The sequence below is a fragment of the Notothenia coriiceps genome, unplaced genomic scaffold (genome assembly GCF_000735185.1).
Source record: "Notothenia coriiceps isolate Sejong01 unplaced genomic scaffold, NC01 NC01_scaffold00000791, whole genome shotgun sequence".
Lineage (NCBI taxonomy): Eukaryota > Metazoa > Chordata > Actinopteri > Perciformes > Nototheniidae > Notothenia > Notothenia coriiceps.
This window is the reverse complement of record NW_011333492.1, coordinates 1-106,165: the sequence shown is the minus strand read 5'-3', so window position 1 is coordinate 106,165 and position 106,165 is coordinate 1. Positions and strand designations below refer to the sequence as shown.

Genomic DNA, 106,165 nt, shown 5'->3' with positions numbered 1-106,165 from the left:
CTACTACTCTCTTCTTCTACTACTACTCTACTCACGACACACACACACACACACACACACACACACACACACACACACACACACACACACACACACACACACACACACACACACACACACACACACACACACACACACACACACACACACACACACACACACACACACACACACACACACACACACACACAGAGTTTTGGCTGCTGCTTCTGTGGCTCCTCTCCAGCCTCCAGACCAGGTTTTAGCTGATCGCCGAAGCGGGGTCTTTGGGAATCAACACCACCAAGCAGTGATGGGTGGCGAGATGTTTTTTTCTTTGCCTGACAAAATTAGAGAAAACAGGGGAAGAAAAGACTTCCCCCACAGCTATCCATCTGGGACTGCAAACTAAACAAGACAAAGAAGAGCCAGTGACCTCACTCGCACTGCACACCTGAACTTTTTAGCTTGCGTGCATATTTTCTATCTCTCTCTTTCTCTCTCAATGGAAATAACAAGCGCATTGGATAATAATAATCAAGGATAGTAATAATCATCAAACTCTTCTCCTTTGTTATCATGGACTGAAAGTGTGCTGTAGAAATTGCCCCAGGGGGAATGTGAGTGTGTGACTGCAGAGAAGTGACGCCCTGCCTGCATCCAGATGTTTCATGTTTCCCCGCGCGCTCTTTGGAAAATATCTGCTCGCGGAGGAAACAGGGGAATCCTAAACACACAGCCATGTCATCAGAATAAGGTTAAGAAAACGATGAATAACATGCCTTTTGCATAAATTGTTTGGATCTTAGACCAGGCTTTCCATTGTTTCCGTCTGGAGAATGGAGAGCAGCAAACTGAGGAGGCTCGTGCTGCTGGAGATACATTTACTGTGTGTCTTTGCGCTGTCTGTGCAGGGGAACTCCAGTCCAAAACACGAGAATGGTGAGTTTACTGCAGTGTTCGTAGTTTGGTCAACATTTGTATAGGTTTTATTATATTGTTTATTTTTGCTCTAGAGTAGACTTTTGATTTGATATGGAGATTAGACATGTGAACAAGAAATATTTTACTTTGTTGAAAGTAATTAGAGTTAGATAAAGTTGAAGGTTTTTTTCAGCAACATATTCTCAAGTAAGTATTTTATAGTAAGCAATGATTGCGCAGAACAGTTACACATTATTACATATTATGGTATTGAACTATTATTATTATTATCACTTATACATGATGTGTAAGCAACTTTATTTGTTGTGTTGTAGTCAAGATCATATCAACTCATGATTTTGGGTATAGTTTACCCTAGTTTTCTATTAGCTTTTTGCATGCATAATCCTTATTTGCAAAATTACTATAGCTATAGTAATATTTAGATGCAAGTAATCAGCATTAGTCAAATGTAACTTACCTGAACAAAGCTTCTTCCCACAACTGGGGTACTCAAAATGTATCATATCAACCAAAGCAAAAAAGCTTAGAGAGTTGTATGTCCTATTGCAATAATTGAGAGGCAGATGGATGTGACTGACTGTAGGCTACCATGCTGGTTTGTTGCTGTTTTGTTTGAGGTCAGTTTGGCAGCCATGTGTAAACAGCAGATGAAAGGTTTCATTCTGATTTAGTCTCAAAAACACTCCCATTCAACACAGCCCAAAAACCATGACATTCCTTATTATACAGAGCACGACCTCCTGTTGATGTGTATGATGAATATGAGTATATGTTTGTCACAAGTTTGTGTTTTCTCTTTCCTAGTGATTGACCTACTGGCAGCCCTAAACATGTCCCACCACATGAGCGGTGTGACCAGGCTGCAGAGTCCCGGCAGCGTGATTTACAAATTACGTCCCAGAGCTCCGTACCTGACTCTTCCAGCTGAATATTCCAACTTGTTGTACTCCAACCTTCGGGGTAGCATGGGGGTGCATCTGGTGGGGCATCAGGCGCCAGGCTCAACTGCCACTCTTCTTTCTCTCTCCTCTGGATCCTCGCCTGTTTTTCAAGTCATCTCCTCCACCCTCAATCACACACTACATTTGGACTACCGGGCTGGAGGAGGAGCTCGGGGCCTTGTCAGCGTTCAGTTCCCCGGGAGAAATCCCTTCTCCAGGGAGGAGTGGGTGGAGTTGGCTGTGAGCCTGGACACCGATAGACTGGTATTTTTTGTTGACTGCCAAGAAGCTGTGCTTCTACCAATAAAAAGTGAAGAGAGAATCAACCTGGAACTGCCTCAAGATGTTGTTGTCACTCTGGCCAGCACACCAGGAAAGAGAGACAGCAAGTTTAGTGTGAGTTTTGCAAACATGTACATACTCACACACTGACATGTTTGAAGCCACTTGCAGGTCAGCATAATCACAAAAAAGGTTGAAATATGAAAGAAACAGCAACATTACAGTATTTTGAGCTATGTAACTTTATGTCCAAAATGTAAGCAATAATTCTGCAAACGTACATGTTCATATTATATGTTCTGTCTCAATTCAATGAACAATGAAGTATGTGAGGATTTCTATGTTTCTTTATGAATGCAGGGATATATGAAGGCGGCAGAGATTTCAATGAAATCGTATCCAAGGCGACCATGGCTCTGTGACAATGTTACAGGTAAGAAAAGATCAACCAAAACTGTAAATCCTTTTCTTTGTTTGGATGGTCAAATATTAGGAAACAACCCTTTCATTGTCAACATTTTACTAGAGATCTTGGATTAATTTCCTTCTTTAAAAAGTATTTATGTTTATGCACACTGTTTGTCTGTACATGGGCATCTATATATTCGAGTAAGTAACAGCGTGCTGAAAAGCAGACACTGCAGAATTTATGCCAGAGGCTGCAGTGTCATCCCTCTCTCATTTCCTATTGCTGCATTCTTTCTCTTTATTACTGGCACAAATCATTCATTATGTTATGAGAAGTCTTGTACTGGGAGACATGTTACATATTTTGTCAGTTTCTGAGTTCTCCTGCCATAAACAGTTATATAAATAATAAATAACTGATAAAAGTTATGTTGCAAAACCTAAAACTCATTACTGGGACTACCATTGTGTATAGGCATTACGTGATTATATTGTGGCCCTCAGGCAAATAGTCCCATAAAAGTTTGTTTATTGTTTCTCAGTGTGGGTCCTCATCTTGACAGCGTCTTACCAGGATGTGTTTTTTAAGCTCCGAACTTGTTCTTTTATTCATTCAGGATTCTATTCTCCTACTAAACTGATGCTTTTTCCTTCCAGATGACCTTCCTCCCTCTCAGTCCGCAGACGCCAGTAGCTCAGATTCTCCGACCGACAGCGGTCCAATATTCCAGCAGGCCGCATCCCCCAATAAACCTAAAAGAAGCCGCAGGCCAATAGACCAAACCAGACATTATCAGCAGGACGTCCAGAGTGACCAGCTGCAGAGAGGTGTGGTGTTCGGGCCCCCGGGATCTCCTCAAGGGGTGAAGTCGGTTTCTCAGGCACAGAAAGATGACAGGCTGAAGAGGCTGGAGAAAAGCATGGAGGAACTGGCTCGTATGCTGGACATGGTCAAAACTGAAGTATGTATTGCACTTAGACTTTCCCTGATACAACATGAATGTCAAGTGATGTACATGCCTCTTCTCCTTATCGTATTGACATATTTTAGATTGTTGCTTTTATTGCATTTAAATGGTCTATTGTTTTTTACTTGTACTTGTTTTATGGCGTGTGAGCTGTGCTGTGTGATCTTTGTATGTTTTGTTTATTTATTTGACTGTAGAGCACTTTGGTCTGGAGGTTTTAAAGTGCTTTATAAATAAAGCTGTATTTTATTGTATGTCAAATTACTTGACATGGTATTTTTGTTTTTCTACAGAATGCAAACCTAGAGTCACGCGTACAGTACCTGGAGGGATGTGAGTGTGTGAGGCAGCGATGTGTGTGGGAGGGGCGAGAGGTAGATGATGGCCAGCATTGGCAGATTGACATTAACACTGTGTGTACGTGCACATCTGGAAAGGTCACATGCCGAGCCAACATCAAAGGTAAAAATGACTCAGCGTTTTCCAGTTCTCTTTATCTCTCTCTTCTGCTCAATTTGTTTATCTTTTTATCACAGATACTCTTTCAACAACCTTACACCAGCACACATTCCTCTGGTGCAAACTAGTTAGTTTGAAGAAGGCCATCCCTCTCCCAGACCCTTGTCTGTCTCACTCCTGTCAAAAGGGAGACGTATGTTTTTTCTTGACCTCTGACCCCACTGGGTTTCACTGCTACTATCCCAGAACCAGTGTGTCTGAGACTGCAGAGTCACGTAGTAGTTTTAGAGTTCCTTGTTGTTGTATGGTTATACCGTTGTGATCAGCTCCCTGATGGGTGCTATTAAGGTAAATGTGTGCAACTGCCTGCTTTAATGGAGTGATAATAACATGAAGGAGTTTAGATAATGTCGGTCTGTCTCTCTTGGCCTGTCTTATGGTGCACATATTCACCATCAATGTACAACACATGTGTCCAAAAAGCCCTCTGACCCCTCTCTCACCCTCCTCAAGTACACTCTCTGTCACTGTCTTTGCCTTCTCATTCATCTTCCCCTTAATTGTTTCTGCATGTAGGCCAGAAGACTCCAATGGCACTCAGTTGATGCACACTTTCCGACTCCCACTCCCACACACACATGCACACACACACTTTGATCTTATGCATGCTTGGCTCACTAGAGGAATTGCCTGATGGCTGCTGGCACAGTAGGAAGCCTCACAAGCCTCTCTCACACTCTGTGATTATTGCCCTCTCTCACACACAAACACATTGTCTCTTTCCTTTGGAGGGTTGTCATTAAAATAATTATCTTCTAAAATGTCCATGCTAAGCAATAATATTTAATGAGCTCCCTAAAAGCCTTTTATGAAAGAAAATAGCTATGTTGCTCCTCAGTGTTTGGTATTTGCTATATTGTATACAACTTAATTTTTCATAAAAATAACTTCAACAGCCACAGAATGGGAAAGTTATGATCCATTTCTCCAACCGTAAATCTGTTCCAGAGTTAATAGACTTGCTGGTTGTAGTCTTTTTAACGGCTGAAAGGCTGCAGGCAATTGTGGTTATAGTTACGGCCCATAAAATATAGTGTGTGCGAGAGCGAGCACATGTACATTACATCGGAACCACGCTGTACTGTCATCACTGGAAAGAGAGCAGAGCCAGATGTTTCCAAGTGACCGACAACAGAGTAAAGTCAAAGACAATTTGTATTGACAAACAAAGAGGGACCACCTGTGACTTCCACATTCTTGTTTTATTATTAAACTATCAGGTTGCACTCTATATAACTTCTGTGTCCTCTTCAGACTGTGAGCCGGATGGTACAGTTCATAATGTTTCCTACAGTAAAGATGGCTGTCAGACTTGTACGTGTAAGGTGAGTGTATCCATTTTCACACATGTTGGGAACCTAAACGACTACTCTGTTCTTCACCTGCTAATCATGTTGTCTCTCCTCTGTGTCACCTCATTGCCAACAGGGAGGTGATAAGGAATGCTTTCCTGAACACTGCCCTTCACTGGATTGCACACACAAAGAGACGGTACCAGGACACTGCTGCCAGCGGTGCAGAGGTAAGGACACAGCAATAATAAACATCTGTACACAACAATGTTTATAAATAAAAAGCAATCTATCACAAAATATTAAATGTGCCCTCGTTCATGAAATTCAATTTTCCAAACACTTAACTGGGTTGTTTGAAAATGACATTTGTCCAACTGTCTCACAAAGGTTGATATGGGCTGATCATAAAACATATATTATGACAGCACTTTTTGTTAATTTCGCATTTGTTGCAACACAAAACCATTACTACTCGGACTCCTCTTTTATAATGCAATGTGTTGACAGTTTAATAGTGACAATAAAGATCTCGTCCAGACAGCGGCGGGTGCAAATGTGCTTCCAGAGGGGGGGAGGGTTATATTACTCGATTTGTCAAAGCTGACAGATTTATTTGCAATTTGTTTTAGATGCACGAAAAGATTGGTCTTTCAGAAATACACATTTGTATTTATTACCTTTGCAGGCTGCATCCATTCTGGTGTCCAGTATGATCATGGAGCCACGTGGAGGCCGGTAGCCGATCCCTGTGATGTCTGCCTCTGTCTGGTGGGTCCCATTCTGACTGACTGTAACCTCCCATCTTTTCTGACATCTTCATCTGTGTTGACATCGTCCTCTCTTTTCACCAGGAGGGTCACGTTCGCTGTGAGACTGAGCGGTGTAACACCCCATGTAAAAACCCAGCTGCTCCCCCGCCCAATACCTGCTGTCCAGATTGTCAAGGTGTGTTCCTTCGCTTCACTATAGCAGTGTTGTGCGTCTTCAGTAAACTGCAGAGACACAATGTGTGATTGTGTGTGTGTGTGTGTGTGTGTGTGTGTGTGTGTGTGTGTGTGTGTGTGTGTGTGTGTGTGTGTGTGTGTGTGTGTGTGTGTGTGTGTGTGTTTTGTAGGCTGCGGTGTGAACAGTCATGACTTTCCTAACGGAGCTGTGATCCCTACTGCAGACCGTTGCCAAGAGTGCACATGTGTGGTATGTCGTTTATCCCATTATCCATAATTAACTTCAATATTTTTGGTTGATTAATCAGGTTTATCCTCATATTACCTTTCTCCTCCAGGATGGAAATTTGGCTTGTTCCCCACGTCCCTGTCCTGCTTTGTCTTGTCAAAACCCTGTACAACGCTCTGGAGACTGTTGCCCACGGTAACCAACCTGCCTAATCTTTTTAAAGCCTGCATCAAACCACCTTATTCGCTGCCTCTTTTGAAAATAGCTAAAACATTAACCCAGGTTTTAAATATGTATGTTGGGTGTATGTGACCTGTAGGTGTGAGCAGTGTGAGTATGAGTCCTTGGTCTATGTGGATGGACAGAAGTTCCCCTCCAGGAGAGACCCCTGCCTCCAATGCCGCTGCTCTGTGGGTTGAGTTGGAGATTTCCATTTGTTTTTCATTTCATGTATGTTCATGTGACTGTACTGATGATGTGTTTGCAAGGTTTCGTGACCCAGAGGTTTAAAGACAACCTATCAAAGCCTATTGCACCTTCAGAAATGAATGTGATAACCTTAACAAATGGTATAAAGTGTGAGAATTAGGCTATCTTTTTAAGCCGGTAAATGACACAGATGCTGATATATCTGAAATTAACTATTGTGGACTCATATATTGAGGCAGATTTATCATTGAGCTGTGTAATCAGGCCACTGACTGTTAATATGTTCTATCTGAATGACACATTTAATATCTTCTCTTATTTACCTGTTAGGCAGGTGAAGTCTCTTGTGAGCGCATGGATTCATCATGTCCCACGCTACACTGCAGCCATCCAGCTAAGCACAAAGGAGAGTGTTGTCCCACATGTGATGGTCAGAAATTCTTCATGTTTGTCAAATTTGTTTTGCCTATTGAATGCTGTGTTCCAATTTGAATATTGCCGTTCAAACTCAAGCAAACATAACTAGAGTTTGTTTCCATAGAATGTGAGTATGACAGGAGGGAGTATGCTGATGGAAAAGTGTTCATCCCTGCTGGAAGTGGACCCTGCCTGCAGTGCAGGTGTAAGGCAAGTCTGAGTGGTGTATGCAGGAAGACGGTTGTAAAACTTTGAGGATTTTTGTCCAAAACGTTTCAGTTTAATTTGTGTATTATCGTTTTTCACAAAAATAGATGTTTCTACTTCATGTCTCAAAACATTACAATTTTTTTCACTATCTTTTGGATGTTGGAGCTTAATATAATTCTATATTATTAACGTGATAGCTGTTATGGTTCTCAATGCTCATATAAACTGAATTGATAATGCAGTCATAATGTTTTTATGTTTCTGTTATAGGGTGGGAATGTCATTTGCCGAGAAGAAAAGTGCCCTCCTGTCCAGTGCTCCAACCCCATTATAGACCCACATCTCTGCTGTCCAATATGCAAAGGTAATAATGCACGCATATGAATACATATGAAATAATTTAAATAGTTGCCAATTGTTTGTATGTCAACTGCCTAATTGTGCAGCTCTATAATACATAACAACTTCTCTTTTCTCCCTGTAGCGTGTGTGTTGGAGGGAGTGGAATATGAGGAAGGCTCTAAATGGCAACCTGAGGGTCCATGTTCCAGCTGCAGCTGTGTGAATGGAGAGAGGAGGTGTACGCACACACAATGCCCCTCCACCGAGTGCCTGCATCCCAGCAAGATCCCAGGTAAGAGCGAGTGTGTCTGAGCTTTGCTTTTACGCAGGTGACCGTGTGACATCGGGACACTGTCTCTTTTATCTCCCTAGGCTCCTGCTGTCCAGTATGTGAAAGCTGCACCTACAATCATCGTATCTATAGCAACGGACAGAGGTTTACCACCCCTGACCACCCCTGCCACATCTGCACATGTCAGGTGAGCAAGTCTCCATTCACATTTTACCCTCTATTGTACCTTTCATTGTTTACAGTGATGTGTTCAAATCTCCATTTGCATGTCTTTGAGAATGTATGGTTCCCAAAGTCAGAACTGAATTGTGAAATCAATCTTTTAGATCTTATGCAGCTACCGCGTGGAATAAATAACAAACCAATCTTAAGATTCAACATTTTTTTAACGAGTTTAAAGCTTAAGTGTCTTTTTCTCTTCCTCAGCATGGCAGTGTAGAGTGTGAGAGAAGACCTTGTCCCCCACTCAACTGTTCCAACTCATACACACCACATGGAGAGTGTTGCCCTAAATGTCCAGGTGCTCAAACTCAGACACAGATATCATGAATCAAGTAGCACACAGTGTGTGAATTATATTATACCGTCAGTCCTCTAGATATAATGCCTGTGTGTTTAAATCTTTCCCAGATTGCTCCTTTGAAAACCGCATATTTGTAGATGGAGAGGCTTTTCCTAACCCTGTGAGTGTGTGTGAGGAGTGTAAATGTGTGAGCGGCCAGATTGACTGCCACCAGGCACAATGCCCTCATCCTCACTGTAACGCGCCTCTGTCTGGAACATGCTGTCAGAATAACTGCAATGGTGAGGAAACATGAATTTTCTATCAGGAATACAAATACAGTTAACGAATGAAAACGTAATCTACATTCATCTACATTAGGCTGCAGCTACGCTGGAAAAGAGTATCCCAATGGACAGGAGTTTCCCCATCCTACTGACTCATGCAGGACGTGCAGCTGCATAGTAAGAAAACCATGATGACTTACCATTCCTATGGTCTTCTTGAAAACATTTTTTAATTGAATATGTGTTGTGTTTGTTGAAGAATGGGAATGTCCAGTGTCTGATGAAGAGGTGTCCTCTGCTGTCGTGCTCAAACCCAAATGTGCTCCCAGGAGACTGCTGCCCCCAGTGTCCTGGTAAGGAAGTTCGAGAAGTGCATTTAGTGCCCGATCGCCTCTATTTGCATCAAAAAGGGCACTTTCTTTAGCTACGATCACACTGGAGGAAATAGTGTCCCAATTCTTCTGTGTGCATTTTGACTAAGATCTGTTTTTTCACAACAGCACAAATTATATTTTTGATTCTGATTTTGTCACTTTTATAAGTGGTCCTAGAAACAGGTCTGATCCACCTTTTTGCTTCATTTTATTGATCAGACATTTTTTTTTCTTTATATAAAGAGATTGCTTCATCTGATCCTTGTTTGGAAAAAAGAGAATAGCTTAACGGAGATCATCACAAAAATCCTTAATGCATCATTTTAAACGTATTTCCCATTAAGGATTTAGACTTTAAAGGTTGAACTTTCACACAAACTCTATTCCTCCTTATTTAATTGGCCAGTAAATCCTTCTGCAAAATGTACATTTCTTAGATTTTCTGCTGTTGGTTTTATTTCTTGGTGAACACAACATAAATAAACATGACTGATGTAAAGCCAAGTCCTACAGTTGATTCTTTCCACTGATATTCCTTCAGCTCCTCCATTGGACTGTTTGTATGAACAACAATCATACAGACACACTGAGCGTTTCTACCACCCGACTGACAGCTGTCAATCATGTGCCTGCACCAATGGGGCGGTTCACTGTCAGCGCAAGACCTGCGTCTTTGCTCCATGTTCTCACCCCATCACACAGCAGTGCTGCCGGACCTGTGAAGGTACAGATGCTTAAGTCCTTCCAAGATTAAGATACTGTAACATAACGTTTTTAAGTCTGGATCAAGAACATAATATCCATTGCAACAAAAAACCTCAGACATAACTGTTCAGTCACAAAATAAACTGTACTGATGATCATTTTATCATGTTTCAATATGTTCCACTTTGCTTGCAGGCTGCCTATTTGAGAGTCGAGAGCGAGCTAATGGGGAGTCGTGGGATGATGCATCAGACCCATGTAAAATATGTGTCTGCCGTGAGGGCTCTGTCCGCTGTGAGAGGAAGCGATGTCCCCCGTCCAACTGTAACCACTCCGTCCAGAGACAGTGCTGCATGTCCTGTGAGGGTGAGTGAATATCCCAGTTACTGAAAATCATCCGCAGACATTTCCCATGGTTTTCTCAAAGATATCTAAACTCCAGTTTTCTACTTGCAGGCTGCATGTTTCGTGGAAAAGAGTACCATGATGGCACTGAGTTTGCTGATGACAAAGACCCCTGTGGTGTGTGTTACTGTTACGGAGGCGACGTCGTCTGCACTAAGACCCCCTGTTATGGAGAGTGCAGCCACCCTTACAAACCACCCGGACAATGCTGTGGAGAATGTGAACGTATGTTGAGTCAGCATCAAACTCCTTGTTTAAAGGAAAGCTTTTCCCATTTTGTAAATCAACCACTCCACCAATGTTTTCTTGAATCCTTAAATACAACTTTATTTTCTTGTGTGCTGCCACAGTCAATGAGGAAACCAAAATTGAGCAATGTCTTGGTGAATTTAAGTATACGGGACAGTGTTTAACAGCAAAACTGTATCAAAACATCTGTTTGCAATTTATCAAATAACTTGTCTGTCAATATCCAGTTGTATGCTCACTAATTCACTTCTTGCTAAATCTTACTTTTAACACTTCTGCATTAACAATCATGCATTTTTCTTGTCTGTGGTAGTCCGGCCGAGTGGCGAAAATGCATTCGTTTGTCAAGTAGTAAGAAAACAACAGAATAAATGGGACTTGGATTACACTGAATCATTTTGATATAGCTTTGCTGTTGTTAAACTCAGTCCATATGTAAGGACTCTTTGTTCACAGTTGAGGCATGCAAGATAAACAACATTTAAGAATTTAAAGTAACATGGGGTGTATAAAGATATGCAAATGATGATTGTGTGGTTCAGGTACTGCTCAAATGTCTTGATTTTAATCAACACTGACAGTAATACAAAATAAATCAAATTAAACCTGTCTTTGTTTGATAGGCTGTTCCTATAATGGTGCAGTCCTTGCAACTGGTCAGTCAATCCCTGACCCAGGAAACCTCTGCTCTGAATGTACCTGCCAGGTAGCTTCAACACACACACACACACACACATACAATCACACTCATTCATGTACACATTCCTGCTGGTTTATCTCTTTGGGCAATGTGTCATGCTTATCCTCCTACAGAGCGGTTCAGTGCGATGCATGAAGAAGTCGTGTCCAGCAGCCCCCTGTCGTCACCCCGTCACTAACCCATGTGGCTGCCCTGTCTGTGATGGTAACCAGCTTACAACATATTACAGTTTGTGACATGAGGAGTAAGTCAATAATCAATGTTTGACTCTGTGTGTAGGTTGTCAGTTCCAGGGTTTGACTTATGTTGACGGGCAGATCCTTCCAGGAGGAGAGGGAGGATGCCAGGACTGCACATGCTCAGTGAGATGGGAGAAGGGCTTTGTTAATTTTGGGGGCTCGTTACAGCTGCTGTACCTCTCATCTTTCTTTTCCACAGAGAGGTGAAGTTGGGTGTACTCAGAGAAGATGCCCTGCCATCTCATGCTCACACCCAGCTCTGGATGGCTGTGCATGTGGAGTGTGTGGTGGATGTAACTTTAATGGTCGAGGCTGTTTCAATGGAGAAAGATTCCCACATCCTTCAGATCACTGCCAGCTCTGCTCCTGTCTGGTACTACTAACATACTCATTGTTAAAACCTGACAAAAATACAATTATAAGATAATCCAAACAAGCAGGGTGGTTTGGTTGTGGAGTATTCCTTTATTCCCATCGCACTGACCCTATGGAAAGCACTTTTGTGTTTTGCATATGGAGTATTAATAAACCTAGCTACCACTCCATCATGTGTTTATCTTAAGTTGTACGTCAGGAATATGACTTAACATGTAAAGGACATTTTATCAACCTCAATTTGGTGCGTGTGTTTCTTTGTATAGAACGGCGGTGTGGTGTGCTCACATGTGTCTTGTCCGAGTGTTTCCTGTGTGCGCCCAGTGACCCGGTCTGGGGAGTGCTGCCCTGCCTGCACAGGGCTTTGTCTTCATCGGGGGAAAGAGTATCAGTCTGGCTCCTCTTTCACCTCGCCCTCTGATCCCTGCTCATCATGCTCCTGTCTGGTCTGTCTAACATGCATTTTTTTCGGAATTAAACTATATGATTAATTCCATCCTTCCTGTTTTTCAGTTTTTACAACTTTTAGTTATTTCTCTTTTTCCCATCCGTTGATTAGAATGAGGTGGTGAACTGTCAGAAGAGACCTTGTCCGCTCCGGTGCTCCCACCCGGTCCCTTCAGAGACCTGCTGCCCAGTCTGTGACTCCTGTCTGTATGAGGGGGGGGTCCACTCTCACAGCCACACCTTCACGGCTCCCTCCAACCCCTGCCAGCGCTGCACTTGCGTCCGAGGCACCGTCACCTGTGTGGCCCTGGTCTGCCCGCCTACACCCTGCGTCCGACCAGTTACCAAGCCAGGACAGTGCTGTCCTGAGTGCACAGGTACTATAAGTCCTGTAATAACTTAACTTAATGTGCAGATGTGCTTAATGTGTATTTATCCAAAATTCACCCACTTCTTTTCAACCGGACACACTTATGCACACATAAAAACATAAGACAACAAACCATATCCCTCTCTAAACAACATATTCTTCTCATTTTTTCTACATCTCTGTCTCTGTCTCGTGACTCTCTCAGTTTGTATTCTTGATGGGCAGGAGTTCACTGACGGGCAAACATGGACCCTGAGGTCAAACCACTGCTCCACCTGCTCCTGCCAGGTCTGACTCCTCCAGTTCTGTTTTTTTTCGTCACGTTTGCACTTTCCTGATGTTTAATTTCTAATCAATGTGAGTCCTGCAGGCAGGTGAGGTGAAGTGTGCGTCTCTTGAGTGTCCAAAGCTGCCTTGTATGCATCTGATTACTGATCCAGGATCCTGCTGTCCTCGCTGTAGAGGTAAATATATTTCTTAAAATAATAATCACAGAGAGAAATAGTACTGTTAGTGTTAAGTGAATACATTTTTCTTTCCAGGTTGTATGTATGGAGGAGAGGAGCATACGGAGGGCAGCAGCTGGTTTGCAGACTCCACTCCCTGCATGACGTGCATGTGTGTGGACGGGGTGACCACCTGCTCTGAAGTCCGCTGTCTTTCTCCCTGCATCAACTTCATCAGCGTACCCGGGGAGTGCTGCCCTGTGTGTGCTGGTAATAAAAACTAAAGATCTAACACACAAAGGCTACATGTTTCAAATTAGAATATTATTTTGTTTTGATGCTTGGTGATATCAAATGATTGTTGATTTATTTAATAGACTGTGTATTTGAGGGCAGAGTGTACGGCCCAGGTGACAGTTTCCATCCAGCCGATGACCCCTGCCAGATCTGCACATGTGAGGTACGATGGACTGGAAACTGATTGGGAACTTTTTTTGTGTTAAACTTAGTCATTATATTTATTAATGTAAATAAATGATCAATCATTAGAAAATAGTGAAAAAATGCCAGCAAAAGTTCCCAGACCTCAATGTTTTGAAACCCAAAGATTTTCTATTCAAACAAAACATCAAATCTGTGGATATTTACATTTGAAACTTGAACCACATAATAGTTCCTCTTTTTTGTATTTGTATAGATGACTTAAATGATTAATTAAGTGTCCAACTTGTCTCAAATTCTTGTTCTGTCAATCAATGTATAGATCTTTTTGATAATAAAGGTAAAAGCAGTAGTAGTAGAGATAGCTATGGGAGATCCACAGGATATAGTGGTTGTAGTTGTTGACAGTAATATAATTATTAGTGGTAGTTTTATTCCAACCTATGTGTGTGTCCCAGGTGATGCCGGATGGAGAACAGCACCTGAAGTGTTACCGAAAGCAGTGTCCCAGTCTGGTCGACTGTGCCAAGAGCAACATCTTGTTCTCTGGACCTGACTCCTGCTGTCCTGTCTGTGCACGTCAGTACTAAACCGCCTTTTTATTAACTGTGTATAATCTGCATTATCACTGAGCTTTGGAACATGTGTGTGTTTGTTTAGAGCCTCTCAGTAACTGCACTTCAGCACTGATTGGCAACGAGGTCTCTGCGACGGATGATCCTTGTTTTACGTGCCAGTGCCAGGTACTGCTGCAAAAACACTTAACATGCTGTTATGAATACAGTTTGTCAGTAATAAGATGCATAAAGTGATTTATGACTCAATTAGCAGCAAAGGAAGAGAATGACACTGACACAGCTTGTTATTGCCTTTAATGAAAACATGTATAGCAGACACAATTTAGCTGTAGAAATATCTTATCAAGCTAGAATCATCTGGAGGAAATCAAGTACAATTTCATATTTTTGCCATTTCCTTTGCTTCAAAATGATAGGAAGTTAGTTTGACGTCTCTGCACCTTGAGATCTAAGTTGTTGGGAATCATTTAACTACAGTCAACATACCATGTGATTCTGTGCAGTGATACTGTGTCTGTGATTTAGGATTTGACATGGACCTGCTTACACCAAAACTGCCCCCCCGTCACCTGCCCTTTAAATGAACAGTTTAATTCACCGGACTCATGCTGCCCTGTGTGTAGAGGTGAGATATTGCCATCTTTACATTCCCTATTGTCTGCTTGCCTTGCCTTTAAAAATCAATGTAATTGTTATTAGCATTAAAACATTCAATATTGTGATGCTTATCCTGTGTTTCATACAGATTGTGTGATTGAGGGTCAGAACAGAAGCGTGGACAACGGCAGCAGCTGGACAGACAGCGATGACGACTGCGTCACATGTACCTGTACCGTGAGTCGCACAGAAATACTTGCAATGTTTTCACTAATGATTGTTACATTTAAACCTTTCAAAAATATTTACCTTGGTAAATATATGGCAAATCTAACACAGGGTTAAGTTTTAAATTAGAACTAAAATCCAATAAACAGAGGTGTGTCCTACTTGTCTAGTGTTGTAAAAGAATGCTGCATTGATTTGGAGGTCACATGACATGGCAGTTACTTCAGGAGTATATTGTATCTATTCAGACCATGTACTTCTAAAAACGAATCCGTTCTTCCTGTGTTTCATCCTCAGTTGGGCTATATTGAGTGCAGCATTGAAGAGTGTTTACCTGAATTTTGCCTGAATAACCAGAAGAAAGTGAAGATTCCCGGCAAATGCTGCTATGAATGCCAAGGTATCCCAGCCAGCCATTACAGTGAACTCAAAAAACTGTACTGTTCTGTTAAGTTTATATTATATGTGTTTGTTTGTGTTTGTGTGGTGTAGACTCAGGGGCGTCGTGTTTGTACCAGGGAACAGTGTATCAAGCTAGCGAACAGTGGGAGGTGGATGAGTGCACCGGCTGTACGTGTATGTCTGGAGAAGTACACTGTCACAGTGAACGCTGCCCTCCCCTCACCTGTGCAACAGTCAGTACAACAAACAAACACACAAGTCCTCATAATCTGAAATGTTGCCGTAATGCCTCACTATTCTGAGTCTGTGTGTGTGTGTGTGTTTGCCCTCAGGATGAGATGCCAGCCATTGTCCCAGGTTTGTGCTGTCCTCACTGCCTTCCTCGTCCTGCCACCTGCATTGCCTTCGGAGACCCTCATTATCGCACCTTTGATGGCCGCATGCTGCACTTCCAGGGAGCTTGCACATACATCCTGGCCCAGGACTGTGAAGGAGGAGACTTCAGGTGATGGGTCACCAGTTGTTATTTATGGGAGTAAACAGGTTCAGCCATATACTTCTCTATTTGTCGACCCGCTAAAAAATTATTTTAATGAAATGATCTGTTTGATCTGATTCTTGTTTGATCAGTATTCATGCCACTAACGATGATCGTGGGCGTAAAGGAGTGTCCTGGACCAAAGAGGTGACTGTGTTTATCGGAGACGTCACAGTGCAGCTACTCCAGGACTGGCTTGTGAAGGTTTGTGTGTACAGTTACTGCAAATGAACAACAGTTATGTTGGTGTTGTAGATCCACTCAGCCATTTTTTAATCTTCAGGTGAATGGTGAGGTCGTGCCTTTGCCCTTCCTTAGAGAACCATACATCTATGTAGAACGACAAAGCAACATCATCTTACTCAACACTAACATCGGCCTGAAGGTACAGTATTTTTATTTAATCTTTTGTCTTTTCTATAACATGATTGGAGACCATTTGTTTCCCAAGTTTGTCACACAGTTACGCCTGCTGGTCCTCCTTTAGGTTCTGTGGAGTGGCCGCTCACATCTGGAAGTGAGTGTGCCTGGATCCTATAAGGGCCACACGTGTGGCCTGTGTGGAAACTTCAACAACTACTACCAGGATGACCTCCGTATGCCTAGTGGACGAATCAGCCTATCAGAGTCCGACTTTGGCAACAGCTGGAGGGTAAAATAAAAACAAAGAGAGACCCGGAATAAAAATTAATTGTCAAGCCTTTTATCTGCTACTGAAGTTTGTCATTTTTAGGTCAAAAATAGTAGCCACTCCCTCTCTTCCTGTCGCCCCGGTGAGGATGTGGACCCCTGTAAAGAAGCAGGCTACCAGGCCAAGAAGGGGGCTAACGCTCGCTGCAAGGTGCTGAAGTCTGCAGTCTTTAAGCCGTGCCATCGTGTGGTGCCTCCTGAGCCGTGGTACGGAGCCTGTGTGTACGACCTCTGTGCCTGCGGGGCCAACACTGAGGAGTGTCTGTGTGACACACTGGAGGCCTACGCCAGTCAGTGCAGAGAGGCCGGAGTCACCCTGCAATGGAGGGGCCCATCTCTGTGTGGTGAGGAAAAGAAAGACCTAAGATCCTGATGACACGATTTCTTAATCAGAAACTGTATATGGGTAATCATTTGTGTGACAGTGAGCAGTTAATGGAGTTTTCATATATGAGTCATATTTGTATCATTGCATGTGTGAAAGAGGGTTATGCAAGTAGGAAGATAATTCTGTCCTGACTTTTTGAACAAATAATGTTTTCATGAAACACATTATATTTCAAACCAAGTTTCAGGCTCTTTAAACACTTATTGTGTAAACGATAATAAAGATAAGGGGTGATAAGTACAAATGTTACTGAACCACTATGCAAAATTAACAAATTATAACTGTAGGCACTTGCCGTTAAATAATATTCATTATAACTGATCATTTCTTTTTATAATCTCAAAACACACTCTGTGACTAATGCTCTGCTTTTGTTCATAATCTCAAAAGTCCAACTGCTCTTGTTGTACAATGCTCAATCACAATTTACAGTGCAAGTAACAAGTCCTTCACATCAATTAAGCCTCTAATAAAACTACCTGGCAGTTGCACACATCACCCTTGAAGCCTTCACAGTGTCTCATATTGTTTTTCCCTGTCACTATCTTCCACAGCTGTGGGCTGTCCAGTGGAGAGGGGCTTTGTGTTTGACGAGTGCGGACCCCCCTGTCCTGTAACCTGCTTTAACGCTGACGTGCCTCTCGGGGTGATAGAGAGCCACTGCTTCAAGCCCTGTGTGCCGGGCTGCCAGTGTCCTGCTGGTCTGGTTCTACACAACAACCACTGCATACAGCCAGAAAAGTGCCCCAAGATCATTCATGATAAAGCCCTATAATTCTTTGAACTCCTCACTATCAAATGGACACATACACACACATGCACTGCCACCTCTAACAATCTTCAATCCAAAGAAAGGACATCAGAAGCCTCTGTTACTGTATACTGAATTTTTAAATGGAAAAACAGATGAACCTCCATGACCTGTGGATTTAAAATAGGTAAACCACTGCATTTTTGTGTTTTTTAATCCACTTTGTTATCTTGTTACATGTAGCACTGAATATTTATACTACACAAGGGTTTTTATGTTTTAATTTCACATTATTAATAATATGAATCTGTTCTGTTTTATACATGATTTTGTCCAAAACCTTTCGATTATTTCAACAGTATTATTTACTACCAAAAGTTGTTTACTGTACGTGTTTATTTCAGCACGGTGCGTTGTCTGACTGTTCATGCAGTGATCCTCATACTCTCAGGTACTCTTTTTGTCACTTTTCTTTGTACGAATAAACGAAAACTTCACAATATTTGTGCTAACGAATTTCTTCTTAAACTGATTTCCTATGAGGTTTCCTCGAATTAAATATGTGATTTTTCCAATTACAAAAGAGGTAAAAGTGTTGAAATGTAACATTTCTAATGAAATAATGTCAACTGCTTTAAGTGACAGGTTTGCTTAATTTGCAAAGATGTGACGTCAAAGTTCAACTCATATGGAGAATAATGTTTCAAATAATAAATGAATAAGGGATGATTATAGACTAGGATTTAATTGGCACTTCTTTAATCTATATTCCTCTCAGTGAACAACTGCTTATAAGATCAACTAATGTAATTCCTGTTGTTATAATACCAATACTAATGACATTTCTCATTTCTAATGAGACATTGTTAAAAAATCTGCAAGAAATGACAGGCCCATAAAATGCAGTTTTACCATGAATTTACCAGTAGGATCTGTGACAATTTATATAATGTATGCCTCAGGCAACATAATATACAATTTACAGGCTGGGATCGGACAACTTTCACAACTGGTGCTATGCCACAGGACCCTTTTCAGTCAGGTGTAATGTGTCACATGTGCATGTATCATATTACTCACTCTGACAGATACACTGTCACTTTTGTTGCTTGGTAACCTGATCCAGCTGTTGTCCAGAAGACAACTGTATCTATAGCAACAGCCTGTATAATTTATCAGTCCACAGTGGTGAAAACATGGAGCAGGTAAGATGTTTTGATGTTGGGTGAGAACTGCATCTGTTTTCTTTGTGTGTGTAAACTACAACTCACCTTGTTGCATGTTTCTTGAGGATTGTATCGCCGGTCTGTACCGATCCCTGGGTATGTCTGTCGGAGCAGAGTTTACCTCTGAAGATGTGAGTCTCCTCTACCTCAAAGTGTTTCATTTTTCCTCCAACACTGATGAAGCACATGTGGCCAAGAAGAAGGTAGAAACATAGTCCTATTTTAAACAACAAAGCGGCTATGGTTTCATCAAATGTCATTTGTCATTATGGGATATCTCTCTGTGCCTGTTTCAGATTGCAGGAGGTGATATTAGTTGGTCTTGTGTTGGTGAAAATGTGTTGGATGTTCTCCTTGAAATGGAAAGGGACAGAGAAAATAAGGAAAAGGTAATCATTAATTTATTTTTTCTTTACTAAATGTCATACTAACTATGATATTATTTTTTTCATCTCTACTAAGTGTCAACTTTGTTATCTGTAGCTCTACTGGGACCTCCAGCTGGTGAATGTTGGAAATCTCAACACTCTCTATATGTTGGACAAACCAGTTATTATGGATCCTTGTGTGCAGAAATGCCTCCACCAAAACACAGATCCAAATACTTTTAAAAAAGAGCTGCATGGGAGTGTGAGAGGTGTGCAGAGGCTGAGGAAGGCAGCCAGGCAGTGCTGGGCCAGGTAAGCATCTTAACCAAAATAACTTTCAATGTTACTCAAATACTATTGTTCGGAAGCCTACTTTATGTTTATGTGATGGTTTCAGGAAAGCGTGCAGATGTATGCTATACTTTCTAAACATACTGTAAGATAGGCACAAAATATGATTTCATTTACAACAAGCTTACTTCTTATATGACTTCTGCTGAAATTGGAAGTAGTGGCCAAAGTGACAATATGGAATAATGTCAAATGCTATAACATATTGAAAAAGTAGCACAAGTAGAAAAAGTAATACGTTTATCAAACTAAACCCACCTAAAGTCTTTGACATCCAATAGTCATACTTAGTGTATTCATTTTTTTTGCTTTTCTTTTTCTGTCAAAAGCCATATAGTTGTATCTTTACTAAAGCACACACTTTTACTGTTTTACTTTACCTTTAACCACTAAAAACAATTACCAGTTTCATTCCATGTTAAAACCTAGCCATTATACACTTAAGTTCGTGATTTCTATAACTGTTGATGATATGTGTTTGTGTTTTTCTTAGATTGACATCAGAGGGTGTGCACAGTGTATTGCCCCCCCAGCAGGGCAGAAGCCTCGGGGTACGGCATCAGGCCTGGGGCTGTGTCTCCACGTCAGACGTCCTTCTCTTGGTGGAAGTGAAGTATGATGTGGTGACCCAGCTGCTTTACACAGAAATGCTGCAGGAGCACTACAGTAAGGAAACGTTTCTCTGAACATTTGCCGCAGTATAACACAGACAATCTCTTCAATTCTAAGTATAACTTCCTCTTATCATGGATCCTGCTCCAGGTGCTTCACATTCCTGTGTTTTCTTTTGCCTCATCTTATTTTTGGTGATACCACAGCTCTGAGTATCTGGGAGACCCTGCTGTCATGGCAACAACATGAGGAAAGGGAGGGGCTAGGAGATCGTGCAGATGAGGCTTTGGAGTCAGGAGACATGCTTCGTTTGTCGGAGCTGCCAGGAGCATTCAGAATATACAGGTAAAACACAATAATGATAATTTTCATCATTATGACATACATAATAATCAATCTGCAATTCACAGGTTATTAATTAAGAGGAAATAATAACAAAGTATCAAAAATGTCAACAAACATCCAAACCAATATAGCAAAATGTCTTGTAATAAAGTGACTATTCAGGGAGCAATAAAAATAACGCACCTTTAGTTATTTATAAAAAAAGATATTGTACTTAATGTTAAGCTTAGAAATCTCCTTCCAGGTTTCCTTAATGAGCATCAAACATAAACACAAGAATAAAAATCACTCTCCTGCAGGGCCTGCGTGAAAAGCCCTCCTGAGTCCAGGGAACAGTCATGGTCTGCCGTGTCGCTCCTGTGTGAGCTACACACATTTCGTCAACAAGAAAAGGACACTCTAACTGTCCTGGGCCAGAGGTAAGTACTCACACATTGGAGTAGGTCAAGAATATCAAACCATTTCAAATTAGTTCTTGATGTACTCATCTTGTACCTACAGTATAACAAGTTAACACTAATTCAAGGAATTACTTGTGAGGTTTATATGGCTGTGAATACATGCTGAGTTTATTCATTAATCTCTTCTCTTCCAGGCTGGACAGGGAGAGCCTGAGACTGTTGTGTTTATTCATCAGTTTAGCAACTCTCAGAGCCCAGAGAGAAAAGATGTCCTACAGCGCTCTGCTGGCAGCTCGGCAGTCCTGGGAGACATGGTGAGCAAATGCTTAAAGTGAACGGTGAAAGAGGAAACTATCTCCATGTCTTTATGCACTTTGCACACTCAGCTTCATGTGTATGCTATCTGTCCCACATATATCTTCTCAGGCCACATGTAGAGAGTCCCTGCAGAGCAGAACAGGCGACCCTATGGCTACATGGTGAAGAGGAAGAGCAGAAGAAAGACTTTATCTCAGTGTCACCACAGCAGGTAAGGTCAGATGTCTTGTTCTGAGACATAAGCAGCATATCAGGTCATATCATTGCTCCTAAAGTAATATTATTTTCTGAGTATATGTTTCTTGAGTATTGGCAGAAAGAAAAACACTGCAGTAGTTGTATGAGCATCAGAACGAAAGCATTGGCCCTGTTTCAGCAGGCAGTGCTGCAGTTGCTGGTGCTGATTCAGGATCAGGAGAGAGAGCACCTGGTCCAGTTGGCAAACAGGGTCTCCATGGAGGATTTGCAAGAACCAGTGCCTTCAAAGGAGGGTAAATCAATATGTGCTTCTATTTCTCCTGCATGCTTGTCAGCTTGCTTTTTCTCATTATTTGTTTCTTGTTTCTTCTGCAGAAAGTAACCCGGAAGCTGCTTTGAGAAAAGCCTGTATAAAAAGGCTGAGACAAATCTATACCGGCCTGCAGACAAGCAATGACACTCAGACCCCCTTAAAGCAAACAGACCATCAGCCCCAGCCTCATATAAGCAGTCAAACAGCAGTGCGGTACAAACACCAGCTGGAGCAGTGTTCCCTGCTCCTGTTGACCCATCTGATGGAGCTCCAGGAGGTCCAAGCGACCACATTACTGCCAGCACTGAAGGACGAGGTGAGTCAGACCACCACAGCATCCAATCAAAAGATCCCACAATCTTTAAATAAAGCACCAACTGTTGTTAATTATGTGTTTCCGTTAGAGTGCAGAGAGTATCCAAGCTCTGCGAGATGAATATAAATCTGAACTTCAAGCACCGCGCTACACCAACCTCCTCCAACTGATATCAGACGCCCCTCTTACTTCAGGCTCAATACTCACTACTGATCCAAACTTAAAAGAAAGTAGCAGCAATGCTCAAAACAGCATCAAAGGGCCAGATGAAACTTCAAGCGTGGATTCAATCAGTGACCTACAGGTGGTGCAGGCCACAGAATGTACCGACCAACAGGACGTCTGTACAGGTACTGCAGACACAGCAAGGCATGCACAGATCACCAAAAACTAAAAACTGCAACTATAAAATTATGCTTTCCCCCAGGTTGTGGAGCAGTCATGGAAGATCTGCCCTACTTGGAGACCTTGTGTGTATCAGATGCAACAAGCAATACTCACAACACAGACGGGGGAGCCCAGGGTGAAGAAGGTGCCGCTGCAACAAAGAGCCCCCAGAGTTTTGAGAAACAGGGCTCACTGATCGCCTTTGCTTGGAGCCAACCAGCAGAGGATGAGACCGACTATGAGGAAGGAAGGGCAGCAGGAGCAGCACAGAGACAGGAAGTACAGTCAAGTGACACAAGCAGCACAGCTGAACACACACAGGGTGAGGAGACTTCAGCAGAGAGTGACAGAGAAGAGAAGAAACCCACTCAGCTCCGCTCTGAATCCACAGATCATCCTCACGCACAGTCTGCAGACCAGCAGGACAGCACAGTAGAACAGGTACTCTCTAAGTGTAGAGCAGATCATAACACATTGTATGACATGCATCTGATTGTATTCCCTTCTAAAATTCTCATTAGTTGACCTTCGAGGAAAGAGCAACAACTTATCGACCAGAGAAAGGAGATTTTGAATGTGACCTGCAAACAAAAGCTTTGGGAGCAGAGACCCTGCAGGCTCTAAACATCTTTGAACCTCCTGAGGTTGAGCGGCATGCTAGTGACTACTACTCTGAACTGGGTAATAAAGAGACCCCAGATGTGGACAGAGAAATGCTCGAGGTGGAAATGTGTGCCAATGAGCTGTGGGACCTGAGAGGGCCTGAACCAGCTCATGTTGATTACCACGAATACAAATCACAAGTCACAGTAAGTCTGCTGTTTCATCTTTGGGCAGACTTGCTAAACCAGTGTTTACATAATGGACTTATTTTAGTGCCATGTCTGCTGTTTCCTGTTGTAAAGGTTGACTGTAGCCCTGCAGGAAGAGAGGCAATGAGGGAATCCACACTGATGGAGAGAGAGCGAGCAAGAGAGCCTGTGTCTGCGATGGAGAGAGAAAGGACAATGCGCAACCTGGTGGACATGCAACGAAAGGTGGAACAGAGGCAGCAGAGAGATAAAGAGAGACAACTACTGAGGGTGAGAGAAAGCTGAGGAGGGATTTTAGCACAACTTTACCCAATAAAGAGAGGTGGAAAGGGGGCACTGAAAGAGTATTCAGATGTGACACAGTTTGTCTTTTAGGTTCAGGAGCATCTGTCCATCATCCACAACAGAAAGGCAGAGGAAGACCTGCTTGGATTGAAACACACTGACAGGCTAAGGCACCTCACACAAGATCTCCCACAGGTAAAATGCTGTATATTGAGATCATCTGAATAGTTGTATCCCATTTATTTATTATCAGTATTTGTATTGCGTTTTAGGAGGACAAGAATCAGCAAAAGATGGTTGTCAAAGAGCGACTGGAGCAGCTGAGAAGAGAGCGCTCCTACGTCATGCAGTCCAAACGAGCCAGGTAAGGGACAGATGTTATTCACACCTGGGTGATTATAGTATATATAGAACAATGATATACCTGGGTGACTAAGTTTACAAAACACTGTAGCAATATGTTTACCAGCACCTCCTGTACTTCCTGTCTGTATCCTCTAGGAACACTGCAGGATTTAAGGAACTTCTGGGTCCAGTAGCTCTCCACAGCAGACAACCAAATGATGGAGCAGACTGAGGAACTACAGATTCTTTAATTAATTTCTAATTGAACAAGGAGTGTTACCCAGATTAATTATCAGATAATATTCTGATGTGTGCGAGTATAATTCAGATTAACACAACATGAGAGATGTGGTGTGATCATATGAAATAAAACAGATGTCAAATTTGAAGTGAGTTGTTTATTATACAGTTAATTATCATCTCGACAAACATAAGCATCAACAGTAATGTCATTTATCAATGACCCCCCCTTTAGTTGTGTACACATTATCCCTGTTGCATACATAATGAGTCCCACAGGTGCATGTTAAGTCTACAGAGGTTCCATCAACTCTTTTATATGTGAACATACCATTTATATCGGCACTGTTGGCCATTACTCGCTTGTGTAAGAAACAATGTGACTACACAACAGACACAGCTGTAGACTTTGAATACACCTCTGGACTCGGGCTATTGCTATTTACAGGTATATGGGGACAGGAATATTTTAACATGTCAAAGGATGTAAGTTTGGCTAATAACACTACGATGGGGAGATATGTATATTACATAGATTTGGTGCGGGCCCAGTGGTTTTCCTGCAAGAGAGGGAGATCTCTCAACCCTGGTGAGCAGAGGGAAATGTCTACATGGATAGCAAATAAACATTCGGCTTTTTTACCTCTTAAAATTGACCCTATATAGTGTCCACTCACACTGCAGTCCAACACAAAGCCGTACTACCTATCGCTCTAATATGCCAGAACATTCCACAGCAGCTCACACACACTGAGCCACTGCATTACACACACACACATAAGTATCTCCTCAAACCAAATGAACAGTTCACAACTGAGGTTCAAGTTATGTGGTCTCGGACACACTAACTTTCAAACAAAACAAAGAAAGCATGTTTGATTTCCAAACTAAGAAAACATAGCTGACAGGAGCTTTACTAAGGACTTTAATATTTTAGCAATGTGACAGCCAGGGGACTTAACAGAAACCGTTCCATTTCAAAACATGACGGGTCACCTTAGAGGATGAGCTTCTAGGCTGTGCAGAGGACAAACTTTTAGGGCTGTATTCAGGTCAGCATTTATGGTAGCAGGGCACTTTGATAGCTGTCACACACTGATATTTGAACAGGTGTGGTGTCAAGATTTCTCTGTAGTGTCCTGTCTGGACCCCGGATATACAAGTGCAAGATCTTCAGCAAGAAAGCAGCATGCGCTTGTGTGTGATAGACTAAACTACACCATATACAAGATAGTCAACAATATTTGCATTTTATACACTAGACTGGTGTTTCCCACAGTGAAAGGTAAAGCCTAGGATGAAAACAGGGTGGTCCAAGTCAAGTTCATTCAATGAACCTGTTTGCTGGAAGCTATGACGAGCACTACTGTCCATAAACACAAAAATGGTCATCACGTGTCCAACAAATCACTGACTTTATGGGCACCATGGAAATGATGAGGGTGGATATAAATGTAAATGTATTTGTGTACATCTGAGAGAAACCTGCATGTATGCGTGTCATGTCTTGGACGATGTTAGCAATGGGACTGGGGGGACGTTCATGTATATATGCGTTTATGTGTGCGCACATCTTTATTTATGAGTCTTTCTATTGGTGTGCACACTGCACCCCTGGGCCATGATGACCCCCTTCCTCATCAGAACTATCATTGTAGGCCTCTCTCCTGGCTCCACTTCCTGACCCTTGACTCTTGTCAAATTCTGTCAGGTCAACTTCCTCTGCATCTGCTGAAATGACAGGGTTCTCAGTGCGAGCAGGCAGCAAGCACTCAAGTTCCTGAAAAATTACAATCGAGTTTAATACAAAATGTATTATGACATCACAATCATTCAAGAATAATAAAGTTAAGATTGTGCAAATCACGATGTTTAATGATAGTCACTCACATTCATTTTTTCGGGGCTAATCCAGTTGTTTTCAGGGAATTGGACATCAAACTTGACGTAAAGGTCTCCCTTTTCAAATGGGTTTCTGTACTGAGGCATTCCCTCGCCCTTCACCATTCGAACAGAGCCTGCCACAAAAACACATCAACAAAAAGTGTATAAAAGGCAGGAAGGAGCAATAAGAACCTTTGACTTTTTAATGTTCAAACCATGTACTATACATTGTGACATGTGCTAACAGAATTGTCAGGCAATTAAGAACTATGCTTTATACATGTCCACCACTTTAGATGTTTGGCATCATATCAAAAGTTAGTGAGAGATTAATAAAAATGACTTATTAGTTGCAAAAATGGCTAATAGAGTGTAAATCTAGCTTTAAAAAAAAAAACAGAGCATGGATTTAATAAAAGAGATCAAATCAATTACTGTGGTATGAAGACATGTTTACCTGGCTCAATGACCTTGCCAGGTGGATATTTGACAAGCAACTGACGTCCATCGAGGTGTGCGACGGTCATCTGGAAGCCACACAGAGCCTCAACCAGGCCGATGCGCTGAACAATGTGAAGGTCGTTGGCATCGCGGCGGAATTCCTGATTTAGATTGAGTTGAAAGGTTTGTTGTAGTTTCATTTTAACATCTACATCGAATAAGTGTAAAAACATCCTGTAAAGAATGTTTACTTATCTAGGACAATAAATAAATGTATTATTTGAAACCACCAGTTTTAGTTTTTTTTACCTCATGTTCTTTCTCCTGCAGCACCAGGACTATATCTCCTGGTTCGATGTTTGGTGCTTGGTCAGCTTCCCCAGTGAATGTGATCTTCTGTCCGTGCCTCATGCCTTTGTCCACATGCACCTCCAGGAGCTTGGTCTCCTTACTCACCTTATGACCCTCACACTTTCTGCAGCGGTCCTTCTCATTTATCACCTCACCTGCGCACATACAGAGATGAGACGATTTCAGAGGGACGTTGTGCTCATTTCGGTAAAATATCTGTATATGTTTAAAGTATAACACGTGTCTGAGGGTTAACAGATATAAGTACCCTCTCCATTGCAGTCTGTGCAGACGGACTGCATCTGTTGGACCATCCCAGGGGCCAGCTGTCTTATCATGATTCTCATACCTCGTCCTCTGCATGCCACACACTTCTGCACTGCTCCTGCCTTACCCCCCTGACTAAAAAGGGAAACAGCGGCATTGTTAACAGGAATGTCTATAATTGCTGCGATTAAAACTAGTTTCCAATCATGTGATGATTAAATTGAAGCATTTCAAAGCAACTCACCCATTGCAGGCACCACACAGAACATTCTTACTGAGCTGCAGTTTGGTGGTTTTGCCATTGTAGAGGTCTTCAAGAGAAACTCTGAGTGACAAAAATGGATAAGATGAGTTCAACAACACAATATATATTAGAAACACCCATTGTAAGTACCCAAACTGTTTGTATCTAACACACTTACTTCAGAGGGTGTACCATGTCATCCCCTCTCCTCCTGCCTCCATTGCGTCCTCTGCCCTGTCCCCCCATGAACCCGAACAGTCCTCCGCCAAAAATATGGGAGAAGATATCGTCCATCCCAGCTCCTCCGCCACCTCCTTCCCGTAGCCCCTGTTCTCCATAGCGATCATAAAGCTCCTTTTTTTCTGGGGTTGTTAGAACCTCGTATGCAAAACTGATCTCTTTAAACTGGAAAACAAAACAAAAGAAGAATTCAGAAAGCTTGACAGGAGACAAACAAATCCGTAGATCACAGCAAAAGGCCCACATTTTGTTTTTGATGAGCCTCTGTGACAGAGTAAAAAGAAAACAAAAAATGCAGAATGTGTCAAATTAAGTCATCGAGAAATACAAATCAAACATGGATGTACACTCACTAGGGAAATACCGTTTCATATGCTGTACTTTGATCTGTACCTTGTCTTAATACTCAAAGAGGTAGGCTGTGTGATCATAATAAACTAAGTTGACATCATTTCTAGGTCCCAATTGTTGAATAATGGAGCTGCTGTTGTTGCTAACTATGATGGTGCTAATGTTAACATGAAATACTTTGGTGCATCTTACCTTGTCTCCAGCGTCGGGGTTCTTGTCAGGGTGGTACTCTTTGGCCAATTTGCGGTAGGCCTGTAATAAACCAAACATCAAAGTGAACCAATCTGTGTTCACTCGCTGATCTATGTACCAACTCTGTCAAATAGCTCTGCTAGCAAATCACTAAATGTAGGCCTATTAAATATCCTTCGGTAGCCAAGGGCTTGACTTGCGGGCCTGCTGTCAAAAACATCAGGACACTGGGAAGAGCATCGCTGCCTTTGACATCTTCGACACTTATACTATACTTCAAAATACTTGAGCGCAAGACAACAAAAAGACATCCGAAACCCTTCTTTTGTGTTAACCTGACAAGACACAACTATCATGGTCTTCTGGCAAATCGAGAATTCACTAACATAAAATCTGAAAGCTTCATGTTGACAAAAAATCGTTTTGAAAGTAAATCACACTGTCGGTTGTCGCAACCACCTTGAATGCTGATTTCTTTGGAAGACAAAAACACATGGATGGGCGTTTGTCTTCACGTTAGATTAACATTAGGTTAGTTCATGTGGTTTACTTATGTCAAAGAATATACGAGAAATAAACATCTGGATAAATGTCTCAAGTCATGTTAGCAAGGGCCTAACGTTTAATGAGTATAAACAACCCCTAGTTGACTGATTTTGAATGGACTTTGCGGTAAACAAAGACGTATATCGTTAACGTTAGCTTACGTCGAGTGACATTAACGTTATCTAGATACCACATCCGTGGTAACCAACAAGCATCATGTGTATCGATAAACGTTTACTCAAGCCAAGTTTAGCGTCAATAAATGTTACACCAAACACCAGAGGGTTTATTTTCTACTTATTTATTTCAGACGAGTTGTTTAGACGTTACTTAATTGAATTTCAGCGCGACTTGGTTAAGGCTATTTGCTGGAATGTATCAACTGACGTCAATAGCCGGTAGGCTATCACACTCGTGGTGACCTGTTTTTCAGGCAGGCTAACTACAGCCATTTAACACTACGAACATCGCAAACATTGCTGACCTTTCAAAACCACCAATAAATAGCTTCAATGGTCTTCAAACAATGCCGTGCCATGGAGTACAGAATCCTTACCTAGCTAGCTTAGCTTACTTGCTAGACTAGCAAACCCGCTAGCTGCGTCTAAAATCATTAGCTAGCCTTAGCGTACAGTAACCTAGCTCACGTTGATTAGCTTGTTTATAGGCCACATTTCAATAGCAAGCTCTCTTTTTATCCACACGGTTTTGATCAAACCATTTGCTTTTTGTTTCGAATTGGTAACTGACGTACCTTTTTTAGTTCATTTTCAGAGGCAGATGGTGAAACTCCGAGGATGTCGTATAGCTTAGTATCCACAACGTTCGCCATGATGCTAACCGGCTACACACACACACAGAAAGTACTTCTGCGGAGGTTCAGCAGAGCAAGTCACCGGCTGAAGCTCTCAGGGGCTGCCAGATAAGACGACATACACTCACATCCATCAGAAACAAATGCCACAAAACAGTCACCACATTATTTTTAAAACAATTACTGGGCTCATGTTTTTACGTCAAATGTATCCTCATAATGTTTTTTGAATTAAATTGTGTGTTTCCAATTGGGAATGTTTTAAAATTACTTTAACATTACTTTAAGTTTGTAGTTTGTAGTATTTCATGTCATGCTACTGTAGAATTATATTCCGCCACAATTCAGATCAAGTATTTTACCCCATTGCATTTTCATGATTTTAGCTCCTGGTTAGTTGTGGCTTTCCGAAATATTAGTTTAAAGATTTTTTTTTGTAGAAGCCTAGTTCTATATTTGCTATTTTCATAACAAAATTCCCCTTACTGTATTCATGTACCATAATACACAAAAATGTCCTTGCATGTGTTACCTACTTGGCAGTAAACCTGAGTATTGTAAGGCTACTTTACAGGTTCAATATAACAATAAAACCTTTAACCAAAACCTTCATTATTATAATTTCATATTATGAATTAAAATACACTAACCCTATAAGTACTTTTGGCTTTTTAAGTATATACCCAAATCATGGAATTTTCATCTGAAGAAGTTCAGCATTTAACTAAAGTAGGTGAATTTAAAAGCCCATTCCATAGGGGCGCCAACATAATGAATTGTGGTTTAATTATGCTTATAATATTATATCTGGTGTCAGCCAGACTTTGTATCACAACATGAAGCCCCTGTTTTCTGCTTGTTACATGAAGCTTGGACATTTATATTTACCAATTAGATTAGCAACCTGAGAGGAATATTAGACACTACCTATTTAAAAAACAAAACTTGTGTAATAATATTTCCCAGCTATCATCAGGCGTTACTTTTCATATTAAGTGTAAATACATCGGTTTATAAAATATGTATTTGTTTTTAATTGAACGACCACAAAGTACATACAGCAGTCCAAATGTGATACACTTAAATCAACAGCAATATTAAAGTGGGTTACTACTTGCATGTATTACATGCATTATTATGATCCCATATTTTATTAATAGCCTATAACTCTCACAGGGCCATTCTGCTCAAGGAAAACGTTTCCTGTTGATATTTAAATTGCATTACTCTCTATTTCTTTTTCACATTATTTTTGCCTTTTACTTGGGGTGGAGTATTTCAACATTGTGGGATTGCTTTTTTTACATAAGTAAATGAAGATAGCCTACTTCCACTGACCTATAAAGAGTTAAAGTACCTGGACTCTCAGGGATTATCTCTTCAGCAAATATATGATGTATACATTCTGTGATTACCAGATGATACAGTTCCACAGTGCAGCTGCAGATGCACATAATGGTAAACTAATGAATGGGAAGACCTGTAACCTGAAACTGGGGCAAAGTCCTGTTCAAGGGCAGCATAGGACGACGACGACAGAGTCATGGTGTCCCCAACACACCAGGTGATGAACACTATTTTGAGATATCCTTTTTCCATGGCTGTTTATAATCCTTGAATAGGTCGCAAATGTGTATTACTTGCTGATTTTGTTCATATTGAAAATAATTTGTAAATATTCAAGGTTCAGATTGGTCCCTGGGCTTTGGGACAGTCCATAAACACTTGACAGACTGTCAGGTGTCCAAGGCTAGAGACTAGTATCAAGACCGAAGAAAGTTATTGTAAAGTAAAAATGTGTTATAGAATTTTCTTTAAATTAAAGGTATTTTATTTCTTAATTATATTTGAATGTTTTCATGTTAATGTTTTGTTTGAGAGTTATTAATCTGCAGTACCACCTTTTCCTGGCAGCACTCTTACAGGGAGCAATAAATAAACCCGGAGTTGGTCTTTATGTTTACACAGTTGATGGACAGCTGAACTTTTGATTACGTTTTAGGTATCCGCCATTTTGATTTGCAAATCTGACAGATATTTGTGTTGCCTGCCTGCTGAAGTGTAATTTGGACATTGTCAACACACAGATCAGCTTCGCCGCTCGGGAGGCTAAGCTCCGTGTAACGGCAGTGTTGATGACATTGCAACCGGTAGCATCTTCAAGCTAACAACGCAGTCATGAACAGCCAGCTATGGGCCTCTGGATGACCTGACAGCCCGAGTCTCCGTTCAGCTTGTAGATGACGATGGACAATATGATGGATACAAGGTAAAAGTTGCTTGTGTTTTGGGAGCAAAACCTTAGTAACATAATATATTCCCGGTACGAGCTGCCCTGCTGTCAAGTGGTCGGAAGGACAGTACCGCTAGGTCTTAAATAAGGAGGACATCATCCCACCTAGCCACGCAGCCGTGTTAAGCACCTGACCAATGTTAGCTTTTGAGCTAATTGAGACATCCTTTCACATTGGTACCGTTATTTAAATACTTTGGTAACGTTAGCAACACGGTTAGGAAACAGCTAGCGGGCTGGTTTACGACCTGTGTGCAGGGTAAGTGAAAGGCACCAGCTGTAAAAGCAAGGATGGAGATTGGTTACAGGGGATTAGTTTCATACAGCGTTAAGATAACTGTCTGGATAAGATAGGTGACCTCAATGCAGGGTGATATAACTGCTGTTACTTTGTTGTTACTAAGATCTGTTGCTAGCTAACAGTACCCCTTCCCAGCTGATCATAGGACGCTAGAAAGGCCTGCGTTTAAGCTGACAATGGTTGTGTTGTTGTATGGAATTAAATGTCTAGCTCTGGGAAAAGGTTCAATTCCTGGAACGATAAACACCTGTTTGTTGATCCTCAACATGTTTATTAAAGGGATGTGTATACTAGGGCATCATACTCACAGATCGTTATTGTTATGCAATCAATTTGAATGGTGCCTTGTCAATGAGCATTATAAACAACCTTGATTTTACACTGTGAGCATGTTACAAATGTTCTAAAAGTGTGTGAATTTTGACTTTGCAGTAGACTACATAAGATAAGACTATAATTTAAACAAGCACAGGCTGGATAAGCATCATCATGTGCATCATGGTGATCAACTGTTTAAATCAATAGATAATGGCCTGATGATTTTATTAAGGTGTGTCTCTGGTCAGCTTTAGTTAGGGGGGTGTAATGTTCTGACCCCCCCCCCATGCCTGGCCTGTGACAGATCATTTCTGCCTGTGTGTCACTGTAATCATCATCACACCAATCTCAAGTTTGCACTCTGTGGTAACATAAATGTCAGCTAATGCATGCCTCAATAATCCTCTCCCAATGTATTGGCTGACACATTTGTTTTCTCAATTATTAAAATCTATAAAACTATAAAAAGTGTCTTCTTGCAGGGGTTTGTTTTGTTATTATCCTCAGGCCAGTCATCGTTTGATGATGTAACTGTATGTGTGAGGACATTATCAAAGCAAGCCCAATATTGTTAATACACAGATGTTCAGTGGTAATTCAATTGCAGATGCATTGCTTCCTGCTCTCTCCAGTGAGGAGTGCATCATTGCACATGTGCTGACTTAACTCTTAAGAAAGGCAGAGCAAGTCATCCTCAAAGTATTTCTGTAAAATGGTTGATCATTATTTTCTCATTTTCAGGTTGAATGAAGTGGTTGTGTTTATGTCTACATTGTGCGAATTTGCTGATGCTGATAGAAGTCCACGCCATGCAATGTGAATGAGGCAAATAGCTGTTTAGCAATCTCTGTCTGGGGATACTACTCTTTGTCCAAATGTAAGAGCATGCATACACGTAATCATATTTTATCACAAAAGTAACTGTCCAGCAACCATTTAAAAGATGTGTTTTGCGTACTGATCACCCTGTCACATCCTCTTTTGATCAACAGCTAAGTGTATGTGCCAGTGACGTCAGCCATGTTTTGGAAGTTTGACTTACACACATCTTCTCACCTGGAGGCATTACTCGACAAGGAGGATGTCACTCTCAGTGAGCTCATGGACGAGGAAGATGTGTTGCAGGAGTGCAAGGCCCAGAACAGGAGGTCAGTTTATTGTTTACTTTGGCACAATATGATATTACATTTCAGTTTCCAGTAATCCCTGCTTGTGTTAACTACTTCTTATTTTGTCATCATTATGGATTTTTAGACTTCTCCTGTTCATGTGCCAGGACCAGTGCATGCAGGATTTGGTCCGTATGATTACTACAGAGCCCCCTGCTGGTGTAGAGGAGATGAAGCGCTTCAAGTAGGTGCTAGAATGTGCTGATGTAGTACTGTATCCTGGAAAGGATGTGCTTTGCTGGGGCTGCACTAAGTCATATCTCTTACCTGCCATTGTGTAGTAAAGATGAGAACTATAGTGGCTTCAGGTTCTTGATTCAACTATCTAAGCCATCCATTGACAATGCATTTTGAATAATAAATATTTACCTGCGAGAGAACTTTGTGTACCAATACAGTTTGAGCATGGACAGACGCACAGATAATTCACAGACATACATTATATACATTTACATAACTAAGAACATCTTTTACAAGTCTAAATGAGATACATAAATACAACCTTTTTAAAATGTTGTGAAAAACTTGTTCCATTTGTATGCAGCATAGTATTCAATTCAACCCACCTTTTACATGGTCCTTTCATTTATAACAGGTATCCAAATATAGCATGTGAGCTATTGACATCTGATGTGGGTGTGATCAATGATAAGCTGGGTAATGAGGAGCCTCTGCTGGAAACTCTGTACGCCTTCCTGGAGCAGCCGTCCCCACTTAACCCCCTCCTGGCATCTTTCTTCAGCAAGACAATTGGGAACCTCATCACGAGGAAGACTGAGCAGGTAACACACACTCGCACATACACACACTCACACAGCTAAATCAAAGGGCATACTGAGAGAAGATGAGAGCTATGTTTTTGTGTTGTAATTTTGTTAACAGAATATGAGAGGTGTTAACAGTAAGATAATGGAGACTTCTCATTTTGGGAATAATTCTCAAGATAGCTGTAATATTTTTCTCTTAAAAATGGTAACCGAAAGATGAGCGCATAGATTCATGGATATAAATAGAGGTATCAGTATATTTAAGTTCTGTATAATTTTTGTGACATGGTGTTTTGCAGGTGATTAGTTTCCTGCGACGGAAAGAGGGATTTCTTTCCTTGGTCCTGAAGCACATTGATACATCAGCCATGATGGATGTCCTCCTAAGACTTATCAGCTGTGTAGAGCCACCCCCTCTGCGATTCGAGACACTTATTGTATGAGACAAATAGGACAGAATAATACTTTACCTTTACACGTTAAACACTGATATTGTTTTAATTTTGTTCACTTTTTCTCAACAGTGGCTGAATGAAGAGAAGCTAGCTCAGAGACTCATAGAGCTCATTCACCCAGAGAGAGATGAAGAGGTACATAGGCATTTCAGTATTTTTATATAATAAGTAACTCAATCCAGTGCTGAAACATGTCTATCCTTAGTATGTGCAGACCCCTAAGTAATTAACAAGACCTAATATCCATCCGTGTATTCTCGTGTTTTTGTTCTCACAGAGGCAGTCCAATGCATCTCAAACTTTGTGCGACATCATTCGTCTGAGCAGAGACCAAGCCAATCAGCTCCAAGAGATTTCACAGCCTGACCCTTTGCTGACTGTGCTGGAGTCGTACGTCAGACAGATATATATACACACACACACACATACATACACACACACACACAGATGCTCGCACTCTCTTTACGCGGAAGTAATGACATACTTAATTGTGTTTCCACAGGCAGGTGTGTGTGGAGCAGTTGCTGCAGAATATGTTCACAGCAGAGAGTACTGAGGGCTGTATCGTGAATGGAATTCAAGTTCTTCTAACATTACTGGAAATCAGGAGGCCTGTGTGAGTGTGAGACTTTTAAGCACTTTTTAAATAATTATAGATATCACTATTTCTAAGGATATTTGTTTTTTCATTTTGAAAACCCAGGCTTGGTGAAGTTAGTCACAGCGCTCTTCAGTAACCATTTCATAAATTATCTTTTTATCTATCTATTTCCTGTTTTTGATGTGTTTGGTCTGTTTTATCATGACAGGGTGGATGGTGTTATGGATGCTCAGGGGTTTGAGAGAAGCTACACTGTTAACAGTAGTATTTTGTTGGCCATCCAACCACACCTGAAACACTTCCACCAGCTACTTCTGGAGCCACCCAAGGTATGTAACCATAGATATAATTTTTTCTAGCTCTTTAATATGATCTTTTATATAGATAATGCTGAATAAGATATGCCATCCTGTTTGAACATACAATGAATACCAAGGATATTCCCATTTTTGCCACAGAGCCCTTTCTTCATTTAGATGATATTTGCTGTAGATTTGTGACCTCTTTCAAAAAACTCTGCTAAACCATTAGATTGTTATTAACCAAATCCATGCCTTAAAAATGTGCACTTGCAGCGAAGTCCCATGCTGACCACTCTGGGTGTGCTGGAGGAACCATTAGGGAACACACGTCTGCACGTAGCTAGACTGGTGGCCTCTCTGCTGTATACCAGCTCTGCAAGCCACGCGGTCGTAGCACAGGAACTCTGCCGACTCAATACATTGGACCTGCTTCTGGTGAGATGATCGAACATGCCGAGTACAATGTTGAGAAAGTGATAAATGTTAAATGTGCATTTGCAAAATCTTTGTCTTTGTCAGGACTTGTTTTTCAAGTATACATGGAACAACTTCCTGCACCTCCAAGTGGAGCTTTGTGTTGCTGCCATCCTCCGGCCCTGTGCCCATGAAATGAGACTTCAGCCTGGCCAGGAAAAGTTCCAACCTCATCAGGATGTTTCACAGGAGCAGGCTTTGACTGATACACCTTCTGAACCTCCAGCCACCCCTGAAAACTCTGCACACAATCTAATGGTGACTCATGTAGGTGTCTCTGCTTGTGTTTGAAGCAAGAGGCTTAAAGTTACTACGAGCATCTTTCTGAAATAAAACAATTAATTGACTCTATCTTTGTTTCTCACAAGTTGTTTCAGCACTGCCACCTTGTGCAGAGGATTCTGGAGGCTTGGGAAGAGAACGATAAAATACAGTAAGAATCTAAAGGGCATGATATTGATTTCACTAGCAGGTACTACAGCTATGGAGTTTCTTAAATGCTATATTTCTATGTTCAGGTCTGAAGGTGGTATGAGAAGAGGGTACATGGGACACCTGACCAGGATTGCCAACACAGTAGTCCACAATCTGGAGAAGGGCCCAGTTCACACACAGATTAGCAGCCTCATCACAGGTGTGTGTGGATATATACACTTCCACATGGAAAAGGAAGGAGGGATTTAATGAACTGGCACTCTTATTGTACTCAAATGCTGCTGTTCTTGTGTTTTTGGATGTAGAGCTGCCGGAGGACTACAGAGGGCGCTGGGAAACCTTTGTGGACCAGACCCTGTCGGAAACTAATAGGAAAAACACCATAGACCTGGTAAAGACACACACCGCAGTATTTAATAGCTGTTTGAAACAACACACACTTAAACTTAAAATTATACATTTAGGTTGTTTTTTTCCCATGTCCAGGTTGGCACTGGAAACCCACGGCCTTCTTCAGAGGATGATATGGAGAGCCCCTTCCCTAAAGAACTGACACTACAGCAGGTATACATACATAACCCCGCTGTGAAGGACCAGGGTACGCAACAATCAGGAATGCAGGTTGAGGTGCAAAAATAAGGATTTTATTTACCCAATATATGTACAATCTTGTAATAAAATCAATTCGGTTTAATCAAAAAAGGTGTAGATATAAACATACGCAATCTAGCATTTAATGCATAAACAAAACGTCACAAAAATTCTGCCCAAGAGCAACTCACATACCCCCCCCCATCTCCACACTGCAGGAACGTATAGCACTACTGGCCAGTCCATTGTTGCGTGCAGGGGCAAGAGGCTCTAAAAAGGGGTGGCTTAAATGGAGTGTCCTCTTTAAACACCCCTCAGGGTTTGAGAGGAATGGCAGTCCAATTAGCTGACACATCTATAAAGGCAGATGTTTTCAATCAATCAATCAATCAATGTTTATTTATATAGCCCAATATCACAAATGTTACATTTGTCTCAGTGGACTTCACAGGTTGTACAGAATATCAGTATGACAATACGACACCCTCTGTCCTTAGACCCTCACATCGTACAAGGAAAAACTTCCAGAGAAAACCCACAGTTTAAAGGGGGACATGGGAGAAACCTCAGGGAGAGCAACAGAGGAGGGATCCCTCTCCCAGGACGGACAGACGTGCAATAGATGCCGTGTTAAAACCGAAAAGATAATACATTTACAACATAGGTAGACCAAATGTTTGGAAATGCATGTGTGTATAATAAGAAGATGAATCCATCAGCTCAGCCTTTTGCCAGGAGCAAGCTGAGCTGTAAGACACTTTAGGATGTGTGTTCGTTTGTGAGGCTTGTAGCCCTCACACCTGCACATACACAAATATACAGATATTAAAGTTATCTGGGATGTTAATCTAAGCTACTATAAAACTGTGTGTTTAGGCTTTTTCAGACTATCAGATCCAGCAGATGACAGCTAACTTTGTGGATCAGTTTGGCTTCAATGATGAGGAGTTTACCGATCATGACGACAGCATTGGGTAAATGATTTAAAGTGCCTCAAGGTCTCACAGTGAACTCTTGATATTGTGTGTCAATTTAGTAATGTGTACTCTTTACGGCAGAGCAACGTTTGACCGGATTGCAGAAATCAATATCAATATTGACGCAGGCCAGGAGTCTGTGAGTTTATTACATTTATTTACACAAATGTACTCTCACATATATTTTAGTAGTTGTATTTCTGTAATCCTTTGGGCCCCAATATTTCTTTAGTAATTCATAAAGATGCATTAAGTAAACTACCTAATGATACGTAGCCATCATTGGAACTTTACATGTTGGATATGACCACCATCTTTTGCAGGCTAATACAGCTGTGTTTGAGTCCTGCTCCAAGGAGAGAATTCAGCCCTTTGATGATGATGAAGAGGACATTTGGGAGGAGAAAGGGATCAACTTTGCAACACAAACCAAGTCCCGTAACCGGTAGAGACACCGTGAATCCAGATGCTATCACTGCTCTGCATGGTATTCCAGCATTATGCTACAAGTTGTGAATAATGTTCGCTCAATCAAAAAAGTGTTTTTGTTTGATTTAAGGTTTGGTGGGTCACGCTCATCCCAGGGCCCAGCAGCCAGTAAAGATTGTGAGAGGACGGCAGCGTCTGGTACCGAGGCCTCTGACAGAGCAGCTGGCTCAGACTCTGAGGAGGAGGAGGAGGAGGAGGAGGAGGATGGCCCTAAAGATGACCTGGATCCCTTCTCTAGCTTGGCAACTGAGACAACAAAGAGTGAGCAATGTTGAATTCTGTTGTAATGCATCATTGTTTTGCCATACATTTTCGGGTGTCTCATTGAAAGTCTGTGTTGAACTCCCCCCTCAGACACCGGCTGGGTAGCAGACTTTGGGGAGGTAAACTCAAAGGCTCCAGCAGCGGGAGTGGGCTTCTCTGCTTGGGACACTCCAGACTCCAAACCAGCTGGCACCGAGGGAGAGGAGAAAGGATGGGCCAAGTTCACTGACTTCCAGCCTTTCTGTTGGTGAGTTCTCTTCATGAGGAACTCATTTGAGATATTGCATCCCAAAGCCCTGTTTTGATGAAAATATTGTCAAAATATGTAAGCTAATAAATAATATTTGTTTCATCTCCCTTTCAGTAAATACATAACTACACATTGAGGCATAATTAAAAAAGACAGGATAATAGTTTTTGACTTCAAATATTCAAAGACAAAAAAGACACACATTATAAGGGGGGACGAATACTTTAAAATACAATGGCTTAGTGTCTGTTGTTTTTTCAGCTGTACTGAAAGTTCATGTTTTCCCATGTTTGTGACTTATGTCCCCAGCTCTGAAACAGGCCCCAGGTGCAGCTCTCCTGTGGACTCTGAGCTCAGCGGATCAGGCAACACTAAACCAAACCAGAACCGTGAGTTGCTGCAAACACATAATTTTTTGTAAAAAATTGTCACATTTCAGAACCCATTTATTCTGTCTGGCATCAGAAACCAAGACTGGTAAACTCTGCTGAGATGAAGTAATCTGTCAGAATCTTAAAGTCATATGGCCCAAAACCTATGTGGATTTAGCAGCTCTAATGGCTACCTCTCACTTATTGTGATGTGTTGACCCCTACTGTACATACATCCATAGTAAAGCAGAGGATTTCTTCACATTCTCTCTCTGCAGCATGTGTATGGAGTGTGTGTGTGGCGAGGAAAGCTCCACTAGTGGCATCGGACAGCTCTTCCTCCAGCAACTCTGACAGCGAAGACGAAGAAGGCAAGAAAGCGTCTGCAACCAGCGAGACCGTCACCACAGAGACCATCACCACGGGCGCTGGCAAGGAGACAATTCGGCTCACGGTGGACACCAAAAATGAAAGGGCAGTCTTCAGCAGGTAGACATGCTCACACAGAAATAATGTGTAGCTGCTCCGGCCTTAATTGTGCAGTGTGTCCCCTTGTCTTTCCCTTTCTCTACCAACTTCTTTCTGCACATTATTACTTCCGCCTTCTGTTGTTCTTCTGATATTGCCCTCCTCCTGTCTGTTCCCTCCTTTCTCATCTCCTCTTGACTCCAGAGTATTCCGACCAGCAGTCAGACGGTATGTTTGAGGTCCTTTTGCTCTGGAGTGCGGAATGTGTTCCTGAAGTTGTATGAAGGATTAAAAGGCCATCATGAGCACAGATGAGCCAATTGTTTTGGTCTGCTAGTTGCATTTAACAGGATGTGATTTAACAATTCCTTGCCTTGATTCAGGACAAGCCTAATCCATCACAAGAATATACTAACCCACAACTAGAGGCTTGTAGAATATCTACAGGACCTCATTCCCTGTGCCAAGCTTATTCCATGTTCTCACAATTAATCTGTAACTTCAGCTGTGACCCTTGGCATGAAACAGTCCAGTGTCCATCTTAGATATCAAATGCTGTTACCTCAAAGGATGAGAGCAGTGTATAACCACTAACTGTAGTTTTATAACTACTAACAGTATGTCAGATAGCATGCTTTGAACAAAAGTTGCTACCAATCCAGCATATCAGCATTCTAACAAATCGATACATAAGCAAATTACTAACAAACAGCTAACCCACAAGCATGCTACAAAGAAATAGCTCCCAATTGGATTTCCAGATTAACCAAGTCAGCACAAACCTCCGCAACTGTGTGCACTAACTCCCTTTGATGTTAGTCGGTCACAGCCATCGTGTTGGGAGAAATAGAGGAGTGGATCTCGTGTTGCTGTACTGGGCATGGTTACGGCCTGTGTGGACAGCTGGAAGCGGACAACTGTTGGGAGATTTTGCAGAGAGAAAAAAAGTAGCATCTGCAGCTAGTTCTCTACGTTGAGAGATCAACTGACAATCCTGAGCGATGCCTTTAATCACTAACAGCTTTTTGTTTTGTTTTTTGCAGCAAAGCAGATAAGGTGCCACTGGAGGGACTCTCGATCAAAGACAAGGGGAAAGGCGATGAGAAAGAAAGTGGAAAAGGAGAGAAACAAGGAGACTGTCCCAAGCCAACTACCGCCGGTCCAATCAACCCGTCAGCTGCTGTCACACAGTAAGTGTGAGTATACATACAAACTATTCTATAGATGCTAAGAAAAAATGGCTTGTTTCTTACGGATTATTCTCAGTGAGAGCCTTTATTTCCTTTTCTTTAAAATGATAGTCACTTATTTTCTGCACTTAGGTTTTAAACCAAATGTTTGTAAATTCCCCAAATCCTCATTTTTTTGTCTCCCTTTTCTTGGGTATCATAAATCAACCAGGCTACATCTGCATTTCTCACATGTTATAGAATTATACCAAAAGAAATCACAAATTAGCCTTGAATCGATTTAAATTCTGTTCACCTACATTGTGTAAAAATACATTTCCTTCCTTCTTTATATCATACTCATCATAACTTTGTGTGTTTATTGACTTTACAGAGAGACGCAGCCCTCTGCTAATGGACCGGCCTAACGATGCATCAAACACACACACACACACACACACACACACACACACGCACACCACACACACACACACACACACATGCTTCATAACTGTCCATTCAACACTCAGCAATGCCACCTTTGCTTCCTGTTAGCAGCCTTCCAATGGCCCTTTTTGTGTCTGGAGAGTGGGAGACGCTCAGTGTGGAGGTCAAACAGCCCTTACAGTGTGTATGCTCATATAACACATATTCCCTCAAAAAGAACATCGATCTATCCTGTACCTTCATGATATCATTTTAGCTGAACCGCTTCAAAATGGAATGCATTTTTATGAACATCTCATCTTACATGACCTGGAAAGACAAATTCTGGAATAATTAACAACATTTGATTTCCCCTTGAAGTATGGGGAGAGAGACTCTTTCCTTTAGTAGTGTTGAGAGGCTGTCGTCTGAAATGTCACCTATATTAAATTCAGCATCACATTTCAGAATGTTTTAGCATGTCTGCTCTCTGGACACCAAATCACAGTTCAGAGATGTGTTCTATTAGAACATTTGACTGTTTACACTTTAGTAAGGAAAACTGTATACAAATAATCAGCCAAGATTACAAAAGCCAAGATGCTTACAAAGCTAGCTTTCGTTTTCTTTCTTCAGCATTATAACATAAATGCCAGGCAGATATTTCATTAGTGCAGATGTGTGAGTGATGACATTTTTTCACAACTGCTATCTAAATCATTTCTCAATCCAAAGTAACATGTGCTTTGATCAAGTGTAATATAAATGCTCTCTCTTTGTTCATTTGGAGCATCAGATTTGGGCGCCTCACATGTCACTTCCTCCCCGAACCTCTGACGGACTCGTATAGATTAGAGGTGTGTGTGCTTTTGTATTCATGTGTGTAGATGTGTGTGTTACAGTTGTGGTACAGAGTGCATTCTCAGGTCAAAGGAGAGGTATGCAGATACAAAGATAGCCCACCTCTGTAACACACACACACAGTGCCATACACACATGTATTACCAGATGTTAACATGCTTACACACGTGCAAAAAAAGAAACTCAATGACGTGCACATACCAATTCATATCACCCTCAGAGCTGTTTAAATGTAATATTGTGACATTTGAACCTGTATTAGGTTGTGGCTATTCTTGGTAATATGTTAACGTAATATAAATGTAAACAGTATATATAAACATTATATCTATTTTTGGAATAAATCCAATGTATGGGAAGGCGATTGATTTGCAGGTTGCAACGTATGTATAATATGTTGTACTGTTGAAATGAGGCAATAATGATGTCTGTGTTTCGGTTGATACCCCAGCATCAGTTCCTGTTCCTCTGATAAATGCTTCCTACATGGAGGCTTGGGAGTGTGTGTGTGTGAATGTGTGTCGGTACTCTGCTGTACAGTATGTATTATTGACTTCAAGGATATTTCCAGTTTATTAGAACTTGGGCTTCTTTTCATTCATCAGTTGAGCAATCGTGATGAGAACAAAGAACAGTGGTTATATTTAAAATAATGCCATAACCACTGCTTCACCATTTATCACATAATGTGTGTGTATAACTTTTCCTATGTAATGAGGGATCGTTATCAACCATAGCTGAACAAATGTGAATGTAAACAATGAAATATTTGTCAGATTAATCAATATGAAAATAATGGCCATACCAACATGAGCAAACATGCGTGTTTGCCTCAAAATAAAGTTGTTCAGGTAAGCTGACTTTACTGTAGGCTTGTTTAAAGTCAGTTTGATCATGTTGTTCACATTTGTTGAGTGCAATGTATATAATAACAGATAAACATCATGGCCAAATACGACACAAACAGAACCCAAGTTGTAATACACTTTTTTTCTTTGAGTGTGCCAGACAGTCATGCTTTATCTTTCTCCTCGTCTCTCTCTTTCTCAGGGCAGGAGTTGAATTTAATTGCATTATGCCTGAAACTATTTGCATAGATTGTTGTATTTATTTTAAAAAGCACTTTTTTCAAGAAGCACTTTTGGTTTGGTGGTGCACATTATTCCCCACTTAAAGGAGGTGGGAATGTTTGACTTGACGAGTGAAGTCTGTAGATACTTCAGTAGTTTTTCTTCAATGCTTTCTGCCAAAGTGTGTCTTCCCACCAGTGGAACAGCTGGGTTTAATATCTGTGAAGTAGCCTCCTTTCTTGCAATGGTGTCACAGTTCTAGATTTATCTGAAGCCATCTTTGTTTCATCCCTCTCTCATATCATGCTGTTTTACTCGTGGTGAAGATTTTAGGCGGTTAGGAGAGAATTCCACATGCCGCAGAAAGACTTTGAAGATTTATCTTAGTTATTATGCTTTTATCCATTCAGCACTGTGAGCTGTTTGAGTGGAGCTGCACTGAGAGCAAGCATTTCTTTACGTCAGGGTTAGAGGAGAGAAGCAGGGCTGTTTTTGGTCAGGGTGTGTACAGGGAGTCTATGGTACAGGGTCAGAATATGTCATCCCGTCTTTCTCCCAACCTAGCACTGCGTCTGACCCTTACCTTTGTGTGTTTCGCTGTGTGAGTGTGGTGTGTGTGCAGTGTAGCTACGGGTGTGGTGTTATGTTATGCATAATGGCATTAGGTACAACACAGTCATCTTTAAGTGCCGTTTAGTTTGCACATTCATTTATACATTGGGTATTACAGTGGAGGCCCAAAACTTAAGGAGACAATGGGTGTTAAATTGTTACTTCATTGCATTGTCTGTTATTTAGCCTGAGGTGAAATGTAAAGTCTTTCTCACATTAAAGCCGATTACATCTGTGTGGTATGGGGAGGATGGTGCGAAAGGCAGCCGTGTTGTAAATTACTTTTCTTTGTAAAGTGGACTGATGCTGGTGTTTTCTTTTTTTAGGGAGTATTGTGTCTGTGTCCTGTTGTCAATTTAGCTTGTACATTCAGATATGAACCTAATAAATATGTCAGACCAAGAAGAAGCATGAGCCTGTTTTTGTCTTCCTGCAGTAACACAAACACACACACAGTCCAAACACAAGGAGAGAGATACAGCAGGACTTTGTTTATAGAAGCGCACATATGTTTACCTTAGGGGCAGGTGAGTTGGTGGATGTTGCCTCCCGCTTCTACACATGTGAGCCACACAAATAATGCTACACCATCTCCCTCCCCGCAAACATAACCCTGCCTGTCACATAAATCTTACTGTGCTGTGAGTTGAAAACAGCTCCTGTAACAGTGGGGGGAGGAGCTGAAGACCCTTCTTTATTGCCTCACACACTTCTCAAGTTCACTTTTCAGCTTAGAGTCCTATCTATATATCATTGGCCTCTCACATAGGGTGTGTGTTATCATTCCTTGGCTGAGATACATCATGTATGTTCTCACATTCCTCTCTAGTTTACAAAAGGAGCACAGAAACTGAACACACCTGCTGCTGCTCCGGCTCCTCTTTCTACTCCTCTCCCTGCCTTCTTTTTTTTCATCTCTTTCCACCTCCACAGAGGGAAACACACCTTCAGTTTGTCATCTGCACCGGCCTGCTCTCTCTGTAGGGAGAGCATAAATGTGGAGGAGAGATTGTGCATGCAGTTGGTGGAAAAGAGGAAGAAGGCGGGGTTGTGTTTGTACTTTAATGGGTTGTGGAGAAACCTGCCTGTCCGCTCGGAGCTCGGAGAGGAGGAGCCTGTGGGGTGTGGGACTACAGACAAAGGAGACATATACTCACTGACACTGGATCACTGGAACCGAAAAGAAAGGAAAAGATCTTCACTTTCTACATAGGAGACAATCCTCAACTCCTGGACTACTCTTTTTTTGTGTTGTTGGAGATCTTAGTGTAATGTGTTAGTCAGCTGTATGGATTCCCTGAGCTGAGAGATGTTTGTGCTGGAGCAGCTGTTCCCATATGCTGCCTGTAGTGTGTAGAAGAAGTGTGTGGGTTAGTATGTTTGGGATGGAAAAGTGGGGCTTGCACGACAATCAGCTCTGCTCTTAGCTTTACGCCATGGGGGGTTGTCATAGTTACCCCTCGGCTACGAAGGCAGACAAGAAGAGTCTTCAGCCTCCTGACTTCAGCAGTGAAAAACTGTGAGTTAAAGTTCTTTACTCTTCACTCTCTTCATCAGCCTTGCACCTATACTCAGATTTCAGCTTCCTGCTTGGAAAAAAAAGCCTTGCATTTTTTTTACCATCTATCTAAAGTCACTCTTTCAGTCCAAAAGAAAATAAATCAACGTACAGAGAGGGAAGATGTTTTTATAGTAATTGATAGTGTGGAGGAAACATGACTGGAAAGCTGGCCGCACATGGTTTACTCAGGAATTTTCTCCAGATAAGTGTGTGTGTGTGTGTGTGTGTGTGTGTGTGTGTGTGTGTGTGTGTGTGTGTGTGTGTGTGTGTGTGTGTGTGTGTGTGTGTGTGTGCATATGTCTGATGTCATCAGTGAAAGTGGGTTCCTTTTAACAGCTGGCACAGATATTTAGGAGCAGTTTATATGAGTATGAGATCAACTTTTATGTGTTTTTAGTACAGTTTCTAAGCAAATCTTTGCTCCAGGATGAATCTTTTAGAGCCAGCTGGCTGCGTTGGAGAGAAAAGTCGATGGCACGGCAGAGGTAAAGGTAAACAGATGGCCAGGAACTGGAGAGCAGGGTCACAGAGGAGTGTGCTGTTTACACACAAACAGACCATTACAAGTAGCTCCGGGTAGCTTGCGTTTGTGTGCTCACAACTGGTAGCCAAGAGGCGGTGGTTGAGTTAACACCATGAAGCTTGAACAGAACAGGATGTTAACAAAACAAGTTCCTGTGTACATTAGAGAAGTGAAGTTAAGAGTTGCACTACTGTATCTCTAATGTTTACATTCTTCCCTGTCACTATTCTTCCCTCTCTACCTCCTCTGACCTTTAGTTTGGACCTGTTTAGACCATTGCACTAACTCTTCCTGCACACACACACACACACACACACACACACACACACACACACACACACACACACACACACACACACACACACACACAGACACACACACACATATACACGGAGTGAAACCCCATAGTGAGCACTGTGTTTCCCTTATCACATTAGGCAAGGTCACACTGAGTAAACTCTCAGCTGCTGTTTGGACATCTAAAAACTGCATGTGGCAGCTGCTGGATTCCAGTACACTTTGAAATATTCCCTGTAATCGAAATCCATTCCCACCTTAAAAACATCCCAGCTATCAAAAGGAAAGACCGGAGCAATGATTGTCATCACAGCAAACTACCTGCGTCACCTGTCTGTTTGCATAAAGTCAAATCATGCAAGTTTAACTTTCCAGTACACTATGGTATTCGCAAATAACATCATTCACTTCCTGCATACACGCTTTATCACAAATTCCTAATATGCCAGTCCTGTGTTACTGATTACACAGCACTACCTGTAGGTTATTATCAGTAGGCTAGTTACATGAAGTGATGCAGAAAAGCCATCAGGCCTCAGCTCATTTTCATGCACAATGTTAGTCCTTTCACTCAGTTGCTTTGTAGCCCTGACCTGTGCAACATTCAGCTCTATTAACATTAATCACTCTGGCTCTTACTGCCTTCATTACATGAACTACAGGTTTATTGGACTTTTGTCTCTGCAGTAACAGCACTGTTCATTTGTGTTTGTGTGCCACACACAGGAAAAGAAAGATGAGAAAGCCTAAAATGTGGTTATCTACTGACTGCAGCAGGAGTAGTTAATCCACTGACCTATCGATTGTTTAACACAGCAGTGTTTTCTCTCTCTCTGTCTTCCCCTTTCTGTCTCTGCCTCATTAACTCTGCACTGTCTCTTCCCAAGGGGAATTAATAACAATAATCTGGAGGAGCGACCGTATCTGCAGCAGCAGTACGTGTGCCAGCTGATCACACACACAGACATGTTGGCCCTCACCTTGCTGCCGCCTGGCGTCGACAAGGCAGAGTGGCTTGCCAGCAATAGTGAGTAGACCCTGTTAAACAGAGCTGAGTTTGGACTGTTTCTCCTCCTTTTTCTCCTGCTTCTAAGTCTTCCCCACACTTTGCAACTAAACAGAGATATATCTGTCCAAGGTGTGAATTTATTCTTATTGACTTCTTTCAGCGGTGGCTTTTTTCAAGCATATAAACCTGTTCTCTAGTGCACTGTCTGAGTTCTGCACCCCCACCACCTGCCCCACTGCCTGTGGACCAGGCAACACGTAAGTACTGAGCATAATGCTGCTCATATTTTATCACTTTGTCTTCATCGTATACTTTAAAGGAGACCTATTGTGAAAACGTCACATTTGTAATGCTTGTGCACATGCTGGTAGGTGTATGGAGCGCCTACCAACGCACAAACTGTTCCTTTCTGTCAGAAAATGTGATTCAACAAACAATTCAGATTTGGCTCTTCTTCTTTTGTCACATAGGCTCATTAGAATATTCCAGAAGCTTGAAAGCTACCATTGCAAAGGTGCATCATATCTTTCTTGAATCAGAGCAGACTCAGCTTTCAGGAGGATACATTAGTGCTTTTACAGTATGAGAAAATTAATGTTTGTTTACTCATAATAATACATTCAAAGATGTTTGAGTGGTAATCCAGAATTAAAGTATGCCCCTTAAAATGAGCCTGATGTGTCTACTTTTTTTAAATTTGCAGAGATTTTGAGATATCCAAAGTGAACCCTTATATATGAACTTTTTTCTACTAAAATGATTGCACAAAACCACAAACGCTGTTGACAGTGCAGTTTGAGGACTAATAGCGAGTTTGTGTCTAGAAAGATGAAAGCTGTTGGAGCACTATTACATTTTACAGCATAACCCTCCATTCCTATCAAAGTCTGTAGGGTCTCGGGTAGTATTAGTTGTGCTGCATGTATAAACAAAACGTTGTATAAAGCCTTTGGTTACTCCAGAGAGAGCTTTGTGATATGGTGGAATCAGATTGACATTTCCTCAAGGGATGTTTACAAGTTGAAACTGAAGAAAGTTATGTGGGTTGTGGAGTTAGAAAGAAGTGAGTCCATGGAGGTGAAATCCTTTTTGACCATGAAAACATTTCCAGATTTTCTTGAAAAAACTGAAAACACAGCATGTTATATCCCACTGACTGTGTGTGTTGATGTTTGGCAGGGTGTATGTGTGGACCGATGACCACGGCAGGAAGCTGAAGTGCTCCGCCCCGCTTTACTTTGACTATGCCATGTCATACGTTCAGGAGCTACTGACTGATGAAGATGTGTTCCCCACAAAAGCAGGTAAAAGGGATATTTATGTCCTATAGTATGCATTGGTCTGCATCATATTCAAAATTCCTGAAAGCCATTATCTCTTCCCTCCTTTCCAGGTTCAGTGTTTCCAACAGGCTTCATCTTTCTGGTCCAGAAGGTGTTTTTGCTGTTCTTCAGGACTCTGGCTCACATTTACTGGTCTCACTACAGAGAGACCCTGGCACTGGGCCTTCACCCACAACTCAACACACTCTTCACACACCTCACACTCTTTTGCCGGCAGCACGCCCTGCTGGAGCCGGAGGACACGGAGCCGCTGCAGGATCTCATCACAGCTCTGGGACAGCAGTGCTGAACCTAAAGAGCAAACACACATATTGCACACTGATTTCACATTTACACAATTCCATCACACTTATTAACATCTTATTATAACATTTTATAAAGCTATATAGCGTCTTTCATCCCTCTGGGCTATATGTCACTTTCTTTGAAGTATGGCATTTTTTTAAAGGTCTTGAAGTTGTAAAATAAAAAATACTGTTAATACAGTATTTAGGAGAAAGAATGAGTCTGTTCTGCTCCAAAAAGCAGTACATCAGACCAGAAAAGGAGTGTCTTGTTCTTTTTGTATATATTTATAACCAGTTATTGAGATACTGTGTGAAACAGTCATTTTGCATGTCAGTGTATTTTAACATAATGGTGCATTATATTTTGTTATGGTCAATATCTTCAAAGTAAAAAATGTCTTCCTCATAGGCTTAACACAGAAATAAAGAAAACGTTGAATCATTCAGTTCACAATCAATATAAACAACTTGTGCCATCATTATAGTTTGAACTTGTGACCAGAGTGTTTTTACTGCATCTGAGTGGAATGACACAGCTTATTTTTGCATCTGCATTATGGATGATTCTGTACACCAAAATAAATATCTTTGAAAGAGCATTTTCTGTATATGGTGAAAAAAATTGAGAATTCAAGGGGATTGTTAAAAAGGAGGACATTTTATTGATTTAATTCTAACAATCTCAATTCTATACATTCAGTTCAGTAACTTGCATCTTATTGTGTTTTATCCTGATCCTGTTCTTTTCTGTCTCCAGGTGTTTGGTTAGAAAATAGCCCCACCTGCTGCCAGCACAGAAACCCGGCATGCATTGTTTTTCCTTTAACCTTCACTGTCGGACAATTACAGAACATACTGCAGTCTGTAACGGCTTGTTTTGTTGGCTGCAGCATATTCAATTTTAAATGAAGAATGATAAGAAACTCAGAGTGAAATTAGATTTTAAGCTGCTCTGAGGGTGTTTATAACCAGAATAACCGGTGTGGTAACTGTATTTAATAATTATAGGTCTCAAATGGCTGTGAATGCTGCACTGCATCTTTTACAGATATGAACAACTTCTGACCCATAAAGCTGAAAAGTCAGCACTCACTGTATCCCTTTGTCATCGTTTGGATTCAAATCTTGCAGTAAAGTCAAGAGAAATAAAAATGTGCCAATGTGCGAATTACTTTTGGACTGCACTGTACATCTTCACAGTATTAAGGTTCACGCCTCAATGCCTCCTTTTAATTGTGATGGGTGGTGATAAGATTAGAAAAACTCTCTCTCACCTGACAGATCCACTCTCCATTATAAAGTGAGGCCAAATGAAAGGACAGAATTGAACAAATTAAATAAATCGAAGCACATAGAGACAAGCTTGCAGGTCAACTCATAGTTTAAAATTCACTGGGTTACACATGGCCAAGGTCAATATTGTACCTGATATCATATCATAAATACATCATAAATACATTTCCAAAACAAATAACGGAAAAAAATCCTTATTCCCAGAATCATCCTGAGAATCAGCACGTTATTACGTTTGAATTTTTCTTTCTGTATAATAGTGCAAATATAAAAATATTGCTCAGTATTGTGTTTTAGATGTAGTTTTAATTGTAATTCAATTTATTTTATGAGCATGTCATCCTATAATTCACCACACAGAGGAATTAGAATACCATCACATTGTTATGGATAGATGTCTGAAAAAACTGGTTTATAAAACATTTGAATGGATTTTTCAGTGTTTATTAGAACATCTCAAACCAGAAGAGATTAAATAACTGTATTAAAATGACAATATTTGATTAGGAATAAACAGCCAGTAGCGTAACTATCGACGGTGCAGCCGGCGCAACGCACCGGGGCCCAGAGCCGGCCAGGGGCCCATCCAAAAAAATAAAAATAATTTTTTGTTTTTATATTTCTTTTTGGGGGCCCCGATGGCATTGACCGGTTCACGCAGTCTTCAAAGTAACCAAGCAACCTAAATACATTTGTAATTTGGCTGTCCAATGACCTTGCTCCACTTCATGTCATGTGATACTTTGCGTGAGGAGCGAACCGTTTAATCCATATCTATGGTTTAATCAACCTGTACTGTTCTGTAGCTAGCAGCAGCAAGTTCGGTAGCATTATAAACAATTTAATAGCTTGCATTTATAATGTACAGCAAACCAAAGCACAAGACCAGCGCTCAAAAGAGAAAGGACGAGAGAGAACAAGAAGATGTAACAGCTAAACTGACAAAACAGATTTTTGGCATACATGGTCCTCGAAATTGAGCGCTAACGCTAGCAATGTGGACGTGCAGCGGCTCCCGGAGCCGGAGGCTAACGATAGCTCACCTGCCTCACCACCATCATTGCCATCTAGCTCCATATCCTCNGTGCAGCAATCTGTATTCTAGCTATCTTGCCTCTGATCATGCACTCCAAAAGAAGCCCTGAAATAATAAACACCAGAAAAGAAGGACAACAACATAAGGCCCTTATGTTGTTGTCCTTCTTTTCTGGTGTTTATTATTTCAGGGCTTCTTTTGGAGTGCATGATCAGAGGCAAGATAGCTAGAATACAGATTGCTGCACACAAAGACAGACATGTGTCCCTCTGTCTTGTTGTAGTATTTTAGATGTGATGATAGGACACCCAGGTGTTTCCTATTGAATGCCGCAGACTCGAGAGTCCCTCATCACTCCAGATTGTTACCATACATATTGAGATTATATCTGTTGAAGGAGATCCAGGTTTAAACACACTCATATTTAAAAAACACAATTTTAACTAAGTTCTTCCCACCCTCTGCCAACATACCAATCTAAACCACATACGTGACTCATGCCAGTTAGACTGTAATAATCACAATTAGGAAGTTTTCCCACAGGACATGGTCTCTTTGCTTGCTTTAGTTTTCAACATAAACTCAAACCTTCTGGATGGCATTGAACTCAAAGGCGGAGAGCGCTGATTGAAGACAATGATAAAGCAGGAGGAACTTGCAGCAGATTTTTGTAAAAGGATTGAACCTTTAGTGTGTAATCAAGCTTCCTAAAGAAGGTACTTTAGGGTAAAATGTTTATCATTCAGTAATGACTCTAAGAAGAACTCAACAAACTAAAACAAAGTGTTACTCTCTAACCTACTTTGTAGCCAGTAAGCCTTCCACTTGTGTGGAAAAGGTAGGCTTGTGTTACATTCGGACTACAAAGGGTCAATGTGCAGGCCAGCTAAACCACTTAAAACAAGATAAAAGGTATAGTCATAGTTTTGGATTCATCCTCCTTCACTAATGTCCAAAGAGTCATTTTTAATCGATAAAGGAAAATGGTGAACTGTCTGATGGTCAAAAATGACCTATAAAGAATCATAAGTCTGAGTCTTAATTTACTGCATACTGAATTTACTTTGTTTTACATTAATTGAGCAACACTCATTGCTAATATTGCTTTTGTTGTAGTGTCTGAGTAGTTAATGCATTCATTTGTTATTTATATATTTGAATGGTCATGCAAACCTTGCCATAATGAAGTATTTTCATATTTACTCACATGACTACATACAATAAACACAACATGCATGAGAAAACGGTTTGCTTCATACAATATGCATGACATGTGAGAGATATGTGTGATACAACTATTTCCAATGAAGTGTAGTGTTCGAGTTACACTTCATGTGATAGTCTCCATTCAGTAGAATTAACTATCCTCATCAAAGAATGATGCCATTTCAGATAATGCAGTTGCAAAAAGCCAACTATCATCTATCAAACATCTCCCATCACCCTTTTAATCATATCTCTGCTGACATCCAGTGGCCATGTCTAATCACAACAGCACAAATCAACAAGTCTCTTCATCTTTTTGAATCCACCCTGCTACTGTTGATCTTAATATGTGAACAATATGAAATACTACAGGCCTAAAAATATGATCTGAGAAGTGCTTATCTGCTGCACTCACTGTCAGAAACACAGACTGCAGTGTTCAACGTTTCCCTAAGGCAAACTTTACATCTCTGCCCCCCTCCCCAGTTTTTCTCTGACAATGGACACCACTTACAAGCCTGCACTAACCAAAACATTTCTGGAGCCAGACGAAAGCCATCTTTCATCGCAGCAGCCCTGAAGATATTATGTGCAGACACACACAATTAAGTGTGAGTATCAGTGTGTCTCTGCCTACTCCGCATGCTTGGACATGTTGGAAAAAGGATGTGGGTTAATCTTTAGAGAGTGAACAGGCGGTGTTTTATAGGTAATCCCTTGTCACTTCCCATTAGTTGGTACGTGCCGCTAATTGAACAAATCCAACAGGCGCAAGCTGTGTAGCCAAAGTACGTACACTTTAAACAAGTTCTAACCTATAACAGTCACTGAGCTGTACATATCAAATTAAAGTGTGATACAAGCAACCAAGTCCTACTTTACTCAACAAAATAACATTTCCTGGTTTGCTCACAACACCTAAAGCTTGACCTACAGTTCACTGGACAATATGACTGCTTCAACATTTACATTGTACATCAAACTGCCTATGAAGGTCAAGTGTTTTTGTCCCAGACAAAGCTCTTACATTTTCTTCTGACACCGGTCTCTGACCTCACCATCAGGTTTTAGCCATCTCCTAAAATGATTGGCTCAGTCTTATTCCCTGACTAGATAAGCCCCGCCCTCAGGCTTTAGTCTCTGAGCTGACTTTGATCCAAGATAACACAACATAAGGTGCTGTTTGCTTTCTAATGTGTGTGGGGGGGATCAGTGTGTGTGGGTGGCTGGTGTTGTCTTTTGTTGAATCTGTTGTCTAGAAGCCTCAGCTTGTGTTTTTGAGTGGTTCAGTGGCTTTTCTGGGCTTTGGGAAACAGTGACGCTGCTTTCATCATATGTCAGGAGGATATGGAGAATCAAAGACAAGCTGCCGAGGATTTGAAAACAACAGGTCAGTCAACAGAGGTATTCTTTGTTCATACCCTTGACAACTGAGTTTATTTAACTCACATCTGTGTTGTTTTTTCAATAGGATGTGGCCCCAAAACCCTGGTAAGCCCCCCTCACCCACTCAACCCTATTGAAACACCTAAATACAAAAACAAGCCAGTGCACCCCGGGACTCACAAAAGCATGATAGACATTAATGACACGTTGAATTAGCTTGAAATTAAACTTTAGATTGAATTCTGTGGTGAAGAAACACGGCAAGTTTTTAAACAGATATCTGTAAAAGAACGTATACTGCCAAGGTTTCATTTTTACTCATCTCATTTATTGTTAGGTCAGGAAAAACATGAAGAGAAACAGGGTTGTAAAAGTGGCTTAGCACTCTGCTAGTCGGCTCTCTTAGCCTGGGGAAAGTCACGCACGAACCCACTTTAAAGGGATTTGAGGGAATTATGGGACAGAGCGAGAGTGTGTACGCTTGTATTTGTAAATTAAGTGAAGGTTTGAACCTAATTATATTCCTTAAGAAGTGACTCATTAATATACAAGAGGAAACCATGTTCTCTCTCCACTCAGAAAGAACTGGTCTCTGAGGCCTGAATCAGCCCAGTAATGGCCCTCAATGAACTGAAATGGAGTTTTGTTCAGGCCAAGGCTCTAGTCCACTCACTGCTGGTCCTCCTGTGTCTGCACACAGCCGCAGGTATACAGCCACGTCACATTGGTTCCTATCATAGCCAGAATGAATTGGTGTCTTACACTCTGCGTGTGTTTTCATTGGCACAGGAATGTCAGGGTGGGGTGGATGTTTGGATGGTCAAGATGTCTTCACAAAAATCCCAGAAAACAGCCATTGGGGAGATGTTGTTGCTGAGCTCATGGATGAGAGCACAGTGGAGGGGGTTCACTGGAGCCTAGAGGGAAATGATGCTGATTGGTTCTTCTTGGATGAGACAAGCATCCGGCTAAACACATCGGAAGAGAAGGTCCTTGACCGAGAGGTAACTGAGTTTGGAAATGCTCCCTTATACACTGATCTGAGCTTACTTATAATAGAGAAACCATGAATAAAATGCAAACATTACAAATTGTATGTGTATAATTCTATTTTACTAAGTCAGGGTAGACTGGGGTAAGTTATATCTAAGTTTAGAGCAGACTATCATTGACTCTTACAGCTTTGTCCTTGGAAGGAACACAATCTCTTTTACCAGCACCCTCCTTAGAGCCAGTAGACTTACATCATGTCAGCTGTTAAAGGGTCAACCAGATTAGTAATCTCACTCTCTCACAGTCTTTCAATTGATCTACTTCTGCATCCTTGCAAATACATTATTTATTCTAAAAAACATCCAGGTAAGCTCAGAGTTTCAACACTGCATCTTCATCAAGCAGGCCGAACTTGGCTTTTAGTCACAAAGAGGGTCTATTTGTAGAATTGTTTTATTGAATACAATTTGTACAAGAGCACCAACTCATCCCTCCAGACATGCCTCCAGAAATTATTTGATAAATTATTAGGATTTTTGATTTCTTCTTCTTTTTAGCCTTATAGTTCTTATACTGTATTTTTCTACACTTCCTATTAAGTTGTTCAAATTGAGGTCAAAAACAAAACAAGTAAAGACTAGGCAATCATGAGAATGGACAAAAATAAAAAAACATGTTCTGTTTGTGTTGGAATGTTTGCTAACATAAAATAAGGGTCCTTTTTGTCTCTCATCTCTCAGGCTCAGGGTCCTGTCTTAATGGCTGAGTTGTCCTGTTATGAGGACGACACACTTCAGGTACGCTTGTCCCCTTCATGTTACCCATAACTCTTCAGTGAACCCCCATTCAAGCCTCTACGTTTTGTTGTTGTTGTTATAGAGTGTGTACAGGATCGTGGTGGAGATCCTCAATGAAAATGATAATACCCCTGAGTTCACAGAAGACACTGTCACGTCTCTTACTATCAGTGAGGTATGGCATGTTCACAAACCCATGCAAACCCACTAAACATACTAAATTAAAGTGCTAAGATGTTTCTCTGTGTGTTTTCCAGTTGACTCCAGTGAATACTGTGGTGTTTACCATTAAGGCCTCTGATGCAGATAATGACAAGATAATTTACTCTATTGACCAGGCATCAGTGAGTTATACTCTTTTACCTTTCACACTCTCAATCACAAAGAAAAAAACACCACGCGAGAAAGCACCATTGTTATGTGTTTTTGTGTATATATTTTGCAGCCTGATGCAGAGTACTTCAAGATTGACCTCCCCAACAGCGGAGAGGTTATTCTGTCTAAACCTCTTGACTATGAGACCAAAACCCAGCTGATTGTTACAATCCATGCCTCGGTAAGCTATCTACACTTCAGAGTAAAAATAAAAGTGTCTACAAATGAAATCTATTCCAATGCTTCCATAATCCTTCCAATGTAAGAACTATTGACTTTTCTCAGGAAATGGACACTGCTGAGCACTTCAACACCAGCACCACATTAACCATCATCGTCCAGGATGGAGATGACCAATACCCAGAGTTCCTGCCCTGCAGGCTGCTCTTCCAGGATGAGACCAGTCGCATCTGTACCAGCCCAGTGTACACAGTCAATGTCACAGCGGGGGAAGAGGTCTGTTGCTTAACCTTTCCTCAATCACACCACACACATATCACAATGTTAAACAAGAATGTGCATTTATGATGTTCATAAAATAATCACTGCCTTCATCCTGCTAAACTTAACACAGATGCTACCATTAGATATGTAGTGGTTGTGTTTTCATTAAGAATCTTCAACCAGGCATTAAGACCCATAACTGTGTGTCATGTTGCAGGACGTGGTGTTGGACTTCTCTCCTGGTCCCATTCATGCAGTGGATGGAGACAGAGGACTCAGCTCTCCACTCAGCTATGTCATTCTCTCAGGTACCACACACACCAATGCAAGTTCATATTTAAAATCTGCGTACATGTGTACATCTGTAACTCTGGTTGTGTTCATGCTAGGAGACGATGTTGGCCGTTTCCTGATGGACAGAGATACGGGGGAAGTTAAACTGATGCGGGGGGTTAAAGACAGACTCACAACTCCAGAGCTGCATCTACAGGTCATGGTAAGACTCACATACTCAGTGTTCATGGTAAGACATCCACTCTGCAATAACACTTTCTTACTCCCAGTAACAGTCTCGCTGCTCTGTTTTTCTTCTGTCTCTTTGTCTTGTCCCAGGCATACCAGGACGATGACCCCAGGAAGTATTCTGTCGCTACAGCTTTGGTCCGAGTTTTGGCAGTGAACCAGTTTCATCCGGAGTTTGACATGGCTGAATATAAAGGCTTTGTAACTGCGACAAAGAGCCCTGCCTCTCTGGTCAACACCTACGGCAGCAAAGCACTGATGTTACACGTACAAGATAAAGACTTTAACAATGTACATATTCCACTTTACTCCACACACGGGACATATGCATGCATGATGTATTTGATTTATGATGTCACCCATCAGTTCCTTTCTCCTCACAAATTGACAGGGTTTCAATCCCAAGATCCACTTCACCATCAGTCCTACATCCAATCACACAGACATCTTCCAAATCACACACGAGGGTCTTTTGATCGCCAGGACCAATCAGCTCAAACCAAAACAGAAACACTTTGTAAAGGTGAGCCTCAGAGACCATAACGGGGGTCTTTATATTTAGGCCTCCAACAATTTTACTTTGTTGAACTTTACATTTCACATCCTTTTTTTCTCTAAATAGATAAGTGTTTGGATAAGCCGTCTAATGTGCATGAAAGCTTATTGAGATAGTGAGTCCATAATTAGGCTAACCACAAGCACTGGAATGAAAATGTGACAACCCAGAAGTGATAATTCATTTTTAACATGCATGACAACATACCTTTTAATTAGTGTGTTTTGTTTAATATAATTATTCAAGTGCAATAAGAAAGCCAATTAACAAAGATTGCACTTAAATTATTTTTCACTGTTTCAGTTTAATTGGAACCGCAAGGTTGGAAATAAATTAAAACACTGTTTTGTAAATTAATCAGCGGTAATGTAAAAAAAGTTTTATAAATTAATTGACTAAAACATTCCAATCAACAAGCATGTCTCTAAACTTACCAAATATAAGCCTGAATTGATATTCATGAACATGTCTGGTTGCAAAAACTGAATATTACATTAGTGAAGCCTTCAGTGAGGCCAGTTCATCAAATTGCCCAACCCCTTATCTTTCATTAAAATGTAATTATAAATAAAGACATACAAAAAGATGGTGATGATGTGATAAAATTCAACATACTTTGCAGGTAGCTGCTGTAGACCAGGAGTCGGGTGACGCCACCTTTGCTACTGTAGTGGTGGAGGTGTTATCTGAGGGACAATCAAGTAAGGACACAATCTGCACACTGCCATTCAGTGCTGACTGCTGATCAGTCTGAACATGTCTGTCTGTACTCTGCAGTCCCTCATAGTCCACTGATGGATGACCGTGTGATCGGCTGCACCCTGGGCAAGGCGTTTTTTCTCAGCATGGTGTTCATGACTGTAATTGGAATTATAACGACACTGGGGATGTGGCAGAAGAAGAAGAAAAAGGGAATGAGGAACCCGCTGGAGAGAGGCTGCGTGGCCCAGGGAAAGCACCGCAATGTGGTGAGAACATTCAGCTATATAATCATATTTACCAATTTTTGTTGATCAGTAAATGTAAGTTTCTTAAAGATTCTCTCCTGCATATTCTCCCACAGAGCTTACGGTGGTTCCAACTGGTGAGTTATTTATTGAATGTTAATGTTGATTCATCAGTGGATGGAGTTTTCTCAGTTGTCATAGAGATGATAGTTTTTTAGACGTGACCTAAGTTTGGAATATAAAATATTAACCCCATTTACAGATGAAGGCCACAAGATGTGGTCAAAAGCTTCAGGCAGAACAAAGACCTTGCTTTGAGAGTTTTCTTGCCAAACTGATGTTTTCTAAGGAATACATTTATGTCATCATCTGAGGCACTTCATAAGTCTGGAAATAGAAATACTCACATAGTCATTGATTCTCCCACTCATTAAAAGTTAGGCTGCCTGGTTGTCAGTATCTACAAATGTCCCACTAAAACCAGGATCATTCGCTCACTTACTTTCTGCATTACAAAAGTGGTTTTCATTTCCACTGTGGTTTCTTTCTAGGCAAGTCACCCTAGTGGCATGTCAAACACAGAGGAAATACCATACAACAATGACGAACACGGAACCTGCAATCCTTCCTTCAGCTTCACAGACAACCCTGGCGTCTACACCCACCAAGACCTCCCGTCTTGCCGAGGGCCCGTTCCACCCATAACGACCACTGCACCCAACACCAGCTTCATCCCAGCTGAATCTGCGCTCAGCCCTGTGATCTTCAACAATGTTTTAACACCACCCCAAAGGTCATATAGTTTACCTACACTTCACCCGGCCTCTGAGGAGGTGAGCCCCACACATACGGCTCAAATTTCTGCTCCATCTGAAGAATACCCTGACTCAGCCACTGATACATCCATTGACCTCATTGAGGATGTACCTATCATCAGTCCTAGCCCTGCAACACCTGATAGCACAGGATCTCCATCCTTCGCCTGTCCTGATTCACAAACTACAAAAACAACAAGCAGCATTGACCCCACTGACTCCTTCACCAGCCCCTTGTCTCAGTCCAGTGTACCATTCAGTCTTACCCAAATTGCTTCAGCAGAAATAGACAAACCCTTTCGCAAGCCTCGTGTGAAGACACCTCCATATTCACCTTTACTGTCCTCGCCACTGGCCAAGCAGATGAGGACATCCCCGCCTACCCCAGAGCATGCACCTTTAAAAGCAAGGCTGGTACTTACAAATACTTCTCCCCTTGATACACCTCCAGAAACACCACAGCGACCATCTTTAACTCCAATCACAGAGGGAGACCAACCCTCCACATCACAGGACCTCACGGAGCGCCCAGGGAGGGGCTGCAGGTGCCGGGACTCAATCTCAGGTCATGAGTGGCTTTACAAACTTTGGGAAGAAGCAGGCCGGCAGCGGGGAGAGGGATGTGGCTGATGATGGAAATCCTGGAAATAAGGATGGAGGCAAGCACAAGAATGAGGATGATGATGATTTGGAGTCAGATGAAGAAGAACTGTTGAGAGTAATGGCTCGTTGTAATCCTGTTTTTATCACATTTAATACGTGATGTCACTATAATATTGTAAATTGAGAGTGAAGGGGGATACAACAGAGAATGAAGGAGGTAAGGAGAAGTAGATGACACAGACAGCGGACATGTCATCAGAAAGATTAAATGCACAAGTTCACACAATGTATACTGTAACAAAGACATAAGCATTCAACAACACACATTTATAACACATAATGTTGTTCCATTTAAACCACATTAGCCTAGATGACAGGAATGAGTGACTATGACTGCACAGTACAGGGTTAAAATAATGGCTTTTAAATCAAACTTATCAGTATAAATTGCAAATTGAAGTATCAAGGATACAATATGAACTTTGCAAGGTTAGTACAAAAAGGCAGAAGTAATCAGTATATATATATATATTTTCTTTTAATGTTTACAAATTATAATGATATTGTGTGTGTGTCTTTTTTATTAAAAGTAAATCTACATGAAATGAAAATGCTGCACTTCTCTCTACGGGATTAAAGTTTATTGCAGTTTCCAAGCAATTTACTGAGTAGTACTATTGAGTACTACTATATTTTCAAAACTGTCAAATAGTGAACACCTTTCATACTTATAGGCCTAATTTGTTATGCCTACTCTTTAAGATGCCTCCATTATTGACTTATTAAACATGAACTAAATGTGACCGGCCTACCGAAGCAGAGGAGTTAGTTTACGTACCCAACATGATAACAAACCCACCCTTCAAGATAGAAACAGATGCAAAGCTCTGTGACTTGAATATGATGCTTAAGTTGGCCTTGAGAGGCAAGAAACACATTCTGGTGATCAATTTTTTGTATATTTAAGTCAAAAAAAAGACCTTTGGTATTTTACGCGTGTGACTTTGGCCGAAAGAAGCTGCAGTGCGCCTCTACGCCTTGTTCAAAATAGGACTAAAAGCATCCATGTTCCTGGCCAAAAGAAGACAGGATAGTAATGTATAACTAGCTAACACACAACATATGTTCCAGTGCTAAATAATTTGAACTGAACTGGAAGGAAATAAACATATTTTTCACCTTGCACAACCTTCCCCCTACAAATTAAGTCATGAAAACTATTAAGATTAAGTTGAGAAAATTAATTACCATATTTTACTCTCTCTTACCTCGGGATTCCTTAGTTGCTGATAGAGAGGAATACTCTGGGGAAAGTCACAGCAAAGCTTTGAGCTAAATGTGTAAAATGCTAACATGTCACCAATGGCAATGCTAAAATGCTATGTTCGGCAGGTCTAATATCGTGTTTCCCGTCATAGCTTTGAATACTAACATAGCATTTTCTAAATAGCAGTTACACATCTGAGACTGATAGGAAATGACATTTAGCAAGTATTAAGCCATAAAACAAGCTATCGGACACATTTACATTTTTATAGTAGCTTGGGATAAAATAAAGAGCAGGAAGAGGCTGCATTCATTATGCAGTACTCAGAGTACTGTATTATCATAGGCAAGGCGTGACAGCATGTAGAGTTGTGTTCTTATCCAATTATCCAATCCACACACATTCAATACAAACTTAAACCCTTAAACATTTGAGTCTAAGATTCGTGATAAATAGTATAAGGGAACTGAAATAGAGATAGGAAAGCTTGTGTTAAGATTATCATTAGTATACAAAAGCATTAAATATGTTGTGATGCTTTATGAGAGTCATCAATTAAAAGAGTTAAGACTTGATTTATTAAAAGGGAGAATAGAGGGGAAATGATTCTCTTCAAACACATGGCAAGAGGAGGTCTAAAACAACAGCTCAGAGAACAGTAGGTCAACAGCCTGAAGGAGAGCAGGAAACCGAGCATTTCCTTAAAAGGAATAAAGCTAGAAACAGGGTTCCGATGCAACAGACGGTTTTCAACTTTACTATTATTGGTCTGTTTTTCTTTTACCATAAAAGTGTGACTAACACCCCATCACTCGTAATAGCCAATGCCATGTTAATCACACATGACAACTATACTTCAAGTCAAATGAATACAGCAGACTAAAGGCTCCGATTGTAGTTGTTTTTATTGAGACATTCTTCTCAATCACAAAAACTGGACCTGATTGTTAGAGTGCTCAGTTTGCAGACCAACAGCATATTTACAGTAAAGTCTCTAGTGAAAGGGTGGCCGCTGCAGTGAGCCTGTAAAAAAAACATTGTCATATACATTATAGTATACCATAAAAATTCTCAACAGTGGTTATAAATGGTGATAATACAAGCTTAACAAATACATTTAGGAGGGGGAGGTGTTTGTAGGGGGGGGGATGCTTTTTTTTTCATACCACTTACAAAACAGGACAGAGTTTTTTGCTTGGCACACAAAATAGTTAGTTCAGCTGAATTCAACAAAACATAAAAAAATTGGGAAAAAGGTCAAGAATACAAGTAATATATGTACACACAGATTCACACGCACACACACACTATTGAGGTTACGAAAAAGAAAGAAGGCAGTGTTGCGGACAAAGCATCCATCAGCCCTTAAATCATAAATTATTGATTCCTTCAACTAACACACAACGCGTCCTTTTGTAGGACCCACAGCTTGTGTTAACATGGATGCTTTGGGGACCAGTATAGCAAACACAGCGTGGTCCCACTGATAATACTGTACTGCACTAGTCCAAATAGTCTTCATCGTCACTGGAATCTAATATTTACTCCTCGTTCCAAACACCCTTTCCTGCGGCCATACCACTTTATGATCAACAAAGACTAAAAAAAACAAAGTACAAGTGAATCTGCAACTCCAGTATTCAGTTTGGGCCCGATTGTATGATTAGACAGCAGTAAAACAAATTCTACCGTCTAGAAATATGCTCTTCATATTCCAGTGCATTGCAACAAAACAAAACTTGTGTATACTGCAAAATACAATTTGATCTATAAGGGTTTTATAAAAAAAAAAAAGGCTATTTCATTTAATAGAGAAACCTATTGTCACCTAACACTGTTTGTTCATTGCCTGACCTAGAAATGGAAGAGTAGTGTGTGGAAGCAGAGCAAAGGCCGGCTAAATATCCCAAACCAACACAAACGTCAGCATGAGGTCACACTGTTTATGTGTAGTGTAAGTGTGTGTACAATGGGACACATTCAACAAATCAAATAAATTATTGTCCGTGGTTTTGGATTAGACAAGCTCATCTTGTTTGAAAAACTCAAACTGCTGTAAGAGGAGTAAGATGAACACAGTCTGTGGAAGCCGAGGATTTTAGAACTCGTCGTGTCGAGTCAGAGCCTCTCCGAAGTCGGTCGCCTGGCTGCCCACAAACAGATCGTACTTATCCACGATTTCTGCTTTGGTCAGACGTCCGTCCTGAAGGAGTGAGATTTAAAAATCACGATAAGCCTTGTCTTTGTGTCAGTAGTACACAAAGAATGTTCCCAATATATGGATGTTCTTATTGTCATTATTGTAGGTATTTGGTATGTTTAGCATGATCTGCACTTGCGTTGTGTCACTGGATGGCTTGGTAATAATAATACAATTAAAAAAAATAAATAATAATTTCAATCATACTTATATCAATATAAACTTGAATACTTACTGTTCTTCTTTGTTTCAATAATACTGAAATAGTCATTGCAATAACAGACAAATCTAACACACATGTTCTCAGTATTGTGTAGTCCTGCAGTACAATCATTCAAACAGACTAATTTCGAAGTAATGTAAGGCACACTTTTACGCATGCATACTACTTTCCCTCAATATTGAGTAGAGGAAAATTGTGAGGACAATTCCACAGTACGTACCTTGTCTGAATCCGACTCATAGACCAGATGCTTGGCCTCTGCGTCAGCATGGTCGTAGTCGCTGGGCAGGATCCAGTCTCTGGTTTCCTCCTTGTCCATCTTTCCGTCTTTGTTTTTGTCTCTGAATTCATTAAACTGTTCCCTCTCTGTCTTCACCCATTCAGGTTCTGTCGAGTCTCCCTCCTGGTTGTACATGTCCCCTACACCACAGAAAGATGGTGATGATGATGATGATGATGATGATACAATGCTTCTTTAGAACAAGTTCTTATAGTATTTGGTGTATACTCATTTCATAAGGGTTCCTTCAAAACTCACACTTTTTAACATTGTATTCTTTATCTGTCTAGGTTTGCCACTAACAACAACAACATGTGGTACAGAGTGATGATGCTTATATGAAATTGGGCTTTACAAACTCACCTATGTACTCATCTAAATCAATTAAACCATCTCCATTCTTGTCAATGTCTTCCATTGTTTCCTATAAGAAAAGAGGAAACCACATCGCATTGAAAGGGGTGTGAAGCCGTTATTGACATCATTAAATCAGAGTTTAGTTTCCAAGTAGGTTTCTGTAAGAGTCAAACACGATATGTAAAAGGGAACAATTACATTGTTTGAATTGCATCCACAAACCGTGCTTGTTTTTATGTGAAACAGTGCATGTATGTGGCGCAAGACTACTGTCAGAATATATTCTCATAATAAGGTGAAATCAATCTATTTCACGCCTGTGTGTGTTTGTCACTTACCAACACTACAATGTCCTTCATGTGGTCGTACTCCTCGGGGTGAAGGAAGGCTGTGAACTCCTCCTTGTTTGCTTTCAGGTCATGGTCTTGGTCAGCCATTTTGAATCTCCTCTCATCGCGATCCATCATCTGCCTGTAGCTGAAGCCTTCATCAGGGTCGGGATCATCTGCAAGTCACAGTTAACAACTTTTTATAGCATATGGAAGTGTGGCAAAGCAAATGTGTGTCTGTGTCCAAGCAGTACACGGGTCAGGGATATAGCAAGTGTATATAAAAAGATTTCCTGCAGCCGTACCAAGAATGTAGCCATATGTGGCGTTCCTGTACTCTTCCCAGGACACCATATCATCACTATTGAGGTCATGGCTCTTCCACTGTCGATCCACATCATCGTAGATCCATTTCTTCTGGGCATGCTTGATCCACCTCTTCATCTCCTCAGCTGTCACATAGCCATCCTTATCCTCGTCTATACGCTCAACCAACATGCTGTTAGGAAATAAAAGAAAGAAACAATCAGCTTCCCTCATACGACATTTAGTGGTGTGTCACCTCATATGAATTTAACTGCTCCTAGAGGCCAAACTAGGTATTAACCAAAGAGTCTTCATGTATTCACACAAATTCAGAAACAGATTTGCAAGATATTGCTGTCATGTATTCTTACCCGAGCCTCTCCTTGCTCTCCTCTGGTGTGAGCTGATCAAAGGACTTGGCCTCCTCTTGTCCCAGAAAGGCTTCATGGTCATAGTCAAAGTTTTCGTTATCATCGTGGTCTCGGTTGCTGAGGGGTTCGTCTGGGTGAACACGTTCCTTCTTCTCTGTGGGTTTGCTGGTGGCATACACCACACAGAGAGCAAAGCACATCACAAGTGGTCGCAGCTCCATCCTGTGTATGTGCAAACGTCTAGAAGAGGGGTAATACAAAAGCAAACAACCAAAAGCTATGATTACTGTGCTCAAACAGTGCATTCTGATACAAATGGTGCATTACATACAAGGAGGACAGCCCTATAATCTTGGTTTGTCATACACTTTTAAAACATTTTTTTTATAACAGCTTTTCACTTTAGGCTCCTGAACTCTACACATGCCAGTTTAGAAGTGGATGACTCAATGCAAGCACATTCCTAGACTATGAGGTTAATTGCTAGGCTAATCTGTTCAAGATGATGCAATCCCTTACTTGCTCAAAGTTTGGTACTTTCGTACTTTGTGGAGGTTGATTTCAAATATATTACATTAACACATCAGATAAACACATTACAAAAAAACCATTAAAAAACATATACGCGTTATTTAACTGAACTTGAATTTGGAATATATAATAATGCTATAAATACAATAGCCCTGAAATAAAACATCCTATGTCCGTACAAGTGATGCTTTTAATGTTGCGTTTAGCCTTTTTTGTTGTTGACATATACAAACAATATTCAGAAACCTGCTAGCTAAACAAGTTGTGAGACTGCAACGTTACTGTAAATATAACAGCAGATATATTTACTGTTTGGAGGGGGGTGTATGTTGGTCTAAATCACTAACTTAATGACCGCTAACTTGTCTGCTTTCGTGTACAGTATCTGTAGTCTCACTTTTGCACGTCCTGACACGTTACATCCTGCCATTGCCTTTCTAAAACGCGTCACTAGCACATACTGTATATACATATCTTTATAAACAGTCTATGGTGGTCAGTCACAACAGTTTGAGACTGTTACCGTCCAACATTGAAGGTGTTTGACAAAAATTAGACTGGCTAGCCTAGCGTCCCGTTAGTTTTTTTTTACCTGATGACCTGCATTTCCAATCGTCCACTGAAAAAATAAGCAATAATGAGACACTATATACTGTCCGTATTGAGTCTTTCTAAACACTAGCGATAGGACGGACACATTTCAGCAACTTTTTGCATTTTAAACGAAATTCCATCAAGAGTACTCACCGGTGTATTCAGGGAACTTCGTCGATGCAGTTTAAGACCCTCCTACCGGAAACACACCCATGCACTTCCTGTGCTAAAACACCAGCTGACCAATCAGGAGCCGAGAAGGAGAGTGCCATGTCGCTCGCTCACTGGTCGACTTCAAGGGAACACCGGTGATTGGATTGGCCGAGAACCGCCACGTCCTCAAAGTCAACAAAACTTGGTTCATTCATAAAAAAAACTCAGTGTGTGACAGGTATGCTCCACATCAGCAGCCCAGCTCCATCGATTGTATATAAACGAACCCTTTATATACTTCGTTAACTGTTTGTTTAACCGTCACATATTTCTAAATGTTTTAAGATGTGACGGAGCAGGGTGTACTTTTATAAGAGATTAGTCTGATGTCTGTGTTGTTTTTAGAATATGTGTCATGGTGGAACACTTGATTTTTGATCCGCATACCAAATCTACTTACAGGTAAAAATAAATAACCTGACAAACTGTTTGAACCTGGTTAAATGTAATATTACCTCTGATTATGCATATATATTTAATATATTTCACGTTTTCATTTGGAATCTACCACAAATGTTTATAACTTTATTATATGTGATTTTTTTTCTTTACTGTGCATAGGATCATGAATTGTTGGAGAAGGCCTTAGATCCAAGAATGTAATTGCCAATGACTGCTTCTCTGAAATTGTTGTGCATAAAGACCTTGAAAACGTTTTCCTCATATTATCCTAAAGAAACAAAAAGGCAAACAACATTATCTGCCGTAGAAATGTAATGTAATCCAGAACAAAAACAACGCAATGAGACCCACACTTAAAAAATAAAAAGCCTTTATTTCTGCTGTCTTTAACTTTGTAAATGAAAAGTCCTAGCAGTGCTGATAAAACATAATTTATCACAAGTCAGAAAAATATATTCTTACTCTTCCCAGGTATTTGAATGGATACATGGCATATTTTCTACTTAAACATTGCAGCTGATGCAGGTTTATCTCCCTCTGCTGGTTAAACATTCATCATGATCAGTACAAAAAATACTCAATGATATCAGAGAAGCACAATGACAGGACTTCCTGCTGCTGAGCTCAGCTCTTGGGCGACATTTCTCTGACTGCCCTTTCCAAGACCCTTCCTATGTGGAAAGAAAGGAATGTATTCACATCCCTTAAGGTGTTATTTAGCCATATTATGTTTACCCTCATATGTAAAACTTACTTATTTTTTTATTTAGTGAAGAAAAGGTATAACATGTTTCTTGAAAAGCATTGTCAGGCAACAATTGCAGTAACACTGACACTAGAGCCCCTCATATACTCACTAACTTTTTTAACTTGTGTAGGAAGGTCATAATACAGCAAAGAGTCCATATCTCAACCCACTGTTGAGTCTTCCAAATCTGTGTTTTCCATAATGTCTCCTGCCTTTCCATGTTTCTTGGCATTTTCTTCTTGATTTGACTGACATGATGTGTCCATATGTACACCACTATCACCACTTCCTATGGGAATAACACACAGAGACATATTTAAGTTCTTCAACAATGTTATGCAAGTGAATTCTTTTTAAAGACCTATTCTATCGTTGTTGGATCAAGCAAATCCTCAAAACCAGCATAGTATAAAAATGTGTGTAACAAAAGACACATAATAAATAATTAACTGTATTGTAAGAAATGAATTAATCACAACAGATTTTGCAACATGGTGTGTTTAGCAGTTTGACTGACCTGTGCTGGTTTCACCCTCTTTCTTCTCAACGAGGAATATTCGTTGCATCATCAGTTTCTTGGCGGTGTGGCACATGTACTTGAGCTCTGGACAACTCTCTGCTTTTCCTTGAGACGTGTAGGCATATTGACAAAAAGGAAAATAAATAATCAGAAAAAACACCAGAAACACAACAATAGACATTGAGAATATGTTACTTTACCTTTTGGCGGTCCCTCCTCGAACAGCACACAGGTTCCTAAAGCTTCTTTGAAAAGCGAAGGATAGCAAGTAAAACGTCTGTTTAACATCTTTTTGGGAAAAATACATAGCACCACTATAGCTTAAAGGTCACCTATTATGTAATATCCACTTTTTCCATGTCTTTTATATATAAATATGTTTCCCCTCTGCATTAAGAGATTCTGAAAGTTTCAGGAATAAAGATTCGCTCTCTTTTTGTCGTGATCCATTTATATAAAAACCTGTTCTGAAAATGAGCTGATCAGAATTTGGCCACTTTATGATGTCATAACGATTTTTTTGGCTTGTGTAACCATTAGCCAATAACCATCAAGGTAACACCCCCCCCTCCCCCTCCGTCTTATCACCTGAATCTCCTCCTAGAGCAACATTGTGTTTTTTCTAACCAAATATCTCTCTGAAGGGCGTTGGGAGTGGCTCCTTATTTTCATCTAAAGTAACAGACACAGAATCAGCACTTTTGAAACAGGGCTGAAACAGAGGGGATTATGGGATGCTACAACGCATGATCTGTTTGGTATTTGGAGCCAAACACTATCTGAGACCTATAATATATTGATGAAAAACAGTATAATAGGGGACCTTTAACATTTATATTTCCATGCCTTATATCAACAAGTAATACAAGATTTAGCAATAACTTTGAAGAAACAGTTTGGGCCATTAGGGATGACTGAAACTACAAAACTCAATCACTAACAATCATAGCAGGTTAGAACATATTTGTGGGGAGTTGCTGTGAAAGGGACAAGTTTTAAGCTGTCTGTATATTTTTGCGAGGTGTGTTGGTGTTTTCTTACCTTCATATTCCCCAGCAAACACATATTGTCCAACTTGCATCATGGGCTTGTCACTGTCAATATCCTGGGACACATGGACAAAACGTATTGAATGACTGCTGCAGTGACAGTGAGAGACATACACACTGATATTGATTTCATGAATGGTGGCCAGGCTTCTTCTCTTTCTTTATAAAAAAAGTAATAGCATCCGATATACTAACCAGTATCTTGCATGTTCCCCGACACTTGGACAGGAAGTCATTGTTGATGATACCAGAGAGCTCCACCACAACGATCTGCTCCTATACGATAAGACACATGATCATATGGAAATAAACACAGCGATAGCACTGTCTGCAAATAAAGAGGCTTTGGGTTTTTAAACATCCAAAAGAGTATGGAAGAAAAACATAGTTAACATTGCCACGAGCCTTGTCTGAAAATGAATGAATTATTTCAGAGTCCCATTGTTATTACACGCTAAGAGCCAAACCAATATTGGGAAGTGTTTCCCTAAAACTCCCACTTTTAATGTACACGTTAACCCAATAACTATGGGTAAAATACTATCGTGACTACCAATTTAAGACACCTATTCAAGCAACATGCTTTATATTTACAGTATATAGCCACATGCAGCTAATGTTTATCACTAGCTGTAAACGCTAGGTTCGTTCTTACCTCCTCTTCCCATTCATCTTCCATGTCGAAAGTCCTGAAACGTACGGGAAGGACAGCAATTAATGTAAATAAGTAATTTGGTGTATTTCTATGTACAGAAGTCTTCCATGCTTATTTAAACATTGAATATTGATTCGACAACTTCCGCGTTTGTACGGTGGCCGGGAAGCTCTCTGTGTTGTCTTCTTCAGACTCTGCTTCGCATGTTTTCAGTTACGGACAGCGAACAATGAGGGGCGCTGTTGTTCAGTTTTTGTGGCATGTTTTGTTGCAAATCCATTTATTGTGAACTGGAGAAATGGAAATAGAATGAATAACAATTCAATCTCCACCCCTCCCTGCCTGCAACCTACCAATCTACCTGATAGGATTTACAATCAATGTAAATAACATCCTACTTTTACATTTGGTTAGATGTAATTGGCCCTTCGTAGTGTATATTTGACAGTCTTCTTTCTTTCACTTTCAATATGTATATATATATATATTTTTTTGTTCTGTTATATGTTATTTTTTGAGATGTTTATATTTGATGTTTCTTCGTTTTATTTGTTACGCTTTCATTTTTACATTATGTTCAATACCTTGTTTACATGCTGCTTTGACGGCAAATGTTCCAGAAATGGGATCAATAAAGTATATGTTATCTTTCTCTTACCTACCTAGCTACCTACCTACCTGCCTATTCATTTTACTCATGGTTTAGTATGACTGGATCTAAATATTGGCTACTTGTAGACACACCCATCTACATCTACATCTAATATTAATATTACTAATGTTCTCCTGCAGGAGGCCATAGCGGAGGTGATGAGATGAGATGAAACGGGACGATGCTCTTTATGATCCCCAACGAGAAATGTATCTGTCAAAGGTAGATGCTACAAAACAATAAAACAAGCACACACATCAAACATTTCCAAAATAAAACAAGAAACAGGAGGCCAGATGAGAAACATGAATGAATCATACTCACAATAATCAAAACAAATATTAAGGAAATATTTTAACTTGTGGGGGCACGAGATTTCTTATGCCAGAAATGTATTTATTGTACACGAGCGAATTTTGATTTATTTGTTACATGGTATGTATCCAGTGCTTGAGCAAATATATTCCTGATAAATAAACATTAAAGACAAACATCTCCTAGTCTGTAACCACACATGCATTTATATCATTATATTAGCAAGACAAATGTAAAAAAATAAAACCTGAATTTAATGGGCATATAAAAGAAATTCACGAGCTCAAAAGGTTTTGTGATTCATAAACATTGTCTTATCAGATTTTCAAATACGAGGGGTGGGAATTGTACAGTATTTGATTTGTTAACAGCATTACATTTTGGCAAAAAACATCATTTTGAATGTTACAATTAAATAAAATGTGATATTGCAGTTTCTGATTAACATGGTTGGAAGGGAGAAAATGGCTGACCAATAATAATAATAATGATGCAATGTTTTCAACTCATTTATCGTTCAGTTTGTCTTTATTTGTTTTTTACATTTTTGTTTCAAAATGCTTGTCTGGTATAATGGTATATTATTCGGTTCAGGTATTATAGTCTGTAGATTTTCAATATAACACTTTTTGATTTAAAACATAATACGCATTTAATAGTCCTGATTAATTATGGTACATATCGATCCTGAAACAATATATCTCTTTTAGTTTGCTATCATCTACAAAGGGGTCAGAGATCAGGGTCAGCTGAGGGGCAGCACCCGTGGTGCTGGTTGGGATTCATTACCTCGCTCAGGACCCCTGAAGTGGGGACAGTTTTTCTCACCGAGCGCTTCACTTGAAAGACCATACTGAGCAAAAATGAAAAACAGACCAGTTTTGATTAACTGAAAACATAAAACATTTGAAAAAATGTTTAAGACCAACTATCAACTATACTAGTGGCTTTACATTTTTGCATTGTGTCTGAAAGGCAGTCAATCCTTTTTCACGTAACAGGCCGAAGGAAAGAATTATAGTAAACCTGTTTGACTCATGGCACTGGGAGTAGTGTCCTCAAATTTAGGAAATTGAGTCTTGGGAGGATGAGGGGTTCAATGCATAAATATTTTTATTCTCCTGGTTTTCTGATATTTGCATTTCCTCCTTATGAATTTGGTGGTTACTGCAAAAACATCCTCTAGGTTAAATGCAAAAAAGTGTTAGTGGAATACATGGTTCCTGCACCACCATTTATATGCATCAAAAATACTACTAGCACAGTCGTAACTACAAAACACCACAATATTTATTTCCATTAATATTTTTGCCATTACATTTTTTTGCAACGTCCATCCAGGTGCCGTAGAGCAAGGCCGCTAACAATCGTAGAGTTGCTAGGAGGCCGGCCGTATTTGTAAGTACCTGTATAAATGTAAAGCAGGTTGATGCTGAACGAACCTCACCCTCAGAGGGAGAAAACATATATTTTGAATCAGAATCAGGCAAACCAAATTAAAGGGGGTGCAAACCCCCCCATCTGCCGTCTCCCTCCCCATTTCTGGCCTATCATTTATCTCTGGACCATGGTGGGGTTGTCATGTCGACCAGTCCACAAGTTACTATGACAACGGCTCAAGGGGAAGCACTTGCTGGGGAGGTTATTGCCTCCTTGGGGATGTAAGAAGGACAGGGGGAATGTGAGCAGAGACAAAGATAGGGGACTTATAGACACCAAAAAGGATAAATGAAGGGAGAGGTCAAGTTGGAGTGTGTTAGCTGGAAGTGTGTTTGTGTGTTTGGCCTACGATAAAGGTCAGTTTGTATTAAGAATCACACAGGACGGGACCAAGTACATCAGAGTTCCCCATTGAAGCTTTGGAGTAGAAAGTTTTCTCCCTGCTGGACGAGGCCTCTCCTGTACATGATGTATCACGCTGCCTGCTCAGTGCCATACCCTGGGGCAGAAAGGGGCGGGGGCACGGGAGGGAGTGACATTAAGGACCCTCCAAGGTGTCAGATGGGTCCCCAGCTTCCCCCACATTTTGTCAAATAAATGTCATAAAGACAAGTTTGGAGTTGGGGAGCTTTTGGCTCTCCCTCTGCCTGGGGGGTATTATGGTGGTTAATTGCCCCATTAGCACTGACAGGGTAAATTGGTGGAAGGGCTAACTATATATTACAGTGAAAACAACAACCCCTGGCATACACCTGAGGGCATGGTGTGTCTTACAGTACGGCCTGTGCAATTTTGAGTGTGCAAAGACGTGTGTTTGTGCGTGTGTGTAACTTGTTAACGTACACTCACATAAGAGGTTTAATATCAGTAAAATATTAGAATTCTATTTTTATCACAACGGAAATGAATTCGCAGAGCCAGTCAGGGAGAGCGTCTCCTTTAATATCTGTGCTGGACCTTCTCGAGGCGTATAACCGGGGAGAATTATTCTTTTGTGTAAAAAGGTGAATTTATGTGATGACTGCCTCAGAGAGTACTGTGTTTTCCATGTATATGAATTGCAAACTTACTATGTGACATAGTCCTACCATGTGAAGGTAGAATTGAAATCAAATGTGTGATTGGTATTTAAGGGGCCACAAATGATTAAGCAAAAACAAATGGAAATGTTCAACAAACACAAGTGATGCAAATTAAAAATGGATGATTTGAATACTTGAATTTGCTCCATAGCCTTTTAGTGTAAATGTGTTGATGATGAAGATGAAATTGCAGTTTTCCTTTTACGTAAGGGAAGTACACATTTCATATGTAATTATAGTATTTAAATGTAACCACATGATCCCCATTTTGCTTTAGGTTAAATTATCTTTTTATTTTTATCCTAAACCATAAAAGCACACCTAGCACACCTAGCACACACACACACACACACACACACACACACACACACACACACACACACACACACACACACACACACACACACACACCTTATTGACTAACGTTAAAATGATATCACCATTCACTGTCATTGTCTGCTGCCCATAAAAAGACATACAACTGTCCCTGTTCTAACTGAAGCCATAAGAACAACTGAACAAATCCATGTAGGCGTAAACATACAAAACAGTCCCTGATTTATGTAAAACCTGCAATCTTCACTTGGTGGCATGAGCCGGACAGACAATCGCTATACACGTTTTCAAATCGTAAAATTATTATTGAATATTCTACAAACGTAGTCCAAATCATTTGGCACTACACTAATTGGCCAATGAATTGATTCTTTACATTTTGAAACCTGCACAAATGCAAGAAATAAAATCAGACGAACATGAACAACCAAATTCAAAATGTCAGTGCTCTCAAAACCAACACAACGAAATATCATTAATATTCATGCACTATTCCGATATGCCTTTGTAATGCGGTTGTTTCACGCGCCACAGTGAGCTGATAGTAGCCTTTTTGTATCTTATGTCAAAAGACAAAAATATTCCTATTGTTTTCCATATAGACTTTCACTTTAACATTTTAACCTTCACACCTTTATAACATTATATTTACACCATTCCTAAATAAGGACAATGTGAGATTGAACAATCAAGACCAAATAAAGTAAAATTATACTATTTGATCTTACAAATAAATGCAGTATTCACCTTCTAAAATATGGATGATCGACAGATTGCACATCCAGCGTGAAATTCACAATAGTATTATCATGACAATAGACCCGAGTGGCGAGGATGGGACGGCCGGAGCAGGAAAAAACCCAAAGGTCTTCCGTGATGACGAGCACACTAGTGGACACATCAATTTAGACTTAAATATTTTATTTATTTTTACAAAGTGAGAACATTAAAACAGCAGACAGCGCTCGAAACCCAGATCTGCAGCCTCAGTTAAAAAAAACATCAAAGGTGCAATGTCTCATTTCATATTCAAACAGGCGAGCATTGTTTTACTTTTATGTTTTACGCATTCTTTTTTAAATCTCTTTGTAAGATGTGAATATGTGTCTGCCACAAACCTTGCAATTGAAGGAAACAAACTTTTTTAAAGCAAGAATGCTATCACACACAAATGTGTATATTTCATTAATATAATGTGATAGGTCTGAAACATTACACTACAATTTGAGCGTCTTTTGATCAGAACAAAATGTCAATATAATACTTAAATAATAAAACAATCCTCCGGGGCCTTGTAATGTGCTCGATAGTGAATCACCGTGAATGTGTCGCATTTTGTTGCAGATTTTCTGGCATCATAATATTCTTCTTAAAGCCTATTGTCTTTTTTTGTCTTAGTTGACTTTTTAACATTATTGTACTTCCTCGTATTTAATCGTGTATTTTGGTGCATCTAGAGATTTTTTTTTGCGATATTGTTTATCTTTGATTTTTTATACCAACTGGGAATTGTCTTAACATCCATCTTAAATGTACCGTATACCTGCAATTTTACAGCGACAATATTATATTTGTAATAAAAAAATAATCGTTCTAGTTCTAAATTCTCGTACTTTTAAAATATTTTCCTCTCCTCCTTGTCCCCTTTATGCGTCCTCTGTAGCCTCTCCCCCTCCCTCCTTCCTTCCTCCCTCCCTCCCTCTCTCTCGCGGAATCCTATTGATCCAAACGGGCTAATTAGCGGTGTCTGCGCAATTACGCACATGCGCACTGGGCGTAATCTCAGCCATTTTTTGAAGGAAACTAATTAGCAGGAATAAAGAGCCAAGTGTTTTTCCCCCCACAGTGATCAGAACTCATTCTACCTCTGGAGCTCGCACAAACCCCTCCGTCCCCCATCTTCTGTTTACTACAGCCTATATGTAGCTTTAATTACACTGTTGTTTGGTAACAACTTGGACCCCGCTGCTCTCTCTCCCTCTCCCCATTTTTCCTCCTGGCTCCGTACAAACGCAGAGGATCATTCATAAGGAATGAGTGGGCTCTCTATACGATTGTTTTCTGGACTACTACACACTGAGCGTACGGAGCTTTGTACCAGAGCAGCTGAAGAAATGTAAGTCTGTCATTTGTTTACGATATTATAAGGGACGGGAGGAAGCAACCCGGCGGTGGGGAGGAAGGGGTGTTTGCTTATAGCAGCCTGTAAATCGCACAAATATAGCTTTTGTTGATCTGCTAGTGCATTGAGTCACCTGTTACTGGGGACTGAACTCGATCACTCTTGGTTTCGCTGAATCGGAGTGTGGTACGGTGCGGTCCACTGTAAACAAAGGCTCAAGTAGTCTGCAGGCTGAGTGTTGGTCAGTGACTTGACAACACAGACAGGGGCAGGGAGTAAACTTCAGGTCGCTGCATGTCCGGTATTCGCTATTTGCATGGTACCCAAAATAATGAAAATGTACCTTTTATACTTGAGTATAGCTGTGTTCGGGGTCCTCACGCAGAACAGTTGCATTCAAAACAGCATTTGTCCATGTCCACCTATATTTGTCCAGGTCTTTTAAACAAACTAAATGCATTTTCTTAAAGTATAGCCACACAACTCTTCTCTTGGTGTCTCTCACCTTCACACCCCTTTCTCTCTGTTCTTCACACACACACACACACACACACACACACACACACACACACACACACACACACACACACACACACACACACACACACACACACACACACTTTCCTTTAGCTGTTTGATCAAAATGTTATGTTGCAGAATTGCTTCTATTCAGCCCCAACAACAAATATTTATTTTTTATTAATATTTTAATTATTTAATCTAATTTCAGGTGTTTTGTGTGTACATGCATACTGTAATTGACATTACACAAATCATTTTGCAGTGCACAACAGGATTTACCTACATTATCACAGATGTACACACACACACACATTGTTAAATGATGGTTTCCCGCACTTGGGATCAATAGAGAGCCAGGAATGTTTGTATAAATAGTTACATTGCCGATAGACCCAGGTTATTGATTGCAGTGTAAATGAAAATCTTTATCAGATTAGAGGCTGTTCTCAGCTGCTGGCAGTCAGGCTCAGCCCCTCAGCACTATCCGGCGGGACAGTGGACAGCTGCAGTGGGCAAGGGTCTGTGGCCTGTGACATAAACACAGTACATTAAAGCACTATCAGAGTGCCGATATGGCCATATATCTTTAAGGTGCAGAGAGGGGAGAGGAGGTGGCTACAGGAGAGACGGAGAGAGGGTGTTTAAGCAGGGGGAGGAGGGGGTGGTTGGTAGAAGGAGAAGGTGAAAGGGTACATTAAGGTATCTTCTTGATTAAAAAAAGGTCAGTAATGAGATTGTGGGACACACAGAGTGAGAGATGTATCTGTCTCATCTGGCATCCATCTGTCAGCGACAGACAGACAAGGAGAGGCCCGATTTATTAATTTTAGGGAAGACTCCAGTGATGCATGATTGTGTTTATGATTAAAAATCTTTGTCAAACCTCATTGATTAATTTCTTTCATTTAAAATGAATAACATGAATGTTTATGGTCATCTGTGTATGATAAAAACATCATTGCCCTTTGTTAGTTTTATTAAAACCAGACTATTTCAAAAGCAAGTAAGAAATGCATTCTTAAAATAGAGAATGATTCAACATTGCTATTCATTTTTTAAACACACTCAATCCTTAACTATAAATGCACGATACATAGAATATTAGTCCATTACAAATCACTGTGTGTTGATAGGAAATGGGATTTACAGGAGGTGTAACAATGTTAAACACACATGAGAGGAGAAATATAAACAATGCACTGCAACTCCATTAAACATTACCTCATAAATTACCACAGATTTTAATCAACATTGTCAACAAAAAAGAACATAAACCCATCCAATTATTTATTGTATTTGGAAACAAATGAGATTATCCAGGTGTTTATTGAATTGTGACCACCCCCTGTGTTTTCACTGCGTGTTAGAAAATGGATTCTACTAAACAGAGATGCCTTTCCTCTCATAATATTTCCGTACCAATGCAAAGCAAATTATGCAGAGACTGATACACTGGCTTTAAAAACTGTTCTTTTATCTGCTTTTATCTAAGTGTGGCAATTTAGTAGAAGCCCTTTAGCTCAGAAGCATTCGGTTCTTTATTTAATCCTATCCCCTGAGAAATATCATAGACCTCCTGCGTAGCCCTTACCCGCATTCCTCTACCTAGTTTAGCGCTCAGGCTATTGATTTTCCCATTAAGGGCTAACGCTAACCCCTGAGTAACCAGCCTCTGTATTGCGCACTGTGAAGGCAGTATTGAACAGATGCTATCCAGGGACTGTGATCAATGGCCTCAACTGTTATGCAATATTATTTACATGACTCATGTATTTAATTTTCTCCTCTTTTTTTCCCCTTCACTTTTTTCTGTCTCTGTCTATCCTGCTCTCTCTTTCTCTGTATCTGAAACACAGGTGGGGTAGTAATGCCTGGCATCTGTAGCCTCTGGTATGGACAGCGGTGAGGGAGGGGATGGAGGGGGAGGAGAGGAGAGAGATGCTGACCTCAGTCCCCAGGCTTTATCTCTTCCTCTCCTGACCCAAGCGGTCATTCCAGAGCAGGGGTCATCTTCTCATACCTCAGCCATGGCCCCTGCCAAAGAGCCCCTGACCCTGCCTCAGCAGGAGGAGGAGGGCGCAGAGGGGTCCCAGGCTAGAGAAGAGACCCAGGGAGGAGAGCAGAAAGAAGGAGGCCGACTTTCACAGCAGAATGAAGCGTGTCAAAAGCAGGGGATGGAGGAAGATTCCGGGGAAGGAAATTTGTCAGGGCAAAGAAAGGAAGAAGGGGAGGTGCGTGTAGGTGTAGAAGAGGCGTTAGTTACAGGGGGCCTCCCAGCAGTCCTTAGCAGCAGAGGGGAAGAGGAGGAGGAAGAGGAGGAGGCCATCTCAAACCAAAGCCAAACCAAATCCAAATGTTCTTTATTACCTCAACAGAGCCAGCACAGCTCTTCTTCCAGCACGGCAAAGGCCAGTGGCAACCACGACAGCAAAATAGCCGCTTCTCCAAAGCCCTCCCCCACTCCTTCCACCTCTCCAGAGCCCTCCCCTTTTCTTTCCACCTCTCCAAAGCACTTCACTTCTCCGTCCTCCTCTTCTGCCCTGCTGAGCGAGACAGAGGTAAAAGACATTAAGGGAGATCAGGGCTGGATTTCTGGGTTTCCTCAGAGCTTTAATTCCCAGCAGTCTACTATGGCTTTCCCACTGGCATGCACAGAGCCTGCCAGTCCACCTGCCGAGGATGAGGATGGGTCGGCAGGGGTTCCTCACTCTTCCATTTCCGATAGAGATGGTGCCAAAGCTCCAGAACCAAATGACATCCAGCTAGACACAGACGTGGATGAAGAGAGAGACAAAGACGAAGAACAGAAAGAAGCTGTCCTTAAAAACCTCAACCAAGACCTCTCTCCTAATTCACTGACCAGTCACATGACCATAATGCACTCACGTAACTCCTGCAAGACACTGAAATGCCCCAAGTGTAACTGGCACTATAAGTCTCAGCACACACTGCAAGTCCACATGAAAGAGAAACATCCAGAGACGGGAGGCCAGTGTGTGTGTGGCGCCTCCGGGGGAAAGTGTGTGTGTGGCGGTGCAACACGAGGTGTGTGTGGATATTGCACTTCCGGGAAACCCCATCCTCGCTTGGCCCGTGGCGAAACCTACGCCTGTGGCTACAAGCCCTACCGCTGTGAGGTGTGTGACTATGCTACTTCATCGAAAGGCAACCTCAGCATACACATGCAGTCGGATAAACACCTTAATAACGTCCAAAGCGGTGGACTCTCCAACGGTCACATGCAAACTCCTCTCATTACCAACAACAGCAGCACCTCCGACAGTCACACAGTGGATGAGCCAGCATACAAACCCCCACTCTCTACCCCCACACCTACTCCCCAGCCCACTAAGCTCACACCACCTGCACACACTCACTCTCACGGTAAGCGTTGGCGGTGTGATGTGTGCGACTATGAGACCAGCATTGCCCGCAACCTGCGCATACACACCACCAGCGAGAAACACACACATAATATGCTACGGCTCCAGAGAGGTTACTATCTGTCTCACTGCAGGAGTCTAGCCCCGCAGCTGAAACACCTACAAAACCCAGGTGAGTAATGCATTGCCTGCTGTTATCCAATTAAAAAATATTAAATAAATGAAAATTCTCACAGAAGATCTCTCTGTTTCCTAGGTGCCGAGCTCTCCTTAAACATGCGACTGACCAGTCAACAAGTCGCAGATCAGCCAGTCGCCCTCGGGTCTACACTGACCCCTTCTCCCTCCCCCTCCCCCTCTCCCCCTCCAGCCTCATCTATGTCCCCCACTGAACCCCTCTCCCAGGGTGTGTTTCAATGCCTTGTCTGCTCCTGCTTTTCGTCCGACAGCTTAGAGTCTGTGGAGCAGCACCTGAACGCCCCTCGCTCCCTGCCCCAGTCTGAGTGGTGCTCCCTCGTTGCTGGAGGCTGCCACTGCAGGCTGTGCGGCTACACCACCCCGCTGAGGGCTAACTTCTCCTTGCACTGTCAGACTGACAGACACCGCACCCGGTACCAGCTGGCTGCTCACCTACAGGAGGGAGGGGACAGGGGTCAGGAGGGGGCTGCCCTTATTGCTAAGGGCAACCCAGTCCAGCTGAGGTGCAACCTGTGTGACTACATGACCAGCAGTTTTGACAAGCTACGAGGACATTCCCTCAATTCACACCATGAGGCCAGTGTCCGGGTTTACCGAGTTAGTACACGCACATTAAAACTCAAGCATTTGAAACAAACTTCATTAATTTATAAAAATGTCAATAATAATCTTTTTTTTCTCCCGTCTACTTCATTACGTTTAGTTCCTGATGCAGTATGATGGAGAGGTTGATGGAGGTTCGTGGCTGTTCCATTGTCTTTTATGCAACCACTCCTCCTCTTCTAAGCTCCAAGTACTGAAACACAGTCAAACCCCAATCCATCAGCAGAGGGAAGGGCTACTACAGCTGCAGCCATTAGGCGGGGAGGAGCTGGCAGCCATTTTTACCATCAGGAAAAAACCTGATGGTGTCACAGGTGAGAATATGAAACGTTTGGCTGTATTAGATTTCATGTTGCACGTGCTGTTGCTGACATCAGTGAGCAGACAGGGGATTAAGATGAAAAGAGGGAGAACATGTAATGGCTGTTGCTGAGATATTGATCAAGTAAATTGATTTGTCGATACACATCCTTGTTATATCCCCAATAACCCCTGACAACAGCTAACTAGCACCTGCTAATCAATGGACCAATACAAATCCCCTGGATAAGAATGGGGGAGGTGGGGGCTGGTCACCAGTCTGTGGTCTGTTAAAGAGACACTGAATTTACATTGTCTGGAGCAACTGAACTGCTGGCACAAACTCTAAAATTAGTAGTTCAACACTTAAGCTTTGAATTAAATATATTCTGTGATTTGTCTATGTGCAAATTAAGACTTATCGAGGTGAACTGATGTGTTGTAAGTCCATATTACCTCTACTCCACCTCAGAGGAGAATCTAATGGAGAATCAATACTTGATCAATAGCGTATGGAGGAAAGTAAGACGGATGAAGTGTGGTCCAAACACATCGGCCTTTTTGAAGGATTCTATCTAAAGGATAATACAAACAATGGGCATGATCATTTGTGAATATATTGTTTGAGGCACAATGTTTTTGTAGCATAATTATTTGTCATTTACCCTCCCAGGAGAGCTCAGTGACGATTTGGACATTTCCAGTGAGATCACCACTGGTCCTTTGGACACAACCAAAGACAGTTATACCTTGGAGGCGAAGCAGATTTCTGAGGAGACAGGTGAGGCCGCTTATACATGTATTACAATTCATCACAACATACAACATATCAAATGACAGCATGATTTCAAATGATAGCATGATGCTTGTATGTTACATACATTGTTTATATCAATCTGTTTACGTGGTCATGTTACATTTTAATTGAAGTAGAAACCAGGGAGGAGGAAAGAGAGAAGCGGGAGTCACTGCTCTCAGTCAAGCGTCCAGCCTCTGGATGCGAGGAAATGGAAAACTCAATATTAACCAAACGCCCAAGAATACACCAGCAAAATCCGAACCAGCAGGTGAGCAGCTGACACACATTTTAATCATTGAAGCATGTCTACGTGTCCACAAATGTAACAATCAAGAAAAACATGCTGTTTTTGTGTAATTCCAAGAACCCATGGACTCTTTCGGTTGTCCAGTTCAACGATATTTAAACCAGTTTTCTCACTTCTCTTTCTTCTCGTCTCTCAACTCTTTTAGACTGTCCAGTGCCCTTTGTGCCAGGTGAAAATCCCCCACCCTCACATCCGACAGCATCTCTCACATGTGCACAGTGTGGCGCAGGACTGTGTAGACAAGCTCATCAGCGCAGTAAGTGTATGCAAGTGTGTATTTGTTGTATTTGCGTTTGTCAGGAAGCAAAAGAAAACGAGAAGGCAAAGCGTTGGGGGATGGGGGAGAGTGAAATGTAGGGAGACAATTCCATTAAGAAGGCACCAGAGAGAAAGGCAGCGCTTTTTTTAATGCATGTTTAAGTAGCTCCCCGCTATCATCTTTGATGCAGCCGTGCATTTTGTGTCTATGTGTATGTGCGACTTTTAAAGTGGAAGAGAGAGGGTCTGACTGAGTGACTGAGGGGAAAGCCAGTCTTTCTATAATGCATGTTTAAGTAGCCCTCTATTACCAGAAGTGCAGTCAAGCTAAAAAGGGGCCCCCATGCTTTTTACTGTGTCTCTCCAACTAACAAAGACTGGTCATCTATCCACATCACCATCCTCCATCTCCCTGGCCCGTATGCTAAGTGGCCTTTGTCTCTTGCGCTCTTCGCCTCCACTTGACTGACTGCTTTTCACCCTTTCTCCCCTCTGCTGTCCCTCCCTCCCCCCTCCAGCTACTCCTATCATTCCTATTCAGCAATCTCTGTCCCTGCCCCTCCCTTTCTTTCTCTCCCGAGCTCTCTCTCAATTTCTTATGCGTTACCCCTCCCTTGCTCACTCTCTCTCTGAAGCAGTTTTTTTTGTTCATTGCCCCATACTTTCTCCCTCCCCTCTCCGTGCTCTCTCTCTTTTTCATATTCTACCCCCCCACCATCGTCCTCCCTCCTTCCCCTCCCTCCCTCACTCTCTCTGATAGTAATTGAGGTTCATTAATTCAGACTGAGGTGATGATGGCCATTATGTACCTTGCTTTCCAATTACGCTCTCTAGATTAAGCCTGACCTTCAGTTCTCTCTGCAGTGTGTGTGTGTGTGTGTGTGTGTGTGTGTGTGTGTGTGTGTGTGTGTGTGTGTGTGTGTGTGTGTGTGTGTGTGTGTGTGTGTGTGTGTGTGTGTGTGTGTGTGTGTGTGTGTGTGGTTGTTCTTCTCTTTCTATCATATGAAGCTGTTAAGCAGAGAAAACTCTTGTCATGTAAATCTCATCTTTTGCTGTCCATCCTTTCCTAAGGGTAGCTAGCTGTTCGCATAGATATAGTATTTTCTCTCAGTGCTCGAAGCTGTGGAGATGGAGGTTTTCTATATGAAGAATGATTTTTAAATAAATTCATTATTCAGCTCAGTAAAGTTTTATTAAACCCTTGGGGCATGTTGGAGGGTTTCATAGGAGCTGAAGGGCAGACCCACATATCTCAGCCATATACACTTATTACCAAATTGATGGGCCTTTCTGTCTCTACTGCTGTGCAGGCAGGTGCAAGATGTAACAATACACTTACAGATTCACACTTTAATGTTTTATGATATTAGGACAGGGTGTGGAGGCACTCATGTTTATACATCTTGATATTTGCTTGCTATTATGCTCTACAATTAAATGTTTTATTCATAATGTTGGATTAAGAAAATATGCTAATACCCAATTTTTCTTTCAGTCTGAAAGTTAAAATAACACTTAGTGTTACTAGAAATCCCCCCCCCCACCCCAAAAAAAATAAATAATCAAAATTGACAGGCTTTTTTCCCCTTGCAGGTCACAAAGTCTACGGAACAACCACAGGCTCAGGTGCAGATGGAACCAGAGACAGATGATAGTCAGAAAATTAAAAACACCAAGAATAACCATGCAAATTGTTCCCAAACTGCTGATTCCTTTATCTCAGATGATTTACAGAAAAACAAAGGTTGGTATAAATTGCATTATAAATCTGACCATAAGTTAGATATTACTTAAGGAGTTGTGAATTCCAAATTATTTCATGTTAATTTGTGGAAAACTTTTTTTTGTTGGCATTTATAATTTTTTTATATTACCATTTACCATTTTATATGCATTTTTCAGGCATTTCAGTGGAAAACACTGAGGGAGATGTAGCCGCACCCAAAGATGTCACAGCTCTACTCACCCCACCCTTAGAAGATAACACCACTCACCCTTCCAATAGCAGACTGGCTTCTCAATCCCCAACTCAGACCCCCCCCTCCTCCCCGCCCATGTCCCCGCCTGGCGACACCCCTCCTCTTTCTGATCGCCATGGTTACCGGTTCCGTTGCAGCAGGTGCAGCCTGGCGTTCCCCACTCAGGAGAAGCTCCAGCTGCACTGGCAGTACCATGCCATGAGGGCGGCGACAGAGTGCCCCCTCTGTTCTAGACAATGCCGAAGTCAGGAGGCCCTGCAGAGACACATGCAGAACACACACTCACAGCTTGGGTCACAAGGGCCGAATACACTCTTACCAACTCACACTGCTCAATACATGGAGCACAATAAGAGTTCAGTCCTACAACATTTAAGTTTATCCCCTCAAGTGGGTGAAGAAGCAGGAGAGGCTGAGGATGAAGAGATAGAGGAAGAGGCACTAGGCATGGAAGTAAAGGAGGAACAAAAAGAAGAAGTACAATTTAAAGAGAAGGCAATAATTGGTGAAGTTGATGGAGATGAGGAGGATGTAACTGAGCCAGAGAAAGGGCCACATGAGGAGATAATTTCAGAACCTAATTCCAGCTCTCTTTTCAAAAGGAGCTCTAACCCCACAATGGACCGCTATCTGGATCCAACCAGGCCCTATAAATGCACAATATGCTCTGAATCTTTTACCCAGAAAACCATTCTTTTGGTCCACTATAACTCTGTGTCCCATCTCCACCGAGCCAGAAGAGCCCTGCAGGACTCTGGCACAGGTGTTGCTGCCCCTGAGGCGCCCCGTGGCCCAGATCCTAGGCCCTACCGCTGCAGGCTGTGTGGAGTTGGCTATAGCCAGAGCTCTACACTGGACATACATCTTCGCTCGGTCCTTCATCAAACTAGGGCTCGTGCTGCCAAGAACTCAGCTCCACAGACCCCAGCATCTACTGTAGCTTCTTCAGTGTCAGTGTCTACTACTGTAACCCAAGCTGCTACCACCAGAGAAGAAACATCCAAGCCTTTTACCAAACGGGCAGATGTTGTGGGCTCTTCAACCTCCTTACTATTAGGCCCTGGCTTAGCAGCCGATGCCAATCAAACCCGTTCAAAAACACCTGACAGCCGGCAGGCTAAAAAGAGAGTGGCTGAACTTATAGCATCAAGGAACCAGCTAATGCTAATACAACAGCAACAGTTAGCCCAGGCTCAGGCACAGGCTCAAGTTCAGTTACAACAACACACAGCTCTGCTCCAGTCTCAACTGATGCAGCAACTTCCATTTGGGACAGAGAATCTTCTTAAACAACACTTTTCTCTGGCACCAGACAGCTTGCTCTCTCTGCAGCAGCAACTTCTTTTGCCCTTTTACTTATCTGGAGACATGCATCTTAATGCAGAGTTAAATGCGAAAAGCCTAGAACTTAGTCAGCTAGTATGTGCCACCTCCATCCCAAAAGAACAGATAAAGGCAGAAATAAAAAGGGAGTTCCAACATCAAATAGAAGAGAAACCAACCCAGACACAAAGTTCAAACTCAGTTGTAAGCCAACTTATGGATCATGTGCAGTGTGAAGCCAACGTTACAACTGGCTTCAGTGGATCAGCCAACAACCATTCAGGAAGAGAACAGAGCAATTTTAGTTTTGAGGGAGAAAAAGAAGAAAGGCCTGCTCCTACTGTCAAAAATGAAAGTCAGAAGAATGAAACAGATTCTTCTTCATTTAATGATCATGGATTGCAGTGTCCTCCTCCCAGAGTCCCCTACGCTGCTGTGAATGGGGAGCCTCTTCGAGCCCTGCTGCAGAGTTATGGACATGAGTTGGCCCTGCAATATATACAAAGCAGACACAGACACCATCCGCAGATATCAAATCATATGATCCCAGAACAGGACTGCTTTGATATCAACAAGATGGAGGCATATTCAGAAGAACAAAGAGTTAAGTTAGGTGGACTACAGAATGAAAAGATTGAAAGCTCTAACAAGAGTCACAAAGAAGCAGAGGGCAATACAGAGACAGAAAGTTTGCCACAAGAGAAAAAGGTGAAATATGAAGAAGCCCCTAAAAAAGAGAAAGCCTGTTGTGGAAAAGGGGAAAAGTGTACAGACTGTGGCAAGTTTTTTTCAGATGCCTTGATTTTAAAAAGCCACAGGGAGTACATTCATAGGATGCTGATTCCAACACCTGCACTGGAGAGGTTTTCTAGAGAATACAGGCTTCAGTATGACCAGATGTACCCTCTTACGCAGCCTACATTTGGGGAGAATTCAACTACTTTAGCTGCAGCCCCAGTAACATCCTCAGAACCAGAACCCGATCCCGCAGCAGAACCAGTTATGCCCCGAGTTAAAAGCATGTCACCCTCCCCTGTACCTTCATTTTCAGATCCAATAACCAAAACATTTCCTCAAGCTACAGACCTAACACCTAAAGGCCCAACGCCTTCCCCTCCTCTATTTCCTTCTCAACCTCAACAATTTCCAAAACAAGATGCATCCATAACATCTGCGACAGCTACTTCTGAAACCACATCCACAGCAAATTCAATGCCTCTTACCTTACCTACAATGCAAATGCTTCCTCTTTCCTTGCCTCAGCTTCCAATGCTTTCCCTACCCCACATTCCTTTTCCCATGGATCTCCTGCCTTCAGTTATGATGCAGTCTGCAGGTTTCCAGTCCCAGCAGTGGTTAGACTCCAGTGTGAACCCTGAGTTTGCAAAACTCTTCCAATCTCAGCTCAACCAAGCACTGCTAGGCCAGCAGCAACAGCTCAGCCCTTCTGTGCAAGGTCAGCTAACACAACTCAACTCTGCACTGCTGGGTCAACCATCTCAACCAAGCCCCCTCCAAACAAGACAGCAACCCCAAGTCAGCCCATCAACACTCGAACAACAGGGTAAGCGAACACGAACCCGTATCTCTGAGGATCAACTGATTGTTCTGAAGAAACACTTTGATATTAACACCCTCCCTAGTGATGAAGAGATCAACAAAATGTCTGCTCTCTCAGGATTGGCACATAAAGTCATAAAACATTGGTTTCGCAACACCTTATTTAAAGAGCGCCAGCGAGACAAGGATTCCCCGTACAATTTTAACAACCCACCAATCACAGCACTGGAGGAGACGAGAGAGGTAGCACAAGACAAGGCTCTGTCACTTTCCCCATGTTCACTGTCCCCAGCCCTTCCAACCAATACCTCCCAAGAGCCCCAGACAACAGACCAAGAGAGAGTAGAGTTTCATAGGGGCCGACGCTCTTCAAGAACCCGCTTTACGGAGCAACAGCTGGAGACCCTGCAGGGGGTGTTTGAGGCAACCCCCTACCCCAGAGAGGAAGAATATGACAGGTTATCTACTTTGTTGTCCCTCCCTAACAGAATCATTGTTGTATGGTTCCAAAATGCAAGGCAGAGAGCCCGCAAACATCAAGACAGGGGGACAGAAGATCGTTTAGAGGGGAACAACCAGCTTGACAACCTTCACAGACAGAGAAATGGCAGCTCCAAGAATGATGATGATGAAAACAGCTGTGAAGGACAAAGTGAATCTCACAATGACAATTCCATGGATCTGACCTATGAGTATTATACCAACCCTGACTCACCTGCCCTTGATTCATCCTCTCACTGCACAGAAAGTGACAATTTAACAGCCAAAGGTGAACCAATGCCTGTTAATAGGAAACAAGAAGATAAAACAATATATTTCCAGGCTAGCAAGAGCTCACCTCTTTTGCAAACTCAAAATGGAATTTCAGATGCAGACATCCAACGTAAAGAAACGGTCCAAATGATGAAAACAGGGTCCTCTCCACAACCTGAGCTCAAACTGCAACCAGCAACTATTTCAGAAGCCCCCCAGCCTTGCTCTCCCTCCTCTTCACAAAAAATGGTTTCCTCCATTGAATCCACAGCTCGTTCCAGCCAGATGCAGACACACAGCCCTTCTTCTGATCAAGCTGTTGAAAAGCCAGCTGATACACCACCTCGTTTTCCTGCTTCTCCAGAATCTGAAACAAGCCTCATTAGGCTGCCTGATGCCTCCTCTGCTCCATCCACTGAAACTCAGCTAAACAACCAGATCCAACCACAACCCCAGGCTCAGTTCCAGTGCAGTCTCTGCCCAGTGACCTTGCCCTCCATCCAACTTTGGCAGGAGCATCAGACCAGGCACCTCCTGGCAGCTCAGTCCCAGGTCCAATTTCTCCACTCTGGATTTTCAGAACGAACCATGCCTTACATGATGTTACACCCTAACTCTACCCTGATGGCCAGCCAAATGCTTTCTGGTGCTATGTCCCAGATGCATCCTAATCCCACACATCCCATGATTTCCCACCTAAACAGCTTACAAATTCAAAACACACTCTCTGATCACTCCAGTAACCCCCTTACCAGCCTTTCTCAGAGTTCCCTGTCACCCATTAAACAAAGTTCAAAGCTTTTGTCAGAGACTAGTTTTGAAAGCCAAAGGAGTAGTAGAGAGATTGAGGAGGATCACCGAAGGGATAAGCGCCAGAGGACCACCATCACCCCTGAACAGCTTGAAGTGTTGTATCAGCGCTACAGCATGGACTCAAACCCAACAAGAGGAGTCCTGGAAGGCATTGCACGAGAAGTAGGCCTCGCAAGACGTGTGGTTCAGGTATTTTATGGATTTTCTTTTTGTTTAAACATGTGCACATTTGTATTAGGGAAATGCAAGGCATAAACAATTACTTAAAGGTGGGGTGTGTAATTTATTTCAGAAACACTTTTTGTTATATTCCATGGAATGCTCTTAACATCTCGATAGCAATGAATATATTAAATGCTTTGACAATAAATACATAACATTTTTTAATTTGTGGAAGCCGTGGCACTGTAAAAAGCACGACCAATAATTTTAGCCGGCCCAGCCAAAACAACTGGATGGCCTACCTGCCTGTCAGCCTTCCATCTGTGCACAAACTTATCTCGTGCCCTCATTGGTCATGTCCGCGTTCGTGTGTGTTGGAGGAGGGGCTCTGTAAGGAAGTGGCAGATTTTTTCCGGTTGTGTATTTTTAAATTCTAGCGCACTCGAGCTGGTTTCTCCATTCTTACCTACCCCACCTTTAATGTTTTAGTCTATATTGAATTTTAAAACATGCTTAACTCTTCTTTACAGGTGTGGTTTCAGAATACACGAGCCAGAGAAAGAAAAGGACAGTTCCGATCAATGGGGCCAGGATCCAGCTTCAGCTTGGGCTTGAACCACCTGCGCTGTCCATTCTGCAGGGCTCTGTTCAAGGTAAAGAGTGCTCTGGATGCCCATATGAGGTCACGCCACTGGGCCGAGGCTGAAAGAGCCGGATACAACTTATCAATGAGCAATGGATCCAATGGGCAGACTGGGATGGCCTTGTCATCTATCATGGATAGACCAGGTCCATCTATTAGGTCCAACCTCATCCCAAACCAGGGCTATGGCATCATGAACAAAGAGTTGTCTATGAAGCTTCCGATGACTTCTTTGTCTTCAACCACTGATCTGAACAACCCTGAGGAGGATGATGAATATGAAGAAGACGACGATGAGTATCCATGTGATGAAGGTTCCAGTACGGCTGATCAAGGGTCTCCTAGTCCGGAGGGATCTGGGGGTCCCAGCTCAGATTGGGGTGAAATGCAAAGTCTGCAACAGCACCAACACCATCAGCAGCAGCGACAGAGGACACAGATGAGCCACTTCCAAGTACTCCAGCTCCGAGACTTCTATAGGAGCCACCGAACCCCCAACCGACATGAGTGTGAAAGACTGGGCCAGGAGTTGGGACTGCCTCACAGAGTGGTGCAGGTAAATGATTCAAATAATTATTAATGATAAAATGCAGTTTGATAACAATTAATTGAATGGGAAATAGCTAATTTATGTATACATATCTTTTCTGCAGGTGTGGTTCCAGAACGCCAGAGCTAAGGAGAAAAGGGCCAGAAGTCTGAGCTCTGACTCTGCAGAGAGGGAGCAGGCCGAGCTGTCCGCAGGCGTGGGGGAGAGAGACAGAGCTTAGAGAGGCTGACTACGGCCCCTTTGCTTCGATCTACTACATCCTCCTCAAAACCCCTTGTGCAAGTCAACCTCTAAACATACCCTGTCCACGTTGCTGCCAAACCTGTATCCTAAACACCCCAAAGATGCCGAGCCACAGTGGCCCAAAGAGAAACTCTCAACTGAAAGCAGGGGAGAGCCCAAACCAAGTCTTCTGTACCACAGCTTTTCCCTTTTCATATTGTTCCTAAACTCTTTCCTGGTCTGTCCTTTCTTGTTGAAAATAACTCCTCTCCCTATTCCGTCAAACACCTTACTACAACCAAACAACCACCTTGATAAAAACCAACCAGATGCCACAGAGGCCAAAGAGCATTCTCCAAGTATGTGACCTCACTGCCCAGCTAGACCTGCAGTCTACCTCTCAGTCTGCATGACAGACTCACAGTGGGCCCTCCACCAGACAGTGCTAGATGACTAGCTGTGTAGCATGTAGTGCCAGTCTGTAAGAGGCTGGATAAGAAATTGTCAAAGAGATTTTAGTGTAAATAGAGCGCTCCAAAAGATAAACTTGAAGGAAAACAAAGCAGTTAACAGTGGAAGATGATGAAGATGATTAAAAAAAAACAACGGAAAAATATCCTTGAAGTAGACGGAGGTATTCGCAAAGAGCTTTTGTAAAGACTGACTCAGATTCCAAAGCTCGTAACCAAAATTTTACATGTCTGTGGATTTAGTTTCAACACGTTTGTTTTCAATAGCAAACTGCAGAGCTGACGTCTGTACAGTGAATGGGTGAGATCTCCAGCTGGCAAAAGTGAGCCGATAACCAATAGACTGATACGGTGCCAAAATGCAGCTTCACCCACCACAAGCCAATGATAAGTCTTCTGTTGTACATGTATACCTTGTATGTTCCTTTAGTGGATAACAGCCCAAATAGCACAGAACTTAAAGGCCAGTTTGTCCTGAACGGGGCAAACTATTTTTTATAGCACTCAACCATTATACTGTATATGAAAACTTTAACCAAACTCAAATTTACATTGTGCGTGTTTAGTAATAGTTTCTTAATATAAATCTTATTGATTGAGATAAACTGTCTTGCATCGATATAATATTGTCATGATTATGAAAAGATTATGACAGCTTTGATATGTTCAGGCAAGGTGACTTACTGCCTTTCCGTCCTATTTGAATATACCAATGGCTGACCAATGTTATGTGATTAATGTAAAGCTTTCTATGCTCAGGTCAACAGCTCAACATGGTTCTCCTTCAACTATGATCTTAATACTGTACTTTTCTGTTTTTGAAACAGGAAAGGCATGGTTTAACCTTGGACTAAGTATTAAAAAAATATCTACAAAAACACCTGTATTTCAAAGATCTGAGCTTTTCACCTCTGAGTAATAGATTGTTACAAAAACCTTATTGAAACTAAAGTGTTTAATGGTGTGAGGGGTAAATGTACAGTATTTAGCTTTTGTATGGTTGACTCAAGACTTCATTGGATGATTGAGACATAGCTCCCCTTTCCACTTACAGATAGGGAGCTAATGCGCAAAGCTGAGAAAACTTTGGATGTTATTGATGTTATTTTTGTACACTTAATTTATTTTCCCTCTTTCTCCGCCCCTACTTTCCTATGTTGCTCTCTACCTTTATTCCTGTGTTCATTTGCAACCAGTCCTTATTCTAACTGTAATAATGATAATATAACAATAATAGCTAAACAATAATTAATGCTTTAAGACAAAAATCCAAAGACGTGATAATACTTTAACCATATGACCTACAAAAATAAGCGCTACTGTTTACTTGACGATGTATTGCTGTTTTTAAAGATGGAAGGAGTCCCTATATCTAAGCTACTGTTTTCTGCCTCTCATAAGCACACTGGAGACTGTAACCAAAACCCCAAACTAGAGCCATGGCAGTCTGTAATATAGCGGTTAAAGAGTTTGACTTCTCTTGAGAAATGTTGCAGTTTATTTTTCTTTCTTTTTTTACCATAGTGTTGAACTTCAGCCCTTAAGGATGTCCAGTTTGCTGCTAATGTACTGTAGTTTCTAATGATACTGTAGAAAGATGCATGCTCTGATCGCTTTACCACTAGGCTTTAATGACTACAAACTGTAATGATACCTGTGATGCTGTTGATAAACTGCTCCTCTGTTATTCTGTTTTAAAACAAAGAGATATGTGGGGCTCAATTCCATCAGGTTTGTGTTTTCAGTATCATATTAATTACTCCTACTCAAAGGATAAAAATGGCTTTCCTAATACCAGAAATATTTTTTCAAGCTTCCAGTTTTAAAGAAATCTGCTTAGGGCATTAGCTTCTCAATACTTATGGATATACTGTAAGCTATTTGAAGGAGTTCAGCCCCAGACCTTCCACTGGTAAGGTGTCAGTCTTTCTGTGTTGTAATGTCTCTAGTCCATTTGTCCAGCTAAAACAGCTTTGCTGAACTTAGACTGACATCGCAGCCAACTTTCCAAAGGATGTACACTTACTAACTCTGTCATGTTTTGTTCTTAAACTAACCAATGTTTACGACAATACCAATGAGCTTTCTTCTGTACAGAAATGTGCATTCCAAATACCACAAAGGCAGTTTTTTGTATACTGATTATTTCAATTTAATTTCTGTTGTATTCTCTTGATCTTAGTGACTGTAAGATGTACATATTGGGGTCCTCTATGGTGAAGGGACTCTGTTAACCTTACTGTAGGTAAAACTATTCTTTTCTTTTTTTTTCTGGATATGTTGTTGCCATAGTGATGACCAAAAAGATACCTGTGATGTGCACCTGTCCTTATGTCCTGCTCCAGTGGTTTAGTGTGTCTCTATACTCTCCTTTCCCAAGTTCTCCCTTACTGGTGTGTGTTTCTCTTCCTTTCCCTTCCCATACTCCACTGAGCTAAATAAAGTCTGCTTTGGTGCATGCTCTTGTCTCATCCCTGTGTTTTAACCGAGAGAAGCCATTTTGTGAACGTTGTGGTATGCAAGGACGTTATAAATGTATCGTACTCCAGGTTGTATATTCCACGTCGGTGTGTCTGGCTGGAAGGCTTTTGATGTGCAAACCGTGTGTGTGTATAACACAGCAGTGTGTGGAAGGCGTTTGGTGAATGGAGCCATGACCTCTGGGGTCACTTCATTAATTACATCTGTGACATTCAGCCAGATGAGTTTCCTTTGTGACTAAATGATATGATGAATATTAACGACCTCAGATGAATTACACTGCTGCTTCTGCTGCTGATGATAATGTGTTTTACGACTCTAGGAGAGAGGGGTGTAAAATTGCACACTACAGCACATTTAGGACAAGCAGATTTTCACATGCAACATTCCAGAGAGCACAAGGTCGAGTAGTAGAGCAGGTTTTATTTGGTTATTTTTGGGTAAAACTTTCCAGTGCTTGATGTGACAACTTGCCAGAGAGAAAAACCAAAATCAAGAATGAGTTTTTAATTCTCAGAGTCTGGAAACAAACAAACTGGTATCTGGTCCTTTCCTCTAGCAGCAAACTATTCATTTAACCATTACACATGAATGCGACAGAGAAAACAAATCTGTGAAATGGTTCTGAATGTGGTTTCAGGGACCAGACAAACGGATACATAGGGAGAACAATAGCGAAGTAAACACAGAAGAGGGCTTTAGATAGCTTCGTAGCTGATGATAGCCATCTTAGAAAGTCATCCTGATCAAGTGATCCCCCACCATTTCTCCTTCTCCCTGTCCTCCCCCTCTTAATCAAATGAGTACTGTGCAGCTGGTGGGGTTGCGGCAAAAAGGGGTACGAGTGTGTGTGCAGAGGAGGTGGAAGGGGGGGGCTTTGAGGGATGGCGTGAAATTATTGCCTGCTGGTGTATATGTGTCGCTGGGGGTAGAAGGGCAGAGTAGGGGATTGGGCTGGGGTTGGGGGGGTGTAATGTCATTGCCTGCTGGTGTATCTGTAGTGGGGGCTCATTTAGATTTAGATTGGTTATGTGAGGAGAGAGCTGAAAGGCCAGCTCATGTTTATGCATGAATCCCAAAGCATGCTGCTGTGGTGGAGCCACGAGTTAAAGAGACAGAGCTGAAATACATTCGCACATTTAGATACAGCTCTGCTTCTTTGGATAAGGCTTCAGTCGAAAGCGACGCTCTGCTATCTGATGCATTTCCATCAGTGTGTGTGTCAGCCTGTTTGTGACATTGTGTATATGCAGACAGATTACATCAATGTCCAAATGAACATTATGCTGCCTCTTTAATCTAAACAAAATGAGATCTAATTTTTGTTTTAAAATGCGAACCACCCACAGCAATCCACTGACCGACTGTTTCCTGAAGATTGCTTTGGTATCTTCTACAGCTGATGCAGAGCTATACTCAGTACAAGGGTGCTTCCCACATTACACTCACTCACACACCAAAAGTCATCAGTAAATGTCTTTGAAGTAGAGTTTGTTCAGCACTTCATCAGGTATAAAGTGGTTTTTATTTGGAAATGTGGTCCCTATCCATCTTTTAAATGACTTTTTAATGGTCGTCACACCGTCCTAATCAATCATGTGGCAGAGCTGGCCTGCAAGTGCAAATACTCTCTATTTATAATTCCTCCATTCTGCTACCAAAAACTGACAATCTGTGCCTTCTTAGTACTGTAAATGAGCATACATTTTAATGAAATAGTCTTTTTGATTTTCTGGAAACATTATAAATACATCCTATTCTGATCTGAACCATGCGTAATCTGTCTTTATATTATATCCACACTCTCTAGACCGCTGCAGAAAGGTTTGATAGTATAGCTCTATACAAAATACTGCTGTTTATTGTCATTCTTTGGCGTCTCTCCATTCAAGCCCACACTTTTTTGGGGACCCCACACCATCCCCCATCCTAACTGGCACCCCCCGTCGGCCCCCCTTTAGTACTTTACATCTATAATGAGATACAAATACGCATCAGCAGGACAGTGTCTACGCCACGCGTCACTGTGTGAATATTACTCACACTTATTAGCTGGATTATGTTAATCTTTACACTCTCTGCTCACAGACAACAGACTCCCCATGATATGGGGGTGGTCACGGCAGTAAGCGTGTGCTGTCGCGTGTGTTTGTGTGTGTAAGTGTGTATGGCTGTATGTGTGTGTTGGAGTGATTGCCATGTTGTCAAACTGATCTGCATGTGAAAGGGCGGTCTAATTACATCACTTATGCAAATGAGAAATGCACATATGCACGCACCTACATACACACCACTGACAGCTTACTACTAAGGTCAAAAAGACAGTGTGAGCTATCCTCTTATTGACTAACACAAGGTGGCATCACCACCTGTCAGAGAGACATGTCTTGACATAATACAGATAAGTCACAATGGATGTTTTGATACACTCCTTCAGATAAATTAGTGTAAAGAAGTGGATGGGTCAAGCTCACAGTAGACTAAAGCACTTAAACTGTTATTGGAAAAATCTCCAACCACATATCCACTGATTAGTCTTTTTTCAGACTGAAACATTGATAGTTTCCCCGTTGGAATGATTGATTGAGTCCGACACATTTTAATTACGCCCAAATTAAATGAATCGGCTGGCGGACTATAAAACATTGCTGTTTAATAACGAGCCTCTCCATTTGCCTTTTTTTCTAGCTTCATCCAATCCCATTTTGGCTGCCTGCACCAAATAACCTCTCTCCATTTAATGATATGCAAATGAATTTTCATGAACCCCATGATCCCATGCGATGATTAAACTGAGATGACATTAGCTGCCATGCTGCTGCCACTGTCAGTATTTCTGTCTGCCTCTTTTCTCTCTTCCTATCTCTACCATCTTTCTTCGTATCCACGACAACGGCCAACTGGCAATATTAGGGCTTCATTGTCACTATTCCCCTATGAATTTGCTCTGTAAGAGATGACATTCTGCGGATCCAGTGTTATTTCAGAAAAGTTTGTCCAATGGCAACAGAGATGGAGCATCAGAGCGGGATGTTGGTTCTCACAACGGTTTGGTAGTGGTTATCCAAAGACAAACATGTTACAACAATATACAATTATTGTAATGCAGCCACATCATATAATCGATTTGGTAACCTTCCACATCTCTTCGTTTTCCAATTCCAGTGCTCCCCTCCCACCGTTCCGTTTCAGTCTGGATCCAGCTCCACCTCTGCTGTCGTTTATTGTACTCCATTTGCATAATGAAGCAAAGGCTTAATTAAGATCCCACTGGAGTCTGAAGCCAAGGATGAAGGAAAGAAGTACGAGGAGGAGGAGGAGGGGAGGGGGGATCCGGCGTTCCTTAGCTTATCCGCACGTGTCCAAATAGGAGGCACAATTTAAGGGGGGAGCAAAGCGTTGACGAGCGATTAAATCGCTAATTATGATCGGCTGTTAGAATTAGTGTGTGGCTGTTAATTAGCTGTAGATGAGATGCCCAGACAGTTGCCCGCCCCTGACGACTGCAGCACCCTCCCTGACTGGCAATAGAGAAACACAGCTTGACACCCCGGAGATGATGCCAACACATCCCTCCCTTTAACACACACAGCAAGCTGAGGGGATATCCCTTTAAGAGTGTCCCAGGTGTGCATGTGCAGGAAAGAGCCTCTTCATCATCCTTGTCCACCCACTCCCACTGTTCTTCGTTAAGCACAAAATTCCATTTTTTTTCTTCTTCTGTATCCTTTATGCATTATGCCAATTATTCCTCTTCTTTCACAAACTCGTCCTCTTCGTAATGGAATGGTACAATCCCTTGTAGTTTTCTGTAATGGGCAGCCGCTTCCTTCCGGTGCTGTAGTTGGCACTGAGCAGGGTTGGCATCGAGGAAATGTTATTTCGTCCTTTACTCCCATACCATTAGTTTCATGTGGCTCTGGTTCAGACATTCTGCAACTATTTTGGGTCCGTATTTACTTTGCTTTCTAACGGCTTCTGGTGGCACCGGGAATTCCTCCCTTTTTGCGTTTGGCATGGTGCCATCTCTGTTTCTGGTTTTTCCCTTGAGGCGATCCCATCGCCAAAACATTTAAGGCAACCGAAATATTATGCTCACCGTATGGAGGTTTGTCTTTGCAAATGTGTGTTACGTTGGCTTGGCATTGTGCCACCTTTCTCCCGGTGCCCTTGCCGCTCCTGAAAAGATGCCATCACAGAATCGCTGGCAACCGTTGCCTGGGCACTTCTTCTTGGCTTTGTCCAAGCAAACAAGCGGCAATTAGCAGCAAATCCTCAGAGGTGAGTCCTCTTGTCTTTGACTAAGACTGTTCTTCACCGAAAGCTTTGATCGTTTTGGATATGCCATGACTGAAGGCTGGCATGGTGCCCGCTGGCTGGCATGGCGCCCGCTGGCTGGCACGCTTTCGCTGGCATTGAGAGAAAGAAACGTTGATAAATTAACGGAATTCCGGATTTTTCGCCGCCAATTTTTTCGTTTGATAATCGGTCATCACTGAGTATCACCTTACTGTTTTGTAGTATCATCCACTTCGCCATTTAACATCCTTCTTTGCTTCCCGTCATCCATTTCCATCTTAGTCATCCTGTGTCTGCTGGTATCTTGCTCACTTCTATGCTCTGCTGTGATCTCAGAATTTCTAAATCTGCATTTCTTCGCCCGCTCTGCCGTTCGTTTCGCCCAGTTGTGCCCGTGCCAAGGTGGCACCATGGTAGCAGTATGGAGGTCTGTTCCTGTTCCTCTTCCTCTTCCATTCTTATTCTCCTCGCCCCTTCGCCCGTGCCCATGCCCGCCCCGCTCAAGTCCTGACTGGATGGCACTGTGCCAACCTGCCACCGCCATCGCTCTCATTTGTAGCTCATCCCTCCGTTGCCCTTCCCCCTGACTCTATATTTCCATCCCTCTCTCCTTCCCTCATTTCATTCATCCACTTATTGAATCATTTACCCTCTATGTGTATGAAATACTGCGTTTGTATGTTTACACAACATTAGCCGATTAACAAAACTTTTCATTTCTTAATGCGTGCAGAATATTGGCAGTCTTTTTTGGCACCTGAAGGAATGCTCTGAGTGACTACACTGTAGATAATTACCGCTGCAGTTACTTATTCCACCGAGACAAGAGGAGGAAAAGGAAGAGAGCCCTGAGTTTGGATAAAGCTTGTGTTGTTTTAATTAACTTTACCAACCCCCAACATGTGTGCTTCTTTAACATCTCTTGTGCAGGTTTTCGTTTTAGCACACACACACACTATACAAACAGACATACGACTTATCCGATTATCACTCAAATCAATTGTGTACAATTGACCTTCCCCACTATTTCTAAGATGACCCTTACTCCTTTGTTTTCTTCTTCTCCTTTTTTAAATCTCTTGTGTCAAACAAAAGCTGCCAGTGGTGGTGGAGTTTTAAGCAAATACTCTCATTAGAACACAAAACATAATTAATATGTAAATGATGTGTGTAATTTATGCATGGTCTGACAGACTTGTTCTCTTTTCAGCTCTCCATTGTATTCACTCTATTTATATCCCCTTTACTTAAAACTTCACACTAACGCCAATTTTCCTCTTTTCTTAGACCACATACTGTGAATGAATCCATGGGGGATGTCTTGAGGTCTTTCCTATTGTCTCTTTTTTTGTACACGTTTCTCCCTGCCTTTAACCATGGTTTATAGTTTCTAATAGTATCTCTGAATCTCTGTTTTCCCTGCTTGCCTCTCTCTGCTCACAGCCTGTCCTCTCCTAAAACAAACCCTGCAGTGACGCATTAAACCAACAACTGAGTGTTTGAACAAGGTCTTTCTTCCAGGAATATGAATACTGAATAATCTATCCACTAAATAACATCCACACTGCACTGTGTCGTATTCTGTGTTTTCTCTTTGTCTGTCCCTGAATGTGTTGATCTTAATGTGTGGTACAAACCGTGTGGTAAATTGAAGAATGTCCTGATAGACGGTGAGTAGCCTTGCTCCTGTCTAGGATAAACACCTATAATACGCTGGCTCCCTTGGCAATCACCATAGCAACAAACCATGGTACCCACGTGAGTTGCATAATAAGATGTTCTCCAAGACCACAGACCATAAAGCGGCGACAAACTAGACACCTGCAGTAATGGATGTGAATCAGAAAACAACAGTTCAAATGTAAAATTTCACCTCCGACTCATTCCAGACCAATCCTTTCTATTTATCAATAGGCTCACATCACACAACACACAGTCTTAGATGCTCATGCACCTTCTCTCTGTCTCTCCAGACCTTAACAGGTGCTGATGAGCCACAGTCAATGATTGTAATGAGCTATCGATCACCGTGGGAAAACCCAGGGACAGAGAGGGTGAGGGAGGTAGGGGGAACCAGAGGACACACACACACACACAGACAGAAGGAGGTGGACTGCCAGAAAAGAAAAAAACTTCAAATGAGCTAAATGGAGACAAGCTACCCAAGACAGAGTATCAATACTTGCTTTAATCAAGTCCTTATCTCCTATTGTTCTGCTTAAAATAGAATATATGGGGAAGGGCTCTCTGCCAGAGCAGGTTGAAGGGAGGTTTTGAACCCAGAGTAGCTTCTGGACCGGCTGATCTGCTCAGGATGACCATGCAGACACGTTTGTCGTGACCGGGTCCAGATGCCCGGGAATGGCACTGACGCAGTATCTCTATTTTCTTCTTTTTGTGCTGTGTGCATGGAGTGGAGGCAGACAGCTTTAGGGAAGGGGGAGGTGCGTTGTGTGTGTTGGCTGGCGTTTCAGATAATGAAATGCAGCAGGGAACAAAGAGCTGGGGGCCCCTATTCTCTGTGCTGCAGCTTCATTTTCAGTCCCGTTAGTCTATGATTCTTCCATACCCTCTTTCTTGTGTACTTGTATGCGTGTGTGTTTATGTTTGTATGAGCAGTTTGTTGTGTACACCCGTGTCCCCTCCTCCTCCTGTTAGTATTCTGCATGGCAGATCCCCCTAATGTAATAACTGTGTCTGCATGTCTAATTTACAGCAGGAGAGAGTAAATAGCCTGTGGTTAATTACAGTACGTGTGTGTGTATATGGGGGAGTGTGTGTGTGTGTGTATGTGTGTGTCTACATACGCGTGGGTGTGTCAGAATGATTTATGAGTTGCAAATAGCTACACCAGTGGCCCGTTTCTCCTCACTTAGTTTTTAATCTGTCTTTCCATTAATTTTCCTGGAGACGTTATTATGGTTTTATAACGGTGTGCACGAGGATACTATGTGAGTGCACATATTTCTTAATGAGACAAAGGTGTGGACATTTTGTGAGGATATAGGCTACTTGGGCACCTGAGCTGCACTTTGCTTTTCCCTCCTTAGAGAACTCCATTTGCCTTCCTTCCTTTCCCTCCTTTTTTCCGTTGCTTCATTCACTCTCTTCATTGAGAGCCACAATGAACACAGATCTTTATTGACAGTACACGGTAGAACATGGAAACAGCAGGTCAATCCGTTTAGCCCAAGGGCCGATACACCAATTCACCAATTTGTCAGTGTTAGTTTGAGAGAGAAAAGCAGCTAATCTCTCCTCTCTGCTCTCTATTGATCACACACTTAGACTCCACTTCTCTGTCTAAACACTATTGATTCTCTCTCTCTCTCAATCTCTCTCTTTCTTTCTCTCTTTCTGTCTTGCTCTCGCCACATACCACAGCTCTCAACACATCTTCACTTCATACACTGACTTCTGTTGGGACAGAAGTTGAATATTTGAGACTGTATTTCCTAAAGCCCCAATTCACATTTGTAATGAATTCTTGAGAACATTTTAGCATGAACAAAACAAGACTAAATCAATTCAGTAATAGTGTAATAGAGCTTATCAACTATACAAATCATTTAAGAGTTTATTCCACAACTGTCACATATTGTTCCCTGCTGTGTTCACTCAAAAGCGTATGCATAGTCTCATTAAAAAAATCAATTACGTAGCAACCCCTACACAGCTTCAACACAGACAATGATTACAAATTCACTGCCGGGTACACTGTCTCCCGGCTTTGTTTTTCAGCCTGACATCACAGGGTGCATTTGAAAAGGACCATATTCATGTCAAGATGAAGGCTACGCAAAAAATATAGAAAGACTATCTTAAGGGAGATGGCACCCCTACATCAATCCAAATTGAACCAAAGATCACTACTTGATTGGTTTCAGTGTGTGTGGGGCCTTGTCATGTTTTAGTTGAGACGTAACATTTGAAAAAGGAATGATTACACTGTTGATGACAAGATGAAACACAGAGAGACAGACCTATGACACAAAAACAGGCGTTCTTCTTGCATCTATCATATCCTTCTGCCATAATATCTAATAAACGAAATGTAAACAGGGAATCCCAACTGTTACTCAGATGCTTTGAAAAACAGCCATTGGTTTCCCTATCTTCCCCACATAGCGTGTATGTATTAGACTTGTACCCCCTCTACTGGTGATATAAACACATTACAAATGTTAAACTTTGCAGGTTACAAAACATAAACACATGGATTGTGTAACCTAAAATCAGCTGTTTGATAACCGGCACTTGGGCGTATGGTGAGGAGCGCATCATGTGCTAAATGTTTAATGTATAGTTATTAACAATCAGTCACCTTTTAGTTTGAGATGGCTCCTTCAGCGGCTGCTAGTGAAGACAGGAAAGCCTTGGTGAGGAGGATGTTAATAGAAGTTCTGATGGGTCGAGAAGATCCAGAGGGGTTCTTTGCGATGTGTGTGTCCGCTCTGGGGCCCCAGGAGACCCGATCTCAGTTCCTGGCCCTCATCCAGCCCCTGTCCACGGCCAACAGCTCCCTGCACTCCGGCCTCACCTCCATCTACGAGCAATATTTCTCCAAGGTTAGTGTGTAAAGTTATTTATTTAATACAAATAGCATTCTATGTTGTTGCACTTTTAAATACCTGGGTTACAAAGTTGTTAAAAGTTGCTTACAATGTAGGCTACAGTTTTTAAAAGAGAAGAAACAAAAAGAATGCATTTAAAGAAAAACTACAAAATGCAAGTCACCCAACTAGCCAAACTTGTAAGAAAAGTTGTCATGGCTAACGTGTTAGCAAACAATTAGCCATGATACTAGTTAGTGTTTGTCCCCGAAATTGACATTAGCACTAATATAGCAACATGGACCCATATAAGTGGCACTTTCATTTACATGTATTCACTTTTTGATCTACCTGCTCCCGAGATAAATGCCTGACTCTTGGCTTTCCAAATAAGCTGATGTCTTCTCCCTTCACTTCCTTTCTGCAATTTATTTTCCCCTGCATGCTCTTATTAGCATGTCAGGTGAGGCTAACTTGTGTTAGCTCCTGTACTGGGAGCATATAGTGTTTTGGCTTTCTAGGACCAAATACCACATGCGATGAGTTAAAAATGAATATGTAAGTCCAATAAATAAGTCTGCCCAAGATATAATTTAGCCACATATCACCTGAAGGCCCAGTACAACTTTCTCTTCTCATAGTGTATTCAAATAAATACATTTAATAACCATATGTTATTTATTAGCAATACAATCAGTTTAAATACAAATGGCACGGTGCTCTTAAATGTGGAACATAGCCAATAGGGGTGTCAGAGAGATGTCCGTAATTCAAATGTTAAGACATCACCCGCATGTGTCGCACACACAAGTTCATACATTTAAAAGAACACATACCTGAATAGGTTTGCAGAAACCTTTTTGCATAGTTTCTGTAAAAATCCTACCCTGGTGGTTGATCTTATAAGGTACAGTACAAACATCTGACCCTTTAAACTGCAACAATTTGCTTTCTTGCTATTGTTATGCCTGTTACAAACACACATAGGCTATTGCAAATATTGTATTTGCATATTTTCATCTCTACCCCAATGACGATAAGCAGCTGTTTTAACAGTAGGCCTACTAACATTTTATTTTCCTATTTGAATTGGAGACTGAAGATGATGAACTGCAACTCGCATTGGCTCTCTCTCTACTGGAAGTGAAAGATGACCAGCTGTCAACCCCCAGCCAAGACTCCCCACTTCAGCCACCTAGAGACAGACCAAATCAGAGAAGCCCTGCTCAAAAGTCAACAGTATCTCAGCCTCAGGGAAACAGCAACACCAAGCCAGCAGATGGAGTTGGTAGGAGAGAACACACCATCACAACACAAACTGAAGCCAGGTTCAAGGCGAGCCCATTACAGACATTCAGAGAAACTGAGCTTCAGAAAAACAATGTTGACAAATATAAAATGGGGACACCAGGGACAAGTCTGGCTGGGTGTGTCTCCAGTCCGTCCGGCTTGTTTTTAAAGCAAAACACAATTGAAAAAGATAACCAAATGATGAACGAGGGAGATTGTAATCAACCAGAGACACCAAAACGCTCTAAGAACAGGCGGCAGAGGCGTAAAGGCGCTGGCCAGAAGGTTGTAGGTTTGCCCTGTTCTCCATCAGCACAACCACCCGTTCTGCTGTGGTTCAGGAGGGACTTGCGACTTGGGGACAATCCTGCTCTTATCGGCTCTCTGGAGGTTGGTTCACCCGTCATCCCTGTCTTCATCTGGAGCCCTGAAGAGGAGGAGGGACCTGGGATAACAGTGGCTATGGGGGGAGCCTGTAAGTTAACAGAGGAAATAATAATAATGGTCAATCGCTGTCCCATATTGATTTTTTTCATTGAGTTTCATGTCTTCAGATGGTTGTCCTCTTACAAATGTTCTTTTTAACAGGTAAATACTGGCTTCATCAAGCTTTGTCTTGTTTCTCTTCATCTCTGGAGCGCATTGGCAGCCATCTTGTCTTTCTTAAGGCAAATGGATCATCTCTGTGTACCCTTAAGGAGCTAGTAAGAGAGACGGGAGCTAGAACGGTCTTGGCTAACGCCCTCTATGAGCCCTGGCTGAAGGAGAGGGATGATGATGTAGAGTCAGCCCTTCAGGAAGATGGTGTTGAATGCAAGATGTACCACTCATACTGTCTCAGAGACCCCTACTCTGTCAGCACTGAGGGTGTGGGACTCAGAGGTAAGTTGCAACAAGTTTAATTTGGTGAACAGAACTTCAATTATTTGTGGTAAATATCTGCTTTAAATCTGCTAGCAATACAAGTTAATTGGTAAGTTTATTCAATTGTGAACTGTGTTATCTTCTCTGGATTTAGGAATAGGTTCAGTGTCTCACTTCATGAACTGCTGTAGACAGAACCCAGGGTCTGCTTTAGGGGCCCCTCTGGACCCTCCTGTATCTCTACCCACACCCGCGTATTGGCCTCAGGGTGTCTCTTTGGAAGTGCTAGGCCTGGGTCGTATGCCCCGCAGGAAGGATGGCACAACGGTCAGTAACCACAGCAGAGCAGCGCTGTAAGGCAGAGTTATAATCCAAAACACAGTCAAGATTAGATCATGAAATCATTAACATATCTTTATTTATATTTTGGCATTCAGATTGACTGGGCAGCTAACATCCGCAAATCCTGGGATTTCAGCGAGGATGGAGCATGTGCCCGGCTAGAGGCCTTTCTGAATGATGGTGAGACATCTTGCATGCACATTGTAAACAGTGATGCACAATATGGAAGTTGTGAATTGTCTCATTGATGTAACAGTATCTTATGATCCCTCCATGTTTCCTAGGTGTGTATAGATATGAAAAAGAGTCAGGCAGGGCAGATGCTCCAAATACCAGCTGTCTGTCTCCTTACCTTCACTTCGGTCAGTTAAGCCCTCGCTGGCTGTTATGGGATGCCAAAGGGGCACGCTGTCGACCCCCGAAGTTCCAACGCAAATTGGCGTGGAGAGATTTGGCTTACTGGCAGCTGACATTGTTTCCTGATCTCCCCTGGGAATCCCTCAGACCTCCATACAAGGTATATGATTAGTTTAAAACACCCATATTAAAATGTAGTGTAAGTAATACTCATAAAAGCAACAAGAAAGTTGAACAACTCAAAGCCTAAAGGACACCGCTAAGAACTATGTTTATTACAAAGCAATATTCGTATTTGCAGGCTCTGCGGTGGAGCAGTGATAGAGACCACCTGAAGGCCTGGCAGCGGGGGCGGACAGGCTACCCTCTGGTGGACGCAGCCATGAGGCAGCTGTGGCTGACAGGTTGGATGAATAACTACATGAGACATGTGGTGGCGTCTTTTCTAATAGCATATCTCTATCTCCCATGGCAAGAAGGCTATCGTTGGTTCCAGGTGAGACATAATAATAATTATCATAATAATAATTTTATTTATATAGCGCTTTTCACAACTCAAAGACGCTTTACAGTATGAGGGAGGGTAGACAAACAAGGACAGGCAAACAAGTAAATATAGTAAAATAAAATAAACAAAAAAAGGCAGTCAAGAGGAAGTTGATTGAGAGGGGAGGGGCTTATGGGTAGACAGAGTTGAAAATATGTGTTTTGAGGCGGGACTGAG

The 106,165-nt window shown here is 41.6% G+C and overlaps 10 protein-coding genes across 21 annotated transcripts; 7 read left to right on the top strand and 3 right to left on the bottom strand.

The window, feature by feature from the left end:
* Positions 1-247: 247 nt before the first annotated feature.
* On the top strand, positions 248-18,417 carry kcp (kielin cysteine rich BMP regulator). The gene is made up of 46 exons (XM_010785116.1): positions 248-921; positions 1,732-2,264; positions 2,511-2,583; positions 3,216-3,520; positions 3,820-3,988; positions 5,300-5,370; positions 5,474-5,567; positions 6,026-6,108; positions 6,192-6,285; positions 6,455-6,534; positions 6,623-6,708; positions 6,833-6,923; positions 7,273-7,372; positions 7,484-7,569; positions 7,840-7,933; positions 8,054-8,203; positions 8,284-8,390; positions 8,630-8,723; positions 8,834-9,007; positions 9,087-9,169; positions 9,252-9,345; positions 9,908-10,090; positions 10,267-10,437; positions 10,528-10,701; positions 11,349-11,431; positions 11,539-11,629; positions 11,705-11,787; positions 11,864-12,037; positions 12,306-12,485; positions 12,599-12,863; positions 13,062-13,144; positions 13,227-13,320; positions 13,399-13,572; positions 13,680-13,762; positions 14,202-14,322; positions 14,404-14,486; positions 14,847-14,946; positions 15,067-15,155; positions 15,444-15,546; positions 15,639-15,781; positions 15,881-16,053; positions 16,179-16,290; positions 16,370-16,471; positions 16,574-16,738; positions 16,820-17,120; positions 17,719-18,417. The coding sequence occupies exons 1-46, from the start codon at positions 819-821 to the stop codon at positions 17,937-17,939; spliced, it is 6,315 nt and encodes a 2,104-aa protein (XP_010783418.1). The 5' UTR covers positions 248-818; the 3' UTR covers positions 17,940-18,417.
* Positions 18,418-18,495: 78 nt separating this feature from the next.
* LOC104957452 (uncharacterized) lies at positions 18,496-25,636 on the top strand. Of its 2 annotated transcripts, none has more exons than XM_010785099.1 (17): positions 18,496-19,344; positions 19,438-19,530; positions 19,625-19,821; positions 20,354-20,526; positions 20,679-20,817; positions 21,117-21,236; positions 21,413-21,532; positions 21,645-21,747; positions 21,916-22,027; positions 22,110-22,363; positions 22,452-22,713; positions 22,791-23,191; positions 23,272-23,559; positions 23,656-23,832; positions 23,938-24,042; positions 24,120-24,211; positions 24,349-25,636. In XM_010785099.1, exons 1-17 carry the CDS (start codon positions 19,195-19,197, stop codon positions 24,422-24,424), a joined length of 2,862 nt encoding a protein of 953 aa, XP_010783401.1. In that variant the 5' UTR covers positions 18,496-19,194; the 3' UTR covers positions 24,425-25,636. The 2 variants fall into 2 exon arrangements, with proteins under 2 accessions (XP_010783401.1, XP_010783395.1); XM_010785093.1 differs by having other exon boundaries at positions 21,913-22,027.
* dnaja2b (DnaJ heat shock protein family (Hsp40) member A2b) lies at positions 24,576-29,859 on the bottom strand. Its single transcript, XM_010785109.1, has 9 exons — positions 29,703-29,859; positions 28,403-28,462; positions 27,798-28,024; positions 27,620-27,700; positions 27,377-27,510; positions 27,067-27,263; positions 26,774-26,918; positions 26,323-26,450; positions 24,576-26,212 (listed from the first exon to the last, which is right to left on the bottom strand). The coding sequence occupies exons 1-9, from the start codon at positions 29,778-29,780 to the stop codon at positions 26,024-26,026; spliced, it is 1,239 nt and encodes a 412-aa protein (XP_010783411.1). The 5' UTR covers positions 29,781-29,859; the 3' UTR covers positions 24,576-26,023.
* A 1,841-nt stretch (positions 29,860-31,700) lies between these two features.
* Positions 31,701-43,701, top strand: ppp6r2b (protein phosphatase 6, regulatory subunit 2b). Of its 6 annotated transcripts, XM_010785051.1 has the most exons (27): positions 31,701-31,764; positions 31,850-32,031; positions 33,416-33,551; positions 33,667-33,822; positions 33,929-34,027; positions 34,439-34,625; positions 34,910-35,047; positions 35,135-35,200; positions 35,343-35,455; positions 35,568-35,681; positions 35,875-35,995; positions 36,242-36,403; positions 36,488-36,709; positions 36,811-36,875; positions 36,961-37,076; positions 37,183-37,268; positions 37,364-37,441; positions 38,345-38,442; positions 38,527-38,584; positions 38,769-38,890; positions 39,005-39,195; positions 39,289-39,445; positions 39,758-39,837; positions 40,098-40,308; positions 40,492-40,515; positions 41,331-41,477; positions 41,851-43,701. In XM_010785051.1, the coding sequence occupies exons 4-27, from the start codon at positions 33,695-33,697 to the stop codon at positions 41,882-41,884; spliced, it is 2,817 nt and encodes a 938-aa protein (XP_010783353.1). In that variant the 5' UTR covers positions 31,701-31,764; positions 31,850-32,031; positions 33,416-33,551; positions 33,667-33,694; the 3' UTR covers positions 41,885-43,701. The 6 variants fall into 6 exon arrangements, with proteins under 6 accessions (XP_010783353.1, XP_010783368.1, XP_010783345.1 ...); XM_010785066.1 differs by lacking the exon at positions 31,701-31,764 and having other exon boundaries at positions 31,771-32,031; positions 36,488-36,700; XM_010785043.1 differs by lacking the exon at positions 31,701-31,764 and having other exon boundaries at positions 31,771-32,031.
* Positions 43,702-45,534: 1,833 nt separating this feature from the next.
* Positions 45,535-50,352, top strand: LOC104957401 (MOB kinase activator 2). The gene is made up of 5 exons (XM_010785032.1): positions 45,535-45,944; positions 47,694-47,833; positions 47,976-48,072; positions 48,995-49,119; positions 49,209-50,352. Exons 1-5 carry the CDS (start codon positions 45,862-45,864, stop codon positions 49,445-49,447), a joined length of 684 nt encoding a protein of 227 aa, XP_010783334.1. The 5' UTR covers positions 45,535-45,861; the 3' UTR covers positions 49,448-50,352.
* A 3,094-nt stretch (positions 50,353-53,446) lies between these two features.
* On the top strand, positions 53,447-60,927 carry LOC104957386 (cadherin-related family member 5-like). 2 transcript variants are annotated; one of them, XM_010785022.1, is made up of 18 exons: positions 53,447-53,591; positions 54,322-54,370; positions 54,452-54,471; positions 54,946-55,072; positions 55,156-55,370; positions 56,100-56,156; positions 56,239-56,331; positions 56,414-56,500; positions 56,602-56,712; positions 56,817-56,987; positions 57,193-57,283; positions 57,365-57,471; positions 57,588-57,788; positions 57,889-58,020; positions 58,676-58,754; positions 58,831-59,021; positions 59,117-59,137; positions 59,552-60,927. In XM_010785022.1, exons 4-18 carry the CDS (start codon positions 54,982-54,984, stop codon positions 60,443-60,445), a joined length of 2,541 nt encoding a protein of 846 aa, XP_010783324.1. In that variant the 5' UTR covers positions 53,447-53,591; positions 54,322-54,370; positions 54,452-54,471; positions 54,946-54,981; the 3' UTR covers positions 60,446-60,927. The 2 variants fall into 2 exon arrangements, with proteins under 2 accessions (XP_010783324.1, XP_010783318.1); XM_010785016.1 differs by having other exon boundaries at positions 54,297-54,370.
* A 1,645-nt stretch (positions 60,928-62,572) lies between these two features.
* Positions 62,573-67,094, bottom strand: calub (calumenin b). 2 transcript variants are annotated; one of them, XM_010785006.1, is made up of 7 exons: positions 67,030-67,094; positions 65,752-65,991; positions 65,380-65,573; positions 65,084-65,250; positions 64,752-64,812; positions 64,329-64,528; positions 62,573-63,888 (listed from the first exon to the last, which is right to left on the bottom strand). In XM_010785006.1, exons 2-7 carry the CDS (start codon positions 65,970-65,972, stop codon positions 63,784-63,786), a joined length of 948 nt encoding a protein of 315 aa, XP_010783308.1. In that variant the 5' UTR covers positions 65,973-65,991; positions 67,030-67,094; the 3' UTR covers positions 62,573-63,783. The 2 variants fall into 2 exon arrangements, with proteins under 2 accessions (XP_010783308.1, XP_010783300.1); XM_010784998.1 differs by lacking the exon at positions 67,030-67,094 and adding an exon at positions 66,875-66,994.
* Positions 67,095-67,844: 750 nt separating this feature from the next.
* On the bottom strand, positions 67,845-70,644 carry gtf3c6 (general transcription factor IIIC, polypeptide 6, alpha). Of its 3 annotated transcripts, none has more exons than XM_010784972.1 (6): positions 70,464-70,644; positions 70,004-70,084; positions 69,801-69,864; positions 68,960-69,004; positions 68,757-68,864; positions 67,845-68,528 (listed from the first exon to the last, which is right to left on the bottom strand). In XM_010784972.1, exons 1-6 carry the CDS (start codon positions 70,485-70,487, stop codon positions 68,401-68,403), a joined length of 450 nt encoding a protein of 149 aa, XP_010783274.1. In that variant the 5' UTR covers positions 70,488-70,644; the 3' UTR covers positions 67,845-68,400. The 3 variants fall into 3 exon arrangements, with proteins under 3 accessions (XP_010783274.1, XP_010783281.1, XP_010783290.1); XM_010784979.1 differs by having other exon boundaries at positions 68,960-69,001; positions 70,464-70,637; XM_010784988.1 differs by having other exon boundaries at positions 70,004-70,078; positions 70,464-70,621.
* A 5,498-nt stretch (positions 70,645-76,142) lies between these two features.
* LOC104957331 (zinc finger homeobox protein 3-like) lies at positions 76,143-93,713 on the top strand. Of its 2 annotated transcripts, none has more exons than XM_010784962.1 (11): positions 76,143-76,404; positions 78,789-80,487; positions 80,572-81,110; positions 81,217-81,430; positions 82,090-82,197; positions 82,350-82,483; positions 82,668-82,778; positions 84,374-84,524; positions 84,683-89,397; positions 89,901-90,569; positions 90,667-93,713. In XM_010784962.1, exons 2-11 carry the CDS (start codon positions 78,825-78,827, stop codon positions 90,781-90,783), a joined length of 8,421 nt encoding a protein of 2,806 aa, XP_010783264.1. In that variant the 5' UTR covers positions 76,143-76,404; positions 78,789-78,824; the 3' UTR covers positions 90,784-93,713. The 2 variants fall into 2 exon arrangements, with proteins under 2 accessions (XP_010783264.1, XP_010783257.1); XM_010784955.1 differs by having other exon boundaries at positions 82,347-82,483.
* Positions 93,714-102,346: 8,633 nt separating this feature from the next.
* Positions 102,347-105,937, top strand: LOC104957489 (cryptochrome-1; the record flags this gene model as incomplete). The annotated part of the gene is made up of 7 exons (XM_010785128.1): positions 102,347-102,603; positions 103,684-104,353; positions 104,467-104,760; positions 104,897-105,069; positions 105,180-105,264; positions 105,369-105,601; positions 105,743-105,937. Coding segments are annotated over exons 1-7 (1,881 nt in total), but the record flags the coding sequence as incomplete, so codon positions are not given.
* Positions 105,938-106,165: the final 228 nt, after the last annotated feature.

Excerpts from the sequence above, each read along its gene's own strand:
- kcp (XM_010785116.1), top strand. The coding sequence starts at position 819 with ATGGAGAGCAGCAAACTGAGGAGGCTCGTGCTGCTGGAGATACATTTA. Across the intron at positions 2,584-3,215 it reads GCTCTGTGACAATGTTACAG|ATGACCTTCCTCCCTCTCAG; the intron begins GTAAGAAAAGAT and ends TTTTCCTTCCAG. Across the intron at positions 16,291-16,369 it reads TCCAGGACTGGCTTGTGAAG|GTGAATGGTGAGGTCGTGCC; the intron begins GTTTGTGTGTAC and ends TTTAATCTTCAG.
- LOC104957452 (XM_010785093.1), top strand. The coding sequence starts at position 19,195 with ATGTTTCTTGAGGATTGTATCGCCGGTCTGTACCGATCCCTGGGTATG. Across the intron at positions 20,818-21,116 it reads GGAGCATTCAGAATATACAG|GGCCTGCGTGAAAAGCCCTC; the intron begins GTAAAACACAAT and ends ACTCTCCTGCAG. Across the intron at positions 21,237-21,412 it reads CTAACTGTCCTGGGCCAGAG|GCTGGACAGGGAGAGCCTGA; the intron begins GTAAGTACTCAC and ends CTTCTCTTCCAG.
- dnaja2b (XM_010785109.1), bottom strand. The coding sequence starts at position 29,780 with ATGGCGAACGTTGTGGATACTAAGCTATACGACATCCTCGGAGTTTCA. Across the intron at positions 28,463-29,702 it reads CTGAAAATGAACTAAAAAAG|GCCTACCGCAAATTGGCCAA; the intron begins GTACGTCAGTTA and ends GGTTTATTACAG. Across the intron at positions 27,511-27,619 it reads CTGTGTGGTGCCTGCAATGG|TCAGGGGGGTAAGGCAGGAG; the intron begins GTGAGTTGCTTT and ends TTCCCTTTTTAG.
- ppp6r2b (XM_010785051.1), top strand. The coding sequence starts at position 33,695 with ATGTTTTGGAAGTTTGACTTACACACATCTTCTCACCTGGAGGCATTA. Across the intron at positions 36,876-36,960 it reads GAAGAGAACGATAAAATACA|GTCTGAAGGTGGTATGAGAA; the intron begins GTAAGAATCTAA and ends TTCTATGTTCAG. Across the intron at positions 38,443-38,526 it reads GATCATGACGACAGCATTGG|AGCAACGTTTGACCGGATTG; the intron begins GTAAATGATTTA and ends TCTTTACGGCAG.
- LOC104957401 (XM_010785032.1), top strand. The coding sequence starts at position 45,862 with ATGGGGGGTTGTCATAGTTACCCCTCGGCTACGAAGGCAGACAAGAAG. Across the intron at positions 45,945-47,693 it reads GACTTCAGCAGTGAAAAACT|GGGAATTAATAACAATAATC; the intron begins GTGAGTTAAAGT and ends TCTCTTCCCAAG. Across the intron at positions 48,073-48,994 it reads GCCTGTGGACCAGGCAACAC|GGTGTATGTGTGGACCGATG; the intron begins GTAAGTACTGAG and ends GATGTTTGGCAG.
- LOC104957386 (XM_010785022.1), top strand. The coding sequence starts at position 54,982 with ATGGCCCTCAATGAACTGAAATGGAGTTTTGTTCAGGCCAAGGCTCTA. Across the intron at positions 57,472-57,587 it reads AGCTGCATCTACAGGTCATG|GCATACCAGGACGATGACCC; the intron begins GTAAGACTCACA and ends GTCTTGTCCCAG. Across the intron at positions 59,138-59,551 it reads GCTTACGGTGGTTCCAACTG|GCAAGTCACCCTAGTGGCAT; the intron begins GTGAGTTATTTA and ends GTTTCTTTCTAG.
- calub (XM_010784998.1), bottom strand. Across the intron at positions 65,574-65,751 it reads GAGAGCAAGGAGAGGCTCGG|CATGTTGGTTGAGCGTATAG; the intron begins GTAAGAATACAT and ends ATTTCCTAACAG. Across the intron at positions 63,889-64,328 it reads ATGAGTCGGATTCAGACAAG|GACGGACGTCTGACCAAAGC; the intron begins GTACGTACTGTG and ends TCACTCCTTCAG.
- gtf3c6 (XM_010784972.1), bottom strand. The coding sequence starts at position 70,487 with ATGGAAGATGAATGGGAAGAGGAG. Across the intron at positions 68,865-68,959 it reads CGAGGAGGGACCGCCAAAAG|GAAAAGCAGAGAGTTGTCCA; the intron begins GTAAAGTAACAT and ends ACACGTCTCAAG. Across the intron at positions 68,529-68,756 it reads AGAGGGTGAAACCAGCACAG|GAAGTGGTGATAGTGGTGTA; the intron begins GTCAGTCAAACT and ends TTATTCCCATAG.
- LOC104957331 (XM_010784955.1), top strand. The coding sequence starts at position 78,825 with ATGGACAGCGGTGAGGGAGGGGATGGAGGGGGAGGAGAGGAGAGAGAT. Across the intron at positions 89,398-89,900 it reads TCGCAAGACGTGTGGTTCAG|GTGTGGTTTCAGAATACACG; the intron begins GTATTTTATGGA and ends TCTTCTTTACAG. Across the intron at positions 90,570-90,666 it reads TGCCTCACAGAGTGGTGCAG|GTGTGGTTCCAGAACGCCAG; the intron begins GTAAATGATTCA and ends TCTTTTCTGCAG.